Source organism: Nansenia antarctica (genome assembly GCF_963989245.1).
Source record: "Nansenia antarctica genome assembly, chromosome: 4".
Lineage (NCBI taxonomy): Eukaryota > Metazoa > Chordata > Actinopteri > Argentiniformes > Microstomatidae > Nansenia > Nansenia antarctica.
In genome coordinates, this window is record NC_137689.1 from 62,370,781 (window position 1) to 62,473,394 (window position 102,614).

Below are 102,614 nucleotides of genomic sequence, written 5' to 3' on the forward strand. Positions count from 1 at the left end.
TATATGTAATATATGACCTATTTTTAATGACCGTATACCAGCCGTCAATGACGAAAGCTCTAATGAATAGCAACTAAGCTAACGAAATGCTAACGCTAACACAGCTAGTTCAATGACAGTGCACACACCGTTTAAAGCAAGATTAATTCAATAACATAATTGCAGCACGTGAGATATTAACACATTCATATGTTAAATTGATAAGATATTAAAATGTCTTCCATACATTGTGGAAGGCTTTCCGCGGTGTCTTGGGCCTGGCAGTTCAATTTAAGACTCTCGTCGGTCTGGGCGGTGAGCAGCGAACAGGTTGATGGTCGGAGAGAAAAGAAAGACTCGACGTCTGTGGAGTTGTGACCTGGAGTGTCTAGGACCGGAGCGGGAAGGAGTCACGTGAGAGGAAACAGGACCCGTGTAATTTGCACTTCTGAAAAAAACACGCCATTAACTCCGTTATCATTGAAAATGTGAGATAGTTCAACAGTTTACAACAACATTTAAGTTTTGCCCATATACATGCACCTTTAATTCATGGATACCTATATTACCGGTATATCTTGTATTTTTATTAACTGCTGTGCAACACATTGTCTCTGAATATTTATCTGAAAATAGCAGCTATGGAGTCCATAAGGAGCCTATCATTTACTGTATCTTTTAGCTCAACTTCATACTTTTATTTTTATTTTTATTCAGTAAACTGTTTCGGAACTACTTGACTGTGCTACTTAATGAGTCAATTGCGTAGTCAGTGGCAGGTGTGAGAGATGAGTAAGTGGTGGCTTGCCTCAGGCATGAATCTAACCACCCCAAATCAAACAACCAACCGAACTGATCTTGAACCAGTTTATTAAGACGCCACCAGATCATCGCTCATCAAAGACACAGTAGGCTAATTATGGACTCTATAGATGCTATTTTCAGATAACTAAATTAAGAGACAATGTGTTGCACAGCAACAGTTAACAAAATACAAGATAGAATATAGGTAGCCTATCCATAAATTAAGGTGCATGTATATGGGCAAACTTTAATTTGGTTGTAAACTGTTGAACTATCTCACGTCTTAACGGAGTGAACACGTGATTCCTTCCCTGTTATTCCTGGTCGTGGACGATTCTGTCTTTCTGACTTTCTCAGCCTGCTCGCTGCCACATCCAAGACCGTCAAGACACTGCGGAAAGTGTTGCGTAATGTATGGAAGACATTTTATCAAATTACATATAAATGTGTTAATGTCTTACACGTGCTGCAATTATGTTATTGAATTAATCTTGCTTTATGGTGTGCACTGTGCACTATCATTGAACTAGCTGGGTTACTGTTAACATTTCGTTAACCTAGTTGCTATTAATTAAAGCTTTAGTAATTAACGGTTGGTATACGGCCAGGTAATTAAACATAATTAGTTATGTATTGTATAGCTAAAACAGTTTGGTTTTTGATTGATTGAAAACTTTATTAGAAGATTTGCAGAAGTAGGTACATGAAAGTACATATTACATACAAGGTCAACTAACAGGATAAAAACCCAAGAAAGCCACTGGCTTATTTCAATTGGGGTCCTTGATTCTCAATTCATCGTTACATGTAAGACAGACAAAAAAACTAGTACTATCTACAAGATAATACAGTCAAATAACTATTACTATCTACAAGATAAACATACATCCATCATGGGAAGAACAATACAACAAAACATAAGGTATGTACAGCGGGTAGGACAGGTGGGGACATACACCACAGTTGGGGGCGGGGGACAAAACACAAAGTATGTACAGTGGGTAGTTCGGGTCTTTTAATCTGATTTTTGATTTAGAGGGTCCAGTTACGGATTGCAGCCTCCTGTAAATGTTTTTTGAGAGTGGTTTTGAAGGTGGGCAGTGTTTTGCACTCCTTTAAGATTATAGGAAGGGCGTTCCACATTTTTGGTAAGTGGACTAATTCGGGGATTTTGCTCAAGCGTTTGGACAATTCTGACTCTTTCCAATTAGCAGGATCGTCCGCATTCGGAAAACGCGCTATAATTGATTTTTAGCTACCAACCTATCAAACTGGAGTGGGGGGGGGCTGCAAATGCATTTGTCTCCCTAATTGCTGATGATGATCAATCAGTAGCATTTAAGCATAAAGATGTGTTGCCATGACACTGTAATTCTTTTACTACAGCCAATCCCAAAACCAATCATGGAAGAATGGGACGAGGTAATTTGCCACCTGACCATTAACTTCATCAAACACATTTTGATATGAATCATACTAAAATGAAGAGGCAGTTTTTCCCCCTCACAATCACACTCTCTGTTTGCAGGATGCTACTATCAGTACCAGCAATGGTAAGTTAAAGACCCATTTTAAGTTATGAAAAGTTACATTTACATTTTTGGCATTTAGCAGATGCCTTATTCCAAATTACTTACAATCGATACATTTGACTAAGCAAGTGAATCATCAATTCACTAGTTGTAGCAGGAAGAGTTATCCAGCTCAGGCCAGGGGCCATTGGCAGTCGTGCTAGAAGAAGAAAGAATTTGACATTTACAAATAATCAATAGCCTGATGGTTCCTTATCACACTGGCAGAGCTAACAAGTTCACAGGTGACATTCAGATTCAGATTCAGATAACGTTTATTGCCATTATGCTTGACACATAGGAATTTGCTTTGGCATTACAGAAGGTGCATTTATGCTTTTTTCACATATATATGAACAAAACAAGTACAATACAAATGCAAAAACAGGACAACACAGGACAGACAGTGCATGGATAGTGCTGTATATAAAGTGCAGTGCAGAGTTATTCAAGGTCTAGTGCATGTTCAGTTCTGGGCAGACTTGGAGGCGGGGGGGAGGGGGAAGCCAGAGTCATTTAGCAGCCTGGCGGCTGAGGGGAAGAAACTGAGCCTGTGGCGGGCCTTCAATGCCTTAGGCAGCCGCAACCTTCTTCCAGAGGGAAGCAGGGTGAGGAGGCCGTGGCCGGGGTGGAAGGGGTCGGCCATGATCTTTCTTGCCCTCCTCAGAGCCCTGGTGTCATGCAAGGAGTTGAGGGAGGGCAAGGGACAGCCGATCACCCTCTCTGCTGAACGTATCACCTGCTGCAACTTGGCCTTGTCCTTGGTCGTTGCAGCAGGGAACCAGGTGATGATGGAGTGGGTGAGGATGGACTCTATGATGGCCGTGTAAAACTGGACATGGCTTTGTACACAGAATACTGAAGGAATGATTTCCTTTTTTTAGGGGGTGTTGTCACTAGCACATTTGCTTCACTTGAAACGGAGTTTAGGATAAAGTTCGCTTTGCTCTGTGTTGTTTGGAGGTGTGAGAACTCGCATTCGAAGTCGCTCCCGCAGCAAAGAACCCTCGGATGCTCCGCTTGAAAAGGGTGGTTTCGCTTCGGTTAGAAACGACGCATCCATCACTTTGCTTCGCTTCGCTTTTGGTGAGAACGCTGCTCGAGGCAGTCCATAGGAAAACAACAGCGCACGCGTGTTGATCTGTATAAGAGCGGGACAACGGGCAATATTATTTTTTTCTGACCAATCAACTACCACGTCTGTTACTTCGATTGCGTATGTTACTTCGTTTACATGAAGGCTTGTGAAAACGCAAATCAGAGAAATAATTTATGCAACAATGTTGCGAAGTCATCCACTTGCTCCGGGTCTCGATTCGGACTTTCATGTGAGAACATGACCTTAAAGACTAAGCATCTCCTCTCCCAGTGGCATGACCTCATGAAACAGTGAAGGCCACAGTTAGTACACTGCTCAATTTTTTTTAAGGAAACACTTAATCACAGTATTTTCAGGTTCGCCATTGGTGCCCCGTTCTCTTCACAGATGAGAACAGGTTCACACTGAGCATGTGACAGACATGAAAGAGTGTGGAGACGCCGTTGCGAATGTCATGCTGCCTGCAACATCATCCAGCATGACCGGTTTGTCAGTGATGGTATGGGGAGGCATATCCTCGAAGTGTCCCCATTAATTTCTTTGAGCAGTGTATATTGGATACTATACTAGGAGCGAATGATGGTAGGATGGTGCCTTTTTCATATGGTATATGCTAACTGATGCTTGGGAATGCGTGACTGATGGCACCCCATTTCAGTTGATATGTAATGATTAGGTGAATCCCACTTGGCGTCCTCCATGTTTGTCTTCTTATAAGGTAGAATATTAGATGTATAAGATCAGCTGATTCGATGTCATTGGTGTGTTTAGATAACGGTGTGTCCAGGAACAGTGGAGGAGGCTTTGGTGGTAGTGGTAAGTTCTATAGGCATGGTTGTTAAGTTCTGCCAGTGGCTGGTTGGGTAGAGTTTGCACTGAGCCAATTAAAAGGTAATGTAAATTCCACCAAGGTGGTAAATTAAACGTTTACCAATTGAATAGGCATCTGAATATCTGGGATGAATGATCGCTAGATGGGCTGTTATGCTGATCTGAACCTCCTGTCTACTCTTCCACAGGCAGAGGAGCTAGGGGAGGAGGCGGAGGCTTCAAACGCTTTGCTTCAGGTGGTTACATTTAGTACCTAATATAAAGAGTGTTTCAAGCCATTTTGTTCTTTGTGTTTTTTGAATGAAGAAAAACAGACTAGTTACAGAAAGAAATTCAAGCCAATCTTGAGTTGCAATTGTAGTTAGTAAAACTCAACAAAATTCCATTTTATGTACTATGATAATTGAGAGAAGTTGCTTTACTCCGGCTGAATGCGTGTTTTCTTCTGAACAGGGAGCACTGATGAGAATGGGAACAAAGGTAAGTGTTGACTGATATCAGAGGTCATACTGTTTCCCAAAAGATTGAAGTCCATAACATGACCCCCCGGTTTGAGACCCTTTCTCAGTAAATAGGCTTTTTTTCTTTCAGGGGGTGAAGGAGGCAGCTCTTGGAATAGTGGTTGGGAGAGAGGAAGAGGTGAGAATGTCTGCTGCTGGTTGGACCTGACTGGGGTCTATTCGGTCTGACGAAACTTCTCCAATATTACTAGAGAAATTTTCTCAACCATACAATTCTTATCTGAATGTTCTGAACAGGCCTCCTGAAAGGCATTAGTTTGTATGGTGTGGATTCATTGAGCTGAGTATTTTAACCAATGCTTGACAATTGAATGCTTTTAAACCCTGAAGTAATGTAATGTCCTGTTGTCTTAACAGGGGGCGGAAGTGGTGGATTCAGAAGTGGTATATTCAGTTTATCATTTTTTCCTTCTTTGTGCCTCTTAATGTGTTGATCTTTCATTGTCTGACAAGCTTCTTTGTGACTTGCTGCAAAACATTTTTCTGTTTTACAGGGGATGGTGATAACATCAATGAAAAAGGTATGATGGTTTTCATATACTGAATGCAGGATAACATGCTCTGTTGCCAAGTTCACACCATGGCGCAGCGCCACTCTTACATTGTTTGGGGAGAACCTTGGGGGTGTAATGGCGGTAAACCATTGAATTCTCCTCACTTCTGCTATTTCCCCTCAGGTTTTGGAGGTGGCAGAGGAGGTCGTGGGGGCAGAGGAGGCTTCCACTCTAGAGGTACATCTGATTCTGCACCACTGGAGGCTGGTGACGGTGAAATGAGGAACACCCCATTCCTCCTTCCATCCGAATGAGCCTGTCTCCTGATTTCTGCCTCCACTGATCTCCCCTTCTAGAATGTTCTGTTAGCTCCATGACTGATGAAGAACAAACATGTCACACACCTGATACAGGCACACGCAGATGCTTGGTTAATCTGTGAAGATGAACATCAACTATGCTCATAAGAATGTACTAGTTGAGTTGCTGATGGGTGTGATCTCAAACGTGATTTCCTGGTTTCAGATGGTGAAGATGGAGGTGGAAGAGGAGGCTTCGGTGGAGGAGGTAATTCAGTAGGCGTTTTGTGTGTTTTTTAAAACCTTTTATTTTACCAGGAATTTCCATTGATGTCTGAGGACATGGGGTTAGAGTGTTGGATGAAACTGCCTTGCCGCACAAGTCCATCTCCTTACAGTGTGTCTTGTCTTTGTTCTCCTCTGGCTACCGTGGAAGAGACGAAGAAGTGTTCTCCAAAGGTTCCATCTTTGAGATATTACCTTATCAATGAATGGTCATGATTGATTTGTGGAAAGCATAACTTGATTTGTTGACGAGGTGGCCCAGCCACTCTTGCATTGTTTGGGGAGAACCCTGAAATGAGCTGTCCTGATTTCTGCTTCCCTGGTTGACAGGAGAGATGGGCTCCTGCCCTACTTGTGTGCAAGGCTTACTTACTTAAACATGGTTTTTTTGCCGTCTTATACCTGCTTCCCACATCAGGCTCCCGGGATGGTGAGGGAGGAGACGGTGATGCTGATGGTCAGTATGTTCATACCTGATGGCCATGGGCTCTAAATATTGCAAACTTTCTCTTCTACTGTAAACCGTCTCTCCTGGGTGGTCTAGCTAAGCAGGAGTTTCAGAGTATCTAAGGCCTCCCTAAGACCTTCTAGGGTGACCTGTGCCTCCCCTCCCTCCTTAGCACCTCCAAGGGTAACCTATGTGCCCCCCTCCCCCTCTGAAGAGGACTCTGATGTCTTCGCTCAGTTTGAAACAGGCATCAACTTTCACAAGTATGACAACATCCTGGTGGATGTCAGTGGCAGCAACCCCCCCAAAGCCATCCTGGTGAGTTCCTTCCTGGTGTCTTCATGTTGCCTCAGTTGATGACTTTCACTACCTGATGAGCAATTTTTTTTAACCAATTTTCACAAATTGTCTTGAATGGTTTACATTTGCTTGTTTGTCTGTGAATTGTTGTATGATCTGAAGGTAAATTGAGAGACCGTAACACTGTCCCCCCATCTCTGTCCCAGCATGGCATCCCCATCATCTTAGCCGGCAGAGACCTCGTGGCCTGTGCCCAGACCGACTCTGGAAAAACAGTGAGTCACCTTCTACAATCTACACAACATTTTTCTATATATGTGTGGTGGCCTGGGAAAACCCTTCACATGGTGGCATTTTGACATTTTCATTTTTTATATTTCCATAAATTAGAAGTTCTCAGCTATTCATAACTGGTTGAATGACTGAGATAGCCCTTTATTTAAAAAAGTTATGAGCATTTTAATGTAGCATGTCAAAAAAAGTGAAAGGGGAGAAATCCTCCCCTTTCTCCTCCGGGTCGGGGGAGGAGCCTATGCAGATCGGCCGGTCTCGTTAGTCTGCTTGTGATGCGGTGGTAGTCTGCTCGCCTCGTCGGTATGCGAGGGACAGATCCATTTGTGTGTCTTCTAGTTAAGATGTTATTACTTTATGCTTATTGTGAGCATCAGTAAACTGGCAATAACACAGGTGGAAGTATCGTCTCTCCTTTCGCTCATGTGTGCGTGCGTTGCTTAACTGAGAATGAGACACGTTCAACGTGATGTTGTTTCGCTAGCAAACTACCCGCCACAAAAACATACAAATAAGTACTTTCTCTTTTGTTTTCTTAAAATGTTTATTCACCATAATGTAGTATGGAGTTCAAAGTACTAGAATACCACATAATATCAAAATCGCCAAAATCGCGATTTCCATCTATATTTGCTCTTTGCCACGAACGAACGCCAGCGACATCCGACGGGTTTTCCCAGGCCACCACACATATACAGTATATCCACCAATATTTTTGGATGCATAATACTGATCAATACACATTTTTAATCTGTTTTCTATCAACACTTGGCTCTAGCATGTTTTATCAACATGTTTTGAATTCAAGTGCACCCTGCACAATTGCCTTTATTTTCTCTCTTTGTGCAGACAAATCAATTAATACAATTGACAACAACAATCTGTAAGGGACTAATGATTGTTTTGCTGTAAACCGCTCCCCAGGCTGCGTTCCTGCTGCCCATCCTGCAGAAGCTGATGGCGGACGGTGTGGCAGCCAGCAGGTTCAGCGAGGTGCAGGAACCAGAGGCCATCATCGTGGCTCCCACGAGGGAGCTCATCAACCAGATCTACCTGGAGGCCAGGAAGTTCGCCTTCGGGTGAGGAAGGCAGCCCTTCTAGAATGTGTTATAAAACATTAAGGAGTTTTAGAAAGTGTCCCGAACATTCCCCAGTTCTAGGATGAATGCCACATTTTCAGCAAAGCGTGAATGTTGTTTTGCCCAAAGGAACTAAACATGATGTGACAACATTGTCCCTCTCCTCTGCAGGACGTGTGGGCATCAGCACCGGCTACGCCATAAGAGAGGTGCTGAAGGGCTGCAACGTGCTCTGTGGAACCCCGGGGAGACTGCTGGACGTCATTGGAAGAGGGAAGGTAACCTCATCTACTGTACCTCATCTGACCTGCAGTACACCCAGGGTTTCCGTTAACCGGTAATTACCGGTCTTTGTCCGGTAAAATTTGTTGAAGTCCGACAAATTTAAAACTCGTCGGACATAATGTCCGGTGAAAATAATTCCCTCTAAGCACAATTTGAATACAATTCGCTTTAGAGAATTGTATTCAAATTGGCTTCGGGCCACCATTTTCAGCTGAGCACCAAACACACACACACCTATAGGCTAACTAAAGGGGGCGGGTCCTTCTCTCTCGGGCAGTGTTGTGTGTGTATGAGTGTGTGTGTGTTTGGTGCTCAGAAATTAGCCTATACGCATTGCAAGTTTATTTAAAGCCTATTTATTTTCAAAGAGTTTTATTCTATTTTATTTTATCTGATAAAAGGCATATGAACGGAAATTAGGCTAGCCGTGTCACGCCAGAAGCCTACATGCTTGCACTGTTCAATAAAATGTTATACATCTAGACATTGTGGTATTTCTTTATATACGTATCCCCAGCCTGCCTATCAATTGTTTCTCAATAAACAGTTATGTTCTCCTCATTGTCATACTCCAGAGTCCGATTAAGTATGATTTGACAGGCAGCTAAACGAAATGCCTTCCCAACCAGCGAGACCTGGTTATAGAAATGACGTTGTTTTATTGATAAAAAAAGGGTAAAACTGGAAAGAGAAAATAGAAAACTCACATTAATCCCAAACAATTTAACAAACTTCTGTTAACGTAATGTGGAGTCCGTTCATTGATCGATGCTGTCTGTTCAGTTCCCAGTGAGGCGCCCGTTCAGCGCTGGACATAATGGCATAGCGCGCATGCGAATCATGTTATATTATTATATATTATATAGCTCGCATCTAATCGTATCGGATGAGAAATAGACATTACATGGCATATATAGGCCGCTACACAACAGTAATCACCGCGACAAACAGCTATATTATATTTTAATATGATGACCGGAATAATTCACGTTTGTCCGGTAAATCGAAATCTTCCCGGACAGATGTCCGGCGGCAATTTTTTCTAACGGAAACCCCACGCTATTGTACACGTATTGTTTAACGTATGAGAGCAGTTGGTGGCAGGTGATCCATATGCTTTTAGTTCTATCTATCCTACCATATCATGTGCTTTTTTTCATATAACTCCTATTTTAGAGACTACACTGGCTTCCTGTTAAATTCAGAATAGATTTCAAAATCCTTCTGCTTGTTTATAAAGCTCTCACTGGCACAGCACCAGAATATCTGAAAGACCTTTTGCTAGCATATCAGCCCAATGTGTACCACAGATTTGGTGAGGCTGCAAATATGTTCAAGTCAAGACTGAAAGCCCATCTTTTAAATATTGCCTTTGAATGACTAAATAATGTAATAACCATCGGAGTACGGGAAACAACAAACTGCAAATCCACGGGATCATTATGAAGAACGGGTGTAAGTAGGCCTACAATGCTAGCAATGCTACAATAGGCTCCATGTCCAGGAAATTGTGTTTCCTTCACACTTTAATTTTCATAAATATCACTATTTTACTTATAGAAATGTTATGATATAATAACATATGAAAATATTTACTTTCAAGGAAACATTGTTTATTTTGTCACCCTGAAGATCCATAGCAACACAACACTTCTTTTTATATAATGACAGTCAATCAATCAAATTGATTTGGATAGGGATTTTTACAAAACTGTTGTCTCCAAGGCACAAGAACAATACTAAACAATATAAACAATAAATACAAACAATATGAACACCGAACCATAGACCAGAGTTGATTGTGTTCCATCCTCTGGTCCTGGTCAGATGCTCCTGTGAAGCCGGAGCGACAGTCCTGCATGGCCGTCCAGTCCGGCTCCCAGATCTCCTCTAACGTATCCTGCTTCTGGGATGCCGGGAGGAGGCAGGAGCTGCCTGGGGGAGTAGAGGAGGTGCCCACTACCTACACTCTGTTGGCCACCATAGTGTAAGTCACTGGCTCTGTGGATACACATTGTGGTGTTTGGGTCAGGGGAGGCTGGTGGAGGTAGAAACCGGAGGAGGTGCTCATTGCGATGGATATCTCATTCCATTCCATGCATTACAACGAGCCCGTCCTCTGATTTTGACCTCCATGTATGATAATGAATAATATTACTAGGACCAGACAGTTGTCTTGCTCTGTTTTACGGATAAATGTAGGCATAAGATAATTCTGTTTTTATAACATTGTATTGATTATGAGGGCATCAGCAATTTGTTGTTAACTACAGATAGTGTGCAACTGAAATCAGCAATTTGAGTTGGTGGACTCTCGAATATATTCAAATTCCAGGCTCTGGGGCAACAAAAGGTGAAAATGTTTAAAAGGGTGTGGGTAGACTGTCTATAGGGACTTGTATTCCATACATGTATTTGTTTTCAATTGCTCTCAGCAATCAGTTAATCTGGCTCCAGTTGTGATCAAGCGTCTTAAACAGTGGCAGCTTTTAGTTTCCCTTCCAAACAAACTGGATCATATTAGCCATCGACTAATGTACATCGGACTGGTGGAAAAATAAGGAGAATCAACTCAGGATGAGTTTATATTTCCCTGCAGGGATTCCAACAAGACATTCATAAGTAAGGCACAGAGGAGCAGTGGCTTCATCTTCTTTGAAACGTTCCCTATGTTCATGGAACTGGACGTGTGGGTGAAGGTAGAGAACGGACTGGGGCAGGTCCAGTCTGATGTCCTGAACATATCGGCAGAGGAGCTGGGTAGGTGGACACCAATGGACCTCAGTCTCATCATGATGATTTGTTAAAAATGTTTAAAGGAGAGAGGGAAGTCTAATCCTTATTACAGTCTTGACGGAATGACAGAGAGAGATATAGAGAAGAGGGATCATAGTACAATATACTGTATATAGAAAGATTCCAAAGGTTTTGGTTACACACAAAACAAAAGATTGATAGGGGAACTATGTCTTTTCGAGTGTAGGGCCAAAAGAAGATAAAATGCTTCACTGTCCCATTACTTCCGCAGAGCACTGTCTATAGTGTAATGATCTATATGTCTTTCCTGTTTTGCAGTGAAAACAAACCCCCCCTCCAAAGTCAGAATCATCTCGGAGAAGCAATTTGCCAGATCTCTCATCGTGAACTGGACCCACCCTATCCACAAAACATACGGCATACTGAAGTACAACATCCGCTACTGCAAGGCCACCGCTGGAGAGTGGACCGAGGTAAATATGAATTTTACAGGTTTATATAATACATGTATGTACTATTCTCACTGGCTATTTGGTCAATTGGGAAGCAATCTGTTCTGCCGTTTTCAAAGTCACTTTGATTGTCTCTATAGATCATTGTAATGGTGGTCTTGGATGTTCTGTTGTGCTGTGTGTCCTGGTGTCTAATGTGCTGCGACCCCCCCTCCCCCAGGTGCCCCGGGCAGATACTGAGAAGTACATGGAGACGTTCCGGCTGCAGAGCCTGAGGCCTGACACCGTGTATGTGGTTCAGGTGCGCTGCATTCATGACAAGGACTACGGCTACTGGAGCGACTGGAGCAGTAACACCACCGCCAGGACCCCTGAGGCCGGTGAGTGTAAGAGCCAGTCACCACAACCATTAAAAGGGAAGTTTGCAGACTTCCGGTGGCGAAACGTGCAAGATGGCTGCTTAATTTTGAGCTCCCAATAGCCAGATAAAACTAACCCCCTTAATTCATCAACTTTAATACAAATCGTTATAAAATATATTGGAATGAGTGGGGGAAAGAAAACTAGAGGACTGTAAAGAAAAGTGATGAGCAACAAATAAAGAATTCTACGGAGATGGATTGAGATTGAGATAACGTTTATTGCCACTATGCATTACACATATAGGAATTTGCTTCGTCACCACAGCAAGTGCGTTTATACTTTTTTCACATGTCAAAAAACAGGACAACACAACAACAACAACACAGGACAGACAACAGTGCATTGGATAGTGCGGTATAAAGTAAAGTGCAGTGCAGAGTTTTTACAGTGAGTCCAGTTCAGTCCTGGGCAGACTTGGGGGCGGGGGGGAGGGGGAAGCCAGAGTCATTTATCAGCCTGGCGGCTGAGGGGTAGAAGCTGAGCCTGTGGCGGGCCTTCAGTGCCTTAGGCAGCCGCAACCTTCTTCCAGAGGGAAGCAGGGTGAGGAGGCCGTGGCCGGGGTGGAAGGGGTCTGCCATGATCTTCCTTGCCCTCCTCAGAGCCCTGGTGTCATGCAGGGAGTTGAGGGAGGGCAAGGGACAGCCGATCACCCTCTCTGCTGAACGTAGCACCCGCTGCAACTTGGCCTTGTCCTTGGTCGTTGCAGCAGGGAACCAGGTGATGATGGAGTGGGTGAGGATGGACTCTATGATGACCGTGTAGAACTGGACCATCATGGACCTCGGCAGCCTGAGTTTCCTCAGCTGCCGGAGGAAGAACATCCTCTTCTGGGCCTTCTTTGTGAGGGCCTCTGTGTTCTGCTCCCACTTTAGGTCCCGGGAGATGGTCATGCCTAGAAAGCGGCATGACTCCACGGAGGCCACCGGGGTACCTCCCAGCGTGATGGGAGGGGGCAGGGCTGCTTTCCTTCGGAAGTCCACCACCATCTCCACTGTTTTCAGAGCATTTAGCTCCAGATTGTTTGAACTGCACCAGCTCTGCAGCCCCTCGATCTCACCCCTGTAGGCAGATTCGTCCCCCCCGGAAATGAGGCCCACCAGGGTGGTGTCGTCTGCAAACTTCAGGAGCTTGACCGAGGATGACGCTCAAGGCTCGGCAGAAAACGTTAGCTTAGTGCTACGTAGCATCAGTGAGGGAATACGTGATTTCAGTGCCAGTGATTCCCAGAGAGCAATGGAAAGATGTCGCGTGAGAGGAAGGGGAATCTTGGGAGTTGTAGGAATTTACACAAATGGGCAATTTTGAACATCAGGACTGATTCAAAGGGCATTCAAAGATATCTTGATCAGATTAGTGTCTAGTTCATTGTATCAGTATGTGTGGTAGAACTGTACCGTGATATCTGTCATTGGTGAGATATGTGACGTCTCCTCTGTCCTCTAGAGCCCTCCAGTAAGCCTGATCTGTGGAGGGCGGTCATGCCTGTCCAGGGAGAAGAGAAATCGGACCTTGATGGTCTTTTAATGGCCACACACGGCAGTTTTACACTCTGATCACACACATGCACGTTTTTAGGTGAACACACACACAAACACAAGCACATGCACTATCTTCGGCGGGTCGCCAGGTGGAAATTGTCCTCTGCCTTTGTAACCCATCCGGGCTGCCATTCCTCCACTGGCAGCCAGGGGCAGCGGTCGCCCTTTTGGCGCGGCTTGAACCGACGCCCGGCGCCCCGGGGACCAAGTAGTGTTCTTCACCGTCGTGGTCAGGGACGGGTGTTCACTTTGGCATGTCTTTCCATGTGGGGTGAAGGAGACCCCTAGTGGACATGGGGGGAACATGCCAACCCCAAGCCACATATATGTGCCATGGCAACCAGGCTTTCACCCTTTTTGGACTCCCATCCAGGTTACTAACCAGGCCCAGCCCTGCTTAGCTTCTGAGATCTGACTAGATCAGGCTTGACAAGGTGGTACGGCCGCACACTGAAGGGGCAAGCTGAACGGAGAATACAACTGATGTCTAAGGTAGGGAAAGAAACACTGACACATTACATACAACACAGGTATGATAGTAGATTTTAATCCATGTTTGGTTAATAGTGAAGAATGAGAAGAATCCTCATCTACACATGATCCCCCAATTGCTTCACAACTGTTTTCAAGTCTGGGTAAAGTCTTTATTGTCTGGTTGGCAGTTGATCACTGGGTCTTGTTTCAATGTTGAATAGATTTTAACAAACAAGACACATTTCTGTAGATCATATTTGAAGTCATTGTATGCATGTTCTATGACTGTCCTCTATATTTTTATGTTAATATCTTTTGACATGTTAAGTGCTTTGAGTCCAAAGCACTATACAAATGTAACATTATTATTATTATTACTTAAAATTGTTTTCTTGAGAATCACCATATGACCCTTCATCGTAGCCTAAATGATGTGAAAAAGATGTTAAATATCTGTTCTCTGCCAGGCTCCTGTGGAGTGTAATGGAAGGATCCGGAGCTACAGGGTAAAGATCCAGGACTGGGATTGGGAGAGCGTGGTGGTGAACGGCTCTGAGGCTGACCTGGAGGCCTGGTCGCAAGAGAGGAAAATCACCGTCCTCCGCCAGATTAGCCTGTCTGAGAAGAAGAGGGTCTATGCTGAAGTGATTGCCAGCAACTCTGCCGGCCAGTCGCCTAGTGCCCTGCTAGTTATCCCTAAAGTAACACAAGGTGTGTGTGTGTGTGTGTGTGTGTGTGTGTGTGCGTGCGTGCGTGCTACCTTGCTAGCTGGATACCATGTATAACAATGTTTCTATAATACTTTGTGAAGTGTGTTAATGTTATGTGTGCTCTAGAGCCCCCTCCGGTGGAGTCGTTGGGCTGGTACACCCAGGAGGGCCAGCTGTGGGTGGAGTGGCAGCCCCCCAACATGACCGCCAATGTGGCTGGGCACCCCAGGGCGGTGACGGAGTACCTGGTGGAGTGGGTCTCTGTCAGCGACGGCCAGATGGACTGGCAGAGAGAAGGCAAACGCACCAGGACAGCAGCCATCAGAGGTCAGGATGAGGCAGCTCTTTATGGTCATGGTTGACTTAGATAACCTTAGCTAAGTTAAGGTCAACTTAGCTAATTAAGCTAAGTTATGGTTGACTTAGATAATTTAGCTAAGGTATGGTTGACTTAGATAACCTTAGCTAAATGTAGTGCTAGGCAGCACTTTATACCAGCTCCTTTCAGTATGTACGTTTTTAGTGGTGGTTTCCTGGCCACAGATTAAGCCAAGTCTTGGAATAAATTGTAATTACAAAACATGTTAGGCTTAATTTGTGCGTGGGAACACTTTTAACACCTTTTTGAGACGTGGACCATGCATACATATGGTTCTGCTGTCTAATAAATATAATTCCACGTTTTCCCCATGCAGGAAACATAGAGAAGTATAAACGTTACGACATCTCTGTGTATCCGCTGTACTCTGGAATGGTTGGGAAGCCTGTCACCACAGCAGCCTTTCTGGAACAAGGGGGTAAGACACGCACACACATGCACACACAAGATGGATCCATCATTATGTTGTCTATGTTAACTGTCAACTGATCTTCAAAACCTTGATTAGGTAAATCAGGTGTCTCCCTGCTGTGCTGGGACAAAAGCCTGCAGTACTGCAGCTCCCCAGGACCAGGAGTGAGCAGCACTTAGTAACGTAGTTGAACTCATCGCAGTTTCTCTGTCCTCTGCTCCGCTGCTGTAGTTCCTTTGGAGGGTCCGTCAGTGAAGCTGAGGCCAGGGAAGAACGATGCAGAGCTGGAGTGGATGGAGATCCCTCTGGACAGACAACGAGGCTTCATCACCAACTACACCATCTACTACACCACAGGGGGCCACGAACTCTATACGTACTGTACACCAGTGGCGGCTGGTGCTAAACATTTTGGGTGGGGCACAGGTTATGGGGGCATGCTCCACGGGGAAGAATATCAACTTTAAAATCTGGATTTACAGTTGATTTTAGCATGAGAATAGCTCTACCCCCCTGTACAGACCTCACCATCCCCTCTACCCCCCTGTACAGACCTCTTCATCCCCTCTACCCACCTCTACAGACCTCTTCATCCCCTCTACCCCCCTGTACAGACCTCTTCATCCCCTCTACCCACCTCTACAGACCTCTTCATCACCTCTACCCACCTCTACATCCCCTCTACCCACCTCTACAGACCTCTCCATCCCCTCTACCCCCTGTACAGACCTCTCCATCCCCTCTACCCTCCTCTACAGACCTCTTCATCCCCTCTACCCCCCTGTACATACCTCCTCATCCCCCCTACCCCCCTGTACAGACCTCTTCATCCCCTCTACCCCCCTGTACATACCTCCTCATCCCCCCTACCCCCCTGTACAGACCTCTCCATCCCCTCTACCCCCCTGTACAGACCTCTCCATCCCCTCTACCCCCTTGTACAGACCTCTTCATCCCCTCTACCCCCCTGTACAGACCTCTCCATCCCCTCTACCCCCCTGTACAGACCTCTCCATCCCCTCTACCCCCTTGTACAGACCTCTTCATCCCCTCTACCCCCCTGTACAGACCTCTCCATCCCCTCTACCCCCCTGTACAGACCTCTCCATCCCCTCTACCCCCTTGTACAGACCTCTTCATCCCCTCTACCCCCCTGTACATACCTCCTCATCCCCCCTACCCCCCTGTACAGACCTCTTCATCCCCCCTACCCCCCTGTACAGACCTCTTCATCCCCTCTAGTGAGTGTGTGTGTGTGTGTGTGTGTGTGTGTGTGTGCGTGTGCTGAATACATAAACAAACAAGCTAAAAGACGACAATAGAAAACGTACCATGCTGACGATATTACTAAATGTTTGAAGTAGCTTTTATCTTAGCTGACTCACTTACCTTCAGGTCGAGTTTGTGTATTCTGGCTTCGCAAAACACCAACAGTAGCAGCCTAACAGCCGCGGAGATTGCGACCACAAACGAAGTTTGACTTCGGTAATAGGTCCAGTTGTAATATCCTCAAGTTGGGAACAAAAGATGCCTCCTTCTAATCCATTTGTTCAATTTGTTTACAGAAAGAAATCCTCCTAAATCCTCGGTTATATGATTTTCCCATTTTCCCTGCCTTTGTATAAACTTGCTTTATAATTAAATTTGGTCTGGGTGGTCCTAATTCCTTTACTGTTAATTTCTCCTGGTTGCTACGAAGGCTGAACGGTGTTTCTTTTAAAGATTCAACCGAGTTGTTCAGAACATTACTAGCCGCCATAGCGATGGTGAAGCAGGTCTAAAGCTACGCCGGACATGACGTAAGCACGTACGATTCTTTGTGCATGTCCCAAAACCCCATAGACAAATGACCGAATGGCCTGAAGTAACCAAAATAGATTTTACTTGCAAGTCTACGAGAACAGCCTAGTGCAATTTCGCGTAGAGTGAAAGTTGCCCCGAAAGGGGCGGGACTTGAAGCTGATTGGAACATACTCCACAGAACACTAGCTGATTGGACTATGATATACTCCACAGAACACTAGCTGATTGGACTATGATATTCAGAAGCAACACTGTCTAGAAGTCATAGAAAAAAAATCTCTCTCTTCTCCCTTTGGTGGGGCATTGTCCAATTGCCCCTAATGAACCAGCCTCCCCTGCTGTACACACACACTCAAACAGACGCGACGGACACGCACGCACGCACGCACGCACACACACACACACACACACACACACACACACATTAATTAAATAAAAATGTTATATTAAAATGATTCTGTGTCTTGACCCAATTTACTGTCATCTCGTTCTCCATGTGCAGTCCTGCTGTAATGGGAGTGTCGGGCCGGCGTGTACGAGTGTGTGTGTTCACCTCTGTGACTGTGTTGTTTTGCAGCCGACAGCGTGCCTCCTGACACCGACTCCTACACGCTCAGGCACCTGTCCAGCAGCAGTAACTACGTGGTGCGGGTCATGGCCTCTACTGTGGTGGGACACACCAACAGCACCAACTTCTCCTTCGTTACCCACACCTACGGTGAGCGTTACCAGGAGCACAGTACTGTTCTAAAACCAAGCACACACACAACCAACACAAACATGTTACATGGACTGAGGTACACCCACATGGTTTTCTTTTGTATTCTGTCTGTCATGTATTTCCAAAATTGCACCATGTGAATGGACTCCATCAGCAATATTTTCACAAAATCTGCCTGAGCACAAGAATAGTTCATACTACAAAAGCAACATTTTGCACTCTGTTAAACTTCTGTCCCTCTATAACTTCCCCTGGGCTGCCATCCGTTCTCCCTCTGTGGTTCTATTCGTTAGTCAAGTGAATCAACAATAATGTTGTAGATGTCATCTTAATGTTGTATCTCATCTTGATGTTCTAGATCTCATTTAAATGTTCTCTATTTGTTGTGTGCGTGTGCGTGTGCGTGTGCGCGCGTGCGCGTTGTCCATCAGCTCCGGGCCAGATAGAGGGCATCGTGGTGGGAGCGTGTTTCGCCTTCCTGTTCGTGGTGTTGATGACCATGCTGTTCTGCATGTGCAAGAAGGAGTCGTGAGTTACTCCTTTATCCTGTCTCTCCTACACTGTGACAGCCTGGAACAACATTCATCACTATGGATTATTATATTATATATTATATTTATGACTCCTGGAAAGTTACTGCAGCAGTTCTGGCTTCTCTCTGTGAAGACAGCACATAGATAGATAGATAGATAGATAGATATATCTTTATTTATGTGTCACTCCTCAACAAACAGGTATGGTATAAAGAACAGCAACAAAAGGTGCATTAAAAAGTTGAGGACCACTCACATGGAGTTGTGAGACACAATACAAATCATAGCAATACAAATTAAAAACGTATATTCGAGTACTATTTCACTTGAACTATTACACAGCAAATTGGCATTGGCATTACAATAAAATACAGTATACAGTAAAGGCAATGAAATATGTAAAGAAAATGGGGGGGGGGGGCAGTTTATTGTGCGATGCTCATGAAGGCTACTCTTCTTTGTAGGATGAGGTGGCAGGCCTTGGCACATTCATTTAGTGCAGTGTTCACCAGCTAAAATTTTACACAGTTTATTATGGTCATTAAAATCATTAAAATTCTCGTAGTGTTTTGATAAAAAGATAAAAAGATCAGCGCGGATGTCGTTATAAAGTTCACAGTGTAATAGGACGTGGGCTTCGGATTCAATCGAACCACTGTTGCACAGTGTGCAGAAACGACTCTCCACTAGGGTGTTAGTGTATCTGCCGGTTTCCAGGGCTAAGGGAGCGACTCCACACCTAAATTTGGCAAGGGCACTTCTATGCTGCCTGGGCATAATGCATTGAACATAGGGTTCTGATTCAAAAACATTTTTAAAAGAACAGTAAGTAATGCCCCGCAGTGGCGTAGCGGTCTAAGCACTAGCCACTAGTGCAAGCTGCCCACCGGGGACTGGGATCGAATCCCGGTCTCGCCAGACCCGGATATGGCCGAGGCACACAGCATATTGAGCGGCCGCTCCAGAGGGCGGTATAGGACTATTTCCGGACAAGGATCCGTCGCGCAACAGTGCCCCCCGGGTGCCGGAATAACGGTGCTGGGCTCGAGGAGCCAGTCAGCTAGTCTGCCTGGCGATCTCCTCTGGGGCTGCCGGCCACGGGGTCGTGCGGCGGATCCTACGCAATAGGCAGGGGATAATTGGATGCTAGGTTGGGTTCAATTGGATACCAAATTGGGTGAAAAAAACAAATTTATTAAAAAAAAAAGAACAGTAAGTACGCAGTTTGTTTCCCTCTGGCCTGTTAATCTGCCGGAGCCATTTCTCCTTGTCTGCCTCTGCAACTGCTACATCAAGACTCCGTAGATCATTTCTTGATAGGATTAGATCAGTGCTGGCGAGGTGGGATAGATGTAGAGAGCTAAAAAAAAATCGCGCCGTATGAGCATAGTTTTTCACATTTCTCATCTGGTTAGCCCACAGGAACACACGCTTACATAGCCTGTTATCAGGCATACCACACAGTCTCTTCCAGTTCTTGAAAATGCATGACCACTGGTGTTGCTACATGGTTTTCCACCCCAAATCACCTTGTATGGCAGCATTCGGTGTGTATTTACCCACACCCAAACAAAAACGACATGCCCTATTAAAAACAGCATTAATACAAGAGTGACTTTTGTAACCCCAGACAGCAGCTGCATAGGTCAGGATGGGCAGAGCCAAAGATTCAAACAATTTGGTGAAACATTTGAAGGGGAAACCACCCAATATTTTGCTTTTGGCTATAATTGCACCTAGTGCTCTATTTGCATGCAAGGCTAGATGTTTAGCAGTTACACTATAGTCTAGGAACTCTGTTAAGTATAGACCCAGATATTTGTATTCTCTGACTACCTCTAGTGGGGAAAGCCCACATGAGAAGCTAAAACTGGACAGGGGCTTTGCTGGATTTCTGAAATGCACTACTTTGGTTTTATCAACATTTATATTTAGTTTCCACTCCTGGCACCAACTATGGACCAGTGTCAGCATCTCCTGTAGTTCCTCTTCTGTCTCAGATATCAGGGTAATATCATCTGCATATAAAAGTATAGAGATCTTTTCATTTCCTATAGGGACACCTTTTCCCAAGGCCTTAATTGCTATACTTAAGTCATTTATATATATGGAGAACAGAACAGGTGACAAAATGCAGCCCTGTTTTACGCCGATGTCGACTAGGAACCAATCTGTAAGGCTACCATTTACACGGACACAGCATTTCACATTTTCGTACAGAGCAGTAAGACAGTTAAGGTTGTTGCCATGTAGGCCTACAGCTGACAACTTCTCCCATAGCATGCTACGGTTAATATGATCAAAGGCTTTGGAAAAATCGATAAAAGAGCAGAATGTAGATTTTCTAAGCTTTTTCCTTGAGTCTATAATAGCAGTTAAAGTGGCAATATGGTCTATACAACTCCTTTTCTTTCTAAACCCATTTTGTTCATCTGTTATGATGCCGTTGGACTCCACCCACTCAGAGACCCTGTTATGTAACACACAGCAGAACAGTTTATATACAGCAGAGGTCAAAGTAATAGCTCGATAGTTTGCAGGTATTCTTTTATCTTTTCCCCTGCCTTTATAGATAGGGTTGATGATGCCATATTTCCATAGTTCTGGGATTGTGCCATTAAGAAAACAATGATTAAAAAGCCTATGCAATAAGTTAAGTGCATTACCATTTTTCAGAACATCAGTAGGTAGCCCATCAAAACCATATGCTTTGCGTTTCTTGGCTGCTTGCAGGACTTTGACAATCTCATGCTCACTGATTGGCTGGTTCAGGGATGTATCCAGGTTAAAGTGGGGGTGCTCTGTGACTCTGGCGAGGGTGGGGCCACTATGCTGGTTCGCCTGGAACAAGCTGGCAAACTCGCTCCTCCCCGACTCTAGGACAGATTCTTTATCAGTCTGTGGGGAGCCATCCGGCCCCAAGACCTCCCAGGGGATGTTGGGGTGCCGCTCGCTGCCTACACCAAGCTGGTTAACTTGGCTCCAGAAGGTCTTCGGGTCGTTGCTTTCTAGCTCCTGGATATTCTCCTGTTGCAGTCTCCAGTGGCGTCTCTTTGCAGCTTGGACTGAGCGGTCAAACTGTCTCTGTCTGTCCTTCATCACAGCTCTAGCCCTGGCTCTTGTTGGTCCGGGGGGGCAGGATGTCCACTCCTTCTCTGCCACGCTCAAGGAGTTCCATAATGAGGATTGCTCATCTGTCCACCAGGCTTTTTTTGTTTTCCTCTTTTTGTTTGTGCGACCCGGTTGGATAATAATGTCCTTGTGGGGTATCTGTTCTCGCATCTCATGTTTTACAATGTCACAAAACTGAGCATACACCGAGTCCACAGTAAACTGGTTGGCTGCTGAGGCCTCTAACTGGGCTATACAGCCCCTCAGTGCATCTTGGCAGCTGTCACTAGACAGGAAGTGGTCGGGGATAGTGGACAAATCAAAGGCAGTGAAAGAGACCCTGTCCTCGTTCCTCTGTTTGGAAGATTGAGGTAGGGAAGGTACTGCTGGTAGGGCCATGGTGCAGGTAAGGCAGGAGTGGTCTGGGATTACTCTAGTCGTGTCCATAATTGAGACACACCCCGCTTGAGTGAAAAGGTCCCTGCTCCTAGTTACAGTGAAGTCACTAAACCAATGCAGATTTTCATGAGGGACGATTAAATAATCAACAACTGACAGCCCCTTAGTTGACTTGACACACAGGTGAAGTCATTCTTACAATAGTTTCTCCCGTTTAGAATACAGCAATTTGCACTGATCAGAAATTGTGTAAGTAATTCACCATAGGAGTTAGATGAGAAGTCCACTACATTCCGTTCTTCCACCAAGTCCACACCCTCAATATAGTCCTGAGAATCTGCACAACGGCTGTTGAAGTCTCCCATTATAAGAAAAGGGCCAAGTTTCTGAAAACTATAGACATTTGTGAGGATATTTTCATAAAAGTCTGCTGCATCTACCTGCCTAGTGGAGTTGGCTGGGGGTAAATAACACACAGCCACAGAGAAAGTATGGCTTATGTTAATGACATACTGTATGTCATTGCTGAGGAATTTGACTTTGCTTGATATCATACAGTAGATTAGCTGTCTGAACAAAGCACTTACAAAAATAGCTGTGTTTGTGTTTGAAATAATTCCTTTTCAAAGAACTATCACTCCATTTCACTGAATCTAGCATGAAGGCTTCAGTGGAATCAACAGAATAGTTCCAAACGTTCTCATCCTGCATGCCAAACCAAACACAAAGCAACAGACTAAAACCTATAGTCTATTTTTCACCTGCTAAAAGACGTTCTCTAACCATGCCTTGTTTTGTTTAGGATCAAGAAGATCTTCTGGCCGGTTGTCCCAGACCCCTCCAACAGCACCATCGCCACCTGGTCACCTGACTTCCCCTCCAAAGTAGGTCCCAGTGCCTCTGTGCTGCCGTGGGAAGAAATAAACTTAGGAACTTATAAACTTAGGAACTTAGATGATTTATGTCCCACAGACAAAACACCTGTCCTAGATTCAGATGTGCATCCACTTCACCTATCTATATCTCTATATTATTATTATTATTATTATTATTATTATTATTATTATACTGTATATTATTTAATCCCATCAACCCTCTTCTCTCTCTCTCTCTCTCTCTCTCTCTCTCTCTCTCTCTCTCTCTCTCTCTCTCTCTCTCTCTCTCTCTCTCTCTCTCTCTCTCTCTCTCTCTCTCCCCCCCCCTCTCCGCCCCCCCCCTCTCCGCTGCCACGCGGACAGCCCCAAGGAGAGCATCCTGGCAGATGTGAGCGTGGTGGAAGTGGATGTGTTTGACAGGAAGTCCCTGTACGAGGAGGACAAGACGTGCCTGCCCCTGAAGAAGGACAAGTACCTGTCGGAAGAGCACAGCAGCGGCATCGGAGGCTCCTCCTGTATGTCCTCGCCACGCCAGAGCGTCTCTGACAGCGACGAGGGCGGAGACTCGGGCCAGACCACGGCCAGCACCGTCCAATACTCCTCTGTGGTGGCCGCCTCCACTGGCTACAAGACCCAGACCCCGGGGTCCCTCCCCCCCCAGACCCAGGCCCAGGCCCAGCATGTCTTCGCCCGCTCTGAGTCCACACAGCCCCTGCTGGACTAAGAGGAACACCCTGACCTCCACCACCAGCACCACCTCCAGGAGGGGCAGGAGTCCCGCTACCCCAGGAACCCATACTTCAGACGCTCGCCGGCGGGTAACGAGGACAGCCGTCCGCCTGCGGAGTTCAACCAGCTAGAGATGGAGGAGCAGGGCGGGGCCTCGTCGCTCAGGTTCAGCCCATTGGAGGAGGGGTCTCAGCAGACCACGCCCACAGATGAAGAGGAAACCCCTGATTGGCAGCCGTCGTCAGCAGGACCCGCCCCTAGCTATATGCCTCAGCTGAGTGGCTACAGGCCACAATGAGGGAGAGTCAGAGGACGTTGACTTTTGTTTGCAATAGTGTAATTCCTCCGTGCCTTTTGTTCATTTCAAAGCTTTAAAAGTCAGCAAGTCCAAGTGTTTTTAGAATGATGTCTGTGAGTCTATTAGGTTTTGCACTTTTTTTATTGCCAATCATGAACTCATACACTGTGTGTCCATCGTAACATGCTTCACAATTTGACTGTTTTGGTTTGTAGACTTAGCCTTTGTCTTGAGGCTTTTATTGTTGTAATGTCCTAAAAAGCTAATAGAATCACAGAAGTCATGACTTGTAATGTAGTTTATCACATAGCTTCAAGCTGACAATTTTTCATACTATTACAATTGTACAATAAGTATATTATACATATATGAATGTAATTAACAGATATAGTCATGTTGCACAGCAACCAAGTGTTTCCCCTGATGTTGCCAGGATGGTACATTTCATGGTATAGCACCCTCTTGTGTCCTATTTTCCACATTACTCTGACAGGCCTGACCACTACCATTTAATTTCACTGACTAAGCATCATCGGTGCTGCTCTGCTTTGAGTGAGCAAACTTGACTTTGTATCATGCACAGTCCAGAAGTGGGCTAATCTCTACAGCCTGACCAGGGGTCACTTCTATAGCCTGAGGGTCAAGGGTCACTTTGAAGTTACACTGTTTGGTGAAGCATCATAACAAGACACTGGACTTGAAGAAAGAGGAGTGATGATGACAAACTGTACAACAGGGCCTGCCGTGTATGGACACCCCACACACACACAAACACAAACACATGCGCACACACACACTGCATATTTTAAATGATTATAATTATCACAAGGGATAAGATTGAGAGAGAGAGAGAATAACCATTTGACTCCATGTACATCAGACTGCTATAATGCCTGATTGTTGTCAAGAACTTTGCTGTAGGGTCACCATAGATGAATGGCATGATTTTTTAATGCTCATTTCAAATACTATGAATTCTACATCTTTTGTCATTGTAATTTTAATTTGATCAGGTAACAAACACATTTCCTTGTGGCTTCAATGTTGCTACAATTGAAGGTCAGACTTTCAGAGATTACTGTTACATGCAAGTGTTGTAGATTACCTCTCTGGATGTATAATTGTTACTGATATGGAGAGAGAGATTTCTGTTGATTTTGTTACTTTTTGTTGATATGTGTTTGGCCAGAGTTCAACAGGACCTTTCAGATGTGCTCCCAGAGAAGCAAAGACAAAGAATGTTACATTGATAGAAATGTAAATATTGCTTTAGTCCTGAGAAGCTATCGCGATGCCCATAATGATTAACACTACTTCCTGTTATAGCAGGACACACAGACACGTACTACAATACTCCTCTTTCACTGCATGTCACCTGAATACAGTACATGTGCCCTTTTGGAGCTTGGTTTGTGAATGTACAATATGAAATAAACAATAGTAAATGTCAATCAAGCAAGTGTGAAGTATTATCATTAAATATCAAACATACATACATAATATCAACAAACCATTCCTGAAGCTCCAGCTGTAACTCCCTGTCCCCACAGAAACCCCTCTGCTACTGTACTAACTCCCTCATCCTGCTGTTGGTCTAATCACCTCTTCTTCTCAAGTTTCTCAAACCCTATCACCAAACCAATGCTCCCTCCCAAAAGTCCTAATCCTATCCCCCCCACAGCCATACAAGTTGTCATTGACATCCTTGTTAATCCAGCCACACATGCCCCAGCAGCTGCCCCTACCACTACACCCAGTAGTAACCCTGCCGCCCAGGGCTGGACTGGCCATCTGGCATACCGGGCATTTGCCCGGTGGGCCGCGGTAGTTTTGGGCCGAGCCGACCGACCCCAAAAAAAAAAAAAAAAAGTTTTTTTTTTTTTTTTTACCAGCCGGCCCGGCCTAAAGCTACCATCGAACGGCCCATAAATCAAAAGCTGCCATTGAACGGCCCATAAATCAGGGACAGCGGCCCATTGGCCAATTTTCGATACAGACACTGGGCTGGCCCAATCAACAGAGAGAAGGGGGGGGGGTCAGGGGTCACGCACGCACGCAGCACCAGACCTCCGTCTCAGTTTCGCGGTAGTTTTGGGCCGAGCCGGCCGGCAAAATAAATTTAGTTAGCCTGGATAGTTACTAGATAGATACTAAGAGAGATGGAGCGCAAAAGCACACTAAAACGGAAGGGAGGCTGGGAAAAACTTAGGGAGAAAAACAAAAAGAAACTCGAGGCAGATGCTGCCAAATGTGTAAACATTAGGGACATGTTTGCTGCACCCTCAAGTTTACCACAGCAGCAACAGCAACAGGTTGAAGAGGAGGCTGGCAGGGAGGAGCGGGAGCAGGGTACAGATACAGAGGATTAGGGTTAGGGTTGAAGAGGAGGCTAGCAGGGAGGAGCGGGAGCAGGGTACAGATACAGAGGATAGAGAGGATACAGAAGAAGCGGGCCGAGTCAGCCTGTAACCGTTGACCCGGTAAGGAAAATATAGGTAGCTGTGTAGGCAGGGCTGGACTGGGACAAAAATTAGGCCCTGGCATTTTTGGCCCAGACAGGCCCACCCCAATCGGTCGGACCACACCCACCAGCACAAAAATACTTGCCTTATATACTCGTCTTATATACTGTGCTGTACAGTCATATGACAAACTGTAGTATTCCCCCAAACCACTACAAAGACGACTACATACAGTAAGCAATGGTACCAGTGCAAGTAGACCAGTGTACTCAGTGATCAGATTCCAGAGCGAATTTACGAACGCAGCCTTGTTGTTCTAGATTTTTTTTTCCATTATCAACCTATCATTGCGCTTTAGAGTAAAACAAAGCACGCAACTGTCGCGTCTATCTTTTCATGGCAACTCTACATTGTGATTTACAAGGGATATTAACTAATATTAAGTAATATTATTACTTGGTTACATTTTGCAATTGATCCGCGGTACACATGCGTGCCGAACCGTGGGGGGCGATCCGTTACACCCCTACACAGCTACCTATATTTTCCTTACCGGGTCAACGGTTACAGGCTGACTCGGCCCCGCTTCTTCTGTATCCTCTCTATCCTCTGTATCTGTACCCTGCTCCCGCTCCTCCCTGCCAGCCTCCTCTTCAACCTGTTGCTGTTGCTGCTGTGGTAAACTTGAGGGTGCAGCAAACATGTCCCTAATGTTTACACATTTGGCAGCATCTGCCTCGAGTTTCTTCTTGTTTTTCTCCCTAAGTTTTTCCCAGCCTCCCTTCCGTTTTAGTGTGCTTTTGCGCTCCATCTCTCTCAGTATCTATCTAGTAACTATCCAGGCTAACTAAATTTATTTTGCCGGCCGGCTCGGCCCAAAACTACCGCGAAACTGAGACGGAGGTCTGGTGCTGCGTGCGTGCGTGACCCCTGACCCCCCCCCCCCCCCCTTCTCTCTGTTGATTGGGCCAGCCCAGTGTCTGTATAGAAAATGTACCAATGGGCCGCTGTCCCTGATTTATGGGCCGTTCAATGGCAGCTTTCGATTTATGGGCCGTTCGATGGTAGCTTTCGGCCGGGCTGGCTGGTAAAAAAATATATCTAATTTTTTTTTTTTTTTTTTTTTTTTTTTTTTTAATTATTTTTTTGCCGGTCGGCTCAAATTATTTTTTTGCCAGCCGGCCCAAAACTACCGCGGCCCACCGGGCAAATGCCCGGTATGCCAGATGGCCAGTCCAGCCCTGTGTGTAGGGGTGTAACGGATCGCCCCCCACGGTTCGGCACGCATGTGTACCGCGGATCAATTGCAAAATGTAACCAAGTAATAATATTACTTAATATTAGTTAATATCCCTTGTAAATCACAATGTAGAGTTGCCATGAAAAGATAGACGCGACAGTTGCGTGCTTTGTTTTACTCTACAGCGCAATGATAGGTTGATAATGGAAAAAAAAATCTAGAACAACAAGGCTGCGTTCGTAAATTCGCTCTGGAATCTGATCACTGAGTACACTGGTCTACTTGCACTGGTACCATTGCTTACTGTATGTAGTCGTCTTTGTAGTGGTTTGGGGGAATACTACAGTTTGTCATATGACTGTACAGCACAGTATATAAGACGAGTATATAAGGCAAGTATTTTTGTGCTGGTGGGTGTGGTCCGACCGATTGGGGTGGGCCTGTCTGGGCCAAAAATGCCAGGGCCTAATTTTTGTCCCAGTCCAGCCCTGCTGCCGCCCATGGGATCACTCCACTCAGGACCTCAGGGGAGAGGGCACACTTGATCCACCTACTTAAGTCAGAGTCTGTAGACTCTGGGGAAGGCCTGGCAGCAGGACAGAGCCTTGAGCCATTACTATTAATGATCAAGATGCAAGAAAATAGAATCCAGTCAGATTTGTTATTCGTCTTTATTTGCACACACACATATACAATACAGGTGCAACGACAAGAAACATAAAAGTGAGATAAGAATCCCAGAAGGGCTGACACACATGAACCGTATCAAAATAAAATAAAATAAAATAAAACATTTATAGACAAACGAAATATAGGAATTCCACCCAGAGCCTCTCTTCATTTGAATGGAGAATTTGTCATTGCTACAACGGAAGAAAAAAACGATTCTGAAGCTACAGCCACAACTCCCTGATCTACAGTTGAAGCCCCTTCTACTGTTAAGAGTCCCTCAATCTGCTATTGGTCTAATTACTGCCACTTGTGTTTACCTGTTGGACCGGCATCATGCAACCCCTCGGGCCCTATCATAGCTCCTGCTATCCCTCCCATGGCTGCTGCAGTCCCCAGGCCCCCCACTTCACACATGACTAAACCTGCTACAGCCACACCGCCCACCCCAAACGCTGCCCCCATAGCTGCCCCAGCCAATATTGCCTTCACCCACATCTTCACTTCTTCTAGGACCTCAGGAGAGAGGGCAGCTTTCATCCATTGACGGAAGTTAGAGACGAGAGACTCTGAGGAATGGTCCATCTGTGGCTGATCCATCTGCCTTGGGACAGCCTCTGCCTCCATCTTCCTTTGTATGACCGCTTTTGCCCCTCTCAACAATTTGTTGGTGTAGCACTCTCCTCCGTTCTTCTGCACCATCCCCTCCACCTTCTCCAGCAGCCCTGATGTGGTATCTGTTCCCACATCTCCCCAGCAGAGCCTTGAGCCCATCTGGAGCTGTCTGGAGGTACAACTGCCTCTCCATACTTCCTTGTGACATACTCACTGTACAGCTTGCAGATGTCCTTGTATGTGGATCCACATGTCCATGGGATGCGCTGAACCAATACTCCACCATCCAGCACATACTGGACTTTTTTTCAGAAATGTACTTTTTCTGACTTTTATTCTGACTTTTATTTGGAAATGTTTTCTTCAGATTTCTTTTTTTTGGGACTTTTATTCAGATTTTTTTTGGGACATTTTTAACCCAGCCCCTCCTCACCTCTGACCCCAAGAAGCATAAATTCCCCTAGCCAATCCCCCTTTTCTCTGCTTCGATAGTGCTGTGTTTCTGTTTCTGTTTTTTGCTGCTCTCTGCTTAAGTTTCTTCATGTTGCTTGTGTGGTCTGTCCCGAATCCTAGCAGTGTCTGTCTGTGTTAAATTAGATCAGTTGGTGAATATAAGACTAGCAGCAGAGCTTCAGCAGAACTAATCCTTAAAAAAAAGAGGATCTAAAAGTTATGAGGTCACCATAAGCACTCTGCTAGACACAGATGGGGAAATAAGTATTCAAACATACATTGTTTTAAAACATTATAAATCTACATATTTCCTATAATTATTCACATGAAATTTAGACCAAACATTGGTATTAACAAAAAAAAAACTACACAACTGAAATGGCTCTCCACAGTCTAGTGAAAAGGTCCGCATGTCAAGAATTGACTCAACCTGACTCATTGTGTGGTGAACACCGCAGCCATGTTTATATCGCTAGGCGTTCCCAGGAATATTCCACATAAACAGGAATTCTGTGGATCATGTTTTGATGGATTGTTAGGGAAGGTTGAGACTGGGTCAGAGTGATATATGTGAATAAGTGAATGACTCAGAGTCAGTGTACTGTCAATGCACACTGGGGAGGTTCCTCTTCCAGGCTCTAGGACACATTCTTGGCACACTTGCGCTGTTCTCAGGATGTGGTGAACCAACACCACGCACGCACGCACAGAGGAATTGCTATAACACCAATCCACAGACAAGAAGATACAATTTTCATAATTTACTCAATGATATATACAATAGATTGCATAAGGAGTCATGCATTTGACAGTACCAGTTAATGTCCACTTTACAATAATCCACAAATATACAAATAATATTTCAGTTCAAGTTAATGACAGTATCACCGTTTTTGTGTGCCCATCAAATATTGCAATATTCATTGTTTAATCTTAAACATACCGGTACTTAAAACTGACCACTCAGTCAATATGCTTTTCTCTGTAACTGCACCTGGGCCAGATTTAGAGACCACGGTTAGTGGGGCACCAGTCCAGTTAGACTAACCAGGGGTCGGGTAACTTGGTACCATGGCAACCGGGTGTGACGATTGGATACTCCTACCACTAGGTGTCAGTAGAGGTCCTTGTTATAGGACAGGACCGGAGATGATGTAGTGGTAGTGACAGGACAGGAACTAATAGGGACTAGGTAGATGGAGTTGAGGTAACCAGAGCACGTTAATAAAAGTTATAAAAAGATTCTCATTGAACTGTTTCTCATTGAACGACACGAACAACACATGGTACCAGGAGTAAAACAGTGCAAGATACAACTGTGAAATGCGACATGGATTCAGTGAAGCCACCGACGAGTCTGCAACTGACGGGGAATGTCGACAGCAATTGGCGCACTTTTAAACAACAGTTTCTACTCTACATTACAGCGTTGGGATTGGAAACGAAGCCGGACACCAGGAAAGTAGCACTCTTACTAACAATAGCAGGCCCACAAGCCATAGAAGTGTATAACACGTTCGTGTTTGAGGAAAGAGATGATAACGAGAAGCTGGATAAAGTGCTCGAGAAATTTGATGCCCATTGCTCTCCCAAAAAGAACGAGACGTACGAGAGATATGTGTTCCGTTCTAGAATCCAGCAGCAGGGCGAGCCTTTCGATAGTTTTCTGACTGACCTAAAGCTAAAAGCACGGTCATGTAACTTTGCTACACTAAAGGACTCCATGATCAGGGACCAGATCGTAGTTGGTGTGGAGGATAAAAAGGTCAGGGAAAGGCTGCTGAGGGAAGCTGAGTTGACATTAGAGGGGGCAATCAAGATCTGTCATGCGAGTGAGCTGTCCCGGATTCACGCGAGGACGTTCGGCGAGATGGCAGCGGGCTCCATGAAAGTGAGTGATGATGTGACAGTTGCCGCGGTCTTCTACAAAGGAAAACAACGCGCACAAACGCAACGGACAGACGGTGAGACGTTCAACTGCAAACGCTGTGGCTCGCAGCACAAGCCAAGGGAGTGTCCAGCTTTTGGTAAGCAATGCTCTCATTGTAAAGGAAATAACCACTTTGCCAAACAGTGCTTCTCTAAAGGGAAAGAGAAAAGGATGGGAAAACCTGTAAATATAGTGGGGGAAGACACTGAAACTGACAGTGACAGTGACCCATATGTTGTTGGCATGGTGGGCTGTGAAGTAGAGCCACAGAAGCAGATAAATGCTGTCAAGCAAGATAAATGGATAGTACCACTGCAAATAAATGGGACTATAGTCACTCTGAAACTAGACACTGGTGCAAAAGCAAATCTAATCAGCATGTCTGACATCAAAGCAATGAAAGAAAAGCCAAAAATTCAAAGAAAAATGCTTGAGCTTAAGGACTATAATGGACAGAGAATTGACTGTTTAGGCACATGCAAGCTGAAAGTAACAGTGAAAAGGAAAGTGCACCACTTACTCTTCTCTGTGGTAGCTGAAGGACTAGACTCACTGATAGGTGATAAAGCATGCGAAGATTTAGAGCTGGTGAAAAGAGTGTACTGCATCAACACAACTGTGAGCACATCTAGTGACTCTGTTGAATCCATAGTGCAGAGCTATTCAGATGTGTTCAAGGGCTTTGGTGAACTGCCATTCACCTATAAAATCCAGCTCAAAGAAAATGCACAGCCAGTTGTGCATGCTGCACGAAGGGTCCCAGCACCATTGAGAGACCGTCTAAAGGAGGAACTAAACAGGATGACAACACTGGGTGTAATAAGGAAGATTGAAGAACCAACAGACTGGGTCAATTCAATGGTGTGTGTGAAAAAGAAAAACGGTGACCTAAGAATATGCATGGACCCAAAAGATCTAAACGAGAACATCAGGCGTGAACACTACCAGATACCCAAGCGTGAGGAAATCACCTGTGAAATGGCGGGTGCAAGATACTTCACAAAGCTTGATGCATCACAGGGGTTCTGGCAACTCAAATTAGAAGAGAGCAGCACCAAATATTGCACCTTCAACACTCCTTTTGGTCGATACCGCTTCCTCAGACTTCCATTTGGAATAATCTCTGCGTCTGAAATATTTCATAGAGCAGTGGAACACATCATCGAGGGGCTGGATGGAGTTCGAGCCTATGTGGACGACATCATTGTCTGGGGCTCCACAATCCAAGAACACAATGAGAGGCTGACAAAAGTGCTGGAGAGCATACGGAAGAATGGACTGAAGCTCAACAGGAGCAAATGCCAGTTTGGAGCTCAGGAAATAGTCTTCCTTGGAGACAAGCTCTCAGCACAAGGTGTCCAACCCGACCAGGAGAAAATCAACGCCATACTCGACATGCCGAGGCCCACAGACAAAACAGGGGTGCTACGCATCATGGGGATGGTCAACTTTATAGGTAAATTTATCCCCAACCTATCAGCGAAAACATCCTGCATCCGTGGGCTCCTGCACAATGAGAGTGTGTTCAAGTGGACCTCCAAACATGAGCATGAATGGCAAGTGCTCCAGAGAGCACTAACCACTGCACCTGTGCTAACATTCTTCGACCACACAAAGAGGATTAAAGTGTCCACAGATGCATCAAAAGATGGGATTGGTGCAGTACTCCTTCAGGCTGAGGGTGAACACTGGAAACCGGTAGCCTATGCATCTAGGTCTATGACAGAAACTGAGTGTCGTTACGCTCAAATAGAAAAGGAGTGTTTAGGGCTAGTGTTTGGGCTAGAGAGGTTCCACAGCTACGTATATGGCCTCCCCTGCTTCACTGTAGAGACAGACCATCGTCCATTAGTCGCTATAATCAAAAAGAATCTGAATGAGATGTCACCAAGAATACAGCGAATGATGATGAGATTGCAAAGATACGACTTTGGACTGATCTACACACCAGGAAAGCATCTAGTACTCGCTGACGCACTCTCGCGAGCACCAACAGGGGACAGTGTCAGTACAACTGAAGAGGATGTTCAGAGGCATGTGAACATGGTGTCTGCTGTGCTTCCTGTATCAGACTCCAAGTCCAGACAGATAGCTGAGGAAACAGCGAAAGACACAGAGCTGCAACAAGTCATCAGCAACATGCAAAATGGATGGCCTCCAGGTTCCTGTCCACAGTTCTTCCATGTCAGAGGTGAGCTGAGTGTAGTCTATGGGCTGCTGTTGCTAAAACACGACAGAATCATCATCCCAAGAGCTCTGAGGCAGGACATGCTACGGAGGATCCATGAAGGTCATCTCGGTGTCGCAAAGTGTAAAAGAAGGGCGAGAGATACTGTCTACTGGCCTGGAATCAACAAAGACATAGAGAGACTGATAAGCAGGTGTCAAACATGTCAGGAGCATAGGAACAAGCAAACCAAAGAGCCCATGATAGTAGCTGATGTGCCAGCAGCACCGTGGCACAAGGTAGGAATGGACTTGTTTCATCTCAAAGGAAGAGACTATGTAGTAGTCATTGACTATTATTCCAACTTCCCTGAAATGGCACTGCTAGCAAACATGTCATCAGCCTGTGTCATAACACACACAAAATCGATCTTTGCCAGACATGGCATACCACATACCGTTGTGTCTGATAACGGACCATGCTTCAGTAGCGGAGAGTGGAGAGAGTTTGCAGAACAGTACGACTTCAATCATGTGACCTCCAGTCCTCTCTATGCACAGTCTAATGGAAAGGCTGAGAAAGGAGTCCACATTCTCAAGCAACTCCTGAAGAAAGCTGCTGACAGTGACTCAGATCCATACCTTGCTCTACTCAGCTACAGAGCATCACCTCTTGAGTGTGGACTGTCACCTGCTGAGTTGCTCATGAAGAGAAAGCTTCGTACCACACTGCCGAGTTACTCACAGCAAAGAAGACGTCCAAAGCTGAAACAAAAGCTACAGCTACAGAAGATGAAGCAGAAGTCATTCTATGACAGAACAGCCAAGCAGCTTCCACCACTCTCAAGCGACGACACAGTCAGGATTCAAGGTCCTGGTGGATGGAAGACAAAAGCCACTGTTCTTGACGAAGTCGCTCCACGGTCATTCACGGTGAGAACAGAAGAAGGACAAATCTTCAGACGCAATCGCCGCAGTCTCCTAAAAACTCCAGAAGCTGTTCCAGAGCTCAGTGAAGCCTGCAGTGAGTCTGAGCCCATCCGTCCACTTCCAAGTGACTGTAACACAGACAGATATACTGAACCACACACTAACACACACATGTCAAGTGAACCTGTGATAAGAAGATCCACAAGACACATCACAAAGCCTGATAGACTGAACTTGTAAAAAAAAAAAAAAAAAAAAAAAAAAAGACAATAAGCATGAATGTGTAAGAATGTGTTTAATGTTTTGAGTTGATATGTTATACATATAAAAGAAAGTTTAAGGGTTAGTTCATAGTAAACATGTTTGGTTGTGTGTTTCAGTCAAATGCTTTAAGGACATAGCTGCAGTTAAGATTGTAGCTGATACCTGTAATTTGTGTAACTTGAACTGTTAGCTGTTTGTTATTTTTCTTACCTCAAAGAAAGGAGGATGTGACGATTGGATACTCCTACCACTAGGTGTCAGTAGAGGTCCTTGTTATAGGACAGGACCGGAGATGATGTAGTGGTAGTGACAGGACAGGAACTAATAGGGACTAGGTAGATGGAGTTGAGGTAACCAGAGCACGTTAATAAAAGTTATAAAAAGATTCTCATTGAACTGTTTCTCATTGAACGACACGAACAACACACCGGGAACTTAGTCTCTTGGGGAGAAGTTGAGAAACATCTCAAAAACGATGTATAGACAGCAGTGGTCAGCAGAGCAGAACAACATGGACATAGGATAGAGCCATGTATGGGAACCAATGTCAATTGTAAGTTACGATGGACAGATGTAAAGCTATTCTCTCTCTGTGAACAAGTATATAAGCTGTAACTTCCATCAGTACATTGCTCGGTCGCTCACTACACCACAGAGCATGCTGCCTTGGAAACATCTGTACAGAGAATGTAACCCAGATCTGCATAATACAATGATTACGATTCAACCTTCTCTCTGAGTGATCAATGTTATTCCCGGCGGAGTTTTCCCTGACCACATGACTTGACTAAACATAAATACAGTAGAACCTGACCATTAAAAACAATGGGCCTTTTTTTCCTGGTCAGGTGACATAAGTCCACCCATATGTCCTTGAAGACCAGAATCAGAATGAGTAAGACAACGAAGCTGAGAAGCTCATTGGCTACTGGCGTATGTCCATGTCCAATCACCGTCCTTCACCTGCCCTGTCTCTGTTCCAACATGTCGACCGTCACATAGGCTGTGAGCGGGGTCGGGGTCGTCTTGCTGAGCTGCTTCGTCTCCAACAGAAGCTCGCTCTCCTCCGTGACGCCCTGCATAACCTGACTCCCCAACCCAAAACCCAAGCCCACAGGAAGTTCCACCGGGCTCTGGTTCTTGTAGGGGTTGATGGGACAGCTCTCGAAGGTCTGGATGACTGAGGAGACAGTGGTCATCTCCGCAGGGGGGGCTAGATGCTCGTCAGGGTGCCCCAGTCCAGGGGGGTTCCCTGGGCCTACGCCTGAGTCCATGCTCCCCTCTCTGGGATCATGCTCACAGGAGGTCCAGCTACAGAAGCTGGGGATTCGCTCCTCTCTCTGGTTGTTGGAAGGACAACACTAAAGGCACCATCAAGAGGGCACAACAGCGGCTATACACCCTGAGATGCCTCAGGAAACAACACAACAAGAAGGAGATACTGGTGGCCTTCTACCACGGCGCAGTGGAGAGCATCCTCACCTTCGGCATCTCCAACTGGTTCCACAGCTGCACAACAGCGGAGAGAAACGAGCTACAGAGAGTCGTGAGAACAGCACAGAAGATCACCGGCGCCCCCCTCCCCTCTCTGGAGGAGCTGAACAAAACACGCTGTCTCAGGAGGGCCTCCAAGATCTCCAAGGACCCGACCCACCCTGGGCACGAACACTTTGTCAAGCTGCCCTCGAACAGGAGGTACAGGACCCCGGCCGCTAAGACAAACAGACTGAAGAACAGCTTCTACCACAGGGCCGTCAAGGCCCTGAACACAGAAAAGGCCTAAGTTCTGGGCCCAGGACAGTCCGGACGGATAGTATGGCAGCTAGTGCTGAGGCACAAACATGTACATTTTCAAGCCTGCAAACTGTGACACTTTATAATGTGAAAAAATACTTTCTTGTGCAATATGACAACCCTAGTTGACTATCTGTGCAGTATAGTACAGTGGATTGTGTACATAGCCTTTATTGATGTAAACCAGCTCCTTACCTTCTTGTGATTTTATGCATCTATGCTTTTTCTAAAATGTGTTTCTTTTTCCTTTCCTAAACACCAGGGGAGCCTCCCCTCCTAAATTTCGTTGTTTGGTACCTGTACTGTAGCAATGACAAATAAAGTCTATCTATCTATCTATCTTGTTGATTGGCTCCTGGTCCTGTGTTTCCTGGTCCTCTGTAGTCGTTGGAGTGATGTCACCCATCATGGCGTCCACCTCCCAGGGGTAGACCCTGTCACAGAAGCTCTCTCGTTGCAGGGGGTGGTTGAAGGGCTGGATCTGGGGGGTGACATGATCACACACGTTTCCAAAAGGGAATGGTAAAGACAGTAGGAATGATGGAAACTGCAGCCTGTTGGGCCACCCTAAAGGAAGGTTCATTATTCACTAGGTTCTGGGTACTAGGAATAAAGTTATAAATAAACTGAACTGTAAATAAACTGTAGACATTTTAGAGAATTACAGGAATACATTACTCTTCTTCAAACTATGGTGAATTGGTGGTGTAAGGGTTTGTAGTCCATATCTACATTGAATAGGACAGATGTTAAGCATTTTAAGGTGAGATTGTGTGATTATACCTTGTAGGGTATACCTTGTATATACTCTGAGAGGACCAGAGGGAATAGAAGAGTGAATAGAAAAGTAAATAGAACAGTGAATGGTGCAGTAAATAGAAGTGTACATAGAACAGTGAATAGAACAGTGAATAGAACAGGTGTATAGTATGTTAAGGTGAAGGGATGTGAGGTTTTATGGTATGATGTTATTGTTGTTTACCATGTGACCAGTCTGAGAAGACCAGTGAGCCAGGGAACTTTGACCAGGGTCAGGCACCATCTTCTCCATAAACATTCTCCACCTACCAATCACATTATAATGAATAATCATTAATAATAATATTTTAAAAAGCTTACAAAAAGCTTTACTCTTAATTCTTGGTATTTACATTTGCGTTTGGCTTCCATGGCTTAGAACAGAACAGCCTGAACACATGACACACACACACACAATAGGTCTGAAACCAGACTGTCAACAGTTGCTTACAAACCACAGGGCTAACCTGAAGCATACTGTGCTGGCTATTTCTCGTTTCCAGCACTGTTTCAGCTATGGTATATATATATATATATATATATATATATATATATATATATATATATGGTATATATACACATGTAACCAGAACAGCTCAGTACAGCCCATCACAGCCCAGTATGGCCCAGTATGGCTCAGTACAGCCCCGTTACGGCTCAGCTTGGCTCAGTGCAGCCCTGAACAGCCCAGTACAGCTCAGTACGGCTCAGCTCAGTTCAGACCTGCGGGGTGAATTAGGGTTTAAAGGTGAATCCACCATTTTGAGGACCTACTGAATAACACAGAAGAGTCCCGTGAAGAGGATGATGAAGATGCTGAGGCCTCCAAAGACCCCCAGCAGGAGGATGAAGGGGCGATCTAGGGGGTGAAAGAAATATATATACATAATAAACAAATAATTTTGTGCAATCTATAATATGTAAACAAAGGCTTTTATTTATCTTGAGCAGAATATAACTATTAATGTGTTCAATCAGCAGATGTGGTTTTGTTGGAACACGAGTTTGAAAAGCAGGTCAGAACAGATGCACTGAATGAATATACCATACTATAGTAATACACTGAATCAATGTATAGGATAGTAATATATTGGATCAACATGCTATAGGATAGTAATATACTAGATCAACTTACAATAGGATAGTAGCATACTGGATCAACGTACTATAGGATAGTAACATACTGTATCAACGTACTATACTTGGTGAGTAAAACTATAGCCCCTTTCACACATACAAGCCTTCCCAGTAGATTCCATGCAATTTCCAGGGTCGGCGTATGTCTGAACGTGACTGACCAGGGAAATCCGCCCAGGCAATTACCCGGGTGGAGACCATGTATAATGCCATGCAATTTACTGGTTACTCACTGTATGCCTGAATGGAAGCCTGAACATTGCCTGGTCTGTCTCCTTTCACAGCTGTCCTGCATCGTGCAACCAGCAGGGCAGAGCGCATAAGAACTGCCCCAGACTCTGAATATCGCTACTGCTAAATATAATTCCACAACTGGACACTACTTCATTTCCAATCACAGTGGAGGTAGGATATATGGCAGATATATATATACAGTATATATGGTATATGGCAGTCTGATCGGCTCCACGGTTCTTTGGTGGAAAGGCATTTTCAGCAAAGTTAAAACACGAAAATCTGTGCTCACTACCTTTTCCAGTTGAACATAAACTAAACTATTTCAATGCTGCTACTGTTTGCGAAGTTACAAGTTCCTTACATCCCACCATTTTTTTCAAAGGATGCAAAGTTCTATACGTTCATAGCCTATGGAGACGTTTTAGTTGATCCCAAAGTCTGTTCAAACCCAGGCAGCGAGACCAGTAAAAAAACACAACTAGATCTTCTATAATTCTAACTGGATAGTACTTCTTTTCCAATCATAGTTAGTTAGATTACTTATTTAGCTAGCTTACTTTTACGTATCAAATGTACATTTTGTGATATAGACGCAGTGCACACCGTCTCCTCTCAGCTGTCCTGCATCGCACAGTTAGAGCCTCTGTGTCTCTACTCACTGTGGGAACGCCTCCTGCATGACCTCACCAGAAGCTCAATATCATTGCATCAGCCCTCATTGGCTGGCCCAGATGACGCTTATGTCAGGAGGGGAGGGACCCTCCTCCTTTATAAGGCATAGACAGAGCGTCAGTCGCCCACTAAACTTCTCCGCAGACGGCTGAACCGCCAAGTTAGCCTGTCTGGGGAAGACCAACTCCTGTGTGGGCCAGCTGAAACGCTGCTGTCACAGACTAACGCGGTGGCGTCTTCAGCCATACCTGGACCGAGCTGGGCGGACCTAGTTCCTTCAAGCCCTGACACCGGTTTCCTGGTGCTGGATGACCAGGGAGATGAAAGCCCTACCGCTGCTCGGTACATCCCAGAGAGAGATGCGTACAACGATGAGGGAGAGTCGCCCAACTCGGACCTCATCTTGTCAATCGATGATGAGGAGGAATCCCACTTCCCCATCAGTAGGCGCGGGGCTGCAAAGCTCCCTACGCCGGACGGAGGTAACCAACCCTCCGCCCGTCTCCTCTGGACCTTGATATGCAAGACATGTGCAAGCAAGCGGCTAACAGGCTGAATATCCCATGGCCCGTCGCCCAAACTGAAACTGCTTTGACGGGAAGAGACTGCAGATGGCGGCCAAGACGGGTAAACAAATGATGCCGTTCTTCCCGGAGCTACTCGACGAGATACCGTCAACGTGGAAAGAACGGCCATTCAACGAGAAACACCCCGTAGTTGGGGGTTCTCAGCTGGACTGTGAGGGGATGGACTCCTTCGGCCTTCGCCACATTCCGTCGATCGAGCCCATGGTAGCAAGCCATCTGCACCCGAAGGCTTCCATGTCTTCATCCCGTCCATGTCCGCCAAATCAGACTGCTTCCAGTCAAGCCTTACCGATAAGTGCTACAAAGCAGTGGCTCTGTCAGAGAGGGCTCTCAATGCCTCTGCCCTTCTGTCAGCCTACCAGGCTGAGCTGGAGGAGGATATGACTTCCAACACAGATTTCCATTCTCAGGGAGAAAGGAGCTAGAAGAATTGTGCCTCTCAAGGAGAACCACAGCGGGTTCTACTCAAGGTATTTTCTGGTCCCAAAGAAAGGGGGGGGCATTAGAGCTATTCTAGACATCCACGCTCTGAATCAGCACCAAAAATACAGGTTCGGGTTGTTGACATACTCCTCCCGTTGCGTTTTATAGGTTCACATTAATCGACCTGAAGGATTAATAGTCTGCACGTGGGAAAGCCAACGTGCCAAAGCCAAATCTTTCCCATTGGATAGTGGGGTCTATTGCCTTGGCTTACTCTAGTAGGGGCCTCCATCCTCCCGCGGGCTTACATGCGCACTCTATTAGAGGTCTAGAGACCTTGTGGGCTCTCTTTAAAGGGGTTTCTATTCAGGAGGTGTGTGCGACGGCACACACATTTGCTAGATTTTATAGGTTGGATGTCACGACACCAACTCTAGCACATTCAGCACATTCAGTCCTCAGTTTGGGTTCCTCTTAGGACGTGGCTCCTAGTGTGTGAGGGTCCATTGGGGACAGTTGTTGTTTTGCAGGCATGTCTGGCAATACAGGAGTGAGTATTTTCCCACAGTGAGACACGAAACGAATACTATGAAAGAGAACTTTAGGCTATTTAGTATAATCATTACTCATAGCATTATGAGTGAGTATCTCACCAGTTCACCCTTCTTGCTACAGAAGCGAGGAAGAGGTGTACTTGAATGACGACTGCTCTGTCTACGCCTTATAAAGGAGGAGGGTCCCTCCCCTCCTGACATAAGTGTCATCTGGGCCAGCCAATGAGGGCTGGCTCAATGATATTGAGCTTCTGATGAGGTCACACAGCAGGCGTTCCCATAGTGAGACACTCACTCAACCTCCTCAGAGAGCCGGGGTTATGTAAACAACCTAAATACTTACTGTATCTGTTTGTTGTGAAGACAGTGATGCTGCTATTGGTTGACCCAGTAACAGCGGTGGCCATGACATGAACTCTGTATTTCCTGCCTGGTTGGAGATGTTCTAAGATGACCAGCTTCCTGCTGTTAACAGTTACATCTGAGAGGAGAGAAAGGCAATCATGTTTTAATTGATGTTTTATTTCTACAGGGGATATTTTATTTTATTTTTTTTTTTTTTCTCTCCAGATTTTATCCCTTTTTCACCCAATTTGGTAGCCAATTGAACCCAACCTAGCATCCAATTATCCCCTGCCTATTGCGTAGGATCCGCCGCACGACCCCGTGGCCGGCAGCCTCAGAGGAAATCGCCAGGCAGACTAGCTGACTGGCTCCTCGAGCCCAGCACCGTTATTCCGGCACCCCGGGGGCGGTGTTGCGCGACGGATCCTTGTCCGGAACTATTCCTATACCGCCCTCGGGTGCGGCCGCTCAATATGCCGCTCCCTGTGTGTGCCTCGGCCATATCCGGATCTGGCGAGCTGGGATTCGATCCCAGTCCCCGGTGGGCAGCTTGCACTAGTGGTTAGTGCTTAGACCGCTACACCACCGCGGGGCTCTACAGGGGATATCTTACTGAGACCGGACACCCTTACTGAGCCCTGTAGGAACAAGGTATAGTATCTGGCTATCTCAGTTTCTATCTGGCCATTCTCACATAAACAGACAAACAAACAATCAACAGTTTATAAGGAGACATACTCATCTCAGGCTCTGTCTCTATCTGGTAGAACACCGTGTAGTTGACCACCGCTCCGCTACAGTAAGTCTGTGGCACCGCAGTCCAGTTGACCCAGGCGCTCCGGTCCTCAGCTTCCACTTGGACAGAGGAGATGTTCCCTGGAGCTGGCACACAGGAAGAGGAACCGTTACACAACAGGATCTGAACATGGAAGGTGCCGGCTTCCCAGGCACAGATTATGCCTACTCCTTGGCCTGAACTGAAAAGCTATTTCAATAAAGATCTAGTCCAGGGCTAGGCACTTAATCTGTGTCTGGGAAACTGGCTCTAGACACATGAATAAAAGTTAGAGGAAAATGTGTTCTGTACCTCTTTCTTTGGAACAGATGCATGTAACATGTTCCTGTCCAGTCTTGTCATTGTTCAAAGGAGTTACTGTTATAGTGTACTGCTTAAAAGGCTGCAGGCCTGAGAGAGAGAGAGAGAGAGAGAGAGAGAGAGAGAGAGAGACAGTGAGAGGAAGAGAGAGAGAGAGAGAGAGAGAGAGAGAGAGAGAGAGAGAGAGAGAGAGAGAGAGAGACAGTGAGAGGAAGAGAGAGAGAGAGAAGGAGAGAGATAATAGCTGTTTGGAAACATCCCAATGTTCTGTAGGTCTCTAAGTGCAAACTGTGGATAAGAATAACAGGCTGAGTGGTGAGTGGCTGTAGAGAAACCCAGTCTAGCACCATTAGTTGTTAAAAGTCTCCCAACCACAATGACAAACTAAAAGAATGCAGCAGTGGGCAGTTTAATCTCAAACAGCTGGCACTGATTGACTATGGCATATGAAAAAACATATTGTTCTCAGTTTACAGCATGTCAGACAGTTAAGCCAACACATCAATATAACACAGAATAATCCTCTATCTAGCTTTCCACCCAGCCACCCGCCCACCATCCTTCCATCCATCCACCTATCCATCCCTCCATCCATCCACTGACCCATCCATGCATTAATCCATCCATCCATCTTTCCTTCCTTTTCATCTCAACCCACTCACCAGTCAGTGAGATGTGAGTGTCTGGTGTCTGTGTCCAGGTGTAAGTGGTTCCATCTGTGGTCCAGTCTACCATGTAGCTATGGACCAGCTGTTCAGGGAGGGTAGAGCCAGGGGCAGGGACAGGGGGAAGGCCAGGGGCAGGAGCAGCCCAGCTGACCTGGATGACACCATCATGGGCCGAGGTGTGGACCTGTCTGACCTGAGGGAGAGCTACAGAACACACACACACACGCACACGACAACTGTTACAGCATGGTCGTATCTACATCAATGTTACAGTACATCATAATGAAAAGCAGAAGAACAATTAACATTATAATCGACTAACAATAATAACTGTATAATGTAAAAATAATACTGTATTGTAATTTGTAAACAAAGAGATGCCCAAAGCCACCTCAGCATTACGCTTGAGGACTAAAGCACAGGACACAAAAATATCAGATTGTACATGTTGTCATGGTGTGTACTAACGTATTTTGCTACATGTTAACAATGAGGTACAGGCAACTGAACACTCATAGGAGGACCTAATCTTCTGGAAACGTGATGTCATGGCTGTAGGCAGCCAGGGTGATTCTGTGTGCCTCCTTGTCCAAGGTAACCCTAATGTTATCTCTAGTTGTGTTGAAATGTTTGACAGGTATGGGGTTGTTGTCAGTCATCACTCTGACTCTGTAACCATCCACAGCCTTGCATGCCGGTGAGATGCCCTGCACAGAGAGAGGTCGAGGACAGAGCAGAACAGTACATCACAACCATTCAGTATTATCCCAAACTCCTTTCAGAAATCAGTGGGTCTGTTTGGAGTTATATTTGGTCATCGTTTTGGGAATGGAAATGTCTTGTAATGTTGTACTGCTTTGATTGTAACCTATACAGGATAGGAGGAAATTACATAGGGTTGACATTGACCCTTGTGTTGTGATGAGGGTAGCCCTGCCTGCCTGTTACTTCTAGGCCCAGATATAGCCATTGAACTAGGAGGATGTCCTCTTGGTATAACACTTCAGTCTGTGGCATCCATGAGCGAGGTCCCAGGTTCAAACCCCCAGCCGTTACATATAGGCCCCTTCTCAATTGTTCTCAAGAGTTCTCAAAACTCGTCTTGCCCTCCTGTGTGTGTCACCTTACCTCCCACATCAGGTGTACCCTCCTCCCGGTGATGTCAGAAACTTCTATCTTCCTCCACAGGTTCAACGGTATAGAGCTTACTGTTCAGAGAAACCAGGGGTAAAAAACCATCTTAGCACTAGTTCAAAACCATCTTAGCACTAGTTCATTGTAGTCTATGATCCAAAAGACGATAGTGTTTTAGCCTGTTTCTATCATACAGAGATTATTAAAAATGTAAATGTTTCCCATTTAGTCTACTATACTTCATGCTACCAGACTCAGACCTCTACCAGACTCGCACCTCTACCAGACTCGCACCTCTACCAGACTCGCACCTCTACCAGACTCACACCTCTACCAGACTCACACCTCTACCAGACTCACACCTCTACCAGACTCGCACCTCTACCACTCACACCTCTACCACTCACACCTCTACCAGACTCACACCTCTACCAGACTCACACCTCTACCACTCACACCTCTACCACACTCACACCTCTACCACACTCACAGCTCTACCACACTCACACCTCTACCACTCACACCTCTACCACACTCACACCTCTACCAGACTCGCACCTCTACCAGACTCACACCTCTACCACTCACACCTCTACCACTCACACCTCTACCACTCACACCTCTACCACTCACACCTCTACCACTCACACCTCTATCACTCACACCTCTATCACTCACACCTCTACCACACTCACACCTCTACCACTCACACCTCTACCACACTCACACCTCTACCAGACTCACACCTCTACCACTCACACCTCTACCACTCACACCTCTACCACACTCACACCTCTACCACTCACACCTCTACCACTCACACCTCTACCACTCACACCTCTACCAGACTCACACCTCTACCAGACTCACACCTCTACCACTCACACCTCTACCAGACTCACACCTCTACCACTCACACCTCTACCACACTCACACCTCTACCAGACTCGCACCTCTACCAGACTCACACCTCTACCACTCACACCTCTACCACTCACACCTCTACCACTCACACCTCTACCACACTCACACCTCTACCACTCACACCTCTACCACTCACACCTCTACCACTCACACCTCTATCACTCACACCTCTATCACTCACACCTCTACCACACTCACACCTCTACCACTCACACCTCTACCACTCACACCTCTACCACTCACACCTCTACCACTCACACCTCTACCACTCACACCTCTACCACACTCACACCTCTACCACACTCACACCTCTACCACACTCACACCTCTACCAGACTCACACCTCTACCACTCAGACCTCTACCAGACTCACACCAGCCTCAACCAGACTCAGCCCCTAGCAAGAGACTAGCTTCCATCATTAACTATTCATAATCACTTTATGCTGGTTCCTCTGTTTCCTTTTCCTCCCACAGCTCTATCAACGGGCAGCCGTAATTGTTTTCAGGAAGTCATCACATGATATATCAAGTCAATACAGGAGAACACGTAGTACCATTCAACAGTAATACTGAAACTGAAAACAGGCTATTGTACAGTTAGCTGTCTCAAGCAAGACCATGTACAATATATGAAATAATATATATAGAAATGAAGAAACCTTCAGAAACTTTCAGAACCTTTTCTTTAAAGAATGTATGATCAGGAAATGTGTAAAGGTGGTGATTGGTTCACAACGTTGCTCTAGACAGACTAGATTTCACCAGCCCTGTGTGTCAACTAAAGTCACAGACCGTCTCCTACCCGTACGACAAGTATCAATACTCATGTGATTTAAGGGATAGTGTGTAAACAGGATTCCAACCTTGTTTCTCACACCTCATATCCAATCAGTTGAGGTGAAGAGGCTTGTAGAGAAAAACACATTTCTAAAATATTATTCAGGGTCAGGAAGGTTTCCAACCTCTCCAGAGCCAGAAAGTCAATCCATCCAGCCATCCATCCATAAATCCATCTACCCATCCATCCATCAACTCATCCATATTTTTGATTGAACAGTGTCTTACCATTAAGTGAGGAGAGGGCTGTCTCTCCACTGGTCCATTCGCTCCAGGGGGCGTGGCCTAACGCACAGCGCACCGACACTGTGTGGTTGGTGCAGGGCTCCACCTCCCCTGTGGTCAGAGAGCCCAGGATGGCGTTCACATTCATGGACGTGTTGATCACATGCTACAGGAAGTGAATAAACAGAAGAGAAAACAGAGACATCAGTGACACACACACTTGTCACTATAAATAGCTCAGCTCAAACTTCTTTTTAGATACATGCTTTTTCAGGGAACTAAGATGGCTTCGTTTTGTATTGTTTTTCTGAGAAAACAGAGCTATGCTGACACAGAAGGAAAATAAACAAAGTCTTACACTGGACTCTGGACTCTGCACTATTAAAGCTTTACTGTCCAATGTCATGACAACTGGACATTTGTTCTGCTCTAGGAAACAGAACTATGTTATGTTATGTTAATTTCATTTATAATGCGCCCCCCATCCAACTTTTACATCGGCCCGGGGCGCAGCCCGGGTAAAGGAACAGATAAAGACAAAGACAAGGAACACAGAAAGCAATCAGACACAGACGACTTAAACGTAAAACTCAGGCATACAATTCACAACAAATAGGGAGTAGATTTAGGGAGTCATTTTGGAAGAGGTGGGTTTTTAACTTGGCTCTAAAGGAGTCCAGAGTGGGGGCAAACTTGATGGAAGAAGGGAGCGCGTTCCACATGTTATGCACACCTTGAAACTGGAAAAGCCAAATGTGGTGGAACCCCAGAGAAACAGAGACAGAGGCCAGGAGAATATATAATGATTTATTAAGGATGATATAAACAAAGAAATAGGCCCTACACTAACTAGTGGAAAAACAAACATAAGGTGTGATGCAGGCGATAGTTATGGGGTGTGTAATTATACTATGTGTGTGTGCGTGTATGAGGTCAGGGGTGTTGTATTATGTGCTGCGATACTACCCTAGTGAGCAAAGTCCGAGATCCTTTTCGGGCCAGGGAGAGTGATCCATGAGAGAGTAGTCCAGAGGGGAGTCCAGGGGTCGAGCCAGGGAGGGAAATCCAGAAGAGAGTAGTCAGAGGGGGTCCATACAGAAAGTTATGTTCAAGCGTTGGATCTCCGTCTGTAGCAGGGTTAAGTAGGCGGCTGTCCAGGTGGTGATTGGGACAGCTGGGCTGAAACGTAATAGCCCACACCTGCTGCAAACAGAGCCAGAGATCCGGCCCACTCAATCCGGCCGGGAGGGGGCGCCAGAACGAGGCTCACGGGGGCGTGTCAGATTAGGAGGCACAACAGTACCCCCCTCCTCAAGGGAGGCACCGGACGACGGACCCAGGGCCCCGGGGTTGGCTCGGTAGAAATCCTCCAATAAGGACGGGTCGGCGAGATAGGACGCAGGCACCCAAGTCCGGTCCTCGGGCCCGTAGCCAACCCAGTCCACTAGGTATTGAAACCCGCGACCCCGGCGGCGGACCTCCAGTAGTTTGTTTACCGTCCATACCGGGTCCCCATCATCCAGGACACGGGGCGGCGGCGGAGCCGGGCTGGGGGAAGACAAAGGGCTGGCGGCCACAGGTTTAAGCTGGGAGACATGGAACACCGGGTGTATTTTGAGGGAGGGAGGAAGGGTCAAACGTACCGCCGTGGGGTTGACGATACGGTCCACGGGATAGGGACCAACGTACCGGGGGTTGAGTTTCCGGGTGGAGGTTTGGGAGGTCTGGAGGGGCAGGTCCCGGGCCAACAGCCAAACCCTCTGACCTGGCTGGTAGTCAGGGGCCGGCACCCTCCGCCGGTTCGCGCTCCGCCGGGCGCGCTCGGTGGCGCGGAGCAACGCCGCCCTGGCGGTCCTCCACACGTTGCGACACCGGCGGAGATGGGCCCTGGTGGTTGGGACCGCCACCTCCAGCTCCTGTTGGGGAAACAGAGGGGGTTGGTAACCCAGGGAACATTCGAATGGGGACATACCAGTGGCGGCGCTCTCCATAGTGTTGAGGGAGTACTCCACCCACGGCAGGTATTTCGCCCAGGAGGAGGGATTGTGGGCGGAGACACATCGGAGAGCGGCTTCCAGAGCCTGGTTGGCACGCTCGGCCTGCCCATTGGACTGAGGGTGGTACCCGGAGGTGAGACTGGTGGTGGCCCCAATGCCTCTGCAGAAGGCCCGCCAGACCTTGGAGACGAACTGGGGGCCCCGGTCAGAAACCACATCCGAGGGGATCCCGTGGAGGCGTACGACGTGGAGAGTTAGGAGGTCCGCCGTCTCGGCCGCTGTGGGCAGTTTCGGGAGGGGAACGAAGTGGACCGCCTTGGAGAACCGGTCCACGATGGTGAGAATGGTGTCGCACCCCTGGGAGACAGGGAGCCCAGTAACAAAGTCCACGGCGATGTGCGACCACGGTCGGCTGGGCACCGGGAGAGGCTGCAGGAGACCCGCAGGAGGCCGATGGGAGGCCTTACTACGGGCACACACCGTACAGGCGGCCACAAACTCCCTGGTGTCCCCCCTGAGATTGGGCCACCAGAACCTCCTCCCGATGAATGCCGCCGTCCGCCGCTCGCCGGGGTGGCAAGCGAAGCAGCTGGAGTGGCCCCACTCCAACACCCTGGCTCGGACAGCTGTAGGCACAAACAAACGGTTAGGGGGTCCGGTCCTAGGGTCTGGTTCGGCCCGCTGAGCCTGTCTCACCAAAGCCTCGACGGGCCAGGTTACGAACCCCACCACCCGGGACGGGGACAGGATGGTATCTCCCCCCTCAGCGACACCCGAATCCGCCTTGGGGAACTGGCGGGAGAGAGCATCAGCTTTGACGTTCTTGGAGCCGGGACGGTAAGTAAGGGTGAAGTCGAAACGACTAAAAAAAAGAGCCCAGCGGGCTTGTCGAGAGTTGAGCCTCTTGGCGGACCCAAGGTAAGTGAGGTTCCTATGGTCAGACCACACCAGGAACGGTAGTTTGGCTCCCTCCAGCCAGTGTCTCCACTACCTCAGGGCCTCGTGAACCGCCAGCAGCTCCTTGTTGCCCACGTCGTAATTTTGGGCCGCGGGTTCGTAGCGCCGAGAGAAGTAGGCGCAAGGGTGTATCTTCTGGTCCTCCCCCGACCGTTGAGAGAGGACCCCCCCGATCCCCGTGTCCGAAGCATCTACCTCTACGATGAACTGTCTCTCGGGGTCGGGGTGGATCAGCACTGGCGCGGAGGAGAACAGGTGTTTTAGTGTGCCGAAAGCGGTCTCAGCAGCGGCGGTCCAGCAGAAGGGCCGTGAGGTGGAGGTAAGCGCAGTGAGCGGCGCTGCGACCTGGCTGAACCCTTTAATGAACCGCCTCACAAATCCCGCGAACCCCAGGAAGCGTCTAAGTTGGGTCCGGTCCGTGGGCTGAGGCCACTCCACGACGGCCTTGACCTTGGCAGGGTCCGCCCGCATCTGTCCGTCCTCCACCACATTACCCAGGTAGGTGACCGAGCTGGTGTGGAAAACGCACTTCTCCCCCTTCACGAATAAGCGGTTCTCCAGGAGTCTCTGCAGAACTAGCCGGACGTGCTGGTGGTGCTCCTCCACGGGCCGAGAAAAAATAAGAATGTCGTCAAGGTACACAACAACAAAAATGTTTAACATGTCCCGAAGGACATCGTTGACCAGGGCCTGGAAAATAGCAGGGGCATTAGATAGACCAAAAGGCATGACGCGGTATTCAAAATGGCCGAGGTGGGTGTTAAACCCGGTCTTCCACTCGTCCCCCTCCCTGATGCGGACTAGATGGTAGGCGTTACGTAGGTCCAGCTTGGTGAATACCTTGGCATGGGTGAGGGGTTCGAAGGTGGAGCTAATGAGGGGAAGGGGATAACGGTTCTTTACAGAAATGTCATTCAAAGCCCGAAAATCAATGCAAGGTCTGAGCCCACCGTCCTTCTTGGATACGAAGAAGAATCCAGCCGCGAGGGGAGAGGAGGAGGGCTGGATGATACCAGAGTTGATGGACTCCGTAATGTAGTTACGCATCGCCTCCTTTTCAGGGAGTGAGAGGCTGTAAAGTCTACCTTTAGGAAGGGTGGCACCAGGCAGGAGGTCTATAGGACAGTCATACGGGCGATGGGGTGGAAGGGAGAGTGCCTCGTCCTTGCTGAACACCTGGGCTAGGTCGTGGTAGATGGGAGGAACCCCGGTGAGGTCAGGCGGAGTGATCTTAGACTTGGGGTCGCTAGAGGGAGACAGGGCGGAGCGAAGGCAGGAGGCGTAACACGTACCTCTCCAGCCTAGGATCTGGCCCGAAGCCCAGGAGATGTGAGGTTCATGTCTCTCGAGCCAGGGTCTACCCAGCACCAGGGGAGACGTGGGGGTCTGAAGGACAAAGAACCGGATCTCCTCGGTATGATTCCCGGAGATCGTAAGAGATATAAGCCCAGTGGTGTGGGTGATAGTTCCTAGGGAACGGCCATCAATGGCCCTAGGCATGATGGGGCGGTCTAGAAGGACTAGGGGGATGCCCGCCTGGTGGACTAAGTTTTCATCGATTAGACAACCATCAGCCCCGGAGTCGATGAGGGCGCTGACAGACAGGGTGTCCTTCCCCCAGGTGAGAGTGGCAGGGAATAGGCGACTGGGGGTGACCTGGGGCTGAGAGAGAGAGGTGTTGCTCACCAGTATGCCCCCTACTGGTGAGCTGGGTCTTTTGGCCGGACAGGACACGCCCGGATGATGTGCCCCTCCTTGCCGCAGTACAGGCACTGCTTGTTGAGAAGCCTCCGTTCTCGCTCCTCTCGCGAGAGCCGAGAGCGGCCGATCTCCATGGGCTCCCCAGCCCCGGAAGTAGCCACGAGAGGAGGCAGCATGGGCAGAGAAGGGGGCGGGGTCGTTCCGGCGCGATAGGTAGTGGGGCGCGTGACAGCTCGCTGGACGCGGTCGGTGCGTCGTACCTGGAGGCGTGCATCCATCCTAAGGGCCAGGGTAATCAGCTCATTAAGGGTGCCGGGATCGTCGCGCACCAACAGGTCCTTGATGGAATCATGTAACCCCTTGTGGAAAAGGTTGAGGAGGGCTCCGTCATTCCAGCCTGTCTCCGTGGCTAGAGTACGGAACTCGACCATGTACTCGGCTACAGAGCGGGAACCCTGGGAGATGGCTAACAAGCGGCCGGTTACATCCTGCCCGTCCTGGGGGTGGTCGAACACGAACCGGAACTCCACTTTAAACAGGGGGTAATCCGTGGAGTATCTTGAACTTCTCCCGACAGCGGCTATGGCCCATTTGAGCGCTTTGTCAGCGAGTAGAGACATGATAAACGCTACCTTGGCCCCGTCGGAGGAGTACTTGGAAGGCTGGTGCGTAAATACTAATTCGCACTGGGTCAGGAAACCCCGACAACAATCAAAGTCACCATGGAATGGAGCGGGGCTGACTAACCTGGGTTCCCAGTGAGCGACAGGAGGATAGAGCGAAACGGGGTTCACAGGATCGACCGGGGGATTAGTCATCTGCCCAGATATGGAACTCGTGTCAGGGGGTGGTCTGCTGCCAGCGGCGATGAGGTCCAGAGAACGCTGGATGGAGGCGAGAGACCCGGACAGGGCGTCCATCTTCGTCTCGAGACTATTTACAGCCCCGACGGTGGCACGGGTGGTATTCTCCAGTACGGCTATCTGGCCTTGGACCGTGGGGAAGGCCTTCTGGAGCTCGGCCTGCAGACTGGTAAGTTGCGTAGCATGGCTATTTACCTCTCTGCGTAAATCTACGACTAATGGGAGAACCCCAATACCCGGGGAACCACCCTTGTTCTCTGGAGTTCCACCTTGGCTCATAATGGCTTGAACATACTGTTATGCACACCTTGAAACTGGAAAAGCCAAATGTGGTGGAACCCCAGAGAAACAGAGACAGAGGCCAGGAGAATATATAATGATTTATTAAGGATGATATAAACAAAGAAATAGGCCCTACACTAACTAGTGGAAAAACAAACATAAGGTGTGATGCAGGCGATAGTTATGGGGTGTGTAATTATACTATGTGTGTGTGCGTGTATGAGGTCAGGGGTGTTGTATTATGTGCTGCGATACTACCCTAGTGAGCAAAGTCCGAGATCCTTTTCGGGCCAGGGAGAGTGATCCATGAGAGAGTAGTCCAGAGGGGAGTCCAGGGGTCGAGCCAGGGAGGGAAATCCAGAAGAGAGTAGTCAGAGGGGGTCCATACAGAAAGTTATGTTCAAGCGTTGGATCTCCGTCTGTAGCAGGGTTAAGTAGGCGGCTGTCCAGGTGGTGATTGGGACAGCTGGGCTGAAACTTAATAGCCCACACCTGCTGCAAACAGAGCCAGAGATCCGGCCCACTCAATCCGGCCGGGAGGGGGCGCCAGAACGAGGCTCACGGGGGCGTGTCAGATTAGGAGGCACAACACCACAGGGTCTGTGCTATCACCGCAAAGGCACGGTCACCCTTCCTCTTGAGGTTGGTACGTGGGACCCTCAGGCTGAGTTGGGCGTCGGACCTGAGCCTGGGTCTGGGCCTTGAGGAGGTAGACTGGTCCAGGAGGTCCTTGATGTATGGTGGGGCGAGACTGTTGAGAGCTTTAAAAACAAAGGTGCAGATTTTGAACTTCACTCTCTTCTTCACTGGGAGCCAGTGAAGGGAGATGAGGACAGGGGAGATGTGGTCCCTCATTTTGGTGCCTGACACCAGCCTGGCAGCGGCATTTTGGACTAGCTGCAGGCGGTAGATGGTCTTATCAGGAAGTCCCGCATATAGTGAGTTGCAGTAGTCGAGCCTAGATGATATTAGCATGAGGACGACCCTCCTCAGGTCGCTGGGGGTGAGGAAGGACTTGATCTTGGCTATGATGCGTAGTTGGTATAGACATGCCTTCACGACGGAGCTCACTTGTCGGTCAAGGTTAAGCTCGGAGTCAAAGATGACACCGAGGTTCTTGACATGTGGTCTGACAAGGGTGGACAGGCTTCCCATGTTGGTGCTGAGCTGAGTGATGGCGGTGGTGTTGCCGATGAGGAGGATTTCCCCCTTGCTCTCATTCAGCTGTAGGAAGCTCTGGGCCATCCACTCCTTCACATCGCGGAGGCAGTCCATCAGGCGCTTCAGATCGGCGGGGTCGTCAGTGTTGATTGACAGGTAGAGCTGGGTGTCGTCCGCATAGCAGTGGAATGAGATATTGTAGCGTTGAGGGATTAGACATAGGGGGAGCATGTAGAGGGAGAACAAGATGGGCCCGAGGATGGAGCCCTGAGGGACCCCACAGGTGAGGTTGGCTTGTCTGGAGGAGCAGTCTGCTATGTGGACGGCGTAGGTTCTATTGTTGAGGTAGGACTTGAACCACGACAAAGCGGTGTCGGTGATGCCAACCTCCTGCTGGAGGCGATCGAGGAGGATGGCGTGGTCTATGGTGTCAAAAGCTGCGCTGAGGTCCAGGAGGACCAGGGCAGCACATTTCCTGGAGTCTGCGATGAGGAGGAGGTCGTTCCAAACCTTTAAAAGTGCCGACTCAGTGCTATGGCCAGGTCTGAAGCCAGACTGAAACTTCTCCAGGATGTTGTTCTGTTGGAGGTAGGGCCACAGCTGGCTGAGGACAGCCTTTTCCAGGAGCTTGGACACGACTGGGAGCTTGGAAATAGGTCTGTAATTACTGGGGTTGGAGGGGTCCAGGTTAGGTTTCTTGAGGAGAGGCTGGACCACAGCTTGTTTGAGGCTGGGCGGAACAATGCCAGTGGCCAGCGAGCTATTGATTATAGAGAGGATGTGTGGCCCTATCGTGTCGAACACCTCTTTGAGAAGGGGGGTAGGGATGGGGTCCAGAGACGATGAGGCCGGCTTCAGTGCAGCGGCCATCTTGGAGAGGGCTGGTAGAGTGAAAGGACAGAAGCTGGAGAAAGTGGATGAACATCCCAGTGTGACGGCTAAGTCCTTGGTGGAGTGCGGGATGTTTTTTCTGATGTTGGTGACTTTGTCAGAAAAAAAGGATAAAAATTCCTCGCACTTAGCCGGGGATGGATCCTGGATGACGGTAGGGGGGGGGTGAACAACGGTGTTGATTGTCCTGAATAACACTCTGGGGTTGTGTGAGTTGTTGGAGATGAGAGTGGCAAAGTACTTAGCCCTTTCAGTCTTTACCACCTTCTGATAGGTCCTCTGCTTTTCCCTCATGACAACTATGCTTTTCCCTCATTTCAACTATGACACTGCGCAGAGCAACAGACAGAGATCTTACCATTTAGATAAATGGTAAATTATAAAGCTGCATACTGTACCTGGGCATATTTGACTTGACAGTTTATTGACCAGCCTATATAACGCTCTCCTTCAGGTCTGCTCCATTCAACCCTCAGACGGTTGAACAGTGGAACCACCTTCACCCTCTCAGGATGGTCGACCTTCACTGTGAAAGCATCATCCCCAATGTTACGGATAAGATGGCAATTTCTTAGAAGTAACATACAAGTACATTCACAAGACATACAGGTGCATCTCAAAATTTGTATTATATTCTCGAATTTAATTCAAAAAGTGAAACTTTCATATATTCTAGATTCATTACACAAAGTGAAATATTTCAAGCCTTTTTTGATTTAATGTTGATGATTACGGCTTACAGCTGATGAAAATCAAAAATCTAGTATCACAAAAAATATTAGAATATTACATATGACCAATCAAAAAAAGGATTTATAATACAGAAATGTCGACCTTCTGAAAAGTATGTTTATTTATGTGTTGCGTCTCTCCATTTTGTCCTGCATTCAATGTTCCTCTATATTTCCTACTCATACCGTCACATAGGCTATATTCCAATATCCACATTAGTGTACCACATAGAATAAAGAAAAGTATTGGTATAGTGGTATAAAAGTATTGGGATAGTGGTATGCTGGTGAGGACATTGGAACACAGGCAGTTTTAACGTGTTTCTGCTCCGCAGTGTCTCGTAGGAACAGCAGCCGGCACACTCTGTCTGTTTCTATTCCTCGCTCTCTCTTTCTTCCTCCCTCTCTCTCTCTCTTCCTTTCTCTCCCCCTCTCTCTCTTTCTTCCACTCTCTCTTTCTTCCTCCCTCCCTCTCTCTCTCTTCCTTTCTCCCCCCCCTCTCTCACTGTCTCTCACTCTCTCTCTCTCTCAACTTTACCTCCCCCTTTCCTCTCTATCTGTGTGTATGTGTATGTGTCCACAGGGTGCTGGATGAAATCCTAGAGAAGCTGGTCCAACTCATACAGGAAGATACACACACACACACTCTCTATGCATTTTGATTACATACTTGTTTGCCATGGATCCAGTGGTTGTGTGACTGAGTCGACCTCCCAGGCAGTGGTCGTAGCTCTCACAGTGATGTGTTGAATACGGGACAAGATGGGCATGACCGTGAATGTACACGACCTTCTCCTAGAAGTGCATGTATCGCCCTCCCAATTTCCACCGCCATTAACTTTCTCCCTACATAGAGACAGACAGGTAACAACCCCTACACAGAGACAGACAGGTAACAACCCCTACACAGAGACAGACAGGTAACAACCCCTACACAGAGACAGACAGGTAACAACCCCTACACAGACACCGACAGGTAACAACCCCTACACAGAGACAGACAGGTAACAACCCCTACACAGAGACAGACAGGTAACAACCCCTACACAGAGACAGACAGGTAACAACCCCTACACAGAGACAGACAGGTAACAACCCCTACACAGAGACAGACAGGTAACAACCCCTACACAGAGACAGACAGGTAACAACCCCTACACAGAGACAGACAGGTAACAACCCCTACACAGACACAGACAGGTAACAACCCCTACACAGAGACAGACAGGTAACAACCCCTACACAGAGACAGACAGGTAACAACCACTACACAGAGACAGACAGGTGACAACCCCTACATAGAGACAGACAGGTAACAACCCCTACACAGAGACAGACAGGTAACAACCCCTACACAGAGACAGACAGGTAACAACCCCTACACAGAGACAGACAGGTAACAACCCCTACACAGACACAGACAGGTAACAACCCCTACACAGACACAGACAGGTAACAACCCCTACACAGAGACAGACAGGTAACAACCCCTACACAGAGACAGACAGGTAACAACCCCTACACAGAGACAGACAGGTAACAACCCCTACACAGACACAGACAGGTAACAACCCCTACACAGAGACAGACAGGTAACAACCCCTACACAGAGACAGACAGGTAACAACCCCTACACAGAGACAGACAGGTAACAACCCCTACACAGAGACAGACAGGTAACAACCCCTACACAGAGACAGACAGGTAACAACCCCTACACAGAGACAGACAGGTAACAACCCCTACACAGAGACAGACAGGTAACAACCCCTACACAGAGACAGACAGGTAACAACCCCTACACAGAGACAGACAGGTAACAACCCCTACACAGAGACAGACAGGTAACAACCCCTACACAGAGACAGACAGGTGACAACCCCTACACAGAGACAGACAGGTAACAACCCCTACACAGAGACAGACAGGTGACAACCCCTACACAGACACAGACAGGTAACAACCCCTACACAGACACAGACAGGTAACAACCCCTACACAGAGACAGACAGGTAACAACCCCTACACAGAGACAGACAGGTAACAACCCCTACACAGAGACAGACAGGTAACAACCCCTACACAGAGACAGACAGGTAACAACCCCTACACAGACACAGACAGGTAACAACCCCTACACAGAGACAGACAGATAACAACCCCTACACAGACACAGACAGGTAACAACCCCTACACAGAGACAGACAGGTAACAACCCCTACACAGAGACAGACAGGTAACAACCCCTACACAGACACAGACAGGTAACAACCCCTACACAGAGACAGACAGATAACAACCCCTACACAGACACAGACAGGTAACAACCCCTACACAGACACAGACAGGTAACAACCCCTACACAGAGACAGACAGGTAACAACCCCTACACAGAGACAGACAGGTAACAACGACTACACAGAGACAGACAGGTAACAACCCCTACACAGAGACAGACAGGTAACAACCCCTACACAGACACAGACAGGTAACAACCCCTACACAGAGACAGACAGGTAACAACCCCTACACAGACACAGACAGGCAACAACCCCTACACAGAGACCGACAGGTAACAACCCCTACACAGAGACAGACAGGTAACAATCCCTGCAACACCTGTGGTGTGACCCTGAAGACCTGTGTTAGCACTGAGCACTTAGGCTTGAGCTCAGAGGGCTAGCACAGTTGTGTGGTGTACAGAAGGTCACAGGGACATGCAGCTGTTGGTCATTCAGAATGTGACAGAGAGGAATGTTGAGGCCAAAGTGGATATAGTAACAGGAAGCTTGGAAAAGCACGTGCTGTATATCAGGGGAGGCTGGTGGAGGTAGATATCAGAGGATGGGCTCATGGAATTAAATGAGGAATGGTATCTAAGACTTCCTCATTCCATTCATTACAATGAGCCCGTCCTCCGATTTCTACCTCCACCAGCCTCCCCTGTTGTATATACACATGGTCAAAACTCACCATTTCCTATAGACTGTGTATTTTACTTTCAATGAGGAATCATTCATGTTGTCCTCCCAGTGACATGTAAAATTACTTGATGGTGATGTAGACATGACACATGATATGTTACTGGGTCTCTCTGATGAAAAAGAAAAGAAAAAGAAAAATATGATAAGTCTCAAAAAAAGATTAATTCAAATGGATGGATTTAACAATGAATGATGATGAGTCCTTGGATGACGTGCAAAAACAACAACAAAAGAAAGAGTCAGTGACTGAGTGAGAGAGAGAGAGAGAGAGAGAGAGAGAGAGAGAGAGAGAGAGAGAGAGAGAGAGAAGCTTAAAGATTATAAGCGATCCTCCATATTGTACTAACGGTATGTTTTGATGATGGTCCCACCCAGAACCTGCTCAAAAACCAGGCTGTGGCATTGGACCGTTGCCCTGTGCAGGGAGAAGTTCCCCAGGGCCACAGCAGAGAAGGTGGAGTTGATGACCTCATAAAGGCTCTCATCCACCCTCTGGTTGTTCAGGGTCCAGTAGATCTGGCCGTGGTTGTGAGGGTGATCTTCACCACTGCACGTGTTCCTGAACACAATGTGGATGTGGGAGCCCAGCTCGATGTAGGGGTCTTTGGGGATAACTTCACATGTACATCCTTCACGCTGTCCTGTTGTTGGAACAATTAAACATAACGGAAACTCTGAACTCTGAAATATGACAAACATCTTAAAGCACCTAACTGTAAGGGTTATGGACAACTCTAATTTGAAATATGAAATCCCAAATGATTTCATAATACATGTACATCTATCATCATTATCAATAGGGTATCAAAGATCTTTAATGGGCCATAACAAGCGCTTCGGTTCCTATAATCACAGAATGAACCTACTACAAGTGAAGACTTCAGGTCTATCTGTTACAAGGTTTGCTTTGATCCTTAGAGCAAGACAGCCTTACCTTTAGAGAGTGCTAATAACACTAGCAGCATCAACAGGACTGGAGTGGAATACATCTTTCTCTGACTCTATAGGCAAACACACAGAAACACAAATACATTATAGCAGTAAAGAATTAAGAGAATTTTATTTCAAAATATATTTTAAACATCGACCAGAAAATCGACAAAAAAAAGTTAGCGTGTCAAGTTCATGGTAGACGTGAATCTATAGAATTTCATCGCGCACAGCACCACCCCGAATGTATTTTATGTGCGCAAGAATTACGCACTGCCGGAAGACACACTAGTATAACCACTGCGGTAGTTCAACATCAAATACCACAAAACTAACGTTTAACCTATGACTATATATTATTTAAAATACCGAAAAAACACTCAGAAGGTCGAGAAACAACAAAATAAACTAGTGCAGTATTCTCCCTCACATCCCGCTCGTAAGGCAACTGTACTTACCGTGTCCCGTGAAATGTCGACGTATACATGTGTACCTCTCTCCTTTACTTGGTTAAACTTACAGTACCAACAATACGGTAAGATCCCGGTGAACAGGACTAAACAACACGACAACGACAGAGCTAGGATACACAATATATTGCTCAACAACGGTAACGGTCAGAGGGGAAGTGAAGAAACTTGGTTGGTTAACTGACGAATGGCAGGGTACGGCTGACAGCGGGACACCCTGTAATAAACCAGTCAGTATAGTCTAGCAGCAAGTCCTCAAAAAAGGCTTTAGTTTTCGAGATACCCCTACCCGAGGTAGAGCAAATGACAACAATGATTTTTCTTATCTTTAGGGTCTCCCATTAATGAAATTGATTGTTGTCAAATTTTATTTTTGGGGAAAATATGTTTTTTGGGTTGTTCTTTAGAGCTACCCCAATCCCTGAAAAAGAGCCAAATTAGACCAGGCCGAATATGGGGAAGGTGACAAAAAAGCCCATAACTTGAGAATGATCACTCCTTTCCTCTTCAGATTTGCTGAGGTATGAACCAGGTGGTTGTCCTACATCACCAAATAGTCAGACAACTATTTACCTAAATAAATACTGAATTATAGTCCTGTAAACTTAGCTTTAGTTTAGACGGAAATTGTACTTTTTGGTGACAGGAACATAGGACTCCATCACTTTTCTCTCATTTATCAGAAAAACAGAAATCCCTGAAAAATATATCATTACTGAATTGTCTAGGGTGCTATTGAACAATAACCAGTAGTTGTATGGAAATATCTCATACAGTTCTATTGCAAATGAGATTTCTTTAGACATAGGCCGACCTCTTCTCTGATACAGTCAAATTCCGAATGTGGGATAAGTGGCATAATAGCCTATAAGTTAAGAATGCTCACTCTGATGGTCATCATATTTGGAGAGGGAAATACCAGGTGGCTGAACTACATCACCAAATAGTCAGAATAAGAGTAACCCAATAAAATAAAGTTTATTAGTTCTAAATTGCAAGCCTCTAAAACATAGGTGTAAATAGTACAGGTTTTATTAAAACTGGAACCTTAATTCAAAGTACAGTATAGAAATAATTTTGAAGCTTGACAGTGGAACACTCTCTGCCACTCTGGTTTGAGTGACAGCTGCATGTTTCAAAACTGTGTAGCCAACTGGGCAGCAGCAGCCATAACAATCTCCATCTCAGAGGGAGAGGGGCTGTGGATTGACAGTTCTGTTCAGATTATCACCAATCTAATGACAGATAACAGGTAACACATATGTCCAACTATGATATTAATGTTGTTGAATATGTTGTTAGATTTGTGAGCTTTTAAACCATAGTGCAGGCATTCTGATCTAGGCAGAGGCTAGCAGAGCCCAGCTTACAAGGACTCAGAACCATACTGAACGTTGCTCAAGGACAAGATGATGAAGTTCATAAGAGACTATCGCCCCACTCAGATGACATACTGTCCTTCAAGGTCAAGGTTTCATATCACAGGTCATGTCGGGCCAGTTATTCAAGCACACATAACTATACGCCTACAACCAGTGATCAAGAACCACCCCAGGATCAGTAAAAGACTTAGACTGTCCAGAGACACTAGATTTGACATCCGTAGCCAGTGTTTCATTTGCAGCCAATGTTTCAATTGCAGCCAGAAAGTCACAAAGAGAGAAGGCCTGACCCCTATTTGTACCGGTACAGGTGAAAGTACAAGGTCAAAGGTCCTCAACGCAGCCTCAGAGAGGTTTGATGAAATAATACATCACTGTATACTGACCTATGAAGATCTTTTTGCCTATGATGCAAAGTATCACAGAAGTTGCCTAGGACACTATCTTTCAGAAAGGAACATTCTAGCAGCTAGAAACAAACATTTAACAGAAAAGAAGTTAAATGAGCATGAAAGAGCTTTCATTGAGCTAACTGAAGAATTAACTAAGACCGTTTTTTCAAAGCATATGACTGTCACAACACTGAGTGCTGTAACTGAGAGCTATAAAGGAAAACTGAGTACAGCTACAGAACCAACAATGTATAAATCCTGGAAACTCAAAGAAAAGATGAACCAGCATTATGGGGATAAACTCATCTTCATTGAACGTCCTGGAAAATCTGATCTGATCTGTTCTGGTGCCATGACTGTTGGCCATGCAATGAGAGAAGCTTCTCTCCTCAGAGAAAACATAACAGAAGACAGGGAGACAATGCCTCCACAGAGAACAGAGACCCTCACTGACACTCAAATCCTCCACCAGGCTGCAGGTATATTGAGGAAAACTATGGAAAAGGTTGAGCATGAGCCTCAATTCTACATAAGCAGTGACAAGCTTTCCCTTCTCCAGTGCAGTGAATATGTGCCAAACACTCTGTATGATTTTGTGAACTGGTGTGTCAATGCAGGTGCATTTAAAAATGTGCAGACCTGTGATGAGGACCCAGCTCTGAAGAATAACACAAGTGTTATAACCTTTTGCCATGATCTAATTGCACAGTGCTGCAGCAGGCGTACACCTATCACACTAGGACTTGGGATTATGATCCATCATGAGTTTGGCAGCAAGGCCCTTATCAACAAGCTACACATGATGGGTCATTGTGTCGTATGATGAAGTGCGTCAATTTCTCACATCAGTAGCAGCAGATCAATTACAGAGAAGCAAAGGTGTTTACATTCCAAATGGACTGACAAGAACCACAGAACATGGGATAATTGATGCAGCCATTGACAACTTTGACCAGAATGAAGAGACGCTGGATGGCAAAAATACAACAGATTCCATGGCAATTGTTGTATACAGAAGAGGTGATGTTGCCACAGCACACAACCCCATCCTGAGAATCCCAGAGAGATCTCTCCATGCCCTGGACAGCTGTGATTTGGATAATGAAGAGGTTCAGAGGTAAATATTATAGACCAACTATCTGCCAGACACATGCAATACTTGATTGAAATGGCTCTGATATACTGTATGTTAATGCAATATAATCCATATGCCCTTCATAAGAGCTTCACCATCAGACCTATCTACAATCTATACAGCTCTTTTGCAGCTCACACAGCTTGCTCAAGAACTGGGACAGAGGCATATACTTGTAACTGCTGACCTTGCCATCTACAGCAAAGCACAGCAAATTCTGTGGAGCAAACCTGAAGCTTTGGATGGCAAGATCACCATGAGAATTGGAGGAATGCACGTCACCATGGCCTTTCTGGCAAGCATTGGGAAGGTGTATGCAGACGGGGGCCTCTTTGACATGATAACCAAGTCTGGAGTCTATGCTGACGCAACAGCTCGGCAGATGCTTCAGGGGAAACAACTGACAAGAGGTGTGAGGAGCATCAAGGTTGTTTCAGAGGCTCTGTTCAGGCTCTTCTGGATGGCACTGGTCTCCTGGCTGAACAAAAAAGGCCAAAGTCCATTGTCTGCTGAACAAGAACACCTCCTGCGAGATGTGCAGCATGCCTTTCATGGCGACGACCAGGTCTCTGCCAGACAGTTCTTAAGTGAAGTGGAGACAGACCTTCCTGAACTGAGGAGAAGAATACAACAGTTTTCAGAGAGGGGAGTTCAACAATCAGCAACTTTTAAGTACTGGCTGAATTTCCTCAAAGGGGCTGATCTCTTACTCAGAATGCTAGGATCAGAGCGTGAAGCTAACTTTGACCTTCATCTCAACTGCATGTCTGAAGCAATACCATGGTTCCGGGCTGCTGGCAGGATGAAATGCAATGTGTGGTCATGGTATTTGACAGGTATGACGGCCCACAGTCAATCAAAGACCTGGAGAGGCAAAGGAGAGGTGCAAGTGATGGAAGGCCTACACATGTTATCACTGGCAACACAAATGTCCCAAACTACAGGAAGTACTTGAGGAGTAGTGGAAACAAGACTGCACTGTGCATGTTTGTGAGCAACTACATTGTCACTGCAGCCCCATAGAGACTACACTCAGATGACTCCATCATCTTGGCAGGTGGATTTGACAAAGGGGAGGAGGTGAAGAGCATCTGCACAGCAGGAGTCAGCAGTTTGACATCACTGTACAGTGATCAGGAGGAGGCAGACACAAGGATGGTGCTCCATGCCATACATCTTGCAGAGTCATATTCCCGCATCATTGTGAGGTCTGATGACACAGATGTGGAAGTACTGCTCATATACTATGCAAGCAAAGAAATGTTTGGTTCATCTCTGGTGTACATGCATACAGGCCATGGAATGAGAGAGAGCTATGTCCCCATCAACACCATATCTGAGAAGATTGGAAAAGAAATGTCTAACTGTCTACCAGCATGTCATGCACTCACTGGCTGTGACACAACAAGTAGTTTGTACAGAATAGGAAAGACAACAGCATTCAACAAACTCAAGACCCATCTCAGCGAGCTCAAAGATCTGGCCCATTTTGGACTCTCTGCCAGCTTGGAAGAGTCTTTGCCAGTCGCAAGAGAATTTGCGCTACTCCTATATGGAAAAAAGAAAATGGAAAATGGATTGATTGGGTTACTCTTATTCTGACTATTTGGTGTCAGAGTTAATATCATAGTTGGACATATGTGTTACCTGTTATCTGTCATTATTAGATTGGTGATAATCTGAACAGAACTGTCAATCCACAGCCCCTCTCCCTCTGAGATGGAGATTGTTATGGCTGCTGCTGCCCAGTTGGCTACACAGTTTTGAAACATGCAGCTGTCACTCAAACCAGAGTGGCAGAGAGTGTTCCACTGTCAAGCTTCAAAATTATTTCTATACTGTACTTTGAATTAAGGTTCCAGTTTTAATAAAACCTGTACTATTTACACCTATGTTTTAGAGGCTTGCAATTTAGAACTAATAAACTTATTATTACTTTTATTGGGTTACTCTTATTCTGACTATTTGGTGATGTAGTTCAGCCACCTGGTATTTCCCTCTCCAAATATGATGACCATCAGAGTGAGCATTCTTAACTTATAGGCTATTATGCCACTTATCCCCCAATCGGAATTTGACTGTATCAGAGAAGAGGTAGGCCTATGTCTAAAGAAATCTCATTTGCAATAGAACTGTATGAGATATTTCCATACAACTACTGGTTATTGTTCAATAGCACCCTAGACAATTCAGTAATGATATATTTTTCAGGGATTTCTGTTTTTCTGATAAATGAGAGAAAAGTGATGGAGTCCTATGTTCCTGTCACCAAAAAGTACAATTTCCGTCTAAACTAAAGCTAAGTTTACAGGACTATAATTCAGTATTTATTTAGGTAAATAGTTGTCTGACTATTTGGTGATGTAGGACAACCACCTGGTTCATACCTCAGCAAATCTGAAGAGGAAAGGAGTGATCATTCTCAAGTTATGGGCTTTTTTGTCACCTTCCCCATATTCGGCCTGGTCTAATGTGGGTCTTTTTCAGGGATTGGGGTAGCTCTAAAGAACAACCAAAAAAACATATTTTCCCCAAAAATAAAATTTGACAACAATCAATTTCATTAATGGGAGACCCTAAAGATAAGAAAAATCATTGTTGTCATTTGCTCTACCTCGGGTAGGGGTATCTCAAAATCTGAGGGCCCTTCCTGCTAGACTAGTAGTAGTGGTGCATGTTTGAGTCAGTAGTAGTCTTCTGAATCAATAATGGTGGTGTATTTTAGAGTAGTGTTCTGAGTCAGTAGTGGTGATGTATTTACACATCTCTGCACCAGGCTATTGTTAAATGTATGTTGATCGGAGTAGTGAGAATAGTTAGATGGATGGTTGTGTCTAAGGCAGACAACATGACAAACACAAACAACTCAGAACTACAAACTAATGCACTGAACGGGGATTTATTAAACGTTTTTTTCTTTCTGAATAAAAATCAAACACGTTATCCAGTATTTAAAACAAGTAAATAAAAGATATTTATGTAGCCGGCACCAAAAATGAATTTTTCACAAACGTAAGCATTACAACCACAGGACAGCAAAGTGCAACATTGTTGCTTTCCCCTTCAAACACTAAAAGAAAGACTAAAGGAAAAGTAAACCAAACAAGAAACAGGTAAAGAAACTAAGAACCAAGAAACTAAAAGAATGGTTCCAGAGGTGCTGGATGCATTTGAGTTTCACTCCCATGCATCGTCGTCATCTGCAGCGCTGGCAGCTGGCTGCTGGCTGGACTCATTATTGGCTGAAGCTCCACCCTGGAGACAAGGAAGAGATTTGAGAGTCATGAACATGTAGTCAGTTAGCCTGGTAAGTGACAGCCAGGGGAGGCAGAAATCAGGACAGGATCATGGTAATTCCAATAAAATCAGCTTGTCATGTTGATTTCTGCCTCCACTGATGACAGCAAGACTGTATTCTGGCAGTTTCAAAAGACGACCCTGTGAACATGTACAAACCTGACAGGTACTTAGCACCTCTAACTGATAAAGTTATGCTAGTGCAACTTTTCCTGGTAACACAAACACCGCACAGGTGACTCACTCTTCAGTGGAAAGCCAGTGCTGAGTTAATGCTAAATGGGATGCTTGGAACGGCCTGACAGACGTCACCAAGTGAAGGTTTAGAGTGGTCCCAGGGATCCATTTGGGATCTCCCCCAGTGCAGAGCCTGATAGATGCTCACCATCCTTGAGTCTGTGGAGGCAAGGTTGAACCCAGAGGTCCCATGGGCACCGGAGGCCGCATCCTCCAACCATTTGGGCACTTCCTGTTGAGCCTGCCAATCGAGTTAGTCATGTTAGAAAATGCATCCTAATCTCAAAATCTGTCCGTTGTCTGAATTACTTGCTAATCCACTCTCCCAGTCCCAATTCTCCATCCTTCTCCCTCAAGTATACACCTCCTCAGCCACTTTAGACGATCGGTCCATAATCTATTGCTTTTACACCATACTGGGAAGTGAACAAGTGCACACTAAGGAGAAACGTAGAGAATTGGGATTGTGGTTGCTGGATTCTGAGTGCTTCCCTATGTCCCTATAGTTTTTCCTGTTAATTGAATCTGCTCTCATCGTTTCTTTCTCAAAATGCATCCTCCCCCTTGATATTGTCTTGGAATGTATGGGGAGAGAAGAAGAGAGGACAGACTTTTGGGTTGCTGCAGTGCTAGCTTAGTGACCTACCCCAGAGAGGATTTTGATCAGACACGGAGCCAGCTGGCTGTCTGTGTTCGGGTCGTAGAAGGTCACAGCTCTCCCAGTGTTGCCGCAGCGACCCGTCCTCCCTATGCGGTGCACATACTCATCTATCTGTTTTGGGAGGTCAAAGTTCACCACATGCTGAACGTGTTCGATGTCGAGGCCGCGTGCTGCCACAGAGGTGGCCACCAGGACGGGACACTTGCCCGCGCGGAAGTCTGCCAGCGCCTGCTCTCGCTCCCGCTGCTCACGGTCTCTGTTGATGGTGAGAAGACGGTAAATGCCAAGCACTACGACCAGACTGAGACCTCATTGAAGTTGAGATTTGAAACTCTATACCATATTATTTCCACTTTTGTGTAAATGTATGAAATCCTTTACCTAAGCCTAATCGCAGTTAAGATACTCTCATATTGTGACATTGCTCTTATATCAAGTCTGATACTTCTCACATGAATGAGGCTACTAGAATCTAGATCCATTGCATCGAATCAAAATCATTCAAATATGGTCATCATCACAGTTCCTTGAAGTGAAGCCTGGCTCCAGGATGAACTACCCATGAATACTAGTAGTAGAAACCTTCTCCTGACAGAGAACACCTACCCATGAATACTAGTAGTAGGCACCTTCTCCTGACAAAGGTACGTGGCGATGAAGTCAGCCTTCCTCTTCTTATCCACAAATACCAAGGTGCGCTCCGTTCCTTACAGAAACAAAACCCATTTCAGACATCACGTTCAAGTTCCCCAAACACAGATGAATTGACACTAGTCCTGGACTAGTCCCATCACACTTTCTATAGAAAATATCCATTGAAGAACCTTTTTAGTTTTTTATTACTTAATCTGTGTCTGGGAAACCTGTCTTAAAGGATCAACTATTCATGAGAATTATGATTGAAATACAGGGGAGGCAGAAATTGAAGGACAGGCTCATGGTAATGCATGGAATAGAACAGGCTGTATGGTGAGGTGTGGACAGTCACCTGTAGTCTTGAGTATCTCCAGGAGCTTGTCCCTCTTGTCATACTGAGACACCTCTATGATCACCTGCTCCACGTCACTGCAGGCTCCGCCCACCATCCCCACAGTCAGGAACAGGTAATCAGTCTTCAGGAAGTCAGCAGCCATCCTATAGAACCACAAATCCTTTTCTTCATCCTCAATGCAACAATATATGCATTCACAGACAGACCACTACATTCAATATAAATACTTCCACACAACCATCATCTCTGCTGTTCATAATAAGTTTATCTGCAGTAAACTTCAGTTATTTCCACAAACATGAGAGAGAGAGAGAAAGGCCTACATCTGGATGTCAGTTGGATAGGTTGCACTAAACATCAGTGTATTGCGGTCCTCCTTGGGGGGCATGCCTGGAGACCCAACCAGCTTACGCATATCAAGCTCAAAGCCCATGTCCAACATCCTGTCTGCCTCGTCCAGGACCAGATAACGCAGCTTACTCAGACCCACCTGGGGGAGAGAGAGAGGGTTGTATTATTCCAGAAGGAGTAACCAACTCCAATGAAGTGCTCTAGTTGTACAACTATACATAAAGGACAGTCAGTTATAGCAGTTGGTTAAATAATAATCATAACTTTTATTTGTATAGCACTTTTCCAGCAAACGTTGCAGCTCAAAGTGCTCCAATCATTATATAATCATAATTTAATTATTTAGGCAATATTAAAAAGATGGGTTTTCAGTCTTGACTTGAACATATTTGCTGAGTAACTGGCAGTGCATTCCACAATTTGGGTGCATAAAATGAGAATGCAACCTCACCAAATCTCTTCTTTTGTACATGTGGTACACAGAGAAAACAAGCATCAGAAGACCTGAGAGCTCTATTGGGATGATATGCTAGCAAAAGGTCTTTCAGATATTCTGGTGCTGTGCCAGCAGTGAGAGCTTTATAAACAAGCAGAATGATTTTTAAATCTATTCTGAATTTAACAGGAAGCCAGTGTAGTCTCTAAAATAGGAGTTATATGAAAAAAAGCACATGATATGGTAGGATAGATAGAACTAAAGGCATATGGATCACCTGCCACCAACTGCTCTCATACGTTAAACCATCGTTTCTCAACGGGGGCGTTCAGACAACATCGGGGGGCGCTGGCACATATATTTTTTAAGGGGGGGCGTTGAGGTGTTCTTGGGGGGCGTTCACGCATAAAGTATTTTTCTCATGAAAAACAGCTGTCAGCAGTGTTATTACGGGCACATTCGTAAATGCACGAACGGTCAGTTCGCTCGGACAAACCGTCTTTTCAGTCAGAGCACCCATCTCTGAGCGCTCCCAGAGCGCAGTGCTCTGAACGTGGCCGGGCTCTGTGACGCAGACACATGTAGCGCAGCGCCCCAAAAAATAAAAGTGAGTGTCATCAAGAAGATGGAGAAGCTAAAAACTCAGCTAGCAAAGGCAGAGCTTTTGATAGTTTCCAATGTGTCTGGGTAAGCTGCATTGTAGAAGAATCTTGACAGTTCATGTACAGTGCAGAAATTGTAATACTATGCTAGGCTACGATAGAAAGAACCCCGGTTCATCCCATCTGTTATGTTGACCATGGATGCACCATAGCTGCTAGCACAAGCCAACAATGCTAGCACAAGCCAACTTTCAATGCCCAACTTCTATGAGTGTTTTCCTTGTAGGCTATGCTTGAGTGACAAATGTTTCAGTTTGTGGGCTCATTGTAATTGTTGGCTATAAGCGAAACATTTCTTATTTTAGTTTTTATACTCAGTCCATGTCCCCGCCGGTGACGTAAGCCTGTCGTGCCAAATACTCACTCCCCGTGTATTTGTCACTGCGCTTATGCGTTCGCTTCGTTCGCTTCCTTTCAATACAGCTTATTTAATTGTAATTAAAATGAGAAAAAAAAATGTGTTAAAATGAGTGCTAATGAGTGATACCACCATACCAGAACATCACAGCAGGAACAACCTATCTCAAAAAAGCGATCGTATTGTAATAAACCAGTCCGGAAAGCTCTCTGTCGCTTATCAATAATCGAACCTAGAGAAATCAGCTACGAATGTCCCCTCCCCTCGCAGGTTCATTACAGTATATTACATAAATGTATTACTGTTAAGTGTTGCTGTGGATGTTTATCCCTAGTGCCATTCTGAGGTTAGCATTGCGATGTGTTCGTCTTAACGTTTACAAACTAAAATATACGATCGCTTTTTTGTGATGTTGCTCCTCTTGTGATGTCCTGGAAACGAACACATAAGTACTCCGAACAGCTGTCAGCGTCTTTTGTTGCTATAGATCAGCTGTCAGCAGTGTTATTACGGGTACGTTCGTAAATGCACGAACGGTCAGTTCGCTCGGGCGAAACCATGTTTTCAGTCAGAGCACCCATCTCTGAGCGCTCACAGAGCGCAGAGCTCTGAACTTTGTTAAGTTTTGATATGAGAAATTCGAACTAAGTGGTCAGTTTATGAAAATAATACCATAGAATACTAAATAAAATATTTAAATAATAGCCCCCTAGCGTTTGCCGCCATATTGTGACACCACCCCCCCCCCCCCCCCCAAAGTCCAATAAAAAATGAATAAATATTATCATCATAAAACAGCAATTTGGCGAAATGCAACACCAGCACACTTAAAAAACTAACAATGTTAGTTGTATCGTACAGTTTTGTAGCCTACTGTTTGTTCTGCACCGGACATGTGTGAAATTGCAGCTGTTCCATAGCAGTCTGTTTGTATTCTCTGCTCTTGTCTGAGTTTGATTAACACTCAGAAACAGTATTTTTATTCACATTCACATGGCTTTTCTGCTCTCTGGTAGACTAATGATAATGATATTCCAACTGCCCAGTTAAATCAAATCCATTATTTGGCATTCAGTGACATGCTTTTTAAATGATATAACACAGAATATTAGTCAACATTAATATTCAGGGAAGAAAATAAGCCTACTTTTTTTGATGGGGGGCGGTAATAGACCTGGATAATGGACAGGGGGGCGCTGGCCCAAAAAAGGTTGAGAACCACTGCGTTAAACAATACGTGTACAATAGCGTGTACTGCAGGTCAGATGAGGTACAGTAGATGAGGTTACCTTCCCTCTTCCAATGATGTCCAGCAGTCTCCCCGGGGTTCCACAGAGCACGTTGCAGCCCTTCTGCACCTCTGTTATGGCGTGTCGGGTGCTGATGCCCCCATAGACCACTACAGGGCGCACACACGTCCTGCAGAGGAGAGGGACAATGTTGTCACATCATTTTTAGTTCCTTTGGGCAAAACAACATTCACGCTTTGCTGAAAATGTGGCATTCATCCTAGAACTGGGGAATGTTCAGGACACTTTGTAAAACTCCTTAACGTTTTATAACACATTCTAGAAGGGCTGCCCTCCTTACCCGAAAGCGAACTTCCTGGCCTCAAGCCAGATCTGGACGATGAGCTCCCTCGTGGGAGCCACGATGATGGCCTCTGGTTCCTGCACCTCACTGAACCTGCTGGCTGCCACACCGTCCGCCATCAGCTTCTGCAGGATGGGCAGCAGGAACGCAGCCTGGGGAGCGGTTTACAGCAAAACAATCATTTGTCCCTTACAGATTGTTGTTGTCAATTGTATTAATTGATTTGTCTGCGCAAAGAGAGAAAATTAAGGCAATTGTGCAGGGTGCACTTGAATTCAAAACATGTTGATAAAACATGCTAGAGCCAAGAGTTAATGATAGATGACATTAATGATTAATGACATCCAAAATATTGGAACACACAATATATAGAACATTTTTGTGTAGATTGTAGAAGGCGACTCACTGTTTTTCCAGAGCCGGTCTGGGCACAGGCCATGAGGTCTCTGCCGGCTAAGATGATGGGGATGCCATGCTTCTGCACCGGGGTGGGCTTCACATAGCCAGACTTGGTGACGTTCCTGTTCAGAGAATCACACAGGGCAGCCTCTTCAAACGTCTGGGGGGACAGAGATGGGGGGATAGTGTTACGGTCTCTCAATTTACCTTCAGATCATACAACAATTCACAGACAAACAAGCAAATGTAAACCATTCAAGAGAATTTGTGAAAATTGGTTAAAAAAATTGCTCATCAGGTAGTGAAAGTCATCAACTGAGGCAACATGAAGACACCAGGAAGGAACTCACCAGGATGGCTTTGGGGGGGTTGCTGCCACTGACATCCACCAGGATGTTGTCATACTTGTCAAAGTTGATGCCCGTTTCAAACTGAGCGAAGACATCAGAGTCCTCTTCAGAGGGGGTGGGGGGCACATAGGTCACCCTTGGAGGTGCTAAGGAGGGAGGGGAGGCACAGGTCACCCTAGAAGGTCTTAGGGAGGCCTTAGATACTCCGAAACTCCTGCTTAGCTAGACCACCCAGGAGAGACGGTTTACAGTAGAAGAGAAAGTTTGCAATATTTAGAGCCCATGGCCATCAGGTATGAACATACTGACCATCAGCATCACCGTCTCCTCCCTCACCATCCCGGGAGCCTGATGTGGGAAACAGGTCTCAATAAGACAGCAAGAAAACCATGTTTAAGTAAGTAAGCCTTGCACACAAATAGGGCAGGAGCCCGTCTCTCCTGTCAACCAGGGAAGCAGAAATCAGAGGACAGCTCATTTCAGGGTTCTCCCCAAACAATGCAAGAGTGGCTGGGCCACCTCGTCAACAAATCAAGTTATGCTTTCCACAAATCAATCATGACCATTCATTGATAAGGTAATATCTCAAAGACAGAACCTTTGGAGAACACTTCTTCATCTCTTCCACGGTAGCCTGAGGAGAACAAAGACAAGACACACTAAGGAGATGGACTCTAAGGAGCGGCAAGGCAGTTTCATCCAACACTCTAGCCCCATGTCCTCAGACATCAATGGAAATTCCTGGTAAAATAAAAGGTTTTAAAAAACACACAAAACGCCCACTGAATTACCTCCTCCACCGAAGCCTCCTCTTCCACCTCCATCTTCACCATCTGAAACCAGGAAATCACGTTTGAGATCACACCCATCAGCAACTCAACTAGTACATTCTTATGAGCATAGTTGGTGTTCATCTTCACAGATTAACCAAGCATCTGCGTGTGCCTGTATCAGGTGTGTGACATGTTTGTTCTTCATCAGTCATGGAGCTAACAGAACATTCTAGAAGGGGAGATCAGTGGAGGCAGAAATCAGGAGACAGGCTCATTCGGATGGAAGGAGGAATGGGGTGTTCCTCATTTCACCGTCACCAGCCTCCAGTGGTGCAGAATCAGATGTACCTCTAGAGTGGAAGCCTCCTCTGCCCCCACGACCTCCTCTGCCACCTCCAAAACCTGAGGGGAAATAGCAGAAGTGAGGAGAATTCAATGGTTTACCGCCATTACACCCCCAAGGTTCTCCCCAAACAATGTAAGAGTGGCGCTGCGCCATGGTGTGAACTTGGCAACAGAGCATGTTATCCTGCATTCAGTATATGAAAACCATCATACCTTTTTCATTGATGTTATCACCATCCCCTGTAAAACAGATTTTTTTTTTGCAGCAAGTCACAAAGAAGCTTGTTAGACAATGAAAGATCAACACATTAAGAGGCACAAAGAAGGAAAAAATGATAAACTGAATATACCACTTCTGAATCCACCACTTCCGCCCCCTGTTAAGACAACAGGACATTACATTACTTCAGGGTTTAAAAGCATTCAATTGTCAAGCATTGGTTAAAATACTCAGCTCAATAAATCCACACCATACAAACTAATGCCTTTCAGGAGGCCTGTTCAGAACATTCAGATAAGAATTGTATGGTTGAGAAAATGTCTCTAGTAATATTGGAGAAGTTTCGTCAGACCGAATAGACCCCAGTCAGGTCCAACCAGCAGCAGACATTCTCACCTCTTCCTCTCTCCCAACCACTATTCCAAGAGCTGCCTCCGTCACCCCCTGAAAGAAAAAAAGCCTATTTACTGAGAAAGGGTCTCAAACCGAATAGTCATGTTATGGACTTCAATCTTTTGGGAAACAGTATGACCTCTGATATCAGTCAACACTTACCTTTGTTCCCATTCTCATCAGTGATCCCTGTTCAGAAGAAAACACGCATTCAGCCGGAGTAAAGCAACTTCTCTCAATTATCATACTACATATAATGGAATTTTGTTGAGTTTTACTAACTACAATTGCAACTCAAGATTGGCTTGAATTTCTTTCTGTAACTAGTCTGTTTTTCTTAATTCAAAAAACACAAAGAACAAAATGGCTTGAAACACTCTTTATATTAGGTACTAAATGTAACCACCTGAAGCAAAGCGTTTGAAGCCTCCGCCTCTTCCCCTAGCTCCTCTGCCTGTGGAAGAGTAGACAGGAGGTTCAGATCAGCATAACAGCCCATCTAGCGATCATTCATCCCAGATATTCAGATGCCTATTCAATTGGTAAACGTTTAATTTACCACCTTGGTGGAATTTACATGACCTTTTAATTGGCTCAGTGCAAACTCTACCCAACCAGCCACTGGCAGAACTTAACAACCATGCCTATAGAACTTACCACTACCACCAAAGCCTCCTCCACTGTTCCTGGACACACCGTTATCTAAACACACCAATGACATCGAATCAGCTGATCTTATACATCTAATATTCTACCTTATAAGAAGACAAACATGGAGGACGCCAAGTGGGATTCACCTAATCATTACATTTCAACTTAAATGGGGTGCCATCAGTCAGGCATTCCCAAGCATCAGTTAGCATATACCATATGAAAAAGGCACCATCCTACCATCATTCGCTCCTAGTATAGTATCCAATATACACTGCTCAAAGAAATGAATGGGGACACTTCGAGAGGATATGCCTCCCCATACCATCACTGACAAACCGGTCATGCTGGATGATGTTGCAGGCAGCATAACATTCGCAACGGCGTCTCCACACTCTTTCATGTCTGTCACATGCTCAGTGTGAACCTGTTCTCATCTGTGAAGAGAACGGGGCACCAATGGCGAACCTGAAAATACTGTGATTAAGTGTTTCCTTCATTTTTTTGGAGCAGTGTACTAACTGTGGCCTTCACTGTTTCATGAGGTCATGCCACTGGGAGAGGAGATGCTTAGTCTTTAAGGTCATGTTCTCACATGAAAGTCTGAATCGAGACCCGCAGCAAGTGGATGACTTCGCAACATTGTTGCATAAATTATTTCTCTGATTTGCGTTTTCACAAGCCTTCATGTAAACGAAGTAACATACGCAATCGAAGTAACAGACGTGGTAGTTGTCCGTTGCCCCGCTCTTATACAGATCAACACGCGTGCGCTGTTGTTTTCCTATGGACTGCCTCGAGCAGCGTTCTCACCAAAAGCGAAGCAAAGTGATGGATGCATCGTTTCTAACCGAAGCGAAACCACCCTTTTCAAGCGGAGCATCCGAGGGTTCTTTGCTGCGGGAGCGACTTCGAATGCGAGTTCTCACAGCTCCAAACAACACAGAGCAAAGCGAACTTTATCCTAAACTCTGTTTCAAGTGAAGCAAATGTTCTAGTGAGAACACCCCCTAAAAAAAGGAAATCATTCCTTCAGTATTCTGTGTACAAAGCCATGTCACCTGTGAACTTGTTAGCTCTGCCAGTGTGATAGGGAACCATCAGGCTATTGATTATTTGTAAATGTAAAATTCTTTCTTCTTCTAGCACGACTGCCAATGGCCCCTGGCCTGAGCTGGATAACTCTTCCTGCTACAACTAGTGAATTGATGATTCACTTGCTTAGTCAAATGTATCGATTGTAAGTAATTTGGAATAAGGCGTCTGCTAAATGCCAAAAATGTAAATGTAACTTTTCATAACTTAAAATGGGTCTTTAACTTACCATTGCTGGTACTGATAGTAGCATCCTGCAAACAGAGAGTGTGATTGTGAGGGGAAAAAACTGCCTCTTCATTTTAGTATGATTCATATCAAAATGTGTTTGATGAAGTTAATGGTCAGGTGGCAAATTACCTCGTCCCACTCTTCCATGATTGGTTTTGGGATTGGCTGTAGTAAAAGAATTACAGTGTCATGGCAACAAATCTTTATGCTTAAATGCTACTGATTGATCATCATCAGCAATTAGGGAGACAAATGCATTTGCAGCCCCCCCCCCCCCCCACTCCAGTTTGATAGGTTGGTAGCTAACAATCAATTATAGCGCGTTTTCCGAATGCGGACGATCCTGCTAATTGGAAAGAGTCAGAATTGTCCAAACGCTTGAGCAAAATCCCCGAATTAGTCCACTTACCAAACTGTTTTAGCTATACAATACATAACTAATTATGTTTAATTACCTGGCCGTATACAAACCGTTAATTACTAAAGCTTTAATTAATAGCAACTAGGTTAACGAAATGTTAACAGTAACCCAATGATAGTGCACACCATAAAGCAAGATTAATTCAATAACATAATTGCAGCACGTGTAAGACATTAACACATTTATATGTAATTTGATCAAATGTCTTCCATACATTACGCAACACTTTCCGCAGTGTCTTGATGGTCTTGGATGTGGCAGCGAGCAGGCTGAGAAAGTCAGAAAGACAGAATCGTCCACGACCAGGAATAACAGGGAAGGAATCACGTGTTCACTCCGTTAAGACGTGAGATAGTTCAACAGTTTACAACCAAATTAAAGTTTGCCCATATACATGCACCTTAATTTATGGATAGGCTACCTATATTCTATCTTGTATTTTGTTAACTGTTGCTGTGCAACACATTGTCTCTTAATTTAGTTATCTGAAAATAGCATCTATAGAGTCCATAATTAGCCTATTTACTGTGTCTTTGATGAGCGACGATCTGTGGCGTCTTAATAAACTGGTTCAAGATCAGTTCGGTTGGTTGTTTGATTTGGGGTGGTTAGATTCATGCCTGAGGCAAGCCACCACTTACTCATCTCTCACACCTGCCACTGACTACGCAATTGACTCATTAAGTAGCACAGTCAAGTAGTTCCGAAACAGTTTACTGAAGAAAAAAAAAAATCAAAGTATGAAGTTGAGCTAAAAGACACAGTAAATGATAGGCTCCTTATGGACTCCATAGCTGCTATTTTCAGATACATATTCAGAGACAATGTGTTGCACAGCAGTTATTAATAAAAATACAAGATATACCGGTAATATAGGTATCCATGAATTAAGGTGCATGTATATGGGCAAAACTTAAATGTTGTTGTAAACTGTTGAACTATCTCACATTTTCAATGATAACGGAGTTAATTGCGTGTTTTTTTCAGAAGTGCAAATTACACGGGTCCTGTTTCCTCTCACGTGACTCCTTCCCGCTCCGGTCCTAGACACTCCTGGTCACAACTCCACAGACGTCGAGTCTTTCTTTTCTCTCCGACCATCAACCTGTTCGCTGCTCACCGCCCAGACCGACGAGAGTCTTAAATTGAACTGCCAGGCCCAAGACACCGCGGAAAGCCTTCCACAATGTATGGAAGACATTTTAATATCTTATCAATTTAACATATGAATGTGTTAATATCTCACGTGCTGCAATTATGTTATTGAATTAATCTTGCTTTAAACGGTGTGTGCACTGTCATTGAACTAGCTGTGTTAGCGTTAGCATTTCGTTAGCTTAGTTGCTATTCATTAGAGCTTTCGTCATTGACGGCTGGTATACGGTCATTAAATATAGGTCATATATTACATATAGGTCATTAAACATAACTAGTTATGTATGTTATAGGTAAAACAGTTCGTCAAGTGGACTTATTCGGTAGTTGGACAATTCGGACTCTTTCCAATTAGATGCTAGCTAATTGTCAATCGTCCGCATTCGGAAAACGCGCTATAATTGATTGTAAGCTACCAAGCTATCACATCTAGCTAGTTATGTATAAAATATATTCCAAATGCTGCACTATGACAATAATGTAGCCGTGAAACCAATCTACATTCTACAGCTATTCAACCCCCCTTGAACCCTGACCCCCAGGTGGGCTGTCCGGACACGCGGTGGACACGTTTTGCGTAGGGGGGGGAGGGGGGTTACAGTGATGAACTGTTAATCAGTATTTAGCCTGTATGGTTATGTATGTATGTGTGTGTGTGTGTGTGTGTATATATATATATATATATAGGGTTCGACAATATCGATTTACTGTATATGCCGGTATGTTTTTCTGGCAGTTGCGTGTTGTAAAAACTCAAGCGTCAAACTCTGCTGTGTAGTATTCGACAGAGATGTAGAAACGTAGATGACTCGTGAAGATGTTATAGCTAGCTATCTACAATTTATCATCAAAATAATGAACAGCCAGCTAGATCCAAAACTAGTGCTGGTGGAGAAGGGCAAGTGTGACATTGGACAGACTACCAAAACAGAAAAATAAAGTATCTGGTTTTTCAAATGGCGTCTTTGGCAGTCAACGTTACTAATTTATAAGACGCCAAATGAAGTTGTTGGCAGTCAATGAGTTAATAATCCTTATACACATCAATTACCCGATTTTTTCTCAAAACAACGACTATTGATAATTGAGGGTGCCTGTGTGTCCTCGAGTTATAACACTTCTTTTTGGAGCTGGTTCACAGTAGTCATGATCTGTCTGTCTCTGTGTCTCTGTCTGTCAATGTCTCTCTCTCCCCCCCCCTCTCTTTCCCCCCCCCCTCTCTTTCCTCCCCCCCTCTCTTTCCTCCCCCTCTCTTTCCCCCCCACCCCCTCTCTTCCCCCCCTCTCTTTCCCTCTCCCCCTCCTCTCTTCCCCCCCCCCTCTCTTTCCTCCCCCCCTCTCTTTTCCTCCCCCTCTCTTTCCCTCCCCCCCCTCTCTCTCCCCCCCCCCTCTCTCTCCCCCCCCTCCCTCTTTCTCTCCCCTCCCCCCCCCTCTCTCTCTCTCTCTCTCAGATGAGCTCCGTGCGGGGGAGAACAGTGACGTGGAGGCCACAGCCCTGGCAGGATGGGGACGGCGGGGGCGGGGAGCCCCTCTATGACAGCGATTCAGAGGAGGAGGACTTCCCAGATGACAGCACCACCCCGCTGGGGGACTACGTCACACGCGGTGAGATGCCGGATAGTGAGTTGGACTGGTGGTCGGTCGGAAGGTTGTGAGTTAAAATCCCGCCTGAAACAGAATAGAATAGAATAGAATAGAATAGACTTTATTGTCCTTGTACAGTTGCCTATACAATGAAATTGTAGTGGTTCTTCTGAAGGTGCAAAAACAGAAAGACATATTCACAAACATACACATAACATATCACAAATATTACACACTAGACAAATTAAAAAGCGAAAATGCTATAAAACAAGCTAAGAGACAATGAGGTCCGTGGTGTCAAGTGCAAATAAAGACAACAATCTTAAGAAAATAAAAGCAAGATAAAAGACATGAGGTCAGTGGCGTTATAATAATACTGTAAAAAGATATAAATGTTAGATAGAAAACCGTTTTTGATTGAAAACAAGAATAATTTGAGAATGGTAGAAGGAAGGTAGCTTTAGCAGCAGACAGAGGATGAGAAGTTGGAAAAGAGGGAGGGATGAAAGGTTAAAGGTCATCACCAGGAAAGCCAGTTTTTCTCCATTTCTTCTCAGCTGAATGTGAAATGTCGCTGCCTGTTTATAAGATTACAGAGACTCAGACAGCGACAAGGAATGGAGAGAGATGGTCGACGGAGCTGCCCTGAAGTTAGTGGACAAAAACTGTTTTTTTTGCTGAGGATACAAAGTGATAGAACTGCTTCTAATGAAGCTATGTACACCACTAAAGGTAGGGTATAAAGGTAGGGTTTGGGGAGGGTAAGGTTAAGCTGGTCCTATATCAGTGTATGTGGGCAACTTCACCCTGTAGCACAGTGGTTCTCAACCTTTTTTGGGCCAGCGCCCCCCTGTCCATTATCCAGGTCTCTTACCGCCCCCCATCAAAAAAGAAGTAGGCTTATTTTCTTCCCTGAATATTAATGTTGACTAATATTCTGTCTTATATCATTTAAAAAGCATGTCAATGAATGCCAAATAATAGATTTGATTTAACTGGGCAGTTGGAATATCATTATCGTTAGTTTACCAGAGAGCAGAAAAGAGAATGTGAATGTGAATAAAAATGCTTTTTTCTTAGTGTTGAACAAACTTAGACAAGATCAGAGAATACAAACAGACTGCTACGGAACAGCAGCAATTTCACACATGTCCGATGCAGAACAAACAGTAGGCTGCAGAACTGTACATTACAACTAACATTGTTCGTTTTTTTAAGTGTGCTGGTGTTGCATTTCGCCAAATTGCTGTTTTATGATGCTAATATTTATTCATTTTTTATTGGACTTTGGGGCGGTGGTGTCACAATATGGCGGCAAACGCTAGGGGGCTATTATTTTTATATTAATTAGTATTCTAAGGTATTATTTTCATAAACTGACCACTTAGTTCGAATTTCTCATATCAAAACATAACAAAGTTCAGAGCTCTGCGCTCTGGGAGCGCTCAGAGATGGGTGCTCTGACTGAAAACACGGTTTTGTCCGAGCGAACTGACCGTTCATGCATTTACGAACGTACCCGTAATAACACTGCTGACAGCTGATCAATCGCAAGCAGACAGAGTAGTGGTTTCCTATAGCAGCTGATGCGTTCGTTTCCAGGACATCAGAGGAGCAACATATCACAAAAAAGCGATCATATATTTTAGTTTGTAAACGTTAAGACGAACACATCGCAATGCTAACCTCAGAATGGCACTAGGGAAAACATCCACAACAACACTTAACAGTAATACATTTATGTAATATACTGTGATGAACCTGCGAGGGGAGGGGACATTCGTAGCTGATTTCTCTAGGTTCGATTATTGGTAAGCGAGAGAGCCCTTTCCGGACTACGATCGCTTTTTTGAGAGGTTGTTCCTGCTGTGATGTTCTGGTATGGTGGTATGGTATTAGCACTAATTGTAACTAAATTAAATAAGCTGTATTGAAAGGAAGCGAATAAAGTGAATGCGTAAGCGCAGAGGGTAGTGTGTATACGCGGGGAGTGAGTATTTGGCACGACAGGCTTACGTCACCGGCGTTAAGGGAGGTCGACACAGAGTGTATTAAGCACGTATTTATTAAGTTTCACAGTCTAGTCAATGTCACAGGCGTGCTGGAGAGAGAGATGATCCAAAATAATTATAATAATAATGTCCGCTCGAACTCCGCTGGCGCGCGGCCACTCCTGCGCGTCCCGCCCAGCTGTTCCCCTTCCGGGATAGTTCTCCGCGGTGTCTCCGCTACACACCCCTTTCAGGATCTGCTGCTGCTGTGGCTCTCTCTCTCTCTCTCTCTCTCACCACTTAATGCGCGAACGCCCCCCAAGAACACCTCAACGCCCCCCTTTTAAATATATCTGTTCCAGCGCCCCCCGATGTTGTCTGAACGCCCCCGTTGAGAAACGATGCTGTAGCATAAGGTGGAGGGGAATGTCCAATGTCTCTGTCTCCCTCCCCCCCTCTCTCTTCCCCTCTCTCTTCCTCTTTCTCTCTCCCTCTCTCTCCCTCTCTCTCCCTCCCTCTCTTTCTCTCTCCCTCCCTCCCTGCAACATAATTATGCTTTAAACACGAAGCGTGTAGTGTTAACTAAATGTTATTTATCATATGGTCTCATTCATTGATTACTAGCTATTACTAATTGATCATGGCCATTTAGCACATTTAAAGCTTAAACGTTTTAGGGGCACTTAGGTGGCGTAGCGGGTTAAGCGTTGACCATGTAACCGCAGGGTCCCTGGTTCGATTCCGGCCGGGGACATATCCTGCATGTCATCCCTCCTCTCTCTCTCACTCATCCTTCCTGTCTAAATCTCTACTGTATCTGTCAATAAAATGAAAATATGAGTGGGACTGCCCCACTCAGGAAAAAAAAAAAAACTTTAAAGCTTAAACGTTTTAAAGTTCAAATGTATTTATTTATTTATTGTATTCCAACCTCTATCTGCCTTGACTCAGACTTCCTGTCTCTGACTTCCTGACTCAGACTTCCTGTCTCTGACTTCCTGACTCAGACTTCCTGTTTCTATCTGCCTTGACTTCCTGTCTCTCTTCCTCAGGGTTGAAGCAGCTCCTGGACGCTCAGCAGCTGTGTGACGTGACGCTGCTGGTGGAGGGGAAGAGGCTGATGTGTCACAGGTAGGCTAACGACTACCATGATATACGCACGGCTAAATGGAATGTTGACACATCTTTTCATATTACAGCTAGGGGGTGTATATATAACGTCACTCTGCTTCGCAGAGTGCCTAACCACCCCACTAGCTGTGCCGATATCCACGACATACCACGCCTTCTGGTTCCATAACGCTTAAATCTCTAATATCTTCTAGTAGAACCACTGTGCAGAGCAGACCTCCAACATTATCAGGCAGAAAGGAATGTCACACATATTCTAATAGGCTCATGACTCATCTCTTCTTTTTTCTGAGTGGGGCAGTCCCACTCATATTTTTCATTTTATTGGACAGATACAGTGAAGACAGACAGGAAAGTAAGGAGAGGAAGGGAGAGAGAGAGAGGGCATGGGCCGGATTCTAACCCATGCCGACATGGGCATATGTGTGCACTGTAGACCGTGGTGCTAGACCACTGGACCACCCCAGGCCATGGTGCTAGACCACTGGACCACCCCAGGCCATGGTACTAGACCACTGGACCACCCCAGGCCATGGTGCTAGACCACTAGACCACCCCAGGCCATGGTGCTAGACCACTGGACCACCCCAGGCCATGGTGCTAGACCACTGGACCACCCCAGGCCATCATGCTAGATCACTGGACCACCCCAGGCCATGGTGCTAGACCACTGGACCACCCCAGGCCATGGTGCTAGACCACTGGACCCCCCCAGGTCATGGTGCTAGACCACTGGACCACCCCAGGCCATGGTGCTAGACCACTGGACCACCCCAGGCCATGGTGCTAGACCACTGGACCACCCCAGGGCTCCTCTCATATTTTCTAGTAGAACCACTGTGCAGAGCAGACCTCCAACAGTGCACATTATCAGGCACAAAGGAATGTCACACATATTCCTACTAAAGATAGGCTTGAATACTGTTTCACTTGAATGGATGCGTTGGTGTACTCGATCACTAAAATAGTACATGACATTTTAAAATACCACAATTAGTGGTGTGAACTGACAAAAAACCTGACAAAGATGCAACTGTAAGTATGTGTGCTGCTGTTTGAGGCTGGCAGCCCGGCCCGGCATGTGGTGATTAGGTTTTCTAGCTGTACAAGTCGATATAAAACGGGGTTGTGGGAAATATCTGAACTGCGTTCCAAGCCACGCATTAATCTCTGTTATATAATTGGTTGATGACAACAAGCATTGTGATTGGCCAAGAGCTGTTAGAAGCTGTGATTTAATAACAATAATGTCATGGTTAAATCACATAATCTGATATTTCTATGCCGCAGTAGAGTTGTGTATCAGGTTTATTAGGAACACCAGTACATCTTGTTATTCATTCAGATGGTGTGATGGTGTGGGGAATGTTTTCTTGGCACACTTTGGGCCTGTTAATACCAATCAATCATCGTTTGAATGCCACAGCCTATTTGAATATTGTTGCTGCTTTTCAAAATCACATCAGGATAAGATAGTATGAAGCTATTTTGCAGAGAGTTTTCTCTCTCACCCATCCTTCTTGTCATATCTCTACTGTCTCTATCCTCCTCTTTCTCTCTCACCCATCCTTCCTGTCACATCTCTACTGTCTCTATCCTCCTCTCTCTCTCTTTCACCCACCCTTCCTGTCATATCTCTACTGTCTCTATCCTCCTCTCTCTCTCTCCCTCTCTCTCTCTCACCCATCCTTCCTTCCTGTCACATCTCTACTGTCTCTATCCTCCTCTCTCTCTCTCTCTCTCTCTTTCACCCATCCTTCCTGTCACATCTCTACTGTCTCTATCACAATTTTAAAAATGAGATAAAATAAAAAGCCCCATATCAATCACAATAATGATTTTCCCATCTCCTTTCAGAGTCCTGTTGGCAGCGGTGAGCCCGTACTTCCGGGCCATGTTCACCAGCCCCCTGGTGGAGTCCCGCCTCTCTGAGATCCGATTGGAGGAGGTGACCCCGTCCGTCATGGAGACCGTCATCCAGTTCGTCTACACCGGGGAGGCGGGGCTCTGCCTGGACACGGCAGAGGACCTGTTCGTGGCGGCCAATCGGCTTCAAGTGATGCCTCTCCAGGACCGTTGCTCTAGGTAACCGTAGTCATAGTTACTGGGTTGCGTTGGGTTACTGGGTTGCGTAACCTATTGTATATGTGACACGTGACTCTAATGCTTTGGTCCTCATCGGGACATCGAAGTTCGGTGTTAGCAGGTTCACAAAACAAGCTGTGTTAGTTGACTAGCGATGTGTCGTTGATTTTCAACAACGTGTAAATGTCTTCACATTTTTCAAAACAAAAGTCTGATCATTACATCGGATCCCGACATGAGGACCAAAGCATTAGAACGTGTCATGAATTGGAATTTCTCCAAAATACAGTTGGCACTTAGGAAATAATTTAGCTGTTAGAAGACTTATTTACAAAACCCCCCCAAAAAGTGAAGTGAAGAACAGATAATCTAAATCACTTTATTTTCTGAGTGGGGGCAGTCCCACTCATATTTTTCTTTTTATTATGATAGAGATAGTGCAGATATGACAGGAAGGATGGGTGAGAGAGAGAGAAGGGATGACATGCAGGATATGTCCGCGGCCGGAATCGAACCGGGAACCCTGCGGTTACCCCAACTAAGCACCCCATCTAAATCACTTTCTGTGTGTGTGTCTGTTCCAGGTTCCTGTTTGAACACCTCTCTGTGGACAACTGCCTGGGCATGTACTCCCTGGCCCGCTCCCACCACGACCAGCTGCTCCTCCGGGCCTCCCTGCGCCTGGTGGCCCAACACTTCCCCCGCGTGGCCCGGCAGAAGGACTTCCTCCTGCTGGACCCGGGCACCCTGGGAAGCCTGCTGGGGTCCGACCGCCTGGGCGTGGGCTCGGAGGGGGAGGTCTACGACGCTGCGCGCCGCTGGGCCGAACACCGGCCTCTAGAGCGCTACGCCCACATGCCGGCCCTCCTCCACCACCTCCGCCCGGGCCTGCTGTCCTCAGAGGAGAGCCAGCGTCTCTCCCAGGAGCTGGGCCCCGCGGGGGCGGTGGGCGGGGAGGGTCTCGGGGGTCCGCTGAGGCCCAGGGAGGGGATGTTCGAGAAGAAGATCGTCTGCGTGGGCCTGAAGCACAGAGAGGATGAGTCTCTGACGGAGAGGGAGGTGGATTGCTTCGACCCGCGCACGGGGAAGTGGGAGAAGCTGGCGGCCCTGGCGTCCCTGCAGTGCCCGGGGTGCACGGCGGTCGGGGGGCGCCTCTTCGTGGCCGGCGGGATCCTCCGGGGGGGGTCGGTGTCGTCGCTGGTGCACGAGTACGATGCCGTGCTGGACCGCTGGCTCGAGCGGCCGTCCATGGCTCAGCCCCGGGCCATGCTGGGGCTGCTGGGGTGCGGGGAGTCCCTCTACGCCCTGGGCGGCTGCAACCGGGCGGCGCTGCTGGACACGTGCGAGACCCTGGACCTGGCCTCGCTGCGCTGGAGCCCCGGACCGCGCTTGCCCTTACCGCTGCGCTCCTTCGCCTGCGCCGCCCTGCGCGGACGCCTCTACCTGCTCGGCGGGACCACGCTGGAGCAGAACCGCGCCGTAATGCACGCGGGCGTGCTGGTCTACCACACGGCCACCGAGTCCTGGAGCCGCGTGGGGCTGGACTCGGGCCCATTGTGCCTGGCGGGCGGCGTGGCGGTGCGGGGAGGGGTCTGCGCGATCGGGGGCTACATGATGGACGCCACTAATTTCATAGACGGGAACTACACGCACCTGGTGCCGTCGGACGCCACCGGGCGGGTGCTGTTCTTCCGGGAGGGGCGGGCCTCCGTGGCGGAGAGGGGGTTAGGCGGGGGAGGGGGTGGGGGGGCCGTGTTCCCGTGGTTCCCCAAGCGGATCGCGGCCGGGGGGGTGGCCCGGTGGAACAAGAGGATCTACGTTCTGGGCGGGGAGAACGGGCTGAACGAGCCGTTCTCCGTCAGCATGTACTGCTGGAAGCCCGGCTGGAGTAGCTGGATGCAGAGGCGGGAAAAACTGCCGGTAAGGTGGGGGGTCAGCCGGTTTGGATGTGCCACTCTTAAGTTCCCCAAAAAGCACATCCTGTCACGACTGAGACTGGCCCGGGAGGACTGTAAACCTGAGGAGGAATGAGGATGAGGACGCGTAGCCTCGCCTGCTGCGGAACGAACTGAACGATTTAGGGTGCGTTCATAAATACGCCCTGTGCTCTCTGTCCGTTCAGAAATTAACTGATTTCAGTTTAAGAACCAGAGCAGATTTCCAGTGCGTATTTACGAACGCACCCATAGTCAACCACCTCACCTCCACAACCACCTCACCTCCACAACCACCTGACCTCCACAACCATTTCACCCCACAACCACCTCACCTCCACAACCACCTCACCTCCACAACCATTTCACCCCACAACCACCCTGTCCGTCCCACCCATAGGCCCTGAGAATGTGGTGTCTTTTGCCCTCCGGGGGGTGAGCCTGCAACACACCGAGACCCACCTCCACCTGCCAGGTTATGCCTACAGACCAGCGCGCCACCACGTCCGAAAAATACGAGTGGGACTGCCCCACTCAGAAAAAATAACTTCAAAAATAAAATAACTTCAAAGACTGTTGAGGGTATTGTAAAGTAAGAAACGTTTGAACTGCTCTGCTCGCGGCATATATACAGAACATTGATTTTCACCTTTGATTTTGCACCTGTCTATAAATAGACTCACTGAGAACAGTGGTGATGAGTCAGCCCCCTGACATTGAAATACATTTTCCGGCATTTCAATGCATGATTTTCATCAGGTCTATTGATTTTAAGTTATGTCATCTCATGCAGCTTTTATACTCTATTGCTGGAGAGTGGAGACTGAACCGAGAGTAAATTCAGCATGGGAAATATGCTGGAAGACAGCATGGAAAGAATATGAGGGAAAGCTTCCCAACACATTGTACATTTTCTCACATCCTAGGCAAGACAGCTGTGTTACGTTAACCCCCGTGGGTAAAAGGAGCCCCAATCTTCCCACATACCAATGCTGACACTCCCCCAGATGTGACCACAGTCTTGGGCTTGAGTATTTTTAGTATTCATGGGCAGACCTGCCGGTAATGATTGTTTTATTAGATTAAAGCCATTGGCCGGTGATGGTAGCCAGTGGCCAATCCTGCTGTCACTTTCGGTAAATTGTCCCATTTACCATGAGGGAATTATCACTACCGGTACTTGGATGTCAAGGAAACAGGGTCGTTGTTTTACCCAGGAAACCCTTCAGGGCAAGCTGAGAGGCTTATGCAAAACAACCTGTCAGCAGTCAATACCTCCATCAGCCTCTCAAGCTATGGTAATGTAAAGGGATAAGCAGTGTTTAATTGGCATCACAGCTGCTTTGGGATAGATTGCTGTGAATGTTATGTGGAAGAGAGATGGTTTGTGACAAGCTGAAACTACTGCAGATGGGAAATGTCACTCCAGCTTTGCGAGACAAACTACACTCTAAGTTCACTTACACTTCTAAAAGCCAGCACCATTTTGGATTGCCTGGTCCTTAAGACTTACAAGTCCACTCCTTTCTTCCTGGTCAATCATCCGCTCCAACACTCTTTCTGTTCTCTGCGTGACTCTAGGGATGGAATAAATCCCCTAAATCTCTGCCTCTGTGATGGAGTAGTGAATCATGCTGTTTTCTGAGGTGGCTGTAATTGGTATGATGCATAGGAGCTGACCCAATCTGCAGTGATTAGGACAAGATGAAATAGGCATAATTGTCCAGGCCACAAACAGGCACAAAAAAAAAAACTTTCTCTGTCCTTTTTGCAGCAGATTGTTCTGTCTTTCGATCAGACAGCTTGTGATTGTGCTGCCCCATCTTAGCTGAAATGAAACACTGTTTATTTCTGTTTGGTTTGTGGTAGATTGAGGAATTGTTACTGTGACCTTAATCCTCTGACACGATCTGGCCGGGTACTCAGGCTGGGCGATGAAAATAGAATAATAATAAGAGGAGAATAGAAGTTCTGTTCGGTGGTTGTGCAACTGCCTGATCTCTACCAAGATGGTAATTTTATTGACTAATGCTTAATAAACCAGATGAAATAACAAAGACTGTCATTTATTAATTTATGGGAATGAGTGATGAATTGTTGATAAGACCAAAGCACATCATGATGTGCTGTTGCTGAATAATCTTGCCAAAGTGCGTGAGTCCATGACCATCAAACACACCTAAACAATGATTGAAATAAACAATATGTCATATGCAAAGGGAAGACCAAGGAGAACACAATGTGCCAACTATGGATCATTTTTCACATGATCACTGAACAATGGTGGATGAAAGGGATTGGGCAGTGGGCATTTATTACTTTCTGGAAGAAGGATTACATTTACATTTACATTTTTGGCATTTAGCAGATGCCTTCATCCAACAAATACATTTGTCTAAGTGAATCATCTATTCATCAGTCATTATAAGAAAAAGTAATCTATGCCACGACCAGGGGCCAATTGACATTTACAATGCTAGAAGAACGAAAGAAATGATTAGTACATTTCTGGACCAGCTGGAGGCGGGGAAACTCTTCACGCTTCTGGTAACTGTTTTCTGATTACCTCACAGAAGTCCAAGAGTAATTGCCAATGTGCCTATCTAAACCAATGTGAAATAAGTGTGGCCCACTCACTAAATGGAAACAGAGAAAAACTATTAGCAGTATAGCAATAGGAAACTTAGCCCATACAGTGCTGAAATGATTTCCTCAGACCTGAAGTAACAATTCCCCCTGAAACCTATGGAAGCTTTTCTAGCGTATTATAGTGTGACGGTTTCCTCTGAGTCAGTGCTGGTATGGTATTGGATCTTGGTAGGGTGGGGCCAGGAAATGAAAGAGGACAACATTGTTGGGCAGGTGAATGTCAGAATCGTGGTAACCTACCAAAGAGATATTTTCCGCTGATCTGAAATGAGTGAAATGGAGTTAGGGAGTTGATTTGGTTCACTATGCCTCAGCAACCCTGCCTAGAAACTGCCCAGGACCAGACACTTGTGGACTGGTTGGCTGCTGCTGGATGGCACCTCATATGAATTATTGATGGTAAAAGCTGGACTTTATAACTGCATATCTTTTGAAAATAGAGTAAGGAGACCCAGGTCTACCTGCCTGTACCCCCTCATTAGCATTGCAATAGCCTATAGTATTATGATGATACAAAATTCTGAGAAGATGGTAGAGGATGGCACGTGCGTGTGTGTGTGTGTGTGTGTGTGTGTGTGTGTGTGTGTGTGTGGTATGGAGCTATTTTAGTGCCATCAGAAATTGAATTGTGTTTGACAGATTGAATTGAATATGAGCACAAATGTAATTGTATTTCACAGATCTGAATTGTATTTGACAGCTTGAATTGAATCTGAGCACAAACTGAATTGTATTTGACAGATTGAATTGTATTCAATTTAGTTTTCATTATTTTCATTCAGTTTTCAAATTCAGTTTCTCTAAATACAATTCGTTTTTTCTCAAAATACAATTCAGTTCTAATACATGCATTAATTAATTCTTCTTATGACGTCCAGATTGACAGCTATCGGAGCCCGTCAGCCCCCAGCTCAGGCCAGATTGACAGCTATCGGAGCCCGTCAGCCCCCAGCTCAGGCCAGATTGACAGCTATCGGAGCCCGTCAGCCCCCAGCTCAGGCCAGATTGACAGCTATCGGAGCTCGTCAGCCCCCAGCTCAGGCCAGATTGACAGCTATCGGAGCCCGTCAAGCCCCCAGCTCAGGCCAGACCTGCCAACCTTGCGATCATTAGACGCCGGCTCTACATAGCACTTTGTCACCATAGGTTTGTGTATACGCATCAGAGAGATAGATGTTTGCCGTACCCACGTGTGAATGAATTTCATACCTAAAAAACAACAATAAATGACAAATATGAGGGTGAATAAATCATACATTTTTAGGGCTTGCATATCGATATATAAGCAACGTAAATAACTCACTTGCAATACAGTACACATTCTGTGCATGGCTGCATTAATGAATACATTAGAAAGAATATCACTGAAAACTCAATCAGAAAGCCACAGCTCAGAGGCACACACCTAGTATCTACTAGCCTGATGAAGGCAAACGCTAAAATGCATTGGTGATATGCCACACAATAAATGATTTTAAAAAATATAGTGCCTTGCTATTTTTGGTATTTCTTCTGCCTTGAATATTTTTACCTAATCAGAATATACAAATGTGTACCATTTAGCAGACGCTTTTATCCAAAGCGATTTACAATTAGAGATTACAGGGACAGTCTCCTTGGAGTAACTTAGGGCTGAGTGCCTTACTCAAGGGTACACTAGTGGTGGTGTTCCCATGTGGGATTTGAACTCATGACCACTGCTTGACTGTATGTATCGACGGTATGTTACATGTTCAACATGTAATGTTATAACAGTGTTATTATACAGGAATAAGGGCAGCTTGATGTATACTGCAGTGTCACGGTATGGGATTGCAAACGATGGGAAGGCAAACAACAGTGATTGCAGAGGGACCATTGCAAGGGGAAAAACTTGATTTGTTTCTTCTTTCCACTGACGAATACATTTATGTTTACCATGCCGATCTCCTGCGTGACCCCCTCTCCATATCTGATGTTTGAGCTGGCCATCTGAAAACAGGAAATAAGGTGAGACATAAGGTGAACATTGGACAACAGACTCTATGAAGAACAGCCTACTGCTGACTATTTTCTTGTCAATCAAGTCAATATGATTCATTGAAATGCAGCAGCCACTAAAATAAACATTTTACATAAACAACAGCGTTTGCAGTCTTGATAAATACAGGTGGTGATCCTCCATGCCAGAATGATTGACAGTTGTTTGATTATACAGTATGGTTGAATATAGTATAATACTCATGCTTGAATAACCGGTCAATCAATGTGAAGGGTCTACACGGGCATCATCAATGCTTACAATTTGTAAGATTGCAAAAGAGCCCTGGAAATATGGTTCCAATCAATCAATATTAATCAATAATTACTTCGAATGCATAGTCAGTTTTTCTTCCACAGGACGTTCCAGAACCGGGAGTATAAGAGTCATTAAACATTAGCTGTACCTAGACAGAATGATTTCATGATGGCCTCTTCAATTGACAGTAACATTTATGTAATCAGTAATGTTATGCAACTAGTATACAGTACCTTGATGATGGAAAGTGTTGGAAGGAGCAGGGCATCTGCACCTGTAAAAGGCAAAAAGACACGCACATTATTTTTGATTATAAATCTCATTCTCCTATCCGTATCCACCCCTGTACATATCTCGCCCTTGTGATATTTATTTATTTACATATCATACTGTATGGTACATACAGTACCAGTCAAAAGTTTGGACACACTTTTTTTCAATTCTATAAGTCCACACTTTTATGGCTTTTGCACTATGCACTATCTGGCTAGATGCCGAATACGTTTCGTTGTCTTTGTACTGGTACTCTGCCAATGACAATGACATTTAATCTGAATCTGAATCTGAATTATCATTACTGACATTGCACGCGTGAACACCACGCACGGACAACACGCAACTGCTAAGAGGTTGAGGTCGTTGCGTCTGCAGTGATTGTTGACATTAACAAGTAACATTAACAAGTACTCTCCACTTGTCACGCGCACAATACTGACGTTAGAGTAGGTCAGAGTTCACCTAAACCTATCTAAACTTATGTATAATAAACATATTTTTAAGATATTGTCATTTTTAAATCTATATGAATGCAAGTGCGATTAAAAAAGAATAGCAACAGAATAAAATATATATAAATTATAGAATAAATAATATATACATTTTAGACGTGTTGGTGACCCCTGCGGGCGTAGATGATTAAAAAAGCATTTCTAGTGATATATTTGAAGTGAGGCTCAAAGCTTAAGTCAGAATCTATAAGTATAATCAACACACCTAGAGTCTTAGCTTCATGTTTGCAAACGTTTGAAAGCAAGGTTCCCATGATATTCGACAATTTGTCTTTTTGTGGTTTTTGGTATAGGCTACCGGGGTTGTGCATTAGGTCCAATTGTATACATGCATTAATTAATGATTCTTATTGCATCCAGATTGATTGACAGCTATCGGAGCCCGTCAGCCCCCAGCTCAGGCCAGTAGGCGGGTCTGGACACGACGGGTGATTGACTGTTAAGCAGTGCCTTGTCAATGGGGTCTCCTCGCCATCACAGTATGGGTAGTTGGGGAAGTGCGCTCCCGCAGAAGGCAGTATCAGAGTATCTTACACATTATTTTTATTTTTATTTTTTAATTTTTTTTCAGATTTTATCCCTTTTTCACCCAATTTGGTAGCCAATTGAACCCAACCTAGCATCCAATTATCCTCTGCCTATTGCGAAGGATCCGCCGCACGACCCCGTGGCCGGCAGTCCCAGAGGAGGCCGCCAGGCAGACTAGCTGACTGGCTCCTCGAGCCCAGCACCGTTATTCCGGCACCCCGGGGGGCGCTGTTGCGCGACGGATCCTTGTCCGGAAATACTCCTATACACGCTCCCCGTGTGTGCCCCAGCCATATCCGGATCTGGCGAGCTGGGATTCGAACCCAGTCCCCGGTGGGCAGCTTGCACTAGTGGCCAGTGCTTAGACCGCTACACCACCGCGGGGCTGAGTACCTTACACTTTTAAGTGAAGAAAAACCTCAAAACGACCTGTGAAAAAGCAGTGAAAGTTTTCAAAACAAAACAAAAGAGGTTTGGTGTTCTGTTTCATTGTAAATGAGTATGTTATGCAACGAAATTAGAGTGTAACCATGAGCAAATAGTGTTCGTCTCGACTCTCCCGTTCCTCCGTCGAGGCCATGTGCTGCTAGCTAACACGACATGGGTCACTTCGGTTGGCTATGTTCGTAGCTTAGGCAAGTGACCTAGATATCCATTCAGATAACATGAACATAGCCACAAACATGTTCAGCTATTAATGTTGGGGGGTGTAAACGTGGTCGCGTCTGTCTGTCTGTGATTAATGCAGTTTGAAATACGGCTCGTCGCCTAGGCAATGAAGCTAGCTAGCCTCGACGATGACCTTTCTAGAATATACAGTACAGGCCAAAAGTTTGGACACACCTTCTCATTCAATGCGTTTCCTTTATTTTCATTTTCAATAATCTCCAAGAGTGGGGTTATTGTATGTGGGCTAAGTGATCATTACATGATCTTTTGCACTCGTAAAAAACATAAACCCAAGGCTGGCGGTCATAAAACTGTAACCACTAGATCCCTTAAATCCTATTCTAGTGAGGCCTTAAACCATAAACTGGAGAATCAAGACTGGTTAGATGAACTAAAATGCACACAGGTGGAAGAGGCATGGCTAGGTTTCAAAACCAAATTCCTAAATATTATTGACAGTATAGCCCCCATGAGAACCACCAGGGTTAAAGCCCGATCGGAACCATGGATGAATTCGGACATTCTAAATGCTATGAAAGTCAGAGACCTAAAATGCTCTGAAGTTCAAAAATGCAAATCAAAATTAGTGAAACACTTAAACGAAGATCACAAAACCCAGTTTGAGAAAATTAAAAAACAATGCAACAAACTATGCAATCAGGTAATTACCATGACCAAATCTGCTAAGAAAGAATACCTCGATAACAAAATCGAAGAAAACTTAAACAAACCACGTGACCTTTGGAAGCTACTTAATAGCCAACTAGGTTGCAGTCAAAAACTCAAAACCAGGTCTACAAACATCAGCATAAAATCTGGTGATTCTCTCCTTACAGACAAGCTGGATGTGGCTAAGTGCTTAAACACTTTCTTTACAATCATAGCCACTAAATTAGTTAACAATCTACCACCCCACTCAGGGCGCTATGGTGTAGAGCACATCCGTGCGTTCTACAATAAACTGGGTGTACGCAATGATGATTTTAAACTCACCATGGTGTCAAACGATGAGGTGTTTAAAAAGCTGGGCGCTCTACACTCAGAAAAGGCCACGGGCCATGACAATATTCCAGCCAGATTTCTAAAAGACTCAGCTGCCTCCATTACCCCAATCATCACCCACATAATAAACCTCTCCATCAAACAGGGGCACGTCCCCCTTGACTTTAAAATAGCAAGGGTAACCCCACTGTATAAAAAAGGAAGCAAATTAGACCCAGGCAACTACCGACCTGTTTCTATTCTTAATTCCATCTCGAAACTTATGGAAAAAATAGTTTATGAACAGGTTGATAGGTACCTTACCGAAAAAAATCGGATGTATGAATTTCAATCAGGATTCAGAACATCCCATTCCACTGACACATGCCTTCTCTATTTGAACGACCACATCAACCATGAGGTGGACTCGGGCAAGTACTGCGGCATGGTCATGCTGGACCTCCAGAAGGCCTTCGACACAGTAGATCACCACATATTGTTAGATAAACTGAAAGCAATTGGGTTCGATAGAACATCGGTGAGCTGGATGCAATCCTACTTAGAGGGGAGGGAACAGGTGGTTAGTGTGAACGGAACACTGTCCCCCCCCCTCCCAGTGACCTGCGGCGTTCCACAAGGAAGCATATTGGGACCTTTACTGTTCCTAATATATGTGAATGACATGTCATCAGCATGTGATTGCAATTTGTTCCTGTTCGCGGATGACTCGGCTCTGCTGGTCTCTGACAGGGACATATTGCAGGTGGAAAAAGCGCTAAGCACTGAACTGAGTAGAATCTGCATCTGGCTAGCTGACAATAAACTATCAATACACCTAGGTAAAACTGAAACCATCCTATACGGATCCCCATCTAAACTCAGAAAGGCTGAAAATTTTAAAATAAAAGTGGGTAACATTAATATCACAAGAAAAGAGGATATTACATACCTGGGCTCCATCTTAGAGGCAAATCTTTCCGGAGATAAAATGGCAGCAAAAGTAATCAAAAAAGTGAACCATAGAACTAGATTCTTGTACAGGATATCCTCACTTGTCAGTAAAAACACACTGAGGACCCTATCAGGAGCTCTCATTCAATGTCACTTCGACTATGCCGTAACATCATGGTACTATAGAACCACAAAGGCCCACAAAACAAGACTCCAGACAGCCCAAAATAAACTGGTTAGGCTTCTGCTAGGCCTCAACCCTAGGACACATCTAACCGCTGCTCATTTTTTGAGCCTTGATTGGCTACGAGTAGTTGACAGAGTGCAGCAGCTTGCACTGGGCCTGGTCTTCAAGATACGCTACACCACAAAGACACCCAAGTACCTGTCAACATACTTCCAAAAAGTGAACAACGTCCACACATACAACACCAGAGGAAGCTCCACGAACCACGTTCAACCGCGGTGCACCACAAACAAGGGGTTAAACTCGTTTGCAAACTATGCAGTAAAAATGTGGAACGCCCTTCCTATAATCTTAAAGGAGTGCAAAACACTGCCCACCTTCAAAACCACTCTCAAAAAACATTTACAGGAGGCTGCAATCCGTAACTGGACCCTCTAAAACAACAAAAACAAAAACAAAAATCAGATTAAAAGACCCGAACTACCCACTGTACATACTTTGTGTTTTGTCCCCCGCCCCCACCTGTGGTGTATGTCCCCACCTGTCCTACCCGATACCTTATGTTTTGTTGTATTGTTCTTCCCATGATGGATGTACGTTTATCTTGTAGATAGTAATAGTTATTTGTCTGTATTATCTTGTAGATAGTACTAGTTTTTTTCTTATGTCTGTCTTACATGTAACGATGAATTGAAAATCAAGGACCCCAATTGAAATAAGCCAGTGGCTTTCTTGGGTTTTTATCCTTTTAGTTGACCTTGTATGTAATATGTACTTTCATGTACCTACTTCTGCAAACATTCTAATAAAGTTTTCAATCAATCAATCAATCATGACTATTTACATTGTAGATTCTCACTCGCAGGCATGATAATCGCTCACCTTTCAGCGAAATTCGCCGTTTTGAATGCAAAATAGACATCCATACTTTTTTTTTTCTTTTTTTTTCTCCAATCTTGTAATTCTGCATGTGACCACCACTAGAGTAAATCTAAAAGAAATCAGATATGAGCACATGGAAGCTAATTTTTCCACAAAAAAAACTTTCCGCCGGGACCGCCTAGCAGGTTCCGGGTCTCGTATCCTTCTCACCTTTTTCACCCCGACCCATTTTCATGCCTGATCAATGTATTCCTCTGCCTAATTGCCTAAGATGATAAGTAGAATTCATCCCTAAAGATTTGTTGCTTTGACACCTTCATTCTTCTACTACAGCTAATCCCTTCACAAGCCAATCATGGACGAATGGGACGAGGTAATTTACCACCTGAGCATTAGCTTTATCAAGTTACACAGACTATTTGATATGAGTAAAATGAAAAATGTCCTCACAATCACACTATCTATTTGCAGGGTGCTACTATCAGTACCAGTAATGGTAAGTTATCTTTAAGATGTGTGTTAATAATCAATAGTCTGGTGGTTCCTTATCACACAGGCAGAGGTAACAAGTTCACAGGTGTCATAGACATACACAGAATAGTGAAGGAATTACTTCCTCGTTTTAAAGACTAAGCATGTAGTGTTCTCTCCCAGTCAATGGAACAAGCTCATGAAACAGAACAGTTATTATATTGGATACTATACTAGAAGCTGGAATGGTAAGATGGTGCCTGTTTCATATGGTATATGCTAACTATGATGCTTGGGACTGCCCGATTGATGGTACCCCATTTAAGTTGAAATGTAACTATTAGGTGAATTCCACTTGGCATCTACCATGTTTGTCATCTTATAAGGTACAATTTAAGATGTATAAGATCAGCTGATTGGATGTCATTGGTGTGTTTAGATAACGGTGTGTCCAGGAACAGTGGAGGAGGCCTTGGTGGTAGTGGTAAGTTCTATAGGCATGGTTGTTAAGCTCTGCCAGTGGCTGGTTGGGTAGAGTTTGCACTGAGCCAATTAAAAGGTACCGGTAATGTAAATTCCATCCAGGTGGTAAATCAAACGTTTACCAATTGAATAGGCATCTGAATATCTGGGATGAATGATCGCTAGATGGGCTGTTATGCTGATCTGAACCTCCTGTCTACACTTCCACAGGCAGAGGAGCTAGGGGAGGAGGCGGAGGCTTCAAATGCTTTGCTTCAGGTGGTTACATTTAGTACCTAATATAAAGAGTGTTTTTTTATAAAGCCATTTTGTTCTTTGTGTTTTTTATATTAAGAAAAACAGACTAGTTACAGAAAGACATTCAAGCCAATCTTGAGTTGCAATTGTAGTTAGTAAGATTCAACAAAATTCCATTATATGTAGTATGATAATTGAGAGATGTTGCTTTACTCCGGCTGAATGCGTGTTTTCTTCTGAACAGGGAGCACCGATGAGAATGGGAACAAAGGTAAGTGTTGACTGATATCAGAGGTCATACTGTTTCCCAAAAGGTTGAAGTCCATAACATGACCCCCCGGTTTGAGACCCTTTCTCAGTAAATAAAACCACCAAAGTAAACCATTGCTTGACAATTGAATGCTTCTAAACCCTGAAGTAATGTAATGTCCTGTTGTCTTAACAGGACAGGGGGCGGAAGAGGTGGATTCAGAAGTGGTATATTCAGTATATCATTCTTTCCTATGTGTCTCTTAATGTGTTGATTTCCCATTGTCTGACATGCTTCTTTGTGATAAGACTTGCTGCAAAACACTTTTCTGTTTTACAGTGGATGGTGATGACATCAATGAAAAAGGTATGATGGTTTTCTGCTATTTCCCCTCGGGTTTTGGAGTTTTTGCAGAGGAGGTCGTGGGGGCAGAGGAGGCTTCCGTTCTAGAGGTACATCTGATTCTGCACGGCTGGTGACGGTGAAATAAGGAACACCCCATTCCTCCTTCCATCCGAATTCCATCTCCTGATTTCTGCCCTCACTGATCTCCCCTTCTAGAATGTTCTGTTAGCTCCATGACTGATGAAGAACAAACATGTCACACACCTGATACAGGCACACGCAGATGCTTGGTTAATCTGTGAAGATGAACACCAACTATGCTCATGAGAATGTACTAGTTGAGTTGCTGATGGGTGTGATCTCAAACGTGATTTCCTGGTTTCAGATGGTGAAGATGGAGGTGGAAGAGGAGGCTTCGGTGGAGGAGGTAATTCAGTGGCCGTTTTGTGTGTTTTTAAAAAAACTTTTATTTTAGCAGGAATTTCCATTGATGTCTGAGGACATGGGGTTAGAGTGTTGGATGAAACTGCCTTGCCGCACAAGTCCATCTCCTTAGAGTGTGTCTTGTCTTTGTTCTCCTCAGGCTACCGTGGAAGAGACGAAGAAGTGTTCTCCAGAGGTTCTGTCTTTGAGATATTACCTTATCAATGAATGGTCATGATTGATTTGTCGAAAGCATAACATGATTTGTTGACAAGGTGGCCCAGCCACTCTTGCATTGTTTGGGGAGAACCCTGAAATGAGCTGTCCTCTGATTTCTGCTTCCCTGGTTGACAGGAGAGATGGGCTCCTGCCCTACTTGTGTGCAAGGCTTACTTACTTAAACATGTTTTTTTTGCCGTCTTATACCTGTTTCCCACATCAGGCTCCCGGGATGGTGAGGGAGGAGACGGTGATGCTGATGGTCAGTATGTTCATACCTGATGGCCATGGGCTCTAAATATTGCAAACTTTCTCTTCTACTGTAAACCGTCTCTCCTGGGTGGTCTAGCTAAGCAGGAGTTTCGGAGTATCTAAGGCCTCCCTAAGACCTTCTGACCTGTGCCTCCCCTCCCTCCTTAGCACCTCCAAGGGTGACCTATGTGCCCCCCACCCCCTCTGAAGAGGACTCTGATGTCTTCGCTCAGTTTGAAACGGGCATCAACTTTGACAAGTATGACAACATCCTGGTGGATGTCAGTGGCAGCAACCCCCCCAAAGCCATCCTGGTGAGTTCCTTCCTGGTGTCTTCATGTTGCCTCAGTTGATGACTTTCACTACCTGATGAGCATTTTTTTTTTATAAATGTTCACAAATTGTCTTAAATGGTTTACATTTGCTTGTTTGTCTGTGAATTGTTGTATGATCTGAAGGTAAATTGAAAGACCGTAACACTGTCCCCCCATCTCTGTCCCCCCAGACGTTTGAAGAGGCTGCCCTGTGTGATTCTCTGAACAGGAACGTCACCAAGTCTGGCTATGTGAAGCCCACCCTGGTGCAGAAGCATGGCATCCCCATCATCTTAGCCGGCAGAGACCTCATGGCCTGTGCCCAGACCGGCTCTGGAAAAACAGTGAGTCGCCTTCTACAATCTACACAAAAATGTTCTATATTGTGTGTTCCAATATTTTGGAATCATTAATGTCATCTATCATTAACTCTTGGCTCTAGCATGTTTTATCAACATGTTTTGAATTCAAGTGCACCCTGCACAATTGCCTTAATTTTCTCTCTTTGTGCAGACAAATCAATTAATACAATTGACAACAACAATCTGTAAGGGACTAATGATTGTTTTGCTGTAAACCGCTCCCCAGGCTGCGTTCCTGCTGCCCATCCTGCAGAAGCTGATGGCGGACGGTGTGGCAGCCAGCAGGTTCAGTGAGGTGCAGGAACCAGAGGCCATCATCGTGGCTCCCACGAGGGAGCTCATCGTCCAGATCTGGCTTGAGGCCAGGAAGTTCGCTTTCGGGCGAGGAAGGCAGCCCTTCTAGAATGTGTTATAAAACGTTACAGAGTTTTACAAAGTGTCCTGAACATTCCCTAGTTCTAGGATGAATGCCACATTTTCAGCAAAGCGTGAATGTTGTTTTGCCCAAAGGAACTAAAAATGATGTGCCAACATTGTCCCTCTCCTCTGCAGGACGTGTGTGCGCCCTGTACGGGGCCTCTATGGGGGCATCAGCACCCGACACGCCATAACAGAGGTGCTGAAGGGCTGCAATGTGCTCTGTGGAACCCCGGGGAGACTGCTGGACATCATTGGAAAAGGGAAGGTAACCTCATCTACTGTACCTCATCTGACCTGCAGTACACGCTATTGTACACGTATTGTTTAACGTATGAGAGCAGTTGGTGGCAGGTGATCCATATGCCTTTAGTTCTATCTATCCTACCATATCATGTGCTTTTTTTCATATAACTCCTATTTTAGAGACTACACTGGCTTCCTGTTAAGTTCAGAATAGATTTCAAAATCATTCTGCTTGTTTATAAAGCTCTCACTGCTGGCACAGCACCAGAATATCTGAAAGACCTTTTGCTAGCATATCAGCCCAATAGAGCTCTCAGGTCTGCTGATGCTTGTTTTCTCTGTGTACCACATGTATTTGCATTTTATGCACCCAAATTGTGGAATGCACTGCCAGTTACTCAGCAAATATGTTCAAGTCAAGACTGAAAACCCATCTTTTTAATATTGCCTAAATAATTAAATTATGATTATATAATGATTGGAGCACTTTGAGCTGCAACGTTTGCAGGAAAAGTGCTATACAAATAAAAGTTATTATTATTATTTAACCAACTGCTATAACTGACTGTCCTTTATGTATAGTTGTACAACTAGAGCACTTCATTGGAGTTGGTTACTCCTTCTGGAATAATACAACCCTCTCTCTCTCCCCCAGGTGGGTCTGAGTAAGCTGCGTTACCTGGTCCTGGACGAGGCAGACAGGATGTTGGACATGGGCTTTGAGCCTGATATGCGTAAGCTGGTTGGGTCTCCAGGCATGCCCCCCAAGGAGGACCGCAATACACTGATGTTTAGTGCAACCTATCCAACTGACATCCAGATGTAGGTCTTTCTCTCTCTCTCTCTCATGTTTGTGGAAATAACTGCAATAACTGGAAGTTTACTGCAGATAAACTTATTATGAACAGCAGAGATGATGGTTGTGTGGAAGTATTTATATTGAATGTAGTGGTCTGTCTGAGAATGCATATATTGTTGCATTGAGGATGAAGAAAAGGATTTGTGGTTCTATAGGATGGCTGCTGACTTCCTGAAGACTGATTACCTGTTCCTGGCTATGGGGATGGTGGGCGGAGCGTGCAGTGACGTGGAGCAGGTGATCGTAGAGGTGTCTCAGTATGACAAGAGGGACAAGCTCCTGGAGATACTCAAGACTACAGGTGACTGTCCACACCTCACCATACAGCCTGTTCTATTCCATGCATTACCATGAGCCTGTCCTTCAATTTCTGCCTCCCCTGTATTTCAATCATAATTCTCATGAATAGTTGATCCTTTAAGACAGGTTTCCCAGACACAGATTAAGTAATAAAAAACTAAAAAGGTTCTTCAATGGATATTTTCTATAGAAAGTGTGATAGGACTAGTCCAGGACTAGTGTCAATTCATCTGTGTTTGGGGAACTTGAACGTGATGTCTGAAATGGGTTTTGTTTCTGTAAGGAACGGAGCGCACCTTGGTATTTGTGGATACGAAGAGGAAGGCTGACTTCATCGCCACGTACCTTTGTCAGGAGAAGGTGCCTACTACTAGTATTCATGGGTAGGTGTTGTCTGTCAGGAGAAGGTTTCTACTACTAGTATTCATGGGTAGTTCATCCTGGAGCCAGGCTTCACTTCAAGGAACTGTGATGATGACCATATTTGAATGATTTTTATTCGATGCAATGGATCTAGATTCTAGTAGCCTCATTCATGTGAGAAGTATCAGACTTGATATAAGAGCAATGTCACAATATGAGAGTATCTTAACTGCGATTAGGCTTAGGTAAAGGATTTCATACATTTACACAAAGGTGGAAATAATATGGTATAGAGTTTCAAATCTCAACTTCAATGAGGTCTCAGTCTGGTCGTAGTGCTTGGCATTTACTGTCTTCTCACCATCAACAGAGACCGTGAGCAGCAGGAGCGAGAGCAGGCGCTGGCAGACTTCCGCGCGGGCAAGTGTCCCGTCCTGGTGGCCACCTCTGTGGCAGCACGCGGCCTCGACATCGAACACGTTCAGCATGTGGTGAACTTTGACCTCCCAAAACAGATAGATGAGTATGTGCATCGCATAGGGAGGACGGGTCGCTGCGGCAACACTGGGAGAGCTGTGACCTTCTACGACCCGAACACAGACAGCCAGCTGGCTCCGTGTCTGATCAAAATCCTCTCTGGGGTAGGTCACTAAGCTAGCACTGCAGCAACCCAAAAGTCTGTCCTCTCTTCTTCTCTCCCCATACATTCCAAGACAATATCAAGGGGGAGGATGCATTTTGAGAAAGAAACAATGAGAGCAGATTCAATTAACAGGAAAAACTATAGGGACATAGGGAAGCACTCAGAATCCAGCAACCACAATCCCAATTCTCTACGTTTCTCCTTAGTGTGCACTTGTTCACTTCCCAGTATGGTGTAAAGGCAATAGATTATGGACCGATCGTCTAAAGTGGCTGAGGAGGTGTATACTTGAGGGAGAAGGATGGAGAATTGGGACTGGGAGAGTGGATTAGCAAGTGATTCAGACAACGGACAGATTTTGAGATTAGGATGCATTTTCTAACATGACTAACTCGATTGGCAGGCTCAACAGGAAGTGCCCAAATGGTTGGAGGATGCGGCCTCCGGTGCCCATGGGACCTCTGGGTTCAACCTTGCCTCCACAGACTCAAGGATGGTGAGCATCTATCAGGCTCTGCACTGGGGGAGATCCCAAATGGATCCCTGGGACCACTCTAAACCTTCACTTGGTGACGTCTGTCAGGCCGTTCCAATCATCCCATTTAGCATTAACTCAGCACTGGCTTTCCACTGAAGAGTGAGTCACCTGTGCGGTGTTTGTGTTACCAGGAAAAGTTGCACTAGCATAACTTTATCCCTTAGAGGTGCTAAGTACCTGTCAGGTTTGTACATGTTCACAGGGTCCTCTTTTGAAACTGCCAGAATACAGTCTTGCTGTCATCAGTGGAGGCAGAAATCAACATGACAAGCTGATTTTATTGGAATTACCATGATCCTGTCCTGATTTCTGCCTCCCCTGGCTGTCACTTACCAGGCTAACTGACTACATGTTCATGACTCTCAAATCTCTTCCTTGTCTCCAGGGTGGAGCTTCAGCCAATAATGAGTCCAGGCAGCAGCCAGCTGCCAGCGCTGCAGATGACGACGACGCATGGGAGTGAAACTCAAATGCATCCAGCACCTCTGGAACCATTCTTTTAGTTGCTGTGTTTCTTGTTTGGTTTACTTTTCCTTTAGTCTTTCTTTTATAGTGTTTGAAGGGGAATGGATGTCAATGACAACTTGTATGGCTGTGGGGGGGATAGGATTAGGACTTTTGGGAGGGAGCATTGGTTTGGTGATAGGGTTTGGGAAACTTGAGAAGAAGAGGTGATTAGACCAACAGCAGGATGAGGG

General features: G+C 45.8%; 4 protein-coding genes and 1 pseudogene across 5 annotated transcripts; 3 read left to right on the plus strand and 2 right to left on the minus strand.

Annotated features, from left to right (window-relative positions):
• The first annotated feature begins 4,752 nt into the window (after nt 1-4,752).
• LOC308156225 (interleukin-6 receptor subunit beta-like) lies at nt 4,753-24,080 on the plus strand (annotated as a pseudogene). Its single transcript has 22 exons — nt 4,753-4,764; nt 5,483-5,572; nt 5,825-5,866; nt 6,302-6,344; nt 6,546-6,649; nt 6,838-6,906; nt 7,847-8,001; nt 8,173-8,279; nt 10,114-10,273; nt 10,886-11,046; nt 11,362-11,516; nt 11,716-11,875; nt 13,362-13,433; nt 13,881-13,948; nt 14,398-14,641; nt 14,767-14,967; nt 15,336-15,437; nt 15,663-15,812; nt 17,812-17,952; nt 18,387-18,483; nt 22,801-22,882; nt 23,229-24,080. The product of its transcript is annotated as an interleukin-6 receptor subunit beta-like (transcript).
• A 12,671-nt stretch (nt 24,081-36,751) lies between these two features.
• LOC308156227 (uncharacterized protein) lies at nt 36,752-58,618 on the minus strand (the record flags this gene model as incomplete). Its single annotated transcript, XM_080529577.1, has 18 exons — nt 36,752-36,904; nt 37,406-37,487; nt 37,996-38,080; nt 41,175-41,312; nt 41,915-42,058; nt 42,264-42,362; nt 42,935-43,133; nt 43,345-43,351; nt 43,481-43,647; nt 44,069-44,148; nt 46,066-46,228; nt 49,467-49,616; nt 53,348-53,465; nt 53,622-54,058; nt 55,383-55,491; nt 57,619-57,739; nt 57,977-58,231; nt 58,564-58,618. 18 exons carry the CDS (start codon nt 58,616-58,618, stop codon nt 36,752-36,754), a joined length of 2,562 nt encoding a protein of 853 aa, XP_080385703.1.
• Nucleotides 58,619-65,115: 6,497 nt separating this feature from the next.
• LOC308156228 (putative ATP-dependent RNA helicase DDX4) lies at nt 65,116-73,178 on the minus strand (the record flags this gene model as incomplete). Its single annotated transcript, XM_080529578.1, has 15 exons — nt 65,116-65,193; nt 65,621-65,713; nt 66,119-66,389; nt 66,740-66,839; nt 67,122-67,267; nt 67,448-67,614; nt 70,221-70,350; nt 70,522-70,676; nt 70,931-71,083; nt 71,274-71,419; nt 71,579-71,621; nt 71,872-71,907; nt 72,065-72,106; nt 72,359-72,448; nt 73,167-73,178. 15 exons carry the CDS (start codon nt 73,176-73,178, stop codon nt 65,116-65,118), a joined length of 1,662 nt encoding a protein of 553 aa, XP_080385704.1.
• A 4,829-nt stretch (nt 73,179-78,007) lies between these two features.
• On the plus strand, nt 78,008-85,378 carry LOC308156434 (kelch repeat and BTB domain-containing protein 8-like; the record flags this gene model as incomplete). The annotated part of the gene is made up of 4 exons (XM_080529772.1): nt 78,008-78,161; nt 81,184-81,262; nt 83,120-83,347; nt 83,932-85,378. 4 exons carry the CDS (start codon nt 78,008-78,010, stop codon nt 85,376-85,378), a joined length of 1,908 nt encoding a protein of 635 aa, XP_080385898.1.
• Nucleotides 85,379-96,644: 11,266 nt separating this feature from the next.
• Nucleotides 96,645-102,379, plus strand: LOC308156229 (putative ATP-dependent RNA helicase DDX4; the record flags this gene model as incomplete). Its single annotated transcript, XM_080529579.1, has 14 exons — nt 96,645-96,656; nt 97,366-97,407; nt 97,564-97,599; nt 97,846-97,888; nt 98,043-98,188; nt 98,380-98,532; nt 98,777-98,931; nt 99,103-99,235; nt 99,869-100,035; nt 100,228-100,373; nt 100,656-100,755; nt 101,106-101,376; nt 101,782-101,874; nt 102,302-102,379. 14 exons carry the CDS (start codon nt 96,645-96,647, stop codon nt 102,377-102,379), a joined length of 1,575 nt encoding a protein of 524 aa, XP_080385705.1.
• Nucleotides 102,380-102,614: the final 235 nt, after the last annotated feature.